This window comes from Triturus cristatus, chromosome 9 (assembly GCF_964204655.1).
Source record: "Triturus cristatus chromosome 9, aTriCri1.1, whole genome shotgun sequence".
NCBI classification, from domain to species: Eukaryota; Metazoa; Chordata; class Amphibia; order Caudata; family Salamandridae; genus Triturus; species Triturus cristatus.
The window spans coordinates 1,157,459,403-1,157,603,581 of NC_140592.1; the positions used below are offsets into that span (position 1 = coordinate 1,157,459,403).

Here is a 144,179-nt window from a genome sequence, read left to right on the forward strand (position 1 = left end):
TGCAGCAATATGTTGAATCAAATGCTAGGATGAAAAGTGGAAGGAGAGAAAAGGGGGAAGAGAAAGAAGGATGTACAGGTAGAAAGGATTAAGAAAGAGGAGGAAGTAGAAACAGGAAGGCTAAGAAAGAAAACACGAAGTAGAACAGCGATCTCAAAGAATGAGGAAGAACACTATGAAAGGAGGATGCATAGAGTGTCAGGAGTGCAAGCTGTCCGTGTAGGCTGCGAACATAAAAAAAAAGAAAAATACATGCAAATTTGTGACACCTTAGCACACGTCTAACAGCAACACAAAGGAGCTTGTGTGTTTCGGGTCACCTACTTGAACAATTTCATCTTGGGCAAATCAACCTGTTCCTATGCATATACACTAATCTGACAATGTGTGCATCTTTCAAGATGATTGAAGGAAGAAAAAACTTCAAAGGGTATATATATTCCCAGTACCCCCCGCGTGGTTTTTATTAACTCAATCAGGGCAGTTTGACCGCACCTGAACGTAATCTGTATTTCTCTATCGCTGAATTTACTCCGTAAACTAAATTTTACAAGACATTCGCCACCCCCACCCCGTGCTGCATCTCCTCCCCCGGCCCCTTAACACAGCTACTGACAACCACCGTTTTTACAGTTCATAAATGATAAAGTAAGAGAGGGCGAGATTTGGACGCACTGTAATACGACTCCCCTCGCGCTCTTGTTTGCCACTGTGGGCAGCGCTAAAGGCCACTCAAAAGCAAAACAAATCCGCATACTCTGGAGCGTTCCCATGGTGGGTCACATTTGAGAGCCAGATGGCCGTCCTCGAAATCGAGGGCTTCCTTTGTGCCCGCTTCTTCGAAACATTCCGCTCAAAGCTCTTTGTACCCCGAGAAGCCACAGTCCCCGCCTCACAGGCTTACCACGCAAAAGTCCTTCATCCAGCGGCCCCAGCACATCGCTGAGCCCTAGTTCGGGTCTTCCGCATCCCCCTCCGTGCAGGCGTAGTCAGGCTGGTTCAGCGAGAGCGGTACAGAGGGCGGTGACGGAAAGAGCACCTGGCAGCGCCGAGGCCAGGCTCCGCTCAGCCTGCTTGGGAGCCTGTGTAGGGCGGCGTACAGTGGAGCCCGAGCCCTGCATAACGATCCGGAGAAAGGAACCCAACAACAGACCCAACCCCGGCTTCTGAGCTGTTCGGCATGTCGTCACAGCGTGACAGCAATTCCATGCGCCCTGGCTTCATCGCGTTTACTTCTTCCGGTTATGTTTGCTACTGTATTTCTAGAAGTTGCCTTGACAATTTGTTTTTCGTTTTAGTCTACGTTCGTGGTGACACGTTACATTTTTGCCTGTATCACAACATTATCATTCTCACATTCCCAAAATAAATTAGGTTGCTGTCTAAATGGGAGAAAATGGGAACACTCGGTTTGCTTTAAAACCCTTAAATCGCTTAGGTAGTTTAGACACCCTGCCAACAGATAGCATCTTGTCCCGTTGAGAACTATTTTGAATGATAATGTTGCCATACAAATTAGTTTCCTCACTTACAGATTCTAGATTTTCATGACAATCGTTTTCTCCTAGAGAAGGCATATTAGAATCTTCAGATACATCAAGACTCGCAGACGTAAGACAGTGAAGCAGCCGAACACGGGAACCAAGAGCAGGGGGAGAGGACGCCATGAACACCGCCGCCTTTCTCCGAGGCGAAGCAGAAATGCCTCGGAGAAAGGCAGCGGCGGTTTCGGATTCGGGGGCGTGTTTTTCTTTTCTCTCCTCTTGCCATTGGTTGGAGGAGATAATTAGAAAAGTAGCAAAAAACACGCCCCCGAATCCGAAAAGGACGGGGCCTGTTCGGAGAGACAAAGCCTCTTCTCCAATGGCTGGCCAGCATTTAAGAGGCCAGCCAATGCAGAAGAGGAGAGAAGAGGGGCGGGTTCAAGCCCCTCTTCTCCAAAACATTAAATCTCGGAGCGAGACTGCGCAAGCGCAGCCCTCGAGCCGAGACCTAAAAAGCAGGTGCTGAGGCGGGTCCCTGTAGGGCTCTCCATTTTTGCCCTCACCCTCAATGTGCAAATAAATCAAGAGGAGTTAATGGCTAGGGAGGTCGACCTCGAATCTGGGGAACCGGTTCGAGTCACGGCAGTGACGCTGAATATCCTGTGATTCTGAGCAAATCACTTAATCTCCCCGTGCCTAACAAAAATGAATGTGTCCTCATGTAATGCAACTGGTGCTATGTAAAGCGCTCTGATACCCGACACCAGGCCAAGTTCGCGCTATATAAAACTCCGTAAAAATAAAAATAAACTCTGCATCAGGACCACCCTTCACTGCCTTTGATGTATCTTCAAAGAGACTTGTTATCATTCTTTCACAGTCTCATTCTTTCACATTGGAAGCATTTTCAATACTATATACAACAAAGCCATAGTTGTATATTCAGTTGCGGCTGGCTCAGGAAACCGCGGGGGTGGAGGGGAAGTCGACAGGCGACGGAATAGGGAAAATAAAATAAATAAATAGATCCTATTCCGTCGTCTGTCGACTTTCCCCCTACACCCGCCCACCACAGTTACATGCGCCAGCTGCGCCAGTGTATATTTGTATTACGTAATTAACACCAATTGACAAAGCCAATAGTCCTGGCTTGTTGTAGGTGTAATGTTACTTGCTGTACTATATATTTGGATGCAAAGACAGAAGAAGCAAAATATCAGCCGGGCAGCACAGAATGCTAAACACAGATGCTTAGCTTGCTGTTTTTTGCATTTTTTTTTTCTGCTCCTCATCCCACCAAGAAGGAGATACTACATAGGCTGGAACCAGGCGTGTGGTGCCATACTACAGCACCTGTAAAAAACAAGAGAGCAGATCCGCTCATGGTAGGCCTTGCTGGAGCCAAGAAGGCTGATTCACACAGTATTGTGTTAGGTTACTGTTACACAAAGATCTGTTCTTCCGGCTGAAATTTGTGTCCACTGTAAGAAATCTATGGCAGTGTCTGCTGCTCTTACTAGTAATGTCTCAGTGACTGAGCCGTTCAGCCACTTGGAAATATTTGCATACCTTTGCAAATTGTCTCACTGCTCAGGCTTGCAGTAACCAAAAGTTTGCCAGGATCGTATTACATTATCGTTCATAAGAATCTGTGGGAGGAAGCATCGATCAGAAGCAAAGTTAATTAATATCTAATGTTGTTTCTGGTGGATACTATATCTTCCTGTAGTTTACTCACCACCTGCACTCATCCCATATTAAACAAGCATTGGCATAGCCAATAGGTCTCGCTTTTGGGACCTTATAAGTATTTAGTTATGCAGCACAATATCCTTGGTGCACAACATTAACTATTGCATGGCTAAACACTTATAAGGTCCCAAAGGCGAGACCTATTGGCTATGCCAATTCTTGTTTTCCATAGGTTACTTTCCTTTCCCCATTCACTCTAATATTTTCCCTCCTGGTACCTGCTTTCCCTTCTCTCACAGCCCTCTGCTTTTTCTTTCCCACATTCTCAATTCGCTTTCATTTGTCTGTGCTCTCTGTTTTCCATTCTGCTAAGCCCTGTACTTTTCTTTCATTTTTCTGCACCCTCTGCTTTCTTTTCTCCTATGTTCTCCTTAGTTTCTTCCCACACGCCGTCTTCCTTACTGCCATTCTTTGCCTTCCCTTTTGCCACATAAGCTGTCTTCTTTTTTCACATACCGTCCTTGCTTTATGTGATAGTTTGCTTACTTTCTCCGAGTCTACCTTAAAAACAATTCCTGTGCACTGTGCCCCAAGTTTCCCATGCACTCTGCTTTTCTTCTCCCATGATCTCTGCCTTCATTTCTCCCATGCACTCTCTCATCCTTTCTCCCTTGCTGTCCGTCTTCTTTTTTCCCATGCAATCTGCCTTCGTTTTTCCCCTCGATCTCAGCCTTCCTTTTCCCCATTCACTCTGCTTCCCTTTCCCCCATGCCCTCCACCTTCCTTTTCCCATGTCTGCCCCACGATCTCAGCCTTCCTTTCTCCCATGCTTTCTAGCTTCTTTTTCCCTTTCTCCCATACTGTCAGCCTTCGCTTTTTTCCATTCTATCTGCCTTACTCTCTCCCTTGAACTCTGCCTCCCTTCTTCCTTGCTCTCTGCTTTCCTTTTTCTCATGTCGACTTTTCTTTCTCTCATGCTCTCTGTCTTCCTTTTACCCTTGCTCTCTGCCTCCCTTTCTCCCATGAAGTTTTTTCTCTTGCCTTCTGTCATAAGTTCTCCAGAATCTGCTCTCCTTTCTTCATTAGTCTATTTTTCTTTCATACAAACATTTTATTTTGTATACACTGTATCCCCCTTTAACACATGCACTCTGTCATACATTATCCCATACAACCTACCTTCCTTACTTCCATACAGTTGGTAGTCTTCTCCCATTCAACCAGACTTTCTTTCTCCTATATGCATAGCCTTCCAGTCTTTTACAGCCTACCTGAATTTGCCTCATACATGATGCCTCATTTCTTAGGCTGTCCTATCTCCCATACAATATACCTCCCTAACTCCCATACAGTATGCCTTCCTTTCTTCCATGCAATATTCTTAACTTTCTCTATCCTAATGGCTTGCTTTGCCTCTTATTCTTGCCTTCCTTTCTCTACTACGGCCTCTCTTCATTTCTCTTCTAGTCATACTTCCTTTTCGTAGTCTGCTTTCCTCGTTCCATACTCCGTCTTCTTTTTCATAGAATTTGCTTTCCTTTTAGGTCGAGCCTCGGCAGCGCATGCGCTGCGCTGCAAGCCATGCTGTATTGGAGTATGTTCTTAAAGCCCCAGCTACTCTCCGCCCGTATTTGCCATTGGCTTGTGTCATTGTCCTTTCGTAAATGCTGACTTCTGAGTCCTTGTTAGGCTTGTTAGTCTCTCCTTAGTACTGCCTTGTCTTCATCAGTAACCTCCCATGAGAATTGGCCATTTTACTTCAGGTGTTACACGGTAGGTCTTCTTAAGTCTGTAAGCACTAATGAGTTTCTCTTACTGCAGGAGGGTCTCTCGTGCACAGTTGTGACCACCAGCTTGTTTATTTAATTCGTAGCAAACTGGGACCTCTTCAGGGGCCATGGTAGACAAACGGGGAGCTCTTCAATGGCCATGGGAGACAGAAGGGTGCAACTCAGTGATGCCTTCAAGCATTTGGAATTCAATAGGTCTTGCATTTGCGAGAGGTTAAGCTATAGGCATTGTAAATGACAATGCCTTTTATTTATGTTTTAAAAACCAAAACATAAATAAACGGCATTGTCATTTACAATGCCAATAGCTCAAACTTGGGTAAATGCGAGACCTATTGCATTGCAGATGCTTGTTCTAGAATGCAGCATCTGCACTTCCCGTTCTCATCCCCTCATGTTCATTCTGCCTTTTCATTGCTATTTTGTTTTTCATAAAAAACCTTATAGCAATTAAACAGCCGAACTGCAGAAGAGAGAGAACACAAAAAAGCAAGGAATCATTATTAACTTCATCAAAATAAAAGCGGGATTGCACAATGAGATGTTGTAATTATTAATTTATAAAGGGAGATATTTAAGATAAATTTGAAGTCTGCAAATGAGAGGACGATATGGATAGAGAGTCAGCAACAACTGCCTCTCCTGCTGACATTGAAGTATGGTTGTCACCGGGTCGTTTTTAGGTCTCGGCTAGCGAAGGCTGCGCTTGCGCAGTCTCGCTCGCGAGATTTAATGACTTCAGTACGGGGCTTGAACCCGCCCCTCTTCTCCATTGGCTGGCTTCCTAAACGGAAGCCATCCATTGGAGGAGAGGGGTGTCTGTCCGTTTAAGCCCAGTCTTTTTCGGATTCGGGGGCGTGTTTTTTACTTTCTTTCTCTCCTCTAGAATGTAAACATTCCAGCCAATGGCAAGAGGAGAGAAAGAAAAACACGCCCCCAAATCCGAAAACATTTCTTCGAGGCATTTCTGCTTAACCTCGGAGAAAGGCGGTGGTTTTCATGGCGTCCTCTTCCCCCTGCTCTCGGCTCCCTCGGTGCTCCCGTGTCCGGCTGCTGCTCTGGTCGCGATGTACTTCTTTGGTAGGTACCTCTTCTCTTCTCTCAGTGGTGAACCTTCCTCCCCCCTCCGCCTCTTCCCACTTTGGAAAAAAACACAGCTCTCCGGATCCCGAGACTCAACTCGGCCGAAGAAGCGAGCGAGCGAGAGATTTCCTCTTCCAGGCAGCAAGGAGCGATTTGGCAGGCACCCAGCGCAGTTGGGGCCGGTCCACTAAGTTGACGGGGAATTTTCGGTACGTGTAAACATAGCACTTTTCAAGAAACCAGGGCCCACTAATCGCCAGGGGAACTGGACACAAACAGTACAGACCTCGAAAAATCAAAGACGCGCTAGCCCCCGGACCACCCAACACTTTAGCGGTGAGTTACTTCATAATCTGTTATTCAGGGGCGGGGGTGCTGCAGGCGCCATGAAGCCCAGCAGGTCCAACAGTTAGCGCTGAAGTGCTTGAAAGTAGAGTTGCGTCAGCAAGAAAGAGCAACGTGCCCACCTGCATAGCCCACTGCCTGCGTTCTCAGCTATTCCACGGGAACACGTACCAGTCATATAGTGTCTGCAGCCGCAAGCGTAGAGCGTGATGTCTACCTGGCGTATTGTATATGACAACTAGGCGATGTTGACAAGCGGATGCAATATTTAAGCGTCAAACCATTTAAAATCACGTCTTTCGCATTAGAGTGCACTGTGTGATTCAGAACTGCTCTGTAAAATAATCACGGAAGACATTGTGTGTGTTGTCTGCCTGGGGTTAGTTAGATTTGTGGTCTGGGAATATTTGAATCAGTTAGAAATGGCACTTCCTAACCCCGAATGTTCATTATTGGCTATATAAACAAGCATTGACAACGTGAGCAGTTCAGACTGTTGTTAAGTCGGAACTCGGAAGATTTTATCAAACGTCACAAACGCACACAGAACAGGTACAGCAAAGCCAGCAGCGGTGCAAGCTTCCCACCCACGGAAAAGGTTCGGCAGAAGGAAGTGGAGGAAGCTTGCTTTACGCGCAGATAGGCACAGCCGAGGTACACGTAGTGCAAACATCAGATACAACCACAACAGACGAGTTGTGGCACGGACAGCAGCACTACAAACTTACCTCATCCACAAAGCAAGCTTCCCTCAGGCGCACTGAACAGGTGCAGCTGTACGCGATGCAAGCTTCTCTCACGTACACATAAAAGTGGACAAGACAGGAAGTTCACAGAGAGAGCAGTTGCAGAGCCAGCCAGGGGTCTGGCTTGACTCTAACAGTCAAAACACGAGCCGAGTCATAAAATGTTATGCATGTAACATATACTGCAAAAGTCTTGTAAAAACGCGATAAAGACTTTCAGATATGAATTTTTATTCTAGGAGCGAACCAAGAGATGTCAGTGTATCATGTGCACTGTATACATGTCCGCCGATGTTATACGTCGAACAACATTATCTATTAAACCACGCGCGTGTGTTTTTTTGTATATAGCTTGCATCCAAGTTTCAAGTTTAAGTTTATTGTTTAGTTATTTAAAACCTTAACAATTGTGGCAAAGAAAAGCGATCGCAACTACATTTATCAGATAGAACAGATTACTTTGAATTTACATGATCCTGATCGGTCTGAACTAAATAGTTAGTTGCTAATCCTTAGCAACACCTAATACTTCACAATCAATTGTAAAACCTATTAAACCTTATTTAAACCTGAAAACAATCTGAAGCTTTCTTCTGCGAAGGAGACAAAAGAATTTGCAATACGAGACATTTCCATCGCCTGAATATTGCATGGTGCATGGGAGTAAGTTTGGAGATACATTGTGCTAAAGTGCCTATGTGCGTTAAATAACTCATCCTGCTGCTTCAATGTTCTTGGTTGAGTACTTTCTTGCCCTTACAAAACGTTTTAAAATACACAGTCAGTCATAAAGCCTTATTTAAGGGAGAAGGTGTAGCCTAACAGCTAGAGCGGTGGACCACGAAGCTGAGGAACTCGGTTCGAGGCTCAGCAGGGAGGATCAACACCTTAATCTCCCCGTGCCACACAAAAAAATGAATGAGTGCTTGTGTAATGTAAGTGGTGCTTATTTAAAGCGCTCTGATACCTTCGGATCTAGTCGCGCTATATAAAACTTAAAACAGTTAAACCCTTTTGAGACACTTGGGCTAACCAGGTACGAACGAATGAACAGTAATAGACCCTGGGTCCACCTAGTTCTTACATTTGGGCCGGGCAAAAGATGTAATTGAGGTCTGTCTAGGAGAGCTGTGGCTTTTCTTGATAAAGCTGGTACTTCAATGCACTCACATATTTGGCACATCTCCCCAGAACCCTAGGTGACCTGCTATTATTAAAGCAAATAAAGGAAGCCTGTGTGGAAATCCGTGCTCCCACGGGCAAAAAAACGGTTTTAGTAGAAGTCTCTGTTGCAGATCTAGAACGAAGCAACAACACAACTAATGAGCCATGATTCTTGGCTTTTGTGGCATAACCTGCAGGCGCTGACGGTACCCAGCCCAGAGCAGACGATTGTCACGCCATCATAAACCCCTTTTAATAACTCTGTGTGTGTGTGTGTAGGTGGCTCTATTTGTGTGTGGGTTGCTCTATGTGAGTGGCTCTCTGTGGGTGGCTCTGTGTGTGTGGGTGGCTCTATTTGTGTGTGTGTGGCTCTGTGTGTGGGTGCAAATGCAATAGGTCTCGCATTTGAGAGTGATTAAGCTATTGACATTTGTAAATAACAATGCCGTTTCTTTAAATGTTTTTTTTTTTAAAACATAAACAAAAATAATGTCATGAGCAATGCCAATAGCTCTAACTTTAACAATGCCGAGACCATTGCATTGTAAATGCTTGTTGTAGGACGCGCTCAGCTTGTATTTTTAAGTCCAGGAAGTAAAAATATTGGGAACAGCAGTGAAATTATGTATTTTTTCCTTCCGAAACCTAAACCAAATACAGCAAACACATCATGTAATAAGTTAAAAATAATTCAAGAGCGTTCTGAATTGTTTCAGAGCCATTGTTAGAGCAAACAGAACAATTGCCACGTTAAAAAGGAATACGAACACTTTTACACTAATTATTTTTCACCAACTTGCTGCTGGCTGTCCCAAAATAGCAAAACTTAAATAAATGACTGTGGTTAATGAATATAATTTCATGCTTATCCTGATGTTCCCTTCACTCTACCTCTTTTCTCAATCTACCTCTTCCTTATGCCTTACTGCCCTATCACTATTTACCTGCATTAGGATGTCACATCACACCACCCACTAGGTATTTATGTGATCTAATGGAATGTTGGGGCATATTTGACTTGGTCACTGACTACAGCTGTTCGTTTTTAGGTCTCGGCTGCGAAAGGCTGCGCTTGCGCAGTCTCGCTCCGAGATTTAATGAGTTTGAGTGACTTTGAGAAGAGGGGCTTGCACCCACCCCTCTTCTCTCCTGTTCTCCATTGGCTGGCCTCTTAAATGCTGGCCAGCCACTGGAGAAGAGGTCCAGTCACTCCGTTGAAGCCCCGTCCTTTTCGGATCGGGGGGCGTGTTTTTTGCGAGAAGTCTCAGGGAGGAGACAACAGCAAAACACGCCCCCAAATCCGAAAAAGACACTCCCTTTCTCCGAGGCATTTTCTGCTGTGCCTCGGAGAAAGGCGGTGGTGTCTTTCGGTGCCCTCGGCTTGTTAATCCAGTCACAAACTTTACGTGGGGGTGCGCGCGCGCTGCTTTGAGGTCCCCCTTCCCGCAGAATCGCTGCTCGTGGTTTGGCTGCCTTGCTTCCCGTTTGAGACCAACTTTGATCCCGACCGGGGCGGAACTCTGCGTGTCTCTGGGAGCAAGCACATTGGAGCAAGTTGGTGTCCGAGGGGAGCTCCGGCGATCTTGGGAAAGCGAGCATGAGCCGCACGGATTACTATGTTTATCCTATCTCGGATTACCTCTGAGCTACACAGCCTGCGGACGACGATCCGCAGTGTTGGAAAGTGTATTTTTAGCGTGAATGAGACGTGATTGCGAAGAGCTGGTGCGGAGGTGCAGGGACACTTTGTCCCGGTGCTGCACTATTATTAAACGTGTGGAGGGAGTGTAGCTCGAACACACAAGTCCTCGTGAAAGGGCGCACGTCGCTTTCGTAATAGGAAACCTTTGGAACAGGTCTCCGGTGGCGCTGTTAATGTCTTTAGTTTCATGGCTGTATTTCGTGGTACCGCAGACTTACCTTCATTGTCTGTGCCGCTGCCATCATGATACACTGCGTCTGGTCAGGAAGTCTCGGCCGCTTGGAGGGCTGCGCGGTTATCATGGTAGAAGGAGGCGGCGTTTTCTCTGCAGATACCCCTACAGAATGTCGGTGTCCAGTAATACCAGCACTATAGTTTTTCGCTAGAGCGTCTGCGATAGTGTTAAATGTAATCACCTAATTAAACATTTAATGGACTTCTTTTGATAAGATACGCCTCTCTTTTACACCCATTCCAACATGGCCGCCGCTTTCATCGGACGCCCTGCAGAAGGCGCGGCGATACGGCTTTTTATCCTTCGCAAGCGACAGCAAGCAACTTTAAAGTAAATTTTGATGGTGTTTCTGACTGTGCGAGTGGGGTTGGTTGCAGGGAGGGAGGTTGTAAAGGGTTTGTGTTTTGTATTGTGATTTACCTGTGTTAGGTTTATCAGAAAAAGTTATCCTGGTTTTTGATTTTTATACTTCAACTTTCAGTTGTTTTTTTTTAATCTGCTCCAAGTTCTGTGTTTTTTACTTGTGAGCGTTTAGGAGCAAACCACGAACAGAGGGCGGGAGGCATCGGAAGGGATGAACGGGGGGGGGAGGGTCATAAAGACGTGTGCGCGTGTAGGGCTAGGAGTGACCCACAAACTGGACCTTTATTCCAAACCTCGCTGCCGCGAGCCAGGCCGGCCTCTGCCCTCGAAGCCTTCATTCAATGCTGATCATGAATGAGCCCCGTCACTTGTGTTTGGTTTGAGGGGGGAGTGGAGGGGGCGGGCGTGGACTCCTCGGACACAGGTCCACCTCTGCGCCTCGGTTTCTGTGAGCGCTTTTCCCAGAGCGATGGTCGGGCGTGTTCAATGCTTGTTGAACCTGGCATTCTATAAGTTACTTAAATGTCTCCTCGCCTAAAATGTCAATTATGCTGTGTATTTATTTCGTATTGTTTTTTTCAATGAAAATTGCCTTTTTGAACGTTTTTTCAATCGGCATCGATTTCTATTTACACCCGCTGCTGAGTTCTGAATGTTTTATTTCGAAGTTATAGGGGCAAATCAACAGTGAAAACGGGGAAAACAAACGCTAGAGAGCGGTCGAGGGCGATCTCTAAACCCGCATTAAAATGCAGACAATTGCTATTACATTTTTCATATTGGGTTACTTCAAGCCAGCCAGAACTGCAACACCCAGAATGCACTAGGTTGTTTCATGAAATGAGTTGGAATGTTTCAGGCATGGCATAAATCCGTTCTAGTTAAACGCAGCACATTTATGGCGCGTGTTCGGGACATTGGTGTATTCAGAATGGATTTTAGCTCGGTTTCTTGAAGACCCGCGCCACTGGTGAAACGTCACATCCGTTGTAGTGAGCAGGCCCAGACTGACGCATCCCCCGCTGTTCTGGTGTGTGTGTGTGTACTTGCTGGGGTGCAACAGTCACGGTGGGAATTTTAAAAATTCATGCTTTGAAAAAGCTTGTTTTAAACTTGTACGGCTTGTGCTGAACGGGTGTGGTTAGAAGGGGGTCCCGTGTCCAAAATGGGTAGATTTTGTGTACAAATGGTAGGAGCCCGTTCATACAAGCACAGCATATAAACACAAGTTTCTTAATCTGACATGTTGCTGAGTCGACTGTTCGTTTTTTTTTTTTAGCCCATCTCTGGTAATGTGAGTGGAAAGTCAGCCTTCGTGGCAGTGCTTAATTTGAAAAAAAAAAAAAAAAAAGTAAATTCAGTATGCTGAGTCATTTCTTCCCTGATTTTGCACTCAGGTTTTCTGATTCTACATCCGAATCCCAACCCAGGCAAAGTTGTTTCTGCAATTTTGCTACTTGCAGTGTACACCATCATACATTCAGGATTAGGATTTTCGGAAGTCATGCATGAAAAATGTGGAAACATGAAATATCCTGTGGTTCAAATATGTGAGAGACACCCTAGGCAAGATTGGGTGTAGTGATCTATGGGAAGCATGCAAGAACCACCCAGCCAACAGCAAATCCACGATCAAACCCAACTATCAGTTTAAATTGGGTCAGATTCCAATATAGGCACTATGAGGGACCAATTTCTCAAAGTTAAAGTATCCAACAGCCTTGAATTTTTCTTTGATGCTATCAAGCCCCTAAAAAAACTGCCTTTAATGGGACGTTTTTGCCCCACTTGTGGAGCAGAGAGGGAAACTATAGAGCATGTATTCTTTCTCTGCCCCACCTATACATTATCCAGGAAAAAGTGGCTTATCCCTATTTGCCAGGTCATGGGCACCACAGCTCATATTATTGCATTCCAAATATTTAAGAACGATGTAAGTTACTTAACTGTCTATGCAGTATCCCGTTTTCAATTGGCAATGTGGAGAATCAGACTGTGGTGTACACAAGATAGAACGTCCCTAGCCCGTAGTGTACAGGCTTCTTTTAACATAAAACTACATGGGTTTATTCATACATTTTTAAATTAAATTGTCCCAGTCGTGTTTATATTTTCTCCAGTCCTGTGAATTTGCTCAAAGATAAAAGCCAAATAATCATTAAGAAGGGAACTAATGGATGAACTATTACATATTTTTAACATGAGGACGCCTGACTAACAAGGGCTATAATTAGTGACTGCTTGAATTGTGACAAAGGTATGTCAATCCCATGGTTGGCTTACGTGAAAAGCTCTTTTGATGAGGATGGTCTGTCATATACTTTTTCTGATACCACCACACATGTATCCATTAATAAAAGAAAAGTTTCATCAATGTTATTAGCACAATCGCTTGATAAGAGGGTTTTGGAGGAGTATAGGAAAGCATTGATTGGAAAATATCTGTCCATGAATACGGAGGTTACATCAGGTAGCTACATATCGAAACCAAGGAGGACCTGGGAGCGCTCTCTATTATTTAGATCCAGGGCAGACAGTAAAAGACCTACTTTGCTTTCCAATACGGTATCACACCAATTTAGATGTGATTGCATGCCTGTGTTGTAATAGTGTTACTCAGTCTATGATTCACTTACTCTTATTCTGTAAATTTTACGTGTTATACACGTAAAGCTTCTTGGCTCCATTAATAGGGAGAGAATGTGGCCTAACGGCTAGGGCGGTCACCTCGCAGCTGGGGAATCGGGTTTGAGTCTCAGCAGGGACGCTCCACATTCTGTGATTCTGGGCAAATCACTTAATCGCCCGTGCCTACCCAAAACAAGCATTTACAATGCAACGGTCTCGGCATTGTTAAAGTTAGAGCTATTGCCATTGCTCATGACAATGCCGTTTCTTTAAATGTTTTAAAAACAAAAAACATAAACAAAAATAATGTCATGAGCAATGCCAATAGCTCTAACTTTACCAATGCCGAGACCATTGCATTGTAAATGCTTGTTCTTCCACCTGCGTGTGTGCCCTTTTCTAGTTATTTACTTAATAGAACTTTCTTTCAACACGACTCCGTGTCATAACAATGGCCGATATTTTTTTTAAGAGAGGTGGCCCCTTTAGCGGAAAGTCAGAAACAATTCTAAAAAGATGTTGTTTTTTTAAACAAAGGCTAAATAAAAAATACAGTTCACATCCGAGTCCATTCGGCAGCCGGGTGCAGAGTTGATAAATGACGTCTGTCCCCTCAAATCTCACTGTTGAGCCGAAAGACTACAACCCCCAGCGGCCCTTGCTTCCTCTCCGCCCCCTGCTCTGGACTCAGCCAGGCTCAGACTCTGAAAGCGAAAGTGCCGCGGGGCCGAGTCACCTTCTGAGCTGGGATCAGAGTGCTACGTCTGCGAGGAGCCTCTCCTCCCACCCAGGCTGTCCGAAGATGAACGGGCGGGCGGACCTGCGTATCCCGGAGGAGGAGATTCACCTCAAGAGAGGCCCCGCAGGTACCCGGTGTCTAGGGGGACAGAGGTGTCCGTGGCTCACGCATTCCTCTCTTTACTCCCGGGGGAGGTGTGGCAGGAAAGTCCCCGGCTTGGGCCTAGAGGCTCGGCATGCTCTTGACGAGGCAGTTAGGGGATGGACCAACGCTGTGCTCCACTCCATAACGTATAAACAGAGACACCCAACTGGACTGTGTAAAGCGGACATACGTAGCACTTTTGCTACGGTTCTTAGCATCATTATGTTTCTGTCCTACACCCGAAGGCACAGATTGGAACCATTAACGTGAGGCGCAAATCACAGTCGTGTGACAGACGGCTTAAGGGTCTGAAACACCACACGCGTCTTGAGAGGGCCTGTCAAAAACTTTGTGTATTGTGTTGGTGAGAGTACAGAGAAACCGAGGCAACTTCACTGCCTTGTACCTGCCAAAAGGAATCACTGTCACTGACTGAGATCCTGCTCCTAACTTTAACCTACTGTACGATTACAACGCAGGCCAAAGGGCAGAGCTAGGGTCTTTTTTTGCATCACGGTTTCTCCCAGGTGCCCAAAACGTCCCTCTGAAGACTATTCCGGATTATAATCGCTCCATAAATGAATGCGCTTAGATTAGCAATAGATCAGGGAGTAATAACAGAACAGTCAATCAGTGCTTTAAATGGGGAAAAATAAGTGCAGGTACTCATTAAAATAGTATGGCAAGCGGGCGGGGTAAGGGCAAAATATGATCATACATAATTACTTCTGTACCAGTTGCAGCACATATCAAAACACGTGAGAAATGTGTTTCTGTAAAAAAAAATAAAGATTAACTCATTACACAAAATGAAAGTCATGATGGCACTTTCACCCGAATGGTCGCTGTGCACTTGATTGACAGTGCAGGGTCTGCCTAGACCTTGTCCTGTTAATCACAGCGTGGCAAAAACCCTCTCACCCCCCCTGCAGTTTGGGGACATTCACCTGGGTGCTGCTGGAATCTTTGCCAGCAAATCTGCAAAGGCTGCTTCAGCCGAGTTAATTACTGCCCTGCACTGGAGGAGAAAACTTAGCTGAGCCTGCCTTGCCACCGATCAGGGTACCGGTACTCTCCCTGGCTACAGGGAAGTGCTGGTACTGACGTTAAAAAAAAAAAAAAACGGAAGTGCCGGTACTCAGTACCAGCGAGTACCGGCCCATTTCAAGCACTGCAGTCAATGATTCAGCACATCTTGTAGAAATGAGGCTGACTCGTAGGTATGGTTCTTAAGATTTGTTCTATACAGCCCCACACAGAGTGCGGTGCACCAGTCAGGGTTGGGACGTCAGTAATGACAGTTGGGAGTTGGGCAGCATAACAGTTGGGAAGGTGGAATGTTGGGGAACCAGTGGGCGGGGGAGGAGAACAAAGTGTGCTCTCACGCAGGAGAGCTCGTGGGCATCAGCGGTCACGCGCTGGATACAGCTCGTGCTGGATACAGCTCGTGCATATTACAATAGTGCATTACAACACATCTTCCTCTCTTGAGTGTTTAACAGCAAAAATGCATTACAACACATTCCGTTCTTGAATGTTTAACTATAAACAACTAATCACAAACAAAATCGTCATAACGTTTGTTTGTTGATGGTTCTGTCAAACGTTCCCTTGACCCTGTGCGGGTCAGACACACCTTCTGTGTCGGAGTGGGGATCGTTACAGGTTCTACCAAGCCTACCACTGAAACTTTGACTGTCAGATGAGACTTCAGAGTCAGAATGTGAATCACCATCGCAACTCCGATTAAGCACCAGAGCGCGAGGACTGACATCAACGAACTGGTCTGATGTGTGACAATCAGTGGAGTCAGTGATTGGTGAGTGATCTTGTACATTCTCATTTCTGGGCATAGAACTGTGGTCCTTTCCAGTTTCGTCGTAATCGACCCACAAGTCTTTGCTGGTTCTATAATTCTGAAATTGACTCGGTTCTTTAGCCTCTAGATGATATCTGGCCAACCTGTTCATGTGCCAGACCTTGCCATCACTGAGTCTGGCAGCGTTGTTGTAAAGTTTGCTGATGTGGAGAGGAGCGGTGAATCTGCTTTCTCCTTTCCTGACTTTCCTTCCAAGGCGAACTTTGACTAGATCGCCGATTCTAAAGGAATGTTCTTTTACTCCATGTTTTGAGTCGTACCAATCTTTATAAAATTTTTGCGCCTTCACAATTTTATTTCTGATGGTGTCTGGTGACTATTCCCACTGTTTGGACACTGGCATCCAACCCAGGGGTTGTCTGCTTCTCATGAGGACAAAAGGTGCTGTACAGGTGCTGGCACAAGGGGAAAACCTGAATGCCTAGATAAGTTTGAACAATTCCTCCTCCCAATTGAGTTTGGCATTCCTTGACAATTGTATGTGCCCTTTCAAGACACGATTAAAGCGTTTGATGAGGCCATTACCTTCAGGATGATAGAGCGAGGTGGTGTGGTGGGTGATGCCATTCCTCTCTAGGAATTACTTGAATGCCTCGGAGGAGAATTGGGGACCATTGTCAGTGAGTTAGTGTCTGGGTAACCCCTCACTCAAGAATAGCCTGCCCAGAAATGAAATGACTGTAGAGCTGTCTATACCAGAAACTATTTCTATCTCAGGCCACTTGGAGAAGTGATCCATGGCTACCAGAATGTACTTGATAACTCCATCGTATCCTTCAATGGGTCCGGCAATGTCTAACCCAATTCTCTCCCAGGCCATTGTGAGGGGCTTGAGGGGAGAGAGTGGAACTCTGGATGTCTTAAGGGTCTTGTCAGAATCATTGCAGTCCACACAATTTCTTATTAGGATTTCGATCTGCTTGTCAATACTAGGCCACCAATAACTGGTTCTGACTCTCTGCCTGGTTTTTGAGATACCAAGGTGACCTATGTGGCATAAGTTAAGGATTTTGTTTCTGAGCGTAATGGGGGCTATGGCTTTGCCAATCCTGTACAACACTCCATTTTCCAAACTAAGTTAATTTCTTATTTCCCAGCAGACTTTACCATTATCGTGAAGGTGTCGTTTCTCAGGCCAGGAGCTGTTGATGTATTTGCATAATTCCTGCAGTGTGGAATCTCTTGACATGTGTCGTTCCCACTCTTCCGCCGAGATCCCATCAAGGTCTTAGTTGAACAGTAGTGCTACTGTTTCAGCTTCTTCTTGGCTATCTAGGATTTCATTGTGCAGTAGGGGTAATCTGTTTAGGAAATCAGTCACCTTGTTCTTGACTCCTGGCCAGTATTCAGCTGTGTAGTTGTAGTCCAAAAATTTGCAGGCCGTAGGCAGAGAGGATCTTGATTAACGGTTTGTGATCTGTGCGCTGGTGTATGTTGTATGTTGTATCCCCAAATGTACGCTCTGAAGTAATTGAGCGCCCACGAACAGGCCAGCGTCTCGCGTTCAATGACAGAGTACTTTTCCTCAGCCGAGGTGAGTGATCTGGACATGAAGGCCACAACCCATTCATTGTCCTTGGCGTCTTTCTGTGCCAGCACAGCACCCAGTCCTTTGTTGCTGGCATCAGTCGTTTAGTAGATTTCAGCTTTGGGGTCAAACCCTTTGAGAAAGGGTGCATTGCTAATTTCGTTTTTGATGGTGTTAAAAGTGTTCTGACACTCCGGGGACAACTCTAATTTGGTTCTGTTTTTGAGTAATTGCCTTAAATTGTACGTTTTCTCTGAAAAGTTTCTGATGAACTTCGAGTAGTACTCAGTTAAGCAGAGGAAGGCTCTCACATCCTGTTTGTTGGATGGGAAGGGAGCATTGAGGATGACATCAACTAAGCCCTGTTTAGGTTTGATACCTTCATGACTAATTGTGTGACCCAGGTAAACCACTTTATTTTGGGAAAGTTTACATTTGTCTAACTCCACAGTTAGCCCATGTTTTTTTAAATTATCCAATACCTGCCTGAGGCGTGTCATGTTCCAATTGGTTGCTGCCCATGACCAAGATATCTTCTTGGAAAAACGTCACACCGTCAACGCCCTCAAAGATGGATGTCATGACTCTTTGGAAAAACGCTGCGGCCGATGCCAGACCAAACGATACTCTGGTGAAACGGTAACAGCCGAATGGCGCGATGAATGTGGTGTACCTTTTGCTATCCACGTGTAGCGGTATCTGATGATACGCGGATTTTAAATCCATGATGGAAAATACAAGCATATCATTAGTGGCATTGCACATTTCACAGATACAAGGCAAGGGGTACTGATCAACAATTATATTCTTGTTGAGGTCTCTGAGGTCTATGCAAAGTCTGATTTTTCCGTTGGGACGTTTGACGACAACCAGGGGAGAAACCCACTCTGCGGATTCACCTTTTTCGATTATTCCATCATTGACCAGTCTGTTAAGTTCCACCTGGATGTCGTTTGTGACTGAAACGGGTAGATGTCTTACTTTGTGAATGCATGGGATGGCCGAGGCTTTTAATTCAATTTTATGATGGAAACTATTTAGAAGGCCCACTTTGCCAGAGAACACTTCCGGGTAATCTCTGTGGATGGTGTATTTGCACGAATCATCTATGGACAACACAGGGTCAGCACTAGTGGGGTTGAGAATAATGCCCAGGTCAGCTTGGTCACACCATCCTAACACAGAAGGGCCTTTTTTAGCTACAAAGAGTTTACAGAGCGCCTTCCTGTTTTTAAATTCAAATTCTAGTTCACGGGTTCCTAAGAACTCCATATTATCACCCTTGTAACTCCTTGCGATTACATTGGACTTTTCAAGTGATGCTCCAATTTTGCCCACAAATTGCTGTTTCCATACATTCTTATTAATTATCGTGAATGGGGAGCCTGAGTCAGCCATTATGTTCATGGGTACTCCGCCCAATCTTATTTCACACATAAGTTTTTTGATCCTGGAAGGAGTAAGTTCAAGTATGTCGTATTCGATGGAAAATACACAGTTGATGCTGTCAGATTCAGAGTAGTCTGAATTCTCCGACCCGGAGTCGCTCTCCTCTTGGATGTGTTTCACAGGTTTGCTATGTTGAGAGAACTTTCTGTTGCATACTTTTGCAATATGACCTGTTAATCCACAGGACGTGCACGTTTGATGTCTTGCAGGGCATTTTATGAAGTCTGCTAAATGGCAGGGAGACCCACAACGATAGCATGTGCGTTCCGTGTTATCATTGTTTTTCTTAACGTGAGTCTTCTTGTTGTGTTTCATCTTTTAGGGTCCACTTTTCTTGTGAGAATCGCGAGGAGTTTCACGAGTATTTTCCTTGGACCTCAATTTGCTTGCATTAGATTAATTGATTGCTTTTACTACATTGGGCTCGTCAAGGACGGCCTTGGCATATCTGCCAGTAAGTTCTGCTTTTTTAACTAGGGCAACCACTTCTTTCAAAGGAGATTCACCATTTACCCAAAGTTTGTTTCGAATATTGGGATTACTAGCGTGCATAATTATCTGGTCACGTACGAACTCCACTTGTAATTGTCCAAATCTGCATGTTAGAGCTAAATTATTCAAGGCGGAGACATATTAGTCGATGCTCTCATCTTTGCCCTGTTTCCTTCTTGAAAATTTGTAGCGGTCTACAGCGACGCATACAATTGGTGAAAAATGAGCATCTAAGTCATCTAAAGCATGCTGATATACATCATCACCCTCCCTAACTTTTTTTTCAATGCTATTGTATGTTTTTACACCTCCTGGACCCACACAATATAGTAGCACTTTTTTCTTCTTCGCAGGAGTGAAATCCTCATCCTCCATTGTTTCAATGTAATTGCAAAAATACTCTTTCCATTCTTTCCATGGCATGCATGGTGCGCCTTTGAGGGGAAGAAAGGCTTGTGGCTGTGCGAGGTTCAAGGAGCTTAATGCACCCATGATGGATAATAAGGTGTTGCAAATATGGAGTTGGAGGAAGGAAAATACAGCACTTTGAAACAATAGATGAGGTTAGTCTGTGTGTCACTGGAGAAACGAAATTGGTGCTGGATGATGAAGGTGCCACACCGATGGATTATGGCGAAGGAAGTGTGCGTGCTCTTGCAAAGATGACATGCAGGTATGTCCCCCAAACACAGAAGTATGCGTGAACAGAGTCAGGAAACACTGAATGTTACTGGGTGAGTGACACACAGGAATCCACTAAATATGTGCACCGAATTATTTATGTGGTGTTCACATCACAGCTTGCTGTGAACTCGTAATGCAGCCGTCTCCTGATGTGTGGCTCGATCCAAAATGGTGCCTGACGCTGCGTTTCAGTGACGTAACGTGCACATGAGGAGTGCGCAGATGCTTGGCTCTGTGCGGGAGGCGGGAATACCTTCTGACAGGAAAGTCAGCAGCGTAAGAGATGAAAGCAAGGCCACAGCAGAGATGACAGGATGCGTGACGAGCCGAACAGCTGGCAAGGAGAAGCAGAGCAGGGTTTCGGCTTGGGAATAACCTCAGACCGAGGTGCAGAGAGTATGTCCGCGCACAGCAAGTACGCAGGCAAGCAGAAGCACAAGAGGTCACTCACAGAGCTGGTCTCAGGTTGACCAGACTCTGAGGAAGGCAGCACAGCACGGCAATTAATTACATCAGCAGGTCAGTGTTCATTTCAGGGGAAGATATGACGGCTCAGAAGGTCACGCAGGAACGTAGTGTACACCACAGTGAGGGGCTGTAGAGGTAGTCCTCTCGTCGCCACTTGTAGAAATGAGGCTGACTCGTAGGTAGGGTTCTTAAGATTTATTCTATACAGCCCCACACAGAGTGCGGTGCACCAGTCAGGGTTGTGACGTCAATAATGACAGTTGGGAGTTGGGCAGCATAACAGTTGGGAAGGTCGAATGTTGGGGAACCAATGGGAGGGGGAGGAGAACAAAGGGTGCTCTCGCGCAGGAGAGCTCGTGGGCATCAGCTGTCACACGCTGGATACAGCTCGTGCATATTACAATAGTGCATTACAACAATCTCAAAGATGGGTTAATTTGATTTTATAGTCTTTCTGTTGATGCTACAAAACTGATCTCTTTTCTCCTGTAATTTTCTAAAGTAATAATTTAGCCCTATAGTTTTAAGGGAATCTTCATGGCCACAGGGCATTTTCGGGAATAACCCCCTACTGAGACAGTCAGTAGACCTGGCAACCTAATGGGCAGTCTTAGTATCTCTTTTTAGGTCTCGCCTAGCTATTGCGTAGCAATCGCTATGTGAGACTCTAGTAAGGGGCTCCCAAAAGTGCTCCCAAAAGTGGATTGCATGGCGAGCACGCGCACAATCACGTGTATCGTGCCGCCATGCAATCCATTTGGGGAAGCGCTTCACCCCACTGGCGCGTGCACCGGCGACGGGCATGCGGTTACGCGCACAATGACGAGCAGAGGCGCCATATGGCTTTCCTCTCTCGTCATGATGCGCGCACATCGCACACCACTCGCCAGCCAGCCTGCTTTCACTTTTGCGCCTCAATGCTCCTCCCCCTCCCCTACCAGAGAGCGCGTCTCGCGGCCGCGCGTCTTTTTGTTGCTTGTTTGTTTTCCTTTCTTTTTCGGTCTCCCTTTTCTGCTTTTCCCTCTCCGTGTTAAAGTCTGCAGTTCCCAAACGTGAGTGCCAGTGTCCACCACCTGCTAATACCGGCACAAATTAAGCACCGAGGAGACCTACCAATAATACACACAATAGCAATAAGCACAATTTGAAAACTCCTTGCCTCGGGTGCCAAGAGCTTCATCTCTCGACAAGCCACAACCAAGGGTGCTGAGTTATTGGTAAAATACATTAGGTCACCTACAGCAGACCTAGATGTATAGTGTGATGTCCAATCTACCTCCAGCAGATCACTGTCCACCATGTCGTACACCCACTGTGGCATCTGTGGACCTACAAATGTGATCTATGAGGATTTGTTGCCAACAAAAAAAAAAAAAATCTGATAAAAGATATAGCATTGGCATAGCCAATAGGTCTCGCTTTTGGGACCTTATAAGTATTTAGTTATGCAACTGTTGCATGGCTAAACACTTATAAGGTCCCAAAAGCGAGACCTATTGGCTATGCCAATGATTGTTTTGTTTTTGTAAAGAAACAACGATTTCTTTACTGAACTTATTTTGAAAATTTTAATGCGAATTACGGCTTCAACGTGGATGGAAAGAGTGACTTACAAAATTTCTCCGACTCGCTTTTGTTTCAAAATGTATATTTTTGAACTGTAGCATATTGCAGTGTTAGAAGCCTGAAAATAGAGACATTTGAATTAGGAAGGACATATTGCAACTGAATTTAATTAAATCCTATGCATGCTGAGCTCTTTTAAAAGTAAGAACTTATCCCGTTTCACATGGAGAATAGAGGTAGCAATGGGGGTAAATCTGACCCTACCATAACAAACCGTTTGATACTTATTTCCGTGAGAGGGACTGGGTCATGGGAAGCCTTCTGAGGATGTCAGTGAGCGCCACACATCTATGTGTTGTTGGTTTGATAGGGAGGAGACTGCAGGGCTGTGGGATTTTATAAAATATTTGCCCAAGGGTCGGAATGCTGCAAAAATATACTTGTTCCATTAAAAAAAAAAGGTTTCCCTTTTTTGGTGCCATGCAGTGACGTAACAAATGAGGACAGCGTTCTTATTAGATCAGATGTGTTAATACATATTATAATCAAGGTTTGGATTCAACTCAAGACCATGATTTTGCCTGCTACCTGTTCTTGATGCAAATCCATTCTGAAGAAACTTGTTTTGATGTTTCTTTTACTTCAAACCATTTGTGATGAATTTTTATTCATGAGTGGCTTTCCCCAGTATTATGGCATAACCAACCTGGTGAAAGCCCTTCTAGAATGAAGAATATTTTCATCACGTTAGTTTTGTGAATTTTTCAGTTTTAGGGGCCGCTTCCCCCTAAAGTTCTAGAACGCTGTTTCGTATTCTTTTACGGGGGGTTCCTCCCAATAATACCCCTCCAATTCTTTTATCATCTCCCTGCCTTTAAACACCCTCTTGGTTCTACACTTCCCTCTTTCCCACCTCAAGTTTTTTTTCACTAGAGCCTCCTAATGACCCCCACCACTTCCACACGCCCCACACCCTCAATTCTCAACCTGTCTTTCCTTCTTATCTTGTGTTCCAGTTCCCTCCTTTGTCATCTTGTTCTGTTTACCGGCTAAGGATATAAGTACTGGGACTTTTTTTTAAGTGAAACTTTATTTTTAAACTTCCTATTATGCTAGGAATTGTAATAATATTTTCATGGCCCAGTATTCAATCCCTGGTCTATTGTACCTTTTACACAAAACATTCTGTTTTTGTGGAAGCGGTGTTTTGTCATTTCTCCATTGTGACATTTCTTCAGCCTGATTTTGTCAGGCTCTCTTTCCTCATAGAAATATTTCAAAATGGTTGAGTTCTAATTTTATCACCTTTCTGCAAATACACAGGGACTGAAAGTAGTCGGAAAGTTGTAGTTTGAGGATTGTAATGCCTTGTAAGTCTCTGCACATCCTTAAACTTAACATGTTTATGGCTATTCACCATTTTGTCTCTAGTCTCTCCCTACACTTGAAAATGTTGAAATTTTTCTCTTGGCAAGGGCAGAAGTAAAACATTATCCAGTGTGTGAAAGTAGGGAAAGTGAATTCGTAATCGATCAACAGATTTTATAAATGTATTTGCTTCTGTAAAAATTAAATTCTCAAAGGTTTGCTGGGAGTACTGTTTCCAAGGCTACATCTTTAAACGTATGGAAATTCCTGAAAGTCCAATACAAGGACATATAACTGCAGTTGCACTTTTGTTACATTCTTAAAGAATCAGGCCCCACATTTATTTGCATGCTGCCCTACAGTTTCTCATAATGACTTTACTCTGATTCTCAATGATTACGATTGTTTTAAATTGGCATGCAAAGAATACTTCATACTAAGTGATACCTCAGAAATAGTATTTAAAGGTACACACTAGTATAGTAAAACATTATTCAAGTAGAACATTTATTGTCCTTTTTTCTTCCCTTTTTTAAAAGCAAGCAATCAACAGTCTTGCTTGCGTAGTCAGGGCACATTCTTGTCTTGCAGTATAAGTAGCTTCAAATTGCTAACATTTTAAACCGTGTACGCGTTTTTATGCTTCACCAGCAGGAATGAACAACTCAATAACTCAATACATTTTCTTAGAGTGCTCACTCTTAATAGTAAAGTATCACAATAAATGACTCTTATACACAAGTATCAGATACGTGTGTATGTATTTACTGGTTGTCACTGTCTTGATGTAGTTGGGTAAGAATTTTTATAGAAAGTGCGTTTTTGTTTTGATAATAACTTTGTCGTTTTACAAATCTTTATCTAAATTTGCAAACAAAAAACAACTGTATTGAATAAGTTCAAAATTTTCAGATTACATAAAAGGTGCTTTGTGCTATTTTGCTGCAAATCTGTTATGCTATTTTTGAGAAATGTGTGTTTAAAGAGGAGTATCTGGACTGTTGGTGTTCAGATATGTTCTGATTGGCCACCTTAAAGGGGACTAGTCATTCCTGATTGGCTGGCCCCAACCTGAAAAATATTTTGTGGCAGCCATTACAAAATTCGAACATGGCGAACCAAGAGACCGGCAACAGAAAAGATCCGTCTATTAAATGGCATGGCATCAAATGTTTCATTTTTTCCCCACTCTACAATTACCTCGGTTATTTATTTATTTATTGTTTGGGAGTTTTGTAAAGCGCAAACTAGAACTGAAGGTATCGGAGTGCTTTACATGAGCACTAGTTAGGTTACAGACGGACACTTTAATTTTTGTTAGGCACTGGGAGATTAAGTGATTTGCTCAGAATCACAGAATGTTGAGCATCCCTGCCGAGACTCGACCCTGGTTCCCCAGCTCCGAGGTCGACCGCCCTAGCCGTTCGGACCTGTTAATAGTTCTGTAATGTTGCAACTACCATTTCACCTCCCCACCCCACCCCAGGTAGTGGGTAAGAACAGCGGCTTTCGTGAAATCCTATAACTTTTACCACTCCATATACAATTGCCTATAGTTTTCTGAAACAGTTTGATAATTGTAGGCACCAGTGGATTCGGGGGTGTTTAAAATAGATAAAATATCTATAGGCAGTTCTGTCTTATTTTCAGTCACTAACCCACCTAACATTGACAAGGTGCCCTTGTGCCTTCGCTGAAGGTCATTTTTCAGGTCATGTAGATGGAGAAGAAAAAGTTCAGTGTCACATCAGGGAAATATATTGAGCTGTTTGTACCCTAAGCTAAATAATGACTGTGATAGCCAATGAAAAGGGTGTTACTCGTTTAGGGTTACTGTCTATACCGAGACATTCAAAGCTAATAGTTCAGACTTATGGAAATTGATTTTGGTGCCTGATTTTGTGTCAAATCTTGTCAGCTCCTCCATAAGTGCTGGTATTAATTTCACAGGCTGCTTCACAGTACCCATCACATCGTCCGCAAACTTGGTGAGATTACATTTTTCTCTGCCTATGGCTGCACCTTTACAGCACACATGATTGGCCATAATGGGCTCCATACAAACGTTTAAGGTGAGAGGTGCCAGCACTGTCTTGCTCCCAATTCCGATCTCAATAATCAAATTAGAGGCCAATCTATTCACCTTAATGAGGGCTGTAGGGTTTTGGTAGCTGATCAACAGCCACGCCATAAATCTTGGGCCAAATTTGACCTGCTTCAGTACTCGCTGCAAAATGTTCAGTTAATCCTATTATAAGCCACCTTCGCATCTTGCACGAGGACAAAGGCACTTTAACAAGCGTGCTGAACATTCTCCACTACTTGGAATATCTTTGTTATCTGCGTATTGTGTTCCCACAACAGACTTCTTTGACAGGACTAAGCTTGTTAGGAGAAGCTCCAGTCCGGTTGCCAGAATCTTGATAAAGAGCTCTCCATCAATATTCAAGATAGCCTGTAGGAGACAAATTGACACATCTTTTTCAGTCTTGGGGTGATTACTGCATTCAACATGGGTCCAATTAGTCCTCCCCTCCTCTGCCCCCCTAAAATGAATTGTACTACTTTGAGTATTGGGGCTAAGGATCTGTAAAACGTTTTGAAAAAAGAGGGCCCTGAATCAATCTGGTTCCAGAAATTTCACTTCCTTACGCAAGTGGATGCCACTCATCACTGCCACAATTACGCGGTCTCCCAATTTCTCTGCATGTATTCCTGAACTTTGGACATGTGGGCAGAAAGAGAGATATCAGTGTCCTTACTTCATTACACTTGTAGAGTCTTCTCCATAAAAACTTCTGATAACATTCCCATAATGTTTCGGCTATGCTTTCATCTTCCAATGCCAAACCCTCCCGTTTGGAAACTAGGGTCCAGATGTACAAAGCATTTTTCCAGCTGCAAGCTGCCCGTTTAGCAGGAAATGCTTTTTCAAATGTATAAAATGTGATTTGCTAACTTGTTATTGAATCATATTTTGCATTTGCGATTTTATGTTTGTAAGGGGTGTGTTTAGGGTGTCCATTCCAAATACAGCATCAGTATGGAAATATTACTGTTTTGAGACGTAATTCAAGTCACAAAACAGTAATACTTTACCACCAGTTTAAAACTGGTGGTAACCCGTTCGTAAAGGTTAAGGGGTCCCAGAGGGACCCGCTTCCCCTTGAGAAAGTAAATCAAAATATTTTTAAGAGCAGGAAGTGGTCCCACAAACCACTGCCTACCCTCAGAAAAAAAGAAACATTCCAATGCTTAATTTTTTTTTTCTTTTAAGACATGGTGGTCTGTTGATCTCAGCAGGCCACCATCCCTGTGATGGCTGTGATTCCTAATGGGTTGCAAACTGCGACCTACCCCATTAATAGTCATGAGGTAGGTTGATTTGCTATCCAAAAGGGATCCCTAAATGAAACTAAATGAGTTTCATAGATCAGGAATGCCGATTTCCCTTTGTTTGTACATTTGGCCCTTAATTCTCTCTCTATCCTTGCTTAGGTTTTTTAGCTTAGAGCTGCTGTCCTTTATTGCCTGAGGTATATCCTTACTTGACTCTTGTGTAGTGTGTATGCAGCTTTTAGAGTCCAGGTGCTTTCTGCTAAATCTTAGATGACTCCTTGTGGTTGTGTTCCATATTTTTCTTTTCCTCAATTTTTTGTGTATCTTGGTAACTGGGGCTAGGCCACCACAGTTCTGGACATGTCCTAATCATTATCCTCCTGAGCACTTTTCATGATCTTCTGGTGCGGTGGTCTGAAAAAAGACTATCATTTAACCTTCATCCAGACCTCCGCCATTTCGCACCAGTTATGGATCGCAATAGCTGAAGAAGTGGATGGGATTTGTGAACTGCTGTGAAAAAATAATAATATTAATCTGCATTCTCCGCCTTCTAAATTCATTCGAGACAGTGGCTGACCATCTGTATTAATGGCTAGCTCAATCAAGGACGCTACATCAAAATAATCCCTTAAAAGCTAACCTTCAGCGAAGGTTAAGGTTTGGGATATAGTTATTTGAAAAAGGATTCCTGGTTGCATAAAAGGAACCATATACATGTTCTGTCCTACAATGACCGAAGTACTCGACCATCCCCCCCTGCTTTATCAGCTTTCACATTCTTAACTGTTCCTTTAAACTGTCCGTAAAGGAATAGCTTCTCCTGCCTTTTTTGAGTACCAGGAGGAGTGCTGTAGTAGAAACCATTTAGAATGCAGTCTCTGCAAGTCTTGTTGTGCCAAGTGGCTTCTGGGGCAAAACAGATGTCTCCATCAGATTTGGACACTAACAATTTTCAACAATTTGGCTGTTTAAAGGCTGGTATAGCACTTCAACTCATGTATAAGAGTAATTCTCGCCAGTAGCTGATTACTCCTCAAGTCAACGATGGTGTGTGTGTGTCTTATTACCAAAGTCTCTTGCAAACACATTAACCTAACATTTAACATATAGCAAAATAACCCAACCACAATCTTCTTTCCCCAGTGAAAAGCAATAGCCAACAGTGTGCAGAGTGGCCCATTAATCTCTTGTACTTAACTCACAGCCCCTTGAAATTGTCAAGCACCACTGTAGATTTGGGTGGCCAGTTATCAATTTTCTGATGTCTGCTCAGCATGCACTCTTCAGCATTGGGAGCAGAGTGTCTTTGTTACCTTCTGCTCTGCTGATTCTTTTTTCCTTGCTGTAGCATCTCTTAAGGTCTGTCAAAGAAGAATGGATCTATCTCCCTGAGCGGTGCCCTCTGTTCCAACTCAAAACCATGGTTTGCAAAGATCGACTGTTCAGCCCAGTGTCTCCTCCCTCTACCCCTTCAAGGGCGAGAATTTATTTTGATTCCTCCAGTCTTCTGGCTATTTTCATTTGACAATTCAATGTAAATGGGAGTCACAAGGGGTGACCCCACTGATATCAGAAATTGTGTGTTTTTTTTAATGGTTGGTAATCGGTTTGAGCTCTTTTTTCTTTGAGTAGATGCTACCCAATCAATTTGCAGCTGGACCCATGGTCCCTCAATGCAGACGTGTCTTTTTTTCCATGCATGTACTGTCTATGCTCTCAAAATGTATGTCGGGCTGAGGGAGAGGAGGAGAGAGATGGAGAGAGGGAGAGACGCGGAGAGAGAGGGAGAGGGGGATGGAGAGAAGGAGAGACGTGGAGAGAGAGGGAGAGACGTGGAGAGAGGGAGAGATGTGGAGGGAGAGGGAGAGGGGGATGGAGAGAGGGAGAGACACAGAGAGAGAGGGAGAGACACGGAGAGAGAGGGAGATGCGCAGAGAGAGAGAGGGAGAGGGGGATGGAGAGAGGGAGAGACACAGAGAGAGAGGGAGAGACACGGAGAGAGAGGGAGATGCGCAGAGAGAGAGAGGGAGAGGGGGATGGAGAGAGGGAGAGACACGGAGAGAGAGGGAGATGCGCAGAAAGAGGGAGAGAGAGACGCGGGGAGAGAGAGAGACGCAGAGAGAGAGAGAGAGAGAGAGAGAGAGAGAGAGAGAGAGAGAGAGAGAGAGAGAGAGACAGAGAGACAGACGCGGGGAGAGAGAGAAGCGGGGAGAGAGAGAGAGAAGCGGAGTGGTTGGCATGTTTCTGATGTGCCCATGGCCACCCCAGGTTGAGGACTGCATGCGGTGTTTGCAAAGGCGACTGACTGGCCTATTGCAGGGCACTAGAGTGAAGCAGCTGAGATAGACTGTTCTCTCAGCACCTTTTCTAGCCACATGAGCAGCTGGCTGAGATGATTCTACCATCTTCCACTTTCAATCCCTGTTTTTATTTCACTTGCTTCTACCAGGTTACCATAGCTCTACTTGACTTGGCCAGTCAGCTCTTCCCTTTTCTAGCCTGCTTCTGCGCTTGGCACATCCCCCCCCCTTCTTCCCCATTGAGGTCACCAATGATTCCCTCAGATCTGAAAGACAGGGAGATGTGAAGAAGATGCTTTGGACACCTTTCTATTGAGACTCTTGCCTCTGCAATCTCAACTTACCAGGCTGTTGCTACAATCTCAAGATAGCACTGACCTCGGGATGGTCATGCCATGTATCTCCACCAGTGCCACTTCTAATGAGTTTGGTGTGTCGCTGTCTGATGTTTACCACCTTACCTCCAAATTCTGCAGCTGGCTTCAGAGTGACCAGGGTGCTCAAGGGATGCTATTGCGGCGAAGAAAGCTTGGTCCTGAATGGGCTCAAGAGTTTCACCTCTGTTTGATTCCTCGGGTAAGACACGCCCCTCTGACAGCATTTTTGTTCCCTTCACCAGTGTTGATATCATCATGATAAATCTTTTTCTTTGTGGTTAAGTCATGCGTGTCTTTTATAATTGACAGAAATGAGTGAATAATGTTCTGCAGCTTTATTTGTAACATACCAATCGTTCTGTCACATAAATTAAATCCTTACACTTTTTACCACTTCTTTTGGGCTATAGGTATAACAAGAGAAACAGGAGATGTTTGATTTTGTGTCAAACTGATAGCAAAGACCTCATGACTAAACCATAAAATGCACTGCGATGGGAACATCAGGAACTGTCCACATTTTAGCTTTTTCGTGCAACGTGTAAGTTTATTTAACTTAAACCTGACAACTAAGCTAAGGACAGGCAACAACACTTCGATGGGTTCCATATTTTCTGCAATAAACCTGCTCTGGCCGTTCTGGAAAATTCCTGTCTTTTCAGGTGCTCATCTTCCAACTTACTCCAATTGCCGCTCCGTCTCCTAAACTCAACAGCTTTTCATTGATGACATCACCAGAGCTTGGCACTGGCTGGCTAAAGATTGTTCTGACAGCAGTCTGTCACACAACATGTAGATAAAAAAAATAAACATTTTGGTTGAACCCTAAGAACCCTGTTTGCAAACAGAATATATATAACTAAAAACTCTCTGGTCCGTAGTAAAAGTACAATAAATGCAAAGAACCAAGTGGCATATAAAATATATTCAAAGGAGTTTAAGAAAAACAGATTAAAGGTACATTGCGCCGCATTGAATATTGGTGCAAAATAAACATTCTCAGTGCTCTCTTTAGAGCTTATACTGTCAAGTGATAAATCGTGCTCAACAAGTGAATCAACAAGAACAGCACAGCCCTTTACAGCAAATTTTCAACAACCATAAAGGGTCTGTGTTTTTAAAACGGACTGTGTTTCGATCCCGATAAAAATGTCGGAATCATCAACAGGACTCTGGGGTACAATGAGCTAGAGAGGGAGATTATTAAAAGTAATGTTGTTGCTAAAGGAGTCGGTTCCTGGTCACAAGCCTTCGGAACGAGATGGTTGGTAATAGGTTGAGCTGGAAATATGCTGGATACTATATGGGGCTCCACTCAGCCCACAGTGGGGGAAGACACATGTAGTCTGGGTCTCAAAGTTGATCCCAAAAACGGCAGCATGGGGTGGGAACTCAGTGTCCTGAGAGGACTCCATGCTGCCAGTCAGTGCTACCAATGAATCTCCATTTATGGGCTGATTCAAGCTCTGTGAAGGAATCTGGTATTAAACTTTGATCCCTGGATCTTATGTTGGAACTCATGAATCCCGTAATTTGGCTGCTTGACCAGAGAAAGATGTTCCACCCATTTTTTTGCCTTTTGGGCTAGGATTTTGAGGTAGGGCGCCAGTCTGGAACAGAGGTTCCTTTGTTGTTTGTATTAGGCGATTTTTTCCTGTTGAAAAGTGGTCCTTTTGCCTTGTATTGCTTTGTGGGTGATACAGAGGGGCTTGAAGGTTGATCTTCTGGCAACCGGGAACCGATGTAGGGCTCTCAAGTCAAGGGAGATTGGTGCTTGTTGTTCTACATGTAGGAGTAGTCTAGTAGCAATGTTGTCAATTGTTTTTAGTCTTTTCATAGTTGATATAGGTGATCCATGGTATAGTGAGTCAGTGCAAACCTACTAACTTGCAAGTTTTAAGGGTTTTCACCAACTCTTCTTTAATCTTTTCCCATACTGAGAAAGGATGGAAATTTACTCCCGACAATGGCAGACATAAAATGTCTTCCAGGGTTGGGAAAAAAGGGGTTGGAGGGAAAGTGAACTTACAAACACTCAGATTTTCACGAACAAATCTACACCTGCATATCTGCTCATGCTAAAAAGCAGTTCACAAATATTTTCTAGGAGTACTATTTCTTGGCCTACTTCTGTAAAGTCTTGTGACTTCACGAAAGCCGTATATCTTCACTTAATGCAAGGACATGGGTGCACTTTTCAGACTTTATTTAGGTCTGGTGTTAACCATGACCTTTTGTGTTTCTTAAAATTCTTTCTCATTCCGTCTTTTGGCTAGCTTCATTGTGAGTGACAGGTTCTGTTCTTTCACAAGTAGCATATCGACAGTCGTTCTGTTCAGTGCCAGGAACTACTGCGTCAATGTGTGCTTTTTGAGTCCAAAAACTATTTTTGCTCTTGCCAATGTTTGTTATAATGGTGAGGGCCCGGCAGCTCCCACACTAATAAGGTTTTACAGAAGCCATGCCAAAGTAAGTCACGCATTGACCAAACCAAAAGGCTGACCAACAATTTCTGACCCACTGGCTTCACCAATGCTTGTTTATTTGTTGGTTAGCCGTAATCTTATTAAAACTGGTTGCACTGATTTTACATTATGAATATTTTTGATAATTACTAGCATAAATCAACACATTTTAATAAATGATGCTGCAGAGAAATGGTACCTAAAACTTTACAGTAGTTTACCGAAAAGTTTTTGCATTTCTTTATGAACATTTTATTTTGAAAGCAAAGAATCATCAATGTTGCTTTCAAGCTTCTGAAAATATTTGCATCAAATCAGAGAGCATTCTGAAAGCATTATACATAGCCTCATATTGCTAAACGTTGAAAACGTGTGTGCACCTTTTTATACTGGAACCAGTCAGTGAGAGCTTACAACATTAACTTAGAGCATGCACCCTAATAATAACGGCTTTGAATTAATGAACCATAAATACAAATGTGAAGAGCATTAGCACATGAACACAAATATTACTGTAACTGCAGACAGGGCCCTTCCCTGATCCATAATGTGGTACTGTAAACTGACAGCCTAAGGGTTTGTGCTGCTGGGGGTTGGGCCTACTTGTCCCAAGGACAAAATGCACATGAAAACTTGCTACGCTTGACCCCAAGCAGTATGTCCTGGGCGTCGGGCTATAGGAATTCCACATCCCTTCCTTTTGGCTTCTGTGGACCTCCACATAATCATTATTGGTACTATACACAAAACATACAGAAACATACACAACTGATTATTTTCTTTAATTCACCAACACATTTAAAATAAAGAAAATTTATTAGGAACGTTGGAGATTTTCTAACTTCAATTACAGCCATTCATCATCCATACTTATTCTGTTTGATGCGCTTGCACCGCTCCTAAAAGTCAATCCGAGGATACTAACTCCGTTTGTAGCCTCCGGTTTAAGATTCCTTCACATTTACATTTTCAAGATCAATTGTATATTTTGCTTGTTCATTTATTTACACCTTATCTGTTAATATTATTTAATTTTATAAGCAGTCACAGATCACCTGTGTAGGTTTTGTGGAACCCCAGAGGTCCCTGGACCACATGTTAAGAACCACTGGTATAGTTTATTAGCGTAATCCAGTTTAAATAGTACAAGAGAGATAGTGGCTTGGATCTTGTTTGAAAATCCTAGGTGGGGTAAGATGCGTTGCAGAGTTTTCATAGTAATAAAGCTTGATCCTGCTACCTTATCCACTTAATTATTCATGAATAGCTTGGAGTCCATGGATACTTTAGATGGTGGTCCCAGATTGCTCAGGCCAGGTGCAAAGTGGGTCATAATTCTTCCGAACGCCACAAGTAAGTGTATCAGTTTTGGATTTATTCAGTGAGTTGGCTCCCTATCAGCCACAGATTAACAGCTTGGAGGCAACTGAAGTTTTTGTAGTTTTTAATGTCTTTGGGGCTTTCCAGTTTAAGAAGTAGTTGCGTGTCATCTGCATGGTTAATAGCAGATTAACTAAAAATCCTTGATCATTGCCAGTAATGACTTCATATAGCTTTTGAAAAGCATGGGAGAGATAATAGTCTTAAGGGACTCCTGCTTTTATGGTGTAGGGTTTGGATGTGAAAGGAGGAGTATGAATGACATTTGTCCTATTTTCTAGGTAGGATGTGATCGGATCGAGAGATACTCTCTAGGCTTTGTAGAGCTTTTGGATTAGAGTGTCATGGTCAGCTGTGTCTAAGGCAGCTGAAAGGTCCATGAGAAGTAGTACAACAACCCCATTGTGGTCTACTGTGCTTTTAAGGTCACCCCGGATAGCAACTAGAGCAGATTCTCTCCCTCTTCCTAGATGAAATGCAGAGTTAATTAATTGGCCTTATATTTTCGTTCCTACCATTTCAGATAACATCTGACATAATTCTTTTTTGTAGAAAATATGTGAAGGTATTTTCCTTTAAGAATGCAATTGATCCATTTTTTAAGGTTCCATTTTAAAATGTAAGTATCTACTATCTGTGTAAGCTTTAAGCTTCATGGCTCAGATCGCTTGGCAGCAGGAGCACCATTTCCCATGAGGCAGCCTTTAATTGAAAGCTTACAAATGTGCTTTTATTGCTTCACTTGGAATCCGGGCCAAGGCAAAGTGATACACAGGCACATCAAAATACGTATGTTTCCTGTTACACTTTCATCTTCGACTTTTGATTGCTTGTTTGAGGTATGTGTTTTTCAGTTTAGGGCACATTTGTGCAGAAACTCGATGGTTCTTAATGAGAGAAGCCGAGGGGCTTTACAGCTTCCGTTGGGGTCTGTGGGAATACTACACTTATAAGGTATATTTACAGTAATGTTGTAAAGGTTTGACGCTTGTGTTAATTTGTATCCAAGCCAGCAGGGAAATCTCAACTTCACTTTATGGCCATTACAATTGGCTTGTCTACCTACTGCCCGTGTTCAAAAAGCTCTGCTCTACCGTCTGCGTACTACAAGACAATTATACTTGCCAGGATGTGTTAACACGAATTTGTGGCTTTTCGAGGCAAGTGGGTTGATGGAAACATTTGGAAATATCGTTTTTACTTGATTAATTCAGTGAATTTTAGTTTTATTAACATATCAAAAAGGATGCTTGACTATTAGGTTAATAAAATATATTTTGATCTTTTGTTATGTCATCGTAAAACGGAATGTTAACAGGCAGATCTTTTATTTGCCAGTATATATATATATATATATATTTTCGGAATAACTGCCTTAATGAGAGGGTGCTATCCAAGTTCCATTTGAGACTAAGGGCCTGATTACGGGTTTGGCGGATGGGATACTCTGTCACAAATGTGAATGATAAGCCGTCCGCTGTATCACAAGTTTCATAGGATGTAATGTAACTGTAATACGGTGGACGGGATAACCGTCACGTTTGTGGCGGAGTATCCCAGTCTGCCGAACTCTTAATCACGCCCTAAGCCCCTTTACTGCTAGACTCTGGTGAAGGTGTTTCACTATGGGTAACATGGCTCACTTTTGGTAGCTGGGCATTAGCGCCAAGACAGCCACTGGAGAACGTTTGTGAAGTGTTTTTGTAACAGCACAGCCAAGTAACAATAAGAAGTTAAAGGATAAATATAGGTTTATGTGAAAACGAGGCAAACCTGAAATATAGTAGCTTGTTTAAGTGGCTGTAAAGATGTAACCGGAAAGTAAGTCATAAGACCCAGGATGCAAAAACATTTTAGTTTATTTAGTTAAAGGGGAAAGGAAGAATACCTACAAACACAGGAAGGTCTCTGGTTAGAAGTTTTAAGGGCCTATGAATCCAAATCAGTCTAATTTGTGAGTGCCTGTGTTTAACCTTGATCTGGCATTTAGGTCAGTGTAAGAGTGGCACTCGAATTTGGAAGGATTTGTAGGTCTAGCCAGTTCCAGTAAGTAAAGCCTGGAGGTAGGATCCATCGAGCCAACATAAAATCTGTATGCAGTGTTTGCAGGTCTCTGTAAACATGGTGATGCACACTTGAGGTAAGGTTCAACTATAGAACCAAGTGCTGTGTGTAGGCAGGAGCAAGCAAGCTGGAGGCTCTCAGCCCCAGTTCGAAGGGGACATTTTAACTGATTCTGACTGTTTGAAAAAGCAAAATGTAGCATAACTCGAACTTATTGAGTTGCAGATCCTGAAGTCCAATTCTCCTGTTTAATATTATCTGTTCAGCAGCTCAATTTGGTTTTGGGGCCTTCTGAGCACCCTGGTTTCCAGGCGCCAGTTCCAACATGTAACAGGCATCGAATCTAATGCTGGTCCCTAGCCTTTTTTCTTTTTTTTAAAACATATTTTATTGCGTCAAATGGCACGTACAGTGCAGAGCTCTGTAACCCAGAGGCTGTCTGCTACAGATTGATACAAAAATTGTGCATTGACATTTAGTATAGAAATTTTTCAAAAAGAAATAAGACAGAACCAATAAAACTCCCTCCCCCTTGCACTGTTACACACTACATTTCAAACATCGCCTCAAATCCCACCACATCAATGACAATTCCCGCTTGAAGATTGGTCCCCTGCACCACAGTCCTGCCCGCCTCTCCCAGCCCAGTAGCATCTGCAGCAGAAGTGGGCTCCAGATAAAGGCCTCTATAATCCGCCCAACGCTTCCAGATCTTATAATGCTTTTGCGGGCACCCCCGTGCTTTAGAGATAGGATTCCCCAGACCCATATTAAAATCGAGACCATTCTTCCATGCTAACAAGAAAGGCAGGGCCTCCGCCTTCCACTTTCGTGCAATATCACGTTTGGCTGATGTAAATTCCAGTAGCATTAGGTGATGCTTATAAATATATCCCCCCCACACCCTCCATAACATTTAACCGCACTAATTTAGGCGAAAAGGGGAGCTCCCACCCCAAAACCTCCACCAGGCAGGTGATAACCCCCCTCCAGAACTTCAAAATCACTATACACTGCCAGACCATATGCAATAGAGTGCCCTCCTCCGGACCACATCTTAGGCAAATCGGGGACGCCACCAGGCCCGACTTCCACAACCTGATTCTAGTACAATATACTCGATGTAAATAGTTAAACTGGATTAGCCGAAGTCACATTGCGATCGCCGCCTTCCGAGGGGAGGCCAGCGCCTCCGTCCAATCATCACTCTCCAACGGGCCAAGGTCCTCCTACCACGCCCCCTAAGTCTATCTAGTGTGGTGGGGCAGTTTGTCACAAGAGATTGATACATTTTGGAGATTTTATGGTCGTATAGGTCTCCCATAAACAGTTTAGATTCAATGGGACTAAAATGCGGGAGGGACTCCAAGCCTGTTACACTGGGGAGTATGGCATATTGGAACTGAAGATATTTATAAAATTGGGTCTTTGGCATCTGATATTTGTGCTGGAGATCTTGAAAAGACTTCAGAACCGTGCCCTGCATCACATCTCCTAGGGTAGAGATCCCTATATTGTCCCAAACCCGGAAGCCCGCTAGAGCAGCTAACTGTGGCAATCTCCCATTGGACCAAAGTGGAGTCTCCTTAGTCAGTCTACACCACCACCCCATCTTCCGCAGAGCCTGTCTCCATACCTGGAATACCACCTTGGTGGCCAATGGAAGGGTGTTGCGCACCAACGCCGAGTAAAGAATAGTACGTAGAGTATTGGCCCCCATACATCTCCTCTCCACCGCATACGCTGGGTCAGACCTGTCTCTATACCACCAATCATTTAAAATCAATAACTCTGAGGCCATGTAATATGATCGGACATCCGAGGTGGCCAGCCCTTCACAGTATGTCGATTGGAAACATGTCCACAATGCCACTCTGGGTACCTTTCCTGCCAACAAAAATTGCCCTAAAGCAGAGTTGACTTGGTGAAACCACGAAGGGGGGATGGGGAAGGGAGAATTGTGCAGCTGGTAGAGCAGCCGCAATAGCGATACCATCTTGAAGATGGCAGACCGACCTGGGATGGAAAGGGGCATATGAGACCAGATTTTCAGCTCTTCACGCACCCGTGCCCACACCGGCATCATGTTGTGTTTCCAGGACACACTTGGTAGGTCCGCCAGGAAGTCTCCCAGGTACTTCATTCCCACCGTAGTAACCTGCACCGCCGAGCCCCATGTGCCCAATTCCACCTGTGACCTCAGAGTCCACAAAGTGGACTTACAAGGATTCATAAACAAACCCGACGATTCCCCCCCAAAATTTGCATGATACTAAGCAGCCTTGGCCCTGTTTTATTCACATCGGTCAAGAAAAATAGGACATCATCGGCGTACAATGCAATGCGGTCCAACAGTCCCTGGGCCCACTCAAAACCGGCCACCTGTGCATCCATCCGCACCCATGCCGCCAAGGGCTCCATCGCTAGAGCAAAGAGAAATGGTGACAAAGGGCAACCCTGCCCGGTACCCCGTCCAATAGAAAAGGTGAAGGAGGCAAACCCCGCAATGCGAACCAAGGCTGGGACGTCCGTATATAGCAATTTTAAATGGGACAGGAAGTGTGGACCCATGTTCAGGCGGTCCAGCAGAGCAACCGGTATGTCCAGCTAAGGGAATCGAATGTCCAATCCCCTATCTGCCAACAGGAGCGTGGCCGGCACGTCCAGCCCCCGAATACTGGCAATGTGTTCTCGTTGAATATTATGCAGCGTCGCTCTCTGAGGCATAAAGCCAGCCTGATCTGGGTGGAATAAAGAAGTAATATGGGATTGGAGGCGGTTGGCCAGGGCCTTAGCCAAGATCTATGTTTAGCAATGAGATAGGGCGATAGGAAGTGTGTTGGTCTAGGGGTTGGGGTCGGCTTGTGAAATACTACCACCTCGGCATGCCTCCAGTCCCGTGGGAGGCAACCACGTTCCCGTGCCGCTTCCACCACCCGAAGAAGGTGGGGTCCCAATGTCGTAGAATATTTCTTAAAGAAATCACATGGGTACCCATTAGGGCCCGCAGCTTTCCCAGAGTTCCGGTCACCCAGAGCTGAGCCCAGCTCCCCTTCTGTAAGCAGGTGGTCAAGCTTCGCCCGGGCCCCATCGGAAAGGGTCCGGGGCGGAAGGTCCCCAGAGAAGCGGTGTATCATATCTTCTGGCAAGGATTCCTTCGGGGTGTAGAGCTCCGCATAATACTGAGCAAAATTCTGCAATCACAGAGGGATCCCCCCAGAATCCTCCCGTTGGGGTCCAGATATACCAGGAAGCACCAGGGGGCACAAGGCACCCTGACACAAGCGATGAAGCAGTTTACTAGATTTGTCCCCCCACTGGTAGATCCTACTGCGGAACGCCAACCATGCCAGTCGAGCCTCGTCCATCAATAAATCTGTATGCGTTTGTCTCGCTGCCAGCAGCTGTCGACGCGCCAGGGCACCCCCCTCCTCCCTACTGTCGCTCTCAAGGTTGGTCCCTAGCCTTTTGGTGAGGAACTATCTTCTCCATGTCTGTAATCAAGTCCCGTTCTGGAAGCAAAGACTCAACTGTGAAGTGGAAACAACCCATCTAATGATCCTGTGATGGGTAGCAGAAATATTTACTGCATTTTAGGAATCCAAGTTGGTTCTGAAATGCCACTGGCAGTCCTTTACAAACCCCCATCTACCCTCGTTTACAGCATTGTGATTTAATTTGCCTTCTGGGAGGTCACCGAGTGACTTTAACATCCTTTTTACAACCATTTGGTAGTCCCAATCCTGTGTGGATTAGGACAACCTAGTTGTAAAGGAACCTCCGATAACCTACAACACTACTCACCACTTCTAAGGAGTGGGCAAAGACAATAGTGACTTGTACCTTGCATTCAAGAAACATGCATTGCACCAACTACTGCTTTCAAGTCTGGTTTCAGAAATGCACTGTATTTGCTCACCAAACGTTTCATCCTGGACAGATCACCGTACATATTTGTGACTCGTCCTTTTGGGCTCTTGGGAATACAGCTTTTCTGGAGAAGATTTTCCTCTTTGGCATTTGAATCTGTGGCCTATGATTTGTGAATAGTAGTATACCTCTGCTAAGTGATTAGACATTTGGAGGAAACGTTCCTTGTCGAACACATTCACCTTCATTTTTTGGTGTTTTTGGGTAGCCTTTTACAAACTAGATGCTTGTTTGTCATTTGTGTTAGCATTTCTCATTATAAATAGGATTTTCTTCCAGTGAAGGGCGATAAAGTTCACTACTCTTAAACATTATAAGAAATGCAGTTTACCTTTGTTTCATTAGAATTAGCAATATTTGACGTATTTAAAGTCCAGTGCAATTATTCCATGTTTTCGAAGATTTTGTTTTGAAATTTCTGGAGTTTGCTTTGGCTGGATTCCATGTTAGACAAATCATTGCTCTCTTCTCGAAGTGAAGTTTTTACTGTCTTCAAGTTACCTACCCACCTACATAGATACACAGGTCGAGTGGAGTTATGTTTTTCGGTGGCAGTTATGCTGCTTTATACTCTCATCAGATGAGGTGCTATTATATGTGGTTTAATATTTGGACTATTTTTACACGGTGCATGCCTTTTCTCCATCAAAGGAAAATAATGATAGGTGAAAAGGTTTTATACTACAGTTTTTTCTCGACCTGATTTCTACTTCTACTCGACTCTCTCATTGGCTCTGTGCAGAGTTGTGAAAAATGGGAAAACAAATTTAAAATTTGGAGCAGTATTGTATTAGAGCAGATTGGAAATTGGAAAATGAGGCATCCTGGCTCATTTCATTGCTCCCAACTAACCTACATTCGGAGTATCTGGTCATTGGTTTCTAGAGAATTACAGACATTTCTGCTTGAAGCTGTCTGCTACAGTGAATATCTGTGGAAAATGAAGTATTGACTCAATAGCTCAGAAGTTCCTGGTCCTGTCTTTGTGTGCCAGATTCTGGTTGACACAGTATGCTTTGCTATGCAGGAGACTTGTTTCAAACTTCACGTGATAGATGCTCCTCTTGATTTTGCCTACCTAAACAAAGTGCTAAACTCCGTTGGTGTGTAAGTAGATGGCCATAGTGGCACTCACTTTATCATGGGTGAAAACTGTGCTCATGACCAGGATGTGACACAACTAACTGATATCAGCCGATTTATAGATGTGGGGGTACCCCGGTTTTAGTTGTACCTTAGTGGAGAGACTGCTTCCTGCCTCTTGATGTATAGTCCTTCATGGAAGCTCCCCCAACTCTGGAATGAGTGTAAGCAGTGTTCATTAACTGGCTTCAGCCATGGTAAAGACAAATGTTTTTGTTTATTTTGGATTCACCAATTGTCAACAGATGAAGAAGAGCTCTTTGTGTCCACCTTTCCTGGGTCATGACATTTTTAACAGTCAGCATGATGTGTGTTGTCTCAACAGTTGATTGTGGCCAGTGGCATGGCCATTGCTATACACATTAGAGGTTTGGCTGTCCATCCTGTGCCCTGTTCTTTCCAAGAAGCAAGAGTTCAGTAATGGCTTCCGATTGGTTGTAGGGCTGCCAAGCTCAAATATACAAACCATGTAACTATTATGGATTGCCTGTTATTCTCTAGGAAACAAGAGTGAAGGTGCACCTTCCATGGCGGCTGCGATGGAACTGCCCAACAGATACAATACGAATGCTCTTTGAAATCATTAATTCCTACCAAATGTTTTGTGCAGGGTTTAAATTTGAGTAGCCAGTTGCATGTGAGAACCAGAGGATACTTAGCCCTCCTCTGCAGGTCATTGACCCACAACAGAACAAGAGACTATATACTCACCTGGAGATCGAATCGTCTTGAGACTGAGAGAGACTGAAAAACACAGATGCTGCCTTTTTTGGCTGTGTTTCCTTCAATCTTGCAAGATCTCTTATTCTGCAAATATTCCTTCCTATTTTCTGTATATGCAGCGTCCTGTCGTTGATAGTACCCTTCGTGTGGTATGCAAATAGCTTTTCTATATGTTGAAAATGCACTACCTGTGGCCGTGGCCATTTGCCCAGTATGTTCATGCCCCGTATGTGGGTTACCAGCAGAGAATGACCCGTCACAGGGTGTGGCAGTTGCTTTGCTATTTTATGTAGAAAACAGATTGCAAAGCTCTTTTCACCCACTGCAATTGTGACCGGATTCACACTACTTTTACAAACCTTATATAGACTTGTTTATTGAACTGACCATTCATCATCATCAAAATAAGTTTATTTCGGAGTAAAACCCCCATAAAAAAGTACAGTTCATTACAGCTTAAATTTAATATTCAAATATTATTGAAAACAGCTAAAAACAAGTATAGAAATAAAACAATATATTTACAGAATAAACAGTCGCTTCCTTAATGTCCAAGCTGAGAATAAAAATGTGCTTGTTCCAAAAATAACCAATGTCTGCTAGTTTCAAATCAAAGGATTCTTAAAGCTGCTTGATAACTTCTAGTACCAGAGTTTAGGCATAGTGGCTGAATCCACTCGTATCTGAGACTACAGTAAACAAGACAAAAGAGCCCCACATGTTCGATAGTTTCAAGTCTGGGTTCAATAAAATCAGGTGTGAACGACTTTTGGAATAGGGGGCCATTTTCATGAGAAGGCTTGTATGAATAAGGTGCTGAGCCTGAACGTAATTTAAAGACTCTTTGCTAAAGGGTGTTTAATCTTGTCAAGGTAAGGCTCAAACATTTGAATAAGCCTGTGAGCAAAGAATTTATCGGTGAGGTTCCCGCTCTGTGCTGACTGGTGCCACTGGTCTAGAATACTGCTCTAGAACTCCGCCCAGGCCTACTGCTAAGCCATGTCCACTCTGAAATGGAAAACCAGCATCTCCAGACTAGTTTCGGCTTTGTTGAACCTTATTATTGAGGTACTTCTAAAGTCCTATGGTACAGTGAGTACATGACCAACGTCTGACGCATCTTTTTTTCATACAATGCTTTAGTGAGAAAAACCAACATCGGCAAGAAGTCATAGATATGACTTTAATGTACTAATGCGTATAATCACATGCAAAAACTGTCCTTATCTCTGTACAGTCTGCCTCTTTTTTTTGTGCCCTATTATTACCTCCAAAGTCTGCCATGCCATGCATCAGGTTAGAGCAGGCTGGGTTGCCTGCGTTATCACAGTAATGCCAGGTGTATTGACGTTATCAGTGCTTGGTTTGTTTTTGCAGAATTCTTAATGGCAAAAGGTAGTGCTCTTATTCATTACAACTCATCGTCTGTGTTATGAGCATCTAGTACACCTAGCCCCAGAAATTAAGTTGTCTCACACCACTTTAGGAAGAATTTTGGATTTGACATAGGCACCCGTGAACACAGCTCTATTACTAATTTGTGACCATGACCAGCCCATTCAGGAGCCCTAAGCCCGCCGCTCATGTAGCAGTGATGAGTGGTTGGCATAGTTAAAGGTGGTGGCAGTGTTGTGCAATTGTAGTAGCAATCTGGATAGGTATTTGGTGCCTGTAGTGACTGCCCATCGTATGATAGTATATGTGTTTAAGAGGTGCTTATTTATTTTTTTGTTAGAATAAAACACCATTTTTGAAGGCAAAGTATTTGTGGTTTGGGGACTAAACTAAATATCTTAAGGCCTAACCTCAGTTAAAAAAAAAAAAGAAAGGCTGCCCAGTTTTAGACTTCTAAACCTGCTGACATTAGCCACACCTAGTCACTAGAAGGACATGCTCGTAGAGAGATCTGTTCAACTCATCTTGTGTGTGTCTGATTTGGCTTGGTTAGAGCACGCCTTATTTTTAGCTATCATGACTCACCCAATGTGTCTTTTCCAGGTCTGGGGTTTAACATCGTCGGCGGAACTAACCAGCAGTACATTACCAACGACGACGGCATCTTTGTCAGCAGAATAAAAGAAGGTGGAGCAGCTGCTTTGGATGGGCGGCTCCAGGAGGGAGACAAAATTCTTATGGTGAGAAGGATTCGTGATGGTGGATTCCACCGCCACGCATTACAGAGCCACTTTTCATCAGTGTGATCAAGTGTCACTGATGCAGTTACAGGAGCATCCAAGACACACTTAACAATGCACTGAAAGATTCCTTGTCCTCATTAGAAGCATTGTGATCGCATGTAACTTCATATGGCACAAAGGAATAGACTCTGGAAAGGTTACACTGTGTGTTAGTCTTCTTTTGGAAGTCTGCTCCACAATGATTACATCTTGAGTCTTTGTTTTTGACAAACCTTTGTTAATTATTCTTTAACAAGATTTTAAAGAGAAAAGCCAAAAAGGGAAAATATGTTGACAGAGTGGATTCACCAGAGAAGAAGACACATGTATTTACATCAAAAGTGATAGTTTTTTCGCTAACAGCTGTCTAAATCGCCGGCCCCTACTTAAACATTCTGTAGAACGTCGGCTACAGTTTTCTTGTAATGCTGGATTCCTCCTTGTGAATATTTTTTTTTAGTTTAGGATGTTGCACCTTGTTGCTGTTGTCATTTCTGTAATCTCTGTAACGTGGTGTAAAATCTAATTTCCATTACATTTATAAATGAATGAAGTTACCCTCCACTGTAGCATTTGATGGGATGGCAATGGCACTCTTCTATCTGAAATTTGTTATATAAATGGAAGGAAGCACAGCTTGTCATGGCACTCCTACTGGAACCCTGGTGCATAATGAGGGACAAGGAAATATTTATATTTATTAAATATTTTGTGGATTTCTGCTTACTTCACCGTATAACTCTTTGGAGGAGGGGTGTATAATATATTGCATCATGTGGTTTACCAAGACTCTTGTGTGGTCATTGCACAAAATTTGGAACTTGCATGTTTCTTGGAGATGTAAGCGGCTAGAGAAATCTTGAAAATGGAACTCGGAAAGTCGTGAATCGATCTTACATCTTACATATTTGACTGTCATAGGCTTGGTGTCAGCAAGTGTGGTACCATGAAATCATCTTGGATATTGAAATTGATTTGTACAGTATCGGTGCTGGAGTCTACAATGGTAAAGTCTGCTGTTAGGCACTTGACCCGCACATCGGCAGTAGAAGTAAGCAGCATCGGAGACCATGGTTTAGGGTTTGGTGTCTAGGTTGATGTGGTCATGTCATAGGCTGAGCAGAAGTGTGCGTTTTGACCTGTCTTGTGCTTAATGAAGGTCTGTGTACCAGAGGGTCATTCCTTGGATGTCAAGAGTACTGCTACCAGATCTTTTAAGCCTACACAGGCTGGGGTTACCTTTGTGAACTAAGGAAAGGGTCTTGAATTCTGATCTTTCTATGATTGGCAGCTAGTGGTACATCCTGGGAGCTGTCCTGGTGCCGTCAGTATGAATCTGTACATTTTCTTCAAAGGAGCCAGTTGCCAGGTTGGTGCAATAGTCCCCTTTAGACATCCCTACTACGAAAATCAGTGCAAATATTTTGTTGGACAAATAGGAATTAAATTGTTTGTCGTAGTCCAAAGTGACTTCTTTACTTGAGTGGTGAGTGGTGAAAGAGAGCAGATAATTGTCCACCAGGCCTTTCAACAGAACCTTAATATGCAACTCAGTCTGACCCTGTGCCTCATGGGAACAGTCCAGCCCGAACTGCCAAGCAATGCCTTCCCTGGACCGGAAACAAGCTTCCTAGGACCGGTTTCTGGCATTTCAGCCGTCTTCAGCCAGGCTTGCTTGAATCCAGTGGCAAAGTGAGCAAGGGACTCGCGTCTGAGCATATGGGCTGGACTGTTCCCATGAGGCACAGGGTCAGACTGATTTGCATATGGCCATGTCTGAACTGGGGTGGCAGAGTGGGCTAAAGAACGGTGATGGATCAAACCCAGATCTGTTGACTGGGTGTGAGTGTTTGATTGGTTCTGATGCTCCGTCTATCACCTCCCCCTTTTGTACCGCTAAGTAGGAAATGTATCTGCAAGTCTGCCTATATTTTAGCATCGGGATGGTTTGCATTTATGAGGACAATGAGATGTACATACCTCCCGTAGTTTAATTTTGTCTATTTTTATCCCCGCAAGTATTTACATTTATTGCTACCTTTTTAAAATTGTACAACTTTTATTATTGAAGTGCATCTTTTGCTGTATATTGACATATACGTAACTCATTCTTTGATTCTGTGTCCTTTATGGTAATTTTTACCGAAAAAAAGATTTGATGATGATGATAAAGCTACATTAGTTTTAACTGATCCTTAAATGCTTATCTTGTAGCTGATTGGCCAGTGCTGTTTTCTGGTGTAGGTGAAGATGGGCATGGCAGCAATTAGGCTACCGAGTTTGAGGGTGAAATTTAAAATTGTTCATGTTTCGTTGTCGGTGCAGCTGAACATTCAGTGTCTGTAGATGTATGCTTGGGTGCAGGTTGATTGCATGTCAAGTCGTTTGAACATTAGTGAAAAACAGAAAGCTCTACTTTGGAGCCAGTTACTATTATGCAGATGTATGCATTTAAAGCGCTTGTATTCATGTTGTCTTAGATAATAGTAAGTGTCCAAAGTGTGCAATATACAGATATATTTAATCCAGACATGCTAGCATTGCCATTATGTCCATGTGGTAAAGGCCAAATGATGATCAGCTTTATATTGATGTAGCTTGCCAATTCTATTACTCTACACATTGAATCCTCTCCTTTATAGTCCACACAAGACGAGTGCTCCTTTTTTAACCCCTTCGCTGCTAGGCCTTTTCCCCTCCTGTGCTAAGCCTTTTTTGGGCTATTTGAGGTAGTGCGCGCTTAGGCCCCTGTAACTTTTTGACCACATTAGGTATCCACGCCAAATTTGCGTCCTTTTCTTCCAACATCTTGGGGATTCTAAAGGTACCCAGGGTTTGTGGATTCTCCTAGAGGGTTCCCAGAAATTAGTCAAAATACAGCAATTTTTTTTTTTTTTTGTGAAAAATGTGAAAAACGGGCTGCAAATGAAAGCTTCTGGGTTTTTCTCTGCAAATGGTATCAAAAAAGGGTTTGTGGGGCTGAAATCACCATTTCTCCAGCTTTTAGGGAATGACAGAATTTTGTTAGAAAACCAACATTTTTTACACAGTTTTGGCATTTTTCTGGGACATACCCTATTTTTGCTATTTTTTGTGCTTTCAACCTCCTTCCAGTTAACGGTAGAAATGGGTACAAAAACAATAATGGATCCTGGAAAGCTATACATTTTTGAAAAGTAGACAAAATTCTGAATTCAGCAAGGGGTCATTTGTGTAGATCCATCAAGGTTTCTTTATAGAAATTTACAGGCAAATATAGGAAAAATTAAAAATTTGTTGAAAAAAGCAGCCTTTTGAGTCAACGTTTTCACCTGTAACTTCTTCGAATTATGACATCTCTTTGAAAGCAATGTACCGTTACATCCGGTAGACCTTCCTGGTTGTGGGGACATATAGGACTTGTAGGTTCACCAAGAGCCCAACGAACCCAGAGTAGAAAAATGAGCAGCATTTTGTAATGTTTTTTTTTTTTGGTCCGGGTATATAGCAATTATTGTGGGAAAATGTATACATGGAAAAATCGGTATGAAAGTCACCTATGTATTTCTGAAATGGGAACAAATTACAGAGTTTAGAAACAGTGCATATTTGCACATTTTCGAAATTGGGAATACTCATATTTGCATGACAATTATTGGTCATTTTTCAAAATGACTTTTTTTTTACACAATGTCTTTCATTTGGAAGGGAGAAATGCATCAAAAATCAATAGGTAATAACAGTTGCTTTACAAATTTGAACTACCCTAAGTCTCCCGATAAAAATGGTACCTCACTTGTGTGGGTAGGCATAGTGCCCACGACAGGAAGTGGCTCAAAACCTAAGGTGAACACACCACATTTTCACACTGAAAATTTACACTTTTTTTGCGAAGAGTCTAGCTGTAGTTTTTGAACCCTAGCCCTGCCGGCACCTAGGGAAACCTAGCAAACCTATACATTTTTGAAAACTAGACACCCAGGGGAATCCAGGATGGGGTGGCTTGACTGCCTCCCACCATGGTCTGTTACCCAGAATCCCTTGCAAACGTAAAAAATTGACAAAAAAAACACATTTTCCCCACATTTCTGTGATGGAAAGTTCTGGAATCTGCGTGGATCCACAAATTTCCACCCACCCCGCGTTCCCCAAAGTCCTACGAGAAAAATGGTACCTCACTTGTGCGGGTCGGCCTAGTGCCCGCGACAGGAAACGGCGCAAAACGCAACGTGGTTTTGCAGTGAAAAATGACCATTTTTTTGGCAAAGTGACTAGCTGTAGATTTTGAACCCTAGCCCTGCAAGCACCTAGGGAAAACTAGCAAACCTATACATTTTTGAAAACTAGACACCCAGGGGAATCCAGGATGGGGTGACTTGACTGCCTCCCACCATGGTCTGTTACCCAGAATCCCTTGCAAACGTAAAAAATTGACAAAAAAAACACATTTTCCCCACATTTCTGTGATGGAAAGTTCTGGAATCTGCGTGGATCCACAAATTTCCACCCACCCCGCGTTCCCCAAAGTCCTACGAGAAAAATGGTACCTCACTTGTGCGGGTCGGCATAGTGCCCGCGACAGGAAACGGTGCAAAACGCAACGTGGTTTTGCAGTGCAAAATGACCCTTTTTTTGGCAAAGTGACTAGCTGTAGATTTTGAACCCTAGCCCTGCCGGCACCTAGGGAAACCTAGCAAACCTATACATTTTTGAAAACTAGACACCCAGGGGAATCCAGGATGGGGTGGCTTGACTGCCTCCCACCATGGTCTGTTACCCAGAATCCCTTGCAAACGTAAAAAATTGACAAAAGAAACACATTTTCCCCACATTTCTGTGATGGAAAGTTCTGGAATCTGCGTGGATCCACAAATTTTCACCCGCCCCGCGTTCCCCAAAGTCCTACGAGAAAAATGGTACCTCACTTGTGCGGGTCGGCATAGTGCCCGCGACAGGAAACGGCGCAAAACGCAACGTGGTTTTGCAGTGAAAAATGACCCTTTTTTTGGCAAAGTGACTAGCTGTAGATTTTGAACCCTAGCCCTGCAAGCACCTAGGGAAAACTAGCAAACCTATACATTTTTGAAAACTAGAAACCCAGGGGAATCCAGGATGGGGTGGCTTGACAGCCTCCCACCATGGTCTGTTACCCAGAATCCCTTGCAAACGTAAAAAATTGACAAAAAAAACACATTTTCCCCACATTTCTGTGATGGAAAGTTCTGGAATCTGCGTGGATCCACAAATTTCCACCCACCCCGCGTTCCCCAAAGTCCTACGAGAAAAATGGTACCTCACTTGTGCGGGTCGGCCTAGTGCCCGCGACAGGAAACGGCGCAAAACGCAACGTGGTTTTGAAGTGAAAAATGACCCTTTTTTTGGCAAAGTGACTAGCTGTAGATTTTGAACCCTAGCCCTGCCGGCACCTAGGGAAACCTAGCAAACCTATACATTTTTGAAAACTAGACACCCAGGGGAATCCAGGATGGGGTGACTTGACTGCCTCCCACCATGGTCTGTTACCCAGAATCCCTTGCAAACGTAAAAAATCGACAAAAAAAACACATTTCCCCCACATTTCTGTGATGGAAAGTTCTGGAATCTGCGTGGATCCACAAATTTCCACCCACCCCGCGTTCCCCAAAGTCCTACGAGAAAAATGGTACCTCACTTGTGCGGGTCGGCCTAGTGCCCGCGACAGGAAACGGCGCAAAACGCAACGTGGTTTTGCAGTGAAAAATGACCCTTTTTTTGGCAAAGTGACTAGCTGTAGATTTTGAACCCTAGCCCTGCCGGCACCTAGGGAAACCTAGCAAACCTATACATTTTTGAAAACTAGACACCCAGGGGAATCCAGGATGGGGTGACTTGACTGCCTCCCACCATGGTCTGTTACCCAGAATCCCTTGCAAACGTAAAAAATTGACAAAAAAAACACATTTTCCCCACATTTCTGTGATGGAAAGTTCTGGAATCTGCGTGGATCCACAAATTTCCACCCACCCCGCGTTCCCCAAAGTCCTACGAGAAAAATGGTACCTCACTTGTGCGGGTCGGCCTAGTGCCCGCGACAGGAAACGGCGCAAAACGCAACGTGGTTTTGCAGCGAAAAATGACCCTTTTTTTGGCAAAGTGACTAGCTGTAGATTTTGAACCCTAGCCCTGCCGGCACCTAGGGAAACCTAGCAAACCCACGCATTTCTGAAAACTAGACACCCGGCGGCTTCCAGGGAGGTATGGCTTGCGTGGATCCCCCAACGTTTCCTTACCCAGAATCCCCTGCAAACCTCAATGTTTGCTCAAAAAATCACTTTTTTCACACATTTTGGGGTGGGAAAGTAGTGGCATCACCGGGCTCACACAAATTTACCACCACCCAGCGTTCCCCCAGGTCTCCCGGTAAAAATAGTGCCTCACTTGTGTGGGAGGCCCAAGTACCCGCGGCAGGCAAGGACAACAAACGTAGTGAGGCGACATCAAAATGGCCTATCGCCAAACCACCTGGTTTTGCAAGGGGGGTCACTTTGGTTTTTGGCCCGGTGCGCGGCGGCCATCTAGGGAAACCTACCAAACCCAGGCATTTTTGAAAACTAGACACCCGGCGGCTTCCAGGGAGGTATGGCTTGCGTGGATCCCCCAACGTTTCCTTACCCAGAATCCCCTGCAAACCTCATTTTCTGCTCAAAAAATCACTTTTTTCACACATTTTGGGGTGGGAAAGTAGTGGCATCACCGGGCTCACACAAATTTACCACCACCCAGCGTTCCCCCAGGTCTCCCGGTAAAAATGGTGCCTCACTTGTGTGGGAGGCCCAAGTACCCGCGGCAGGCAAGGGCCCAAAACGTAGTGAGGCGACATCACAATGGCCTATCGCCAAACCACCTGGTTTTGCAAGGGGGGTCACGTTGGTTTTTGGCCCGGTGCGCGGCGGCCATCTAGGGAAACCTAGCAAACCCACGCATTTCTGAAAACTAGACACCCGGCAGCTTCCAAGGAGGTATGGCTTGCGTGGATCCCCCAACGTTTCCTTACCCAGAATCCCCTGCAAACCTCATTTTTTGCTCAAAAAATCACTTTTTTCACACACTTTGGGGTGGGAAAGTAGTGGCATCACCGGGCTCACACAAATTTACCACCACCCAGCATTCCCCCGGTAAAAATGGTGCCTCACTTGTGTGGGAGGCCCAAGTACCCGCGGCAGGCAAGGGCCCAAAACGTAGTGAGGCGACATCAAAATGGCCTATCGCCAAACCACCTGGTTTTGCAAGGGGGGTCACTTTGGTTTTTGGCCCGGTGCGCGGCGGCCATCTAGGGAAACCTAGCAAACCCAGGCATTTTTGAAAACTAGACAGCCGGCGGCTTCCAGGGAGGTATGGCTTGCGTGGATCCCCCAACGTTTCCTTACCCAGAATCCCCTGCAAACCTCATTTTTTGCTCAAAAAATCACTTTTTTCACACATTTTGGGGTGGGAAAGTAGTGGCATCACCGGGCTCACACAAATTTACCACCACCCAGCGTTCCCCCAGGTCTCCCGGTAAAAATGGTGCCTCACTTGTGTGGGAGGCCCAAGTACCCGCGGCAGGCAAGGGCCCAAAACGTAGTGAGGCAACATCACAATGGCCTATCGCCAAACCACCTGGTTTTGCAAGGGGGGTCACTTTGGTTTTTGGCCCGGTGCGCGGCGGCCATCTAGGGAAACCTAGCAAACCCACGCATTTCTGAAAACTAGACACCCGGCAGCTTCCAAGGAGGTATGGCTTGCGTGGATCCCCCAACCTTTCCTTACCCAGAATCCCCTGCAAACCTCAATATTTGCTCAAAAAATCACTTTTTTCACACATTTTGGGGTGGGAAAGTAGTGGCATCACCGGGCTCACACAAATTTACCACCACCCAGCGTTCCCCCAGGTCTCCCGGTAAAAATGGTGCCTCACTTGTGTGGGAGGCCCAAGTACCCGCGGCAGGCAAGGACAACAAACGTAGTGAGGCGACATCAAAATGGCCTATCGCCAAACCACCTGGTTTTGCAAGGGGGGTCACTTTGGTTTTTGGCCCGGTGCGCGGCGGCCATCTAGGGAAACCTACCAAACCCAGGCATTTTTGAAAACTAGACACCCGGCGGCTTCCAGGGAGGTATGGCTTGCGTGGATCCCCCAACGTTTCCTTACCCAGAATCCCCTGCAAACCTCATTTTTTGCTCAAAAAAATCACTTTTTTCACACATTTTGGGGTGGGAAAGTAGTGGCATCACCGGGCTCACACAAATTTACCACCACCCAGCGTTCCCCCAGGTCTCCCGGTAAAAATGGTGCCTCACTTGTGTGGGAGGCCCAAGTACCCGCGGCAGGCAAGGACAACAAACGTAGTGAGGCGACATCAACATTGCCTATCCCAAATGTCGCCTCACTACGTTTGTTGTCCTTGCCTGCCGCGGGTACTTGGGCCTCCCACACAAGTGAGGCACCATTTTTACCGGGAGACCTGGGGGAACGCTGGGTGGTGGTAAATTTGTGTGAGCCCGGTGATGCCACTACTTTCCCACCCCAAAATGTGTGAAAAAAGTGATTTTTTGAGCAAAAAATGAGGTTTGCAGGGGATTCTGGGTAAGGAAACGTTGGGGGATCCACGCAAGCCATACCTCCCTGGAAGCCGCCGGGTGTTTAGTTTTCAAAAATGCCTGGGTTTGGTAGGTTTCCCTAGATGGCCGCCGCGCACCGGGCCAAAAACCAAAGTGACCCCCCTTGCAAAACCAGGTGGTTTGGCGATAGGCCATTTTGATGTCGCCTCACTACGTTTGTTGTCCTTGCCTGCCGCGGGTACTTGGGCCTCCCACACAAGTGAGGCACCATTTTTACCGGGAGACCTGGGGGAACGCTGGGTGGTGGTAAATTTGTGTGAGCCCGGTGATGCCACTACTTTCCCACCCCAAAATGTGTGAAAAAAGTGAGTTTTTTGAGCAAACATTGAGGTTTGCAGGGGATTCTGGGTAAGGAAACGTTGGGGGATCCACGCAAGCCATACCTCCCTGGAAGCTGCCGGGTGTCTAGTTTTCAGAAATGCGTGGGTTTGCTAGGTTTCCCTAGATGGCCGCCGCGCACCGGGCCAAAAACCAAAGTGACCCCCCTTGCAAAACCAGGTGGTTTGGCGATAGGCCATTTTGATGTCGCCTCACTACGTTTTGGGCCCTTGCCTGCCGCGGGTACTTGGGCCTCCCACACAAGTGAGGCACCATTTTTACCGGGAGACCTGGGGGAACGCTGGGTGGTGGTAAATTTGTGTGAGCCCGGTGATGCCACTACTTTCCCACCCCGAAATGTGTGAAAAAAGTGATTTTTTGAGCAAAATATGAGGTTTGCAGGGGATTCTGGGTAAGGAAACGTTGGGGGATCCACGCAAGCCATACCTCCCTGGAAGCCGCCGGGTGTCTAGTTTTCAAAAATGCCTGGGTTTGGTAGGTTTCCCTAGATGGCCGCCGCGCACCGGGCCAAAAACCAAAGTTACCCCCCTTGCAAAACCAGGTGGTTTGGCGATAGGCCATTTTGATGTCGCCTCACTACGTTTGTTGTCCTTGCCTGCCGCGGGTACTTGGGCCTCCCACACAAGTGAGGCACCATTTTTACCGGGAGACCTGGGGGAACGCTGGGTGGTGGTAAATTTGTGTGAGCCCGGTGATGCCACTACTTTCCCACCCCAAAATGTGTGAAAAAAGTGATTTTTGAGCAAACATTGAGGTTTGCAGGGGATTCTGGGTAAGGAAACGTTGGGGGATCCACGCAAGCCATACCTCCCTGGAAGCTGCCGGGTGTCTAGTTTTCAGAAATGCGTGGGTTTGCTAGGTTTCCCTAGATGGCCGCCGCGCACCGGGCCAAAAACCAAAGTGACCCCCCTTGCAAAACCAGGTGGTTTGGCGATAGGCCATTTTGATGTCGCCTCACTACGTTTGTTGTCCTTGCCTGCCGCGGGTACTTGGGCCTCCCACACAAGTGAGGCACCATTTTTACTGGAGGAACGCTGGGTGGTGGTAAATTTGTGTGAGCCCGGTGATGCCACTACTTTCCCACCCCAAAATGTGTGAAAAAAGTGATTTTTTGAGCAAACATTGAGGTTTGCAGGGGATTCTGGGTAAGGAAACGTTGGGGGATCCACGCAAGCCATACCTCCCTGGAAGCTGCCGGGTGTCTAGTTTTCAGAAATGCCTGGGTTTGCTAGGTTTCCCTAGATGGCCGCCGCGCACCGGGCCAAAAACCAAAGTGACCCCCCTTGCAAAACCAGGTGGTTTGGCGATAGGCCATTTTGATGTCGCCTCACTACGTTTTGGGCCCTTGCCTGCCGCGGTTACTTGGGCCTCCCACACAAGTGAGGCACCATTTTTACCGGGAGACCTGGGGGAACGCTGGGTGGTGGTAAATTTGTGTGAGCCCGGTGATGCCACTACTTTCCCACCCCAAAATGTGTGAAAAAAGTGATTTTTTTGGGCAAAAATTTAGGTTTGCAGGGGATTCTGGGTAAGGAAACGTTGGGGGATCCACGCAAGCCATACCTCCCTAGAAGCCGCCGGGTGTCTAGTTTTCAGATATGCGTGGGTTTGAAAGGTTTCCCTAGATGGCCGCCGAGCCCTGGGCAAAAAACCAAAGTAACCCCCCTTGCAAAACCAGATTAACTATTGTTACTACAGCGTGAGAATTTAGGAATAATACTGCAAAGAAAATGTGGCAGACAGTTTGAGGTTTACAGGACAATGGGGATAAAAAAATATTTTTCAAATCACTAGAGAGACATCACCATGAACTCCCAAGGGTTTTCGACAATATCTACAGTTGGTGGGTTATTCTTACATGGAAAGTGTACCTTGGCAGAGAAACTAAAGACAAAGATTCCTGCACAACCATCTATTCCTCAAACACACACACATACTGGTTGGATTTGGCACGAGGGCGAGTCATGGTTCAGTGTATTAAATTTTATTAACAAGAGATTTCACAAAAATGAAATGCACTGTCAATAATTAAATTCACAAAAAACCAAACCAATGACTCGCAGCTCGTGAGCTGTAAAGCCACGTCAAGGCACCAACCACTTTACAGGCCATTCACACACCTTTCATACGTGATACAAACAAGACCATTCGCACCACCAGGTACAAAAGCAACACAGTACAAAAATCACCAAAAAGGGACAAGGTACACCCTGCTTCAGAAAGACAAATATTACTGCACAGCCATCTAACCCGCAAGCACACACACATACTGGTTGGATTTGGCACGAGGGTGAGTGATGGTTCAGTAGATAAAATTGTATTAGCAAGTGATTTCACAAAACATGAAATGCACTGGTAATAATTGAAAGGGCAAGAAACTGAACCATTGACTCACAGCTCGTGAGCTGTAAAGCCACGACAAGGCACCAACCTCTTTACAGGCCATTCATACACCTTTCATACGTGTGAGACATACAAAACCATTCACACCGCCAGCCGCGGGCCCATCACATAACAAAACTCACACCAGCACACAGCGCCATTCAAGGGCCCATCACTTTCACACGCCCACAATCCAGACACAGCAACTACACAGGCTGAAGGATTGCGTGGAGTGGCACTCAGCTAGCAGTGTGTGTAGTGACCAGCAGAAAGTCACTACTCACACACAGCCAGCCAAGCACCAGTCGACACACACCGCTAGCCAAGCGCCAGTCCAGGCACACCGCCATCCAATCGCCAGTCCAGGCACACCGGCAGCCAATCGCCAATCCACCTACACCGCCAGCCAAGCTCCAGTCCACGGACACCACCAGCCATGCACCAGTCCACGCACACCGCCAGCCAAGTACCAGTCCACGCACACCGCCAGCCAAGCACCATTCCACGCACACCGCCAGCCAAGCTCCAGTCCACGCACACCACCAGACAAGCTCCAGTCCACGGACACCACCAGCCAAGCTCCAGTCCACGGACACCACCAGCCAAACACCAGTCCGCACACACCACCAGTCCACACACACCGCCAGCCAAGTACCAGTCCACGCACACCGCCAGCCAAGCACCATTCCACGCACACCGCCAGCCAAGCACCATTCCACGCACACCGCCAGCAAAGCACCATTCCACGCACACCACCAGCCACGCACCAGTCCACGCACACCGCCAGTCCATGCACACCGCCAGTCCACGCACACTGTCAGCCAAGCACCATTCCACGCACACCACCAACCAAGTGCCAGTCCACACACACCAACAGCCAAGTGCAAGCCTACACACACCGCCATCACATTTTGGATTTTTTTAGAAAAAAACAAAAAAAAAACAAATTGCAAATAGATACAAATCTTCTAACAGAAAATCAGCAACTAAATACATTGCACTAACACCAACCTTGAAACAGAATCATATTTTCCAAAGAATACAGACCAGCCAGTTCACTTTACCACTCATGAATGTTCCCAAAAGTTTTTTCGCGTGTGGTACGCTCTGAAACAAGCAGGGAGACACAGTGCAGAATGAGAGGGACAATCGGGGCAGTACATACGACTCTCCTTCCGCAAACCTCTTCGCCAACAGACTCTACATCTCCTACTGGGAAAATCTTTTGCGGGTGTGGGAGGAATGTGATCTGGAAAGTGGCGTTCTTTCAATCTAGCAACATCCTCCACCAGTCCAACTCTAGGAACACTTGCCTGTTCCACTACAACAAGGCTGCCTATTACAGACTCCTGAAACTTAGCAACAGTCATCTTTGACTCAGGGCAAGAATCCTGGAACACAACAAAAGCATTAAACATTGCCAAGTGGAAAAGATGGATAGCCAACTTCTTGTACCAAATGTAAGCCTTACGAAGAGCAGCGTAAGGTTCCAACCTCTGATCTACTCTGTCAACACCACCCATGTGCCTATTCTAGTCTAAAACGCACACAGGTTTGCGCACTTCAGCGACCTGACCCCAAACAGTCACAGGTGCAGTGCTTTCATCATGGATGGAAGTCAGCATGTAGACATCTCTCCTGTCTGTAAACTTCACAGCAAGAAGCTCCTGGCAACGCAACGCACTGCACTGTCCCCGCACAAGCTTTTGACAAACAAGTTCTTTTGGAAAACCTTTACGGTTACAGCGGATTGTGCCACAAGCAAAAGTGTCCACTTTGGCCAATTCCCTGAACAACCGCACACCAGTGTAGAAGTTATCTACATATAAATGGTGGCCTTTGTTAAAAAATCCTCTACCAAGTTCCCAAACAATTTTCTCAGTCACTCCAAAAGTGGACGGACAACCAGGGAGGTTAAACCTAGATTCCTTACCGGTGTACACCCTGAAATTAGAGACATATCCAGTCCTACTGTCACACAGCATATACAGCTTTATTCCATAGCGTGCCCTCTTACTAGGAATGTATTGCCTAAAAACCAAGCGGCCCTTGAACAACACCAAAGACTCATCCACTGCAATTTCTCTACCAGGGGCATAAATCTCAGAAAATCGATCAACAAAGTGATCAAGGACAGGCCTAATCTTAAAAAGACGGTCACAATCAGGGTGATCTCGTGGCAACGCTAAACCATTATCAACAAAGTGCATCATCCGAAGCAGAAGCAAATACCTGTCACGACTCATGACTGCCGGAAAAATAGACGTTGCCATCAAGGGACTGCTAGACCAATATGAAGCCAATGATGGCTTCCTTAGCAAGCCCATCAAAAAAGTTAAACCCAAGAACTTCTTCATCTCTTCAACATTTGTGGGAGTCCACCGGGTAGCTCTAGAGTGTGGCTGAAGACTGGCACTGTTGTCCCTCAAAAACTGTTCGGCATACAAATTAGTCTGCTCAACAATCTCTGCCAAAAACACATCGTCCATAAACAACTGAAAAAAATTTACAGGCAAAAAGTTCTCAGTATTCACTCTAGACCCTGGAACACCAGTAAACTCTGGAAATTCCGGCTGCACCATGCCAGGGGCAACCCAGAGGTCATCACTTTCAACGGGAAGACTTGCAGCCCCAGCCTGCAGCCCAGATGTCTCTTGCCGCACTACACCAACGGGAAGGCTTGCAGCCCCAGCCTGCAGCCCAGATGCCTCTTGCCGCACTACACCAACGGGAAGCCTTGCAGCCCCAGCCTGCAGCCCAGATGTCTCTTGCCGCACTACACCAACGGGAAGCCTTGCAGCCGCAGGCTGCAGCCCAGATGCCTCTTGCTGCACTATCGGCACATCAGTCTCCTCCTCTAACACAGGCACTTCATCCGCACTAAGAGTATCTTCATCATCCGATGACCCCATACGGAGAGAAAACTCACTGCCAGAATCGTCCCCTGCCTCCTCTCCCTCAGAAGCAGAGTCAGTCTCTGACCCAATATCAGAGGAAGACTCAAACAGCAAACCAACAACCTGCTGAGCAGTCATCCTGCGGCTAGCCATTATACTTACTAAGATAGAAGACTGCACAAACAAGTCAACAACAACCAACAATGTGCAAACCAAGTAAGTAAAGAAATGTGTACCTTTTATCACAAAGATCAATGTACTCAAAAACTATACAATCCAATTACAAGAGACAGCTGCACTCACCAGAAACAAACTCTGCAGTGACACAGCAAAGACCAACGATATCAAACTAGAAAGAAGAAAAAAAAACAAATTACTCACAAGACAACAAAATACACATCGAGCACCAATGCAAAAAGTTTTTGACACTCAAAAACCCAACATACTGCTATTATTACACCATTTGCAAAAAAAAAACAGGCAGAGAAATCAAACACATTTGCATTGTACAAAAAAACAGTCTCTTACCAAACTACACAAACAGCAGAACCACCAGTACCAAAACGTCAACGTGAAAAGAAGAAAAGCCTTCACCTAGAACAAAAAAGTAAACAAAAAAAAACATTACAATTGGAAATCACAAAAAATATAACAATAAACATTAGAACATGCCATGTCACTACCCAAATGGTCAATCGGGTTGTGTGCCAGGTGGGGCAGAAAACAGCAGGAAAAAAAAGGCTACTCAGTCCCGGGGCGGGTGAGCCAAATACATATAACAAATTGCACCCTGGAAGCGAGGGGTCACTTCTATTTCTAATTGAACTAATTCCCTGGTGTCTAGTGGGCTGTTCTGCCCCCAATGGGAGCAGAAACGGCAAAAAAATAAAACCGATCTGCCCCCAGAGGGGGCAGAAAAGTCTTCAAAAAATTTAGGGGCCCAAGGAAGCGACCCTTGCCCAAGGGGTCGCTTCCTACAATAATATTTATATCCCTGGTGTCTAGTGGGCTTTTCTGCCCCCCCCCCCTAGGAGCAGAAACGGACAGAAAGACAACCAATCTGCCCCCAGGGGGGGCAGAAAAGTCTTCTAAATAATTAGGCCGCAAAGGAAGCGACCCTTGCCCAAGGGGTCGCTTCCTACATAAAGAAAAAGACATCCCTGGTGTCTAGTGGGCTTTTCTGGGGGCAGAAACGGGCAGAAAGACGACCGATCTGCCCCCAGGGGGGGCAGAAAAGTCTTCGAATTATTGGGCCCCCCAAGGAAGCGACCCTTGCCTAAGGGGTCGCTTCCTACATAGCATAAACGACATCCCTGGTGTCTAGTGGGCTTTTCTGCCCCCCCTGGGGGCAGAAACGCGCAGAAAGCGGACCGATCTGCCCCCAGGGGGGGCAGAAAAGACTTCGAAAAATTTTGACCCCAGGAAGCGACCCTTGCCTAAGGGGTCGCTTCCCAAATTCAAATAAACAAATCCCTGGTGTCTAGTGGGCTTTTCTGCCCCCCCTGGGGGCAGAAACGCGCAGAAAGCGGACCGATCTGCCCCCAGGGGGGGCAGAAAAGACTTCGAAAAATTTTGCCCCCCAGGAAGCGACCCTTGCCTAAGGGGTCGCTTCCCAAATTCAAATAAACAAACCCTGGTGTCTGTGGGGCATCCCTACTCCACGATCGCGATGCTGTGCGCGATCGTGGAGCAGGAATGCCCTGTATTGAGACATCGGGGGAGAGGAAATACTCTTTCCTCTCCCCCGATGCCTCAATACAAAAGAAATCACCCCCGCGGCCCCCACCGGACAAGGGAACCTACCTCTTGCTGCCTTGGACGCGCTGGAAGAAATGGATTCCAGCGCGTCCAACGCTTCCTGATGACGCCGGCGCGCGCTGTGCGCGCTGACGTCATCAGAAAGCGTGGGGGGGCTCGGGGGTGGCAGCGGAAGCTCTTCCGCTGCCACCCCCATAAAGGGGGGCAAGATCGAGGCGCAAGGGGGGGGAGCGCCAGCGCTTCCCCCAGGGGCTGTCCTCATGACGGAACGGTTCCGTCATGAGCACAGCCCAACCGATGCTCATGACGGAACCGTTCCGTCATGAGCATCGAAGGGGTTAATTTGTTTTTATTAATTTATTTTATTAATAGCACTGTTCTTTAGTGCAGTGCTCAGAGGTGGCTGTCTGCCTGTCTGAGGGGGTTCCAGCAAAGCACCCTTGATGGAGCTCTACTGCGGTAGAAAGAATATGAAGGCCCATCATTTGGAGGTCCTCAGTAATGGAGGAGGCAGGGTACCTAGTGCTGGTGAACAGATGTCCTTGTCTGGTCTGTGCCTCCTTACCCTGAGGGACTCTTCTCCCTTCAGCATATGCATAAGAGCTGACATAGCAGCTGTGCTGAGGTGAGAGCAGACTCAGCTTACTCAGAAGCTGGTGGGTGAAGTATTGTACCCTTTGGCATTGCGGTGCTAGGAAGGGCTTTATCCATTTGGTGGGGTGGGTTAGTGGAGAGAGCTGGGGCAGGCAGGAGGACAACACCGTATTTCAGTCATAGTCTGGTTCAACACAAAATGAAAATGGACTGGTGCTGAAGGAGGAGGGTGGGTGGAGTTCAACCACACTATCTCTGAATTTCTCTGTCCTCTTGAGTGAGAACCTATTTTCAGTTTTGAATTCTTAGTTGTATGCTCAAAAGTTTGTCGTAAAAAGAAATAAAACAGAGGGGCTTAAATAGGAAGGGTGATTCTTTCACAGTCAAATTAGTGTTTACTGATGGTGAAGCTCGAGAACTAGCTGAGCCTGGCAAGGCTGCTCTTTCTCAGGGACAATCCTGGATGATGACAGTATTAAAAGTCTTGTAGAGAGCAACATAGTGCATTGAGATTGGGATGGCCTTTAGGGATGGATTTGCTGAGGAATTTAAGGGCTGCCTGACCAACAAGCATTTCCAATGCAATAGATCTCGCAATAGCGAGGGTTTCAGCTATTGGCATTGTAAATGACAATGCTTATTCTTTACGTGTTGGTTTTCTAAAACAGATACATTAAAGGCACTGTTATTTACAATGCCAATAGCTTAAACTGTCGCAAATGCAAGACCTGATAAGCAACCTTTAATCCAGCTGAGGTGTGCTGAGCGGTATGTGCCATGCTGGTTTAATGCATTTTTTAAACAGCGTTGCGGGAGTGCCAGGCATTTTGTGCCGCGTGGAGCACAGTTTGCTCCGCGTGAACCATTTACTCCAGGGATCTAAAAAACACGATGTCACCACAAATCAGCTGGACACGTTCACTTGGGATGAGGGAGGGGCTGGGCACAAGTGTTGTGGGAGGGGTGTTGTGAGAAACACAGGGATGCGTGTTTTATATTAGCATATTGTGGAGGGCTTTTTTTTTTATTTTACAGATTTTTTTTATTGATTTCAGTTCAAAACAGTACAGGTCATAATAACGATTTGTAATGGATATAAAATCCAGTACACATCTTGCTACGGTATGCTTGGGGTACAGAGTCTCAGGCCTGTCAGCACCCATCCCTGCCCTTCCCCGCCAGTTCAGTTGGAGAGACACAGATCCCTCCTCTATATAGAGTCCATTTACCCCACTTCTTGTCCCATTTTTTGGGACAGCCTCTGTTTTTTAAAACCTCCTTTTCACCAATCATAGATTTGTCCATATCGTTCACCTATCTCTTTGATGTCTGTGGGTCACCGTCCTCCCATCGCATAACGATATTACGTTTAACCAGTGTGAATCCCAATGTGACCCATTGTCGTTCTATTGTGGAGAGATCCGTGGCATCCCATATATTGAGGAGTCCCAGTTTAGGTGCTAATTTGATGTCTTTCCCAATTGTGCTTCATAAATGTCATGTAGCTTTTCCCCAAAGTGATGTTATGTTGGGGCAACTCCAAAGTACGTGGTAACATGTTGCCTCTTCCATGCATTGTCTGAGACAACGTGGGTTTTTCCTACGCCCTATTTTAACAAGAGTGGCCCTGGTTAAGTACTTTCTGTGTCCAATTTTGAGCTGGATGAGACGGAATTTAAGTGGGATATCTGCCTCACGGGGGGACATTAACGCGGTTTGCCGCTCATCCTCCTCAAATGGCCCAAGCTCCTCCTGCCATTTTTCACGGAGACGTTGAAGTGTATTAGGTTGATTATTACAACGTTTTTGGTAAGTCATTGAGATGGCTTTTTTACTCATGAGTTTGGATAGTAGCCTGTCTATGAGCGGGGATGCCTCCGGCACCTCACCCTGCATAGGGATGGTTGTGGCAAGGGCATGGCTGATTTGTATATAACAAAACAATTCCTGTGGGTTCTGGTCGTATTCTTTTTGTAACTCGAAAAAGGGAGAATTTTCTCCCTTTTCCATATGTCACCTACTGTGGAAATGCCAATGGCATCCTATTTGTAAAATCCCGGCTGTGTGGCCAGTGTGCCCAGACGTTGGGCTGACCACAGTGGCGTAACTTGGTTATTGTTCCTTGCCAACCAAGCGATTTGTTTGCCTGATGCCATAAGTCGGTGTTAAGGGCAGTGGGGCCAGTGTATCGCCCATTTTTGGGTTTTGAGTATAGGGCCCTGTTGTATTCTTCCTTCACCATTTGAAATCTTTCCATCTGATCTGTGGGTTCAGTCTGGGAATGCAACACCCAGTGATTAATAACAACCAGTTGGGACGCCCAGTAGTAGAGTCTTCGTTTGGGAAGAGCTATCCCACCATCATACCAACACCTGTTTAATTTATGTGTGGCAATGTGTGGCATTTTGGCATCCCAAACAGTGTTCTAATTTCGCTGTCCATGCTTTTGATTATGGGCTGTTCTGTAGGATATATAGAAAACGCGGCAAAGCAAGCATTTTGAACAGCGCTGCGCGTCCCAATAGTGACCAAGGCAGTTTCCTCTAGTGCCGCACATGGTTCTGCAATCTATGCAGGGGAGTCCCAAGATTTTTAGAATAGAAGAGATCTCAGTCTGGGGTTAAATATACCCCAAGATATCGAAAACCCTCAATTACGGCTGCGCAGTCTAGTGGCAACCTAGGTTTCGGTCCACGGAGTGTGTAAATTACTGACTTGGACCAGTGAGGTGAGATATAGCAGTATGTCATCAGCATGTAGGGATATTCTATCCTCTTGTCCCTCAACCCATTTTAGTCCTCTTAGTAATCTGTCACCTTTGACCCAGGTTGTGAGCGGCTCAAGCATCAGGGAAAAGATGAGTGGTGACGGGGAGCATCCATGTCTTGTAACCCTCTTCCGCAGGAACGTCCAGGATGTGCGGTTGTTTACTCTAACTTATTCTTTAAGGTCTGTATAGAGGAGCTTAACCCACCCAAGAAATTTCAGCCCAAAGCCAATTTGGTGCAGTACCTCGAAGAGGTACGGCCATTTGATTGTGTCAAATACCATTTTGGCATCTAATGAGAGTATTACTGCATCTTCCACTATTGTGTCTCACCTGCCCATGATGTAATGTAAACGACGAATATTTAAGGCTGTGTTGTAACCGGGAATAAAGACCAATTGATCCGTGTGTACTATATTGATGATGATGGGGGCAAGTCAGGAGGCTTATATTTTGGCCTCGACAATTATTAATGAGGTTGGTCGATAGGAGTTACAGTTTTCAGCTGGTTTCTCCTTTTTGTGTATAACTATTATGGAGACTAACCTTTGGTCTTCAGGTAGGGCCCCTTTTCCAATACTTTCAAGGGACATGTCTCTTAAGTATGGTGCGATCTGAGATGCTGCGATTTTAAGGAATTCAGTTAGGAGACCGTTGGGTCCCATTGCCTTCCAAGATTGTATACTGCAGATTGCTGAACGGATTTCCTCCTCAGTGGGGTCTCCTTCAATAAGTCTCGATCTTCGGGGGTCAAGTTCAGTAAGGGAATGTCCAAGAGTAGCTGATGTGGTGTCAACGGCTGGAGTATACAACCTTTTGAAGTGATCAGCAAATGCCTCTGCAATCTCTTGTGGGTCTTTAGTAATGTCAGTACCATTTATTTGTAGCAGGGGAAACCAGCGCGCTGCTTGCTCCTGTTTTTCGAGCCAAGCTAGAAGTTTGCTGGCTGTCTCCTAGGTCTTCTAGTTTGTGTTGGACTGCCGTGTAGTGTAGCTTTGGGTATCTCTGTCACTAATGCTTTGTACCCAAGTTTTTTTTAATAGTTATCTTGTGTTTGTTGGCATCTTTGGGTGTTTGTGCATATTCCTCTTCACTTTTTTGGAGCTCGTGTTCAAGCTGTTCGATCTTTCCCCTACGCTCTCTGTTGTGTCCCACCATAATTGGTAGTGCTTGTTCTTTTATCACTGTTTTGAAGGCCTCCCATAGCGTTTGTACTGATTCTACCGTGCCTGTGTTTTCTTTGAAATAGTGGTCTGCATGCTGTATCAGGTTTTCCTTTATACTCAGGATTTTAAGGAGCCATGGGTTCAGTGCTATGGTAGGTCTGTGTCGATGGTTGTCAAAGGTGAAGGTGGCCAAGACAGGTGAGTTATCTGATACGCCACGTGTTAAGCTATAATTGCCTATCTCTGCTGTGTGTGTCAGAATGTAGTCTATACAAGAGCGGCTGTTGTGTGCATTGGAGAAGAAAGTGAATTGAGATGAATGTGAGTTAAAGTGGCGCCAAATGACCGGCTGGTTCATTGCGCTGAGAAATTCTGACAGCAGCGTGGTGCCTCGAGTTGGTGTGCGCAATGTCTGGCGATCAATACCGTCATCTAAGGTCATGTTAAGGTCCCCGCCTAGGACTAGAGATCTGAGTGGCAGATCTAAAATGATTTTACTAAGGTTTGCAAGGGCTAATTTATGGAGCGCGGGGGAGGATATGCTGATAGGACATTGATTGGCTTCCCTTCCCAGACCGCTTCTAGGACAGCAAATCTGCCCTGTGGTGCGGGCCATATGCGTTGTGGAGTTAGTGCAAGGGTTCCTACGGATTAATATGCCAGTTCCTCTGGAGTTAGACGTAAAGCCAGCATGTACTGCTAGTGTGTACCCCCATCTATTCTGTGCTTTGCAGTTGTTGCCCACAAGGTGAGTTTCCTGCAATAAAACTATATCTGAGGGTTGTCGCTTGTGGTACTGTGATACTATCCCCCTTTTTAGCCCATTCACATTCCACGGGAGGATTTTGAGTGAGGTTTCAATGAGCGTTGTTACCATTGTGCTGGCGGGGGTTTTCGGCAGAAGTCGTTATCTGCCATGACTGGTGTCTTTTCGCCTGGGTAGGGCCCTCAAGATATTCTATGCGGTGACTGTGGGTGTGTCGTTGAACTTGCCCGCGTTTGTGATGCGAGTGTGTGAATTCTGCGAGTGTCTGTGCTAGCTTCTTTGGGGAGGTCTGAGATGTGTGTGATGTGACTTGTTTAAACTTAAACCAAATCCCCTCAAACCCCAACAATCCCCCCCCCCCTCCCTGCTGCCCTGCTGCCGGACTTTAAACTGCCCGATACCCCAACAATGCAGAGTGCATGTTGCCCCACTCACAAAAGAGAGAAGAGAGGTACATGGCTATGCGAGCCCTCCCCCATCCCTCACAAGTCCTGCTCAAAACGATAATAGCCACATAATATGGACATCAGCTACAAGGTACAGTTCCCTTTGTTTATCTATTGTGTACGTATTTAGCCATCCTGGATCGAAGCGCAGGAAGAGGCGGCGCCAGGGGAGACCCCCTCCGCTGCTGAGCAAGGTGAGCTAGTTCAAGGCAAGCGAGAGTGTCAGATCAGACCTGTGATCATGTGAATTGTTCAAACGGAGCGTTTGAGGATTCATGGTTTCTCCGACTTTCTGCTTCCTATTCTGCAGTTCCATGGTGTGTGTCATTCCAAGCATTTTTGTATTGTTCGGTTCGATTCCGCTGCTGTCTTAAGCACCCCCCTGTATTGGATTTTCCAACTTGTCGCCATCTATCCAGCCAATCCGAAGCCTCTTCCGGTGTGGAAAAAAAAAACATGTTTTGCTGTCAGCTTCGACATGTAGCTTAGCTGGAAATAGCATTGCATATTTTATTTCTTTGTCTCCGAGTGCTTTTTTCACCTCTAGGAAGCTTTGTCGTTTTTGTACTCGGATTGTAAAGTCCGGGAAGAAGGTGATTGTGCTGTTTTCGAATGTTATAGGTGGAGCAATACGAGCCTTTTGCAGAATGGCATCTCTGTCACAGAAGTTAAAGACTCTTGCAACTATTGGTCTTGGTAGGGCCCCTGCTCTTGGCCTATACCCTGGGACTCGATGAGCCTGTTAATGAGAAGTCGCTTGAGAGGCCTTTAGGTTGCAGGTGTTTAGTGACTAGTTCTTCAACAAAGAGATCTGTTACTGGCCCCTCTGCGTGCTCCGGTACTCCAAGAATACACACATTGTTTTGGCATGTCATACCTTCATAGTCGTCTGGTTATGCCTCCATTATGTCTTGTTTGCTTAAAAGCTGTTACACTTGCTGCTTGAGGCGGGATGTATCAGTGGATAATGTTTTGGTGACTTCTTCAACTTCCTTGACTCTTGTGTCCATGTTTCAGAGGTCTGCTCTAACATGGGAAATTTCTATGTTTACTGTATCAAGTCTTGACTCAAGAGAGGTGCGGACATTATCGATCGCTGTCATGATATCCTAGAAAGTAAGTTTGGATAGCCTGGAGGGAGTCAGTGTCCGTCCTTCCGTGCTCATGGTAGCAGTGTCCTGTTGTTCTCCGCCTTTGGTCCAAGCATATTTGTCAAGTTTGGTTTGTAGTGCTGCCTTGCCTCCCTTGCCCCAGCCATCTTGCTATGTACAGCTTGGGCTCTGTAGTTCTATTGGTTGTGGATATTGCGAGGTAGTCCCCGCCGCCTACCTTGGGGTACTGTGCCCTTGCGGTCTGTCGGGTTTCCCTAGTTTTGATACGTGAGACTATACCACAGTCTGGTTAGCTGTGCTTCTGGCAAGTCCTTGCCGAAGTGGAGGTATGACTGTGTGCAATGGTTTCGCCTCCCTACCTACTTTCCCCTTTGGTGGCCGCAACGTTCAATATCTTGCTGTTGGATCACTGCGGGGAGGGGTGGCAGGGAGCTAATCCAAACGGTGTGGGGGAGCTGAGCCGCTATTCGGAGTCTTTGTTGGATATCGCTGCAGCAGCAAAGTCTCGTTGGGCTATGCGACACAGGCCTCCTGTCCCTGCCGCTTGCGGTTCATCGTGGTGTGCCTGTACTTAATGCCTGACCCCCTGTGTTATTGAATTTGGATAACTTCTTCCTGAGGTGCCCGTCTAATGCCTGCAGCGGTATGTTCTGCGATCCAGCCAACACTCGTAAGTGCAGGTAAGTTCCTCTACATCTGCCCGATGGTCACCTTCTGGGGCTTTATGATAGTGCTCTGGGAGGGCGCTACTTCTTGGTGTGGCCTGATGTTTCTGTGTCTTTTCACACCTTTTGGAGACTATCTTTGGAGCCCCTGCGTGTCACTGTATACTTATGTTGTTGCTGGTTTGCTTCTGGGCCAAGGCCCGCGCTTACCTTCTTTTAGCTACTGTGGGTCCAGAGCTCCGGGAGCCAGTTGTCTGTGCAGGGCGAGCGGCCCGCGATGATGAATTGCGGAGCTGTTCACGGTCCTCGCTCTGCACATATGGATATTGCACTGTAGTCCGGCCACGCTGGCCTTCCTGTTGTTACTGCGGCTCAGGTGCTACTATGAGTTCCGGGAGCCAGCTCTCGGTGCAGGGCGAGCGGCACGTGACGAGGAATTGCAGAGCGGTTCAGGATCCTTGCTCCGCACGTCTGGCTATTGGGCTGTAGTCCGGCCTCACTCACCTTCTTGTTGTTTCTGCAGTTCAGGGGCCCTGGGCACCGGCACCCACCACTGGGTGAGCGATGAACGGTGCCGATAAGTGGGGCGACTACTGATCTCAGCCTCACACCATTGGCATTCTCTTTGTCTTCCTGCCCCACTCGCCATCTTACTATGTCCGTGGCGCCGAAGCATCTAGCACCAACAGGCCCCGTGGGGTGGAGCGGCCAAGTTCTGCGATGTGCGGGGATTACTCTGTCTTCTGGCCGCACCTTAGTTTGTGGTGACCTACGAAGTAGATGGGCGATTCAACCCACACTCCACGCTTTGTCCCGCTGCTGCCGGGTCTCGCTGCCACTCCCTTCACAGTTGTTTTCCCTAAGATGCAGTGGACCTTCACTGCTCCATCCTGTGCCAGTCTCCACTCGTTGTCTCCGGTAGCTCAGTGTAAATGATGCGGTTCCCCCGGGCTGGATTTGGGGACCAAGCACCGTCTCAATTGCCTTTGCATTTTACTATCACTGTGAGTCCCCGATGTTGGGCGGCCCGCACTCCCCAGCCCGCTGATCCCGGGCATTGATGGAGCTGCGGTGGATTTGCTGCGGATTGCTACTAGTCAAGCGAGACTGGAGCCACCACCATTTTGGTTATTCTTCTCGCTTCGGTGATGCAGGGTTACAATGCTGTTCTGTAGCGAAATTGGGCGGATTGAATGTCTGACCTTGGAGCCCGTGAACCTGAGGGCTTAATCCGTCGAGTGCATGGGTTTCGAGCCAGGATTTATATCTGATTATGGCCGGATTTCCGGTGAGGGTTACGGAGCTGTCCCTTCGGCTGTTGGCCATGCCCCATGTGAAGTGTTTTTAATTCAATAAGAAAAAAAACTCTTGGTAATGGCAAATTACTTTATCTCCTGCCCCCGCTCCCCTTTTTTTAAATTAAACAACAACAAAAAAAACGCATGCGCCCCTGTCTGGGGATCGCAGGAAACAAAAGAATACGTATGACGCCTTTAATCCAACAGAGGGGTGCCGAGCGATATGTTCCGTGGTGGTTAAATACATTTAAAAAAAGAAAAGCTTTTACTGCCTACAACAGCATGTGCGGTGCTGGTTAAACACATTTTTAAAAAAGGGTTTCCTACCTGCAACAACAGATACTTGCTACAGGCAGGCAGGAGAAAAGCATTTTGCACCACCTGGTATGTGCAGTGCTGGTTAAATAAATAAATAAAAATGTCTTAAAAGCCGTTGCAGAAAAGCATGTCATGTCTGTGGTAGGACAACATAAGTAAAGAAAATAGTGCTCACAGACTAGATAAACCTACTGTGTAACGACACAAGTAAAAAGTCTTGTCCTCATGGGAGGTTACAGATGCAGTCAAGGCGTTACTAAGGAGGGACTAACAAGCCTATTAACGAATCAGAAGCAACCATTTAGAGAAGACAGCAATAGGAGCCAATTGAAAAGATGGGTGGAGAGTGAGCAGAGCTTCAAGGCCATACCCGTGTACAGCATGTCTCACAGAGCCCAGGCTCGACCTAAAAATGAGCAGGATATGAGCCATCTTGATAAAAGCTGTCACCACTGCACAAAGGCAAAGCAGAGGCCAAAACAGAGTGACTTTAGGGACCAAATTGAGAAATGTGCCATTGTTTCCATTACAGACATAGTAAACTAGGTGGAAACCCTTTAAAATGCATCGAATACTTCGCGATACTGGGGTTGGTCACTCCCATCAATAAAGTAGACTTACATGGCTTGATGCAGAGTTTGCTACAACAAGATGACAAAATTGCTGGAAAAATGTGTACTAATACAATTATGTAACCACATCGATAACCACAACCTCCTAGACATACACCAATCCGGCTTCCGTCAAGGTCACAGCACGAAATCTGCACTCACTCACATAATGGATGACATACTAAAAATGCTAGACCACAATGAATCCTGCCTATTGATACTGCTTGACTTATCCTCCGCTTTCGATACTGTTAAGCATGACAATCTATTGTCCCTACTGGAACGAAGGATGGGCCTTACGGGCTCAGTGTTACAATGGATCACCTCCTTCCTAAATAACAAAACAAAACGAATTAAGATGAAGCATTCACACTCTCAATGCTCCATGGCCACCAAAGGGGTTCCACAGGAATTGTAGAGTGCCACCCGTCCTCTGCGACAGTGTGTATGCACGGCACCCCTCGCGACCAGGCTCGGTCCGAGGGTAAAAAATAAACGGGTCAAGATTGCTCGTGACCTAATGGCTGAAGCATAATCACTGTGGTTGTGTCCCCTTATTGCTCCGCCCGAAGTGTAGGCCGCTCCCCGTCCCAGCACGCTACTCTGGCGACGAGGGTGTGTTGCGGACCCACACAGCATCCCGATCTCGCCCCTGCCTACAGCGGACCGCGCGAGTGCCTGCGGCTGTACCTGTGAGGCCCTGCCTGCCTGTTGAGCTCCTTTCACGTGGGCGGTGCTACTTGCGGAGCGCTGTCCTCCTGGATCTGGCTGTCGGAGCTGCCTGCGGTGAGTGCTGGCTGCCCTGAATGCGCCGTACCTGCGTCAAACAAGCGTCCGGTAGTGTGGAGGGGGAGCGCGCCATGAGGCCTGCTGTCGGCCCGGCAACACTGCGTGCGCAAGCGCACTGAAGAGCGGCCTATTCCCCGGCATTACCCCGGCAAGAGAGGAAAACGTATCCTCACAGCATAAAGGGTGCTGGCAGCTATATCCTGAGGGGAAGACTGGCAGAAAGGGCCCGGGGGTGAGAGGACACAATCCCTGCAGCAGAAGTGAAGTGTCGCAGCGCGTTCACAGGTGGACACTGCGAGTGAGCACAAGGAGAAGAGCTCGCATAGGTTATCCCAAGGAGGAGAAGAGATCCATACAGCAAGGCTCTCGTGCCAGGCAGGCATAGTGCAGCGCCATGGGTGATGACCCGGCTGCCCAGGTTCCGGCCCCAGCGTCTCCACACTTGCATGCCTCGGTGACGTCCCTGCCGCCATTCAGCCAGCTGGCTGACCCTGCCACTGCTGCGCTACGTAGGAAGCGGTGGGTAGGGAGATCGAATCACTACTTCACCGGGACTCATGAACACGACGGCAAGGTGAAGCTCTCGCTCCTCATGCACTTTGGAGGTGAGGAACTGAACGAGCTATTTGAATCCCTACCCAGTACCGGCGCAGACGATTACTGCTCTGAATAAATACTTCGATCCCCAGTTGAATCCAGACTATGAGCGGTTCAAACTGCGGCAGACCCGACAGACGGAAGCGGAGTCAATAGATATGTTTTACGCCAGACTTCGGAAGCTAGCGGCCACATGCACAGGCATAGATCACAACAATGAAATCAGAGCCCAAATGATCTCTGGATGTAAGTCGGTTGCACTGAGACGCCTCATCCTCCGGCAACCGGGCATCTCACTAGACGAGATGCTGATCCTTACTCGTTCACACGAGCTCTCCGACAAGCGCGCGGAGGAGATGGAGGCAGTGCGGATATGGAACACGTCGCAGACGACCGCGCCAAAACCGGTGCGTGTTGAGGAGGAGATGGTGGAAGCCATTCAAAGACGGCCCGGGGGAGTTCAGCGACGGGGCACAGGTACCAGGCCCCGCGGCAAATATGGCTACTGCGGATTTGATCATAGCGAACATGACAACTGGCCCGCGAGAGGACAGGCGTGTGCAAATTGCGGGAAAGACAATCACTACGCTAGCGTGTGCCGGGGGCGAGGAGGACGGTCACGTGGTGGTGCTCTGAGGGGTCGCCAGACGAGTCTGAGGCACCTCACGGTTGACGGCTAGGAAGCCACAGACGTCCCAGACAGAGCGGCTGATACGGCCTACTATGAGGACGACGACTATGTGTTCATCATTTCGTTCACGGGGCGACCAGGAAAGAAGAGACGTCTGCCCCCAATATGCCACGTCCGCATCAACGGATTTCCCATACAGGCTCTAATTGACACTGGAGCGTCGGTGAATGTAATGGACTCCTATCAGTTTGACCAACTACAGCCCAAACCACCACTGACCCCCAGCAAAGCCAGGGTCTTCACATACGGCGGCACCAAACCTCTCCCATTGAAGGGGATGATTGAAGTCCAACTCTCGAGCGACAATCACACATTGGCAGCGATATTCCACGTTACGTAAGGAGGCACGGGCACACTAATAAGTTACCACACGGCAGAGGACCTAGAGCTAGTGTTCTTCACCAAGCAAATCCATGAACACCATGCCGAGGATATAATGAGAGAATTTCCTCACCTCTTCACGGGCCTGGATAAGCTCAAGAACTACCAGGTGAAATTGCATATCGTCCGCAACGTCCAACCGAGAGCACTCCGACATCGGCCACTGCACCTCCGCCCGCTGGTGGAGCAGGAACTACAGTCCCTGGAAGCCATGGGAGTAATCGAGAAGGTATCAGGGCCCACCCCGTGGGTGTCACCCCTTGTGGTGGTACCTAAATCAAAGCAACCTGGTGCCATCCGCCTATGTGTGGACATGCGGCTCCCTAACCAAGCCATCCGCAGAGAGCGGCACGTGACACCGACTATGGATGACATCGTGGCGGACCTGAATGGGGGCCAGTGGTTTTCTAAGCTCGATCTAAACTCCAGCTACCATCAGCTGGAGCTAGCTCCGGAGAGCAGGTATATAACCACCTTTTCGACACACGTAGACCTGAGGAGGTACACAAGACTTAGCTTTGGGTGTCCTCTGCGGCCAAGGTTTTCTAAAACGTGATCCAAGAAACCCTGTCCGGCCTTGTTGGAGTGATCAACCTCAGTGACGACATTTTAATATACTCGCAGAGCCTCAAAGAACACCATGCTCGGCTGAGAGCCACGCTGCAACGACTAACGGACTGTGGTCTTACGCTGCACCGAAAGAAATGCGCTTTCTCCCAGAGCTCCATAGACTTCTTCGGGTATGAGTTTTCCAGGGAGGGGCTGAGAGTGGACCCCCGAAAACCGGAAGCGATTCGGAATGCTCCAGTACCGCAGAATCCAACAGCAATCAGGAGTTTCCTTGGCATGGTTACGTACTGCGGGCGGTTCCTCCCAAACCTCGCCACGATCTCGGAGCCACTACGGCAGGAGCGCCATGGGCCTGGACACCTCGCGAGGAGACCGCATTTCAAGGAGTCAAGAAAGCGCTCCTGGACCAGACGACAATGACATACTTTCACCCGGGAAGAAACACGGAGCTTGTAGTGAATGCCAGTCTGGTGGGGCTGGGCGCCGTGCTTCTACAAGAGGCGCAGCAAGGAATCTACGTGCCAGTGGCGTACGCCAGTCGGGCGCTGTCACCGACCGAGACACGGTACGCGCAGATCGAGCGCCGAGGCCCTAGCTATCCGCTGGGCCTGTCAGCCTTTACGCCTCTACCTGTTTGGCCACTCTTTCTGAAGCCCCTACTGCCGTTGTTCAGTGGAACCAACAGATTGGCACCGCCCAGGATTGAGCGATGGGCCGTACAGCTGCAAGCCTACTCCTTTCAACTGGTATTCCGGCCGGGCGCAAACAACCCGGCGGACTTCCTGTCGAGGCACCCGTCACAAGCTGAAGATGGTCAAGCACTAGAGGACAGCGTGAAGACAGAGGCGTTGGTACAAATGATCGAGGATGATGCCTGCCCGCTGGCGGTCACCAAAGAGGATCGGTGCAGCGCGACCGAGTTGGATCTCACGCTACAGCAAGTCAAGGAAGCTCTCACTGTTGGCAGGTGGCACAGGTTCCTGGATGGCGTGTCGGATCTCATGGAGGAGGAGCAGAACGCTCGGAGGCAGTTATGGTGAGTGCGCCATGAACTCGGCGTCGGAGAGTCTGGACTGGTGCTCAAGGGTAGTCCCTCAAGGCCTTATTGTCTCTAGCTCACTAAGGTCATCAAGGAGTTGCAAAGACAAAGGCCAGGCTCAGGTCCAAACTATGGTTTCCGGGGATGGACAGAATGGTTGATGAAGAAGTACGGACCTGCCTCCACTGTGCCATCACCGAGGCCGATCCTGTTCCGGCGCCAGTCATCACTGAAGAGCCATGCAACATGCCCTGGACTACAGTGAGTGTCGACTTCGGCAGCTTTCCAGACGGATGGCACACGCTGGTCGTTATAGACTCCTGCACCAAGTTGTCGTGTTAGTGATATCCACGGCGTCCACGCACGTCCAGCCCGCTTTTGAAAAGATCTTCGCAACGTTTGGGCAGCAGGATGAAGTGAAATCAGACAATGGGCCACCCTTCCAAGGGCAGGAATTTCAAGATCTTCCTGCAGAAGCGAGCGATCAAACACCGACGAATTACACCTCAGTGGCCCCAGGCCAACGGAAAGGTTGAGCTATTTATGAGAACTCTGAATAGGGCACTGCGCATAGGAACGGATCAACATCAAGACCCGGAAACCTCTCTCCATCAATTCCTGTTCGCATACCGTCAGACACCCCACTCAGCGACAGGGTGCGCCCCGGCAGCACTCCTTCTGAAGCGACTGCCTCGTGATCTCATCCCCGAAGGCACCAACTGGGCACCGCCAGGTTTGGACTCGGAACGAGCTCAGCAGAAGCGCCAGCAGACCAACGACAAGGCCACCATCAGCCGAAGAGTCAAGGTGCCAGCCATCCGGGTTGGGTCTCGGGTGAGAAACGTGTCGTTCAAAGTGGTGACGAGTAAACCGCGATCGACAAGCGTAGCATCCGGAGAAGATGACACTTCGAGCCTCCTGGACACCCCTGACGCCAACCCACGAGAGGGCGCTTCGCCGCAGCCACGGCCGGACCCCGAGGACCATGCTGTCCCCAGCCAAGAGAAGGCGGTTGAAGGCTCCGACCCGGAGGGACGCCCGAGCTGTGCCACTCCACCACCAGGAGTGGCGTCATCCAGGAGTCAGCACTACCGACTGAGGCCGAATCCCCCACCCAGCCAGAAGCTACGGGACTATGCCTGTCAAGCAGCTGAGCCAGTGACAACATCATCTGGGCGCCTGCCCAGAGACTGAAGGGACATTTACCGCAGCCCTGGCTGCCATTTTCATTTCTCTTTCTCTTTATATCTCTCTCACTTCACCTGAAGATCTGCCTTCACCCTGTTTCTTTCCTTAATGCCTCCCATGCAGCTAAAGGTTTGAAGGGATGTAGAGTGCCACCCAGCCTCTACGACAGTGTGTGTACGCACGGCACCCCTCGTGAGGAAGCATAATCACTGTGGTTGTGTCCCCTTATTGCTCCGTCCGAAGTGTAGGCCGCTCTCCGTCCCAGCACGCTACTGGGATCAGCACTTTCACCCATTCTTTTTAATCTACTCATGGAGCCCCTGGCAAACGCATTGAACTCAGCGAACATTCTATATCACCTGTATGCGGACGACACCCAACTGTATATGAAAATCTCCTCACCAGATTACTTCATTTCCCTCAACGCTATTCTACAGAATACTCCAAGTTGGCTCACTGGCAACCACCTCGTGCTCAACACCAAAAAAAATGAATTCCTTCTCATCTCCCCTCCCAATCACACACCCAAGATAGACTTATGGTTGAAACATCTATCTTCCTTTGGCTGTGCTCCCCACATCATTTAATCCTTGGGTGTCACCATAGACAAACACCCAGGGGTGGGTAATTCGTATCACCCGATGCCCGAGACATTAAGATTTATTGCAAGGGCAAGAAGTTTTAATTACAGTTTTGTCCAAAGGGCAAGTAGACAGTAAATTATAGACTGAGACCAAAATATCCTCTGACCTCTTCAAATTGGCAGTCCGTGTCTCCTCCACAGTGTAATCACCTAACACAGGCACGCATGATGCAATTTATAGCAGGAAGCAGAGAAGCCTATTTTCGATTATGTAGCCCACCTGGGCAGTCAAGAAAAACCAGGTGAAATGAGTGAGTGATTCTTTACCACTTATAGTACATCGGACACAGCTTTTGGATCTAATACTCAGGTAATTACAGTAAGGAGAGCGTGCACATGTATTTTAAGAATTCGAGCTCTGCCTCATGATGACAGTGCATGCGGGGTGCACCATGTAACTTTACACAAAAGATCTGAGACATATTTCAATTAATTGCAGTGTGTTCACAAAGTAAGGCACAGCATGAACTTTGTGTAGCACGGGATTTTCCAAACCAGCTCATTCAAGAGAGAATAGTCTGTATCTAGTTTTTCCTTAGAGCACGAGGCGAACATGGAGCTTTTTGTAGCTCGAGAACACTCTCAGGAGTGGCAGGTAGGAGACTGGCTTCTCTGCTCCTAGCTTTTACCCGACTTTATTTTTCAACTTTTTTCACCCTTCTGATCCTGCCCTTTCTTGGCTCCACCCTTGGGCCTCTTGTGCTTAACCCAGGTCGCTCTCCTCCACTCTCTTCCCCTCCTCCCATCACCCCTCCCCTCCCCTCGCATCCGAGGCTTGCAGTAAAGTGCTTTGATTTCGTTAGTCATGCAGTTCTTGGGCCCCTCTCTTCCACATTGCTTGCCGACTGTGCTTGATGTCTCAGCCTCTACTGTCTCAACCAAATCTACATTAAAGCGCCATACTTTCCCTGTGGGGCTCTCGTGCAGCCCACAGGCCCACCCTTGTTGCCTTCATTTTCACAAGCCTCTAATTTGTAAACCAGTGTCTGCACTAAGCTCTTTTCTTTCCCCTATGGCTCTGCATTTATTTCTTCACCAGCACCCAGGAATAGGAGGCCAGAAAAAGAAAACAGAATGGGCAAGGCAGAGTTTGCCAGGAGGCAGGTTTGCAGTGATATATTTAGCACAAATTAAAAGCCTAAGCCTTACTGTCTGTGATACGATGTCACCGAAATCTAGCAACTGAAACTGAGAGGCTTTATACGCTATTCTGTGCAGCGCCAAGTAGACTTTAAAGCAGCACCTTGGCGCTAGACTGAGGGTGATTTCTTCAAGTCAGTTCAGTAGAAATGCCATCCATTAACATCAGCTACATGATGCGACCTCAGGCTGTCACACTGACTATAGCCAGGGCCACTGTAATTATGTGATTGAGCGTCCGTAGTGTTTGCCACATAATCCATCATCTGTTGCATAATCCCCGGATTATTTAAAAAAAAAAAAAAAAAAATTCTAGCTCAAACCATTACAAAGTTACAAAAAATGCGACTGTGCGTTTTGCCGCGCAGTGAATGCCTCTTTGCAAAGCTGGACTGTTCACCTTTCTGTTGCTTATTGCTGTATTTGGGTGATAAACTGATACTAATGAGTTGCAAGCAATGCCCACAGGGTGGTACCAAGTTTGAAAATGATGAAATAATGAACTAAAACTATTACAAAATGTGCCGTATTATGTCACATAATTTGCCTTTTCTTGTTGCATAATTTACTCAACCCTGCCACATAATTTCGTCCTGACTTGCCGCATAATACCAGTGGCCCTGACTATAGCTCTGGTCTGACTGACAACAGGCGTGCCAGCAGGTGTCCCAAAATCCCACGTTTTACCTAATTTACAACAATAACAGGCAAGTCTCTGAAAGCTCTTTATGTCCCTACTACCCCTTGCAAACACTATTAAAGTTTGGGTTAAAAACTGTGCTCCTGTGCTGTTTAGCAACTTACTGGTGTTTTAGGTAGCTCTTATTAAATGAGTTAACGTTTATGTGAACACTTCTAATCTTGCAAGATTAGGAAATTGAGGACCAGAAAAATAAAACACTTTCCCAGGATCACACAGTGTGGCTAAGTGGTGGTGAGTCTAGGTTAGAGGTTCAGCACTCTCATTTGGAAGCTGAAAAAGCCACGTTCCTACAAGAAGCTGGCGCACTGCACGCTAAGATAAGGCAAGTATGTGGAATGGTTACCTCAGATGTACCGGGAGGGGTAAATAAACAAAGGAGGATGGTGTGTTTATGCAGCCCATAGAAATGGGCTTCTTAAAAGTTTACAGAGTAAAGGGAACATAGTAATGTAAATGTGTCCAAATAAATCCTGCTTAGAGTAGATAGGTTGGCCAGGCCCTCTGTTGCTTCACAACAGCAAGACTTGTGGCTTTTAGGCTGTAAAGGCCTCTCTGGGCCTTGAAGTCTATCCTTTGTGCTGTGCTGGCCACCTCTACCCTATGCCCTGGATTCTATATTACAGCTACATCTTGCAAGGGAGTGATGCTTCAAATGGCACCAGAGAGATAAGGTCTGTACCCCGAGGCAGTGAGTAAGGATTGTTTTTTATGCTGTTGGAAAGTAATCACGTGCAAAGCAGGCAAATAGACTGCAAATAGACTACATATAGAATGTCCTGTTAAAAGCTGCGAAACTCAGAAAGAGCTAACGTTACAAACCTCTCCGGAGATGCAGCAGAACAAAGTGACATTGTTCTTATGCTGTGTGCTTTGGTTTATAGCCGAAATCACAAAATGGCGCAACTACAGAACCTCCCCTACTAAACACACCAACCACATCAACTTGTGTCTATGACGCTTCCTTTTCCTGTTTACTATCTCAGCACTCTGTCATTTTTTGAATTCCCTGTTCAACTCATCATTTTCTTGCTGTCTCAACCTTCTGCCATTGATCTTGTGCCCAGTCTGAAATCATGTTCTCTCTTTCCCCCTCTGTCGCCTTCTTTCTCTTCCTTTTGGATTTAAATCCTCAAACATCTGTAGACAACGTTTACTCTTATTTCTTTTGCTCTCAGTTGGAGGCTCACCTCTGTCCCCTCTCAAACTCCTGATGTAAAACCACCATTCCCTCACTGCCCTCCATTCTCTTGCTTCTCTCTACCATCCATCTAGTTCCCTATCTTATACATCTCCTTTTTCTAACTGTTTAGCAATCAGCTTATCTCTAGCTCTATTCTATCCCCTCTCATCAAGCCATCAGTGGTTTCTTGTTGAACACCTCTCCCATCTCTTGTGAACTTATATGCCAACACCGGCTCCCCCTGTAATTCCTCTGCTGCAATTGGATTCCTGTGTTACTGTCCCTCAGGACAACGCTGCCTTCCTCTTTAACTCTTCCCCCCCCCCCCCTTAAGACATCATTGTCTCTAAGTGTAACCTCTTTGTCACCGCTGTCTCACCGTATAACACAGTTACCATCTCTACGTCCTATGTAATGCTACTACGAAGGTCTCCAAGTGTTGTCACCTCTGTCATACAAGTGATGGCAGGGGTGTTCCATGTTCGTCTGTCGGGACATGCTTGGATCCTGTTATGCACTGGAAGACACCAAGTGTTGCTTCTTTTTAACCTTGCTGTGTTTGGTGAACAGGCGTAACACTTGCGTCAGTGGTCTCATGGACTTGTACTCCGGCTACTGTCCTTAGGGAGACGCCTATAAGGGTTTGTGAATCGCTGGACACATCATTTGGATGTTATTGGTTTTTGAAGGTTGAATACTGGTACAACCACCACACATTATCCTTGGGGCTGAAGTGACTGTCGTTTACTGTCATTTCTCATTCTTTTCAGCCTATCAGCTTTTCAATCCCTCTTCCCTCTCTTGTAAATGTCCTAAAATCTCTACTCTACAGGTCGCTCCCCCGTTGTATTCCAAACCCTCAGGTATGTTACCCTTTCTTTAAAGTTGTCCCTTATTTCTTACCCTATTCCATAAACACTTTTTCTTCTAAATCTCTGTACCTGTGGACTTGTGAGATGTCTTTCTTGAAGAAAAATTAGGCCAGAGTACATCTACAGACCACAAAGTAAAAACTATTCACAAACTATTGCGGATCATCACCTCCCCGATGTCTGCACCCATACCCTCTCAAAAAGCCCCCACAGTTTGATAGATCAGTCTCTAGTCTACAGCTGAAATGGGGAGTGTTTTGAAAGCAAAACCGTTTTTACTTTTGGCTTTTTTTTTTAATAGACCCCTGGTTCTTTTTGCTAGGAGATTTGTACTGTAAGATACGTTCCTCTAGTTTTTCCTGGGTTTTCTCTTACACTGCAGTGTACTTTATTTAAAAAGCAAGTCAACTGGCATGTTATTTTAGATCATGTGCAGTTCTGTATATGAATTGTCCTTGTATCAGTTACATATAGAAGGCAGGGGCAGGGTAATTCGCCCTTGTCCTCGAGTGTTAGTTTATGGTCTCCTTCTGGAGTGTCTGCCACTGTTTTATGAGCCTGTATAACGAATTTAATCTTGGGCTTGGTTGAACATATTACTGATCAGCGAACCAGTACTGCAGTGGACTTTCAAACCGCTGCAAACTCTTTCTTTGGAATGCTTAGATAGATGTCTCTGGTGCAGTAAAGATTCAGGCTTAGTGATTTTTCCACATGCTCCAAAGGGCACTTCATTCCCTAATAATGCTTCTAGGATGGCTTGTGTATTGTTGATAAAACTCCTACAGCATAGGCCCAAGTGTGACCCCCACCCCAATCTTTCCGTTATGTATCACAATGTCACAGGTTGGGTCGTCCAAATGAAAACCTTACACACTTTCAAAGATGATGCTTTGATCTAAGTGGGGCTGAAATCTGAAGACCTGTCCCTTTGGATAAAAGGAATGGTCTCCTACCCTTCCCATGACCGCTAGAAAAGTCATGCTTTCCTGAGCAGGGTACCTTAATCTAGACATAATCACAGATCCCATTCGTATCCGCCCCTGAAGCCTGAATCTCAAATGCATTGTGGGTAGCAGCTTGAATCTATCTGATATGTGACTGCATTTAATCACAGATCCCATTCATATCCGCCCCTGAAGCCTGAATCTCAAATGCATTGTGGGTAGCAGCTTGAATCTATCCGATATGTGACTGCATTTTATATTCTTTGTAAATACCTTATGCAAAATTGTTGTCCTGTAAATATGTAATACTGACTTGCACATTACCACAGTGTACATTATACTGGTAATTTGATTTGATTATGCCACCTTTGTTGACACTATTCTCCCAAATGGAAGCTTCAATCTAGTGACTGTCTAAAATGCATGGTCTAATACCTAATTTACGCTTTTGCCTGTCCATCTCATTGATTTAGTGAAGAAGTAAGGCAAGTAGATTTTTTTGCAGGACAAATAGATTTCTCTAAAATGTTGTCCCTTAGACAAGTAGATTTGTTTAACAATTCCACACACCTGAACATGCAGGCGCAAATTACTAATGCCACCAAGGGAGCTAATTACCAGTTGAGTATACTAAGGAAACTTAAACACTTCCTCCCTCAGACGACTTAAAAATGGCAGTACAAGCCCTTGTGCTTCCAAGACTAGACTATGGATGCACCACTCTATGCGGTCTCCCCAAATACAAGCTGGCCCCGTTGAGGGCATCGCTTAACGATGCGGCCAGACTGGTCTCAGGAACCAAAAGAAATAACCACATCTCTCTGACCCTGAAAGCTCTGAACTGGCTGCCCTACGAGGCAAGAATTCACCTAAAGATCGCTTGCATGACCCATAAAGCACTGTATAGCAATACCCCCAGTTACTGAGCGATCGGGAGGATGCAGACAATTGCGAAATGCGAGTTCACTACTACTGAAGCCACAATCCTTCCACAAAAAGAGAACGGGTTGCAGAGCATTCTCCGGGATAGCACCGAAGATTTGGAACTCACTACCTCCAATCATACGAGGAATCTCTTCCTTTACCTCCTTCAAAAAAGAAGTAAAAATGTTTCTAATGAACACATTCACATCCTAAGACTTTAACTCTGTGTTGACATCTAGTCACCTATGTGATCCACATATTACTGGCTACCCCTTTTGTATTGAAAGCGATTATCGAATGTATGTTTACTACTTCAATCACTTAATGTTTGATAACTGTGTATTATGAAGCGTACTGATTCCCTCGTGGATCATTCTTAGTTGACTACTAGTCACCTATGCTATCCATGTACTATTATCTACCTTCTTTGTACTGAATTGCAAATACCGAATGTATGTATACTACCTCAACCATCTATTGTTAAATAATTGTATATTGTAAAGCGCTCAGATACCCTTGTGGGTCAGATTTGCGCTATATATAACTTTATAAATTAAATTAAGATGTAATGGATTTGCACTCCAAATGCTGTGTTGTGACTCACCACAAAGGGCAGAGAGATGAGTAATTCTAGATTGGCATGCTGATGGTAGAAGCAGCACATGCTAGGCATAGATCACTACTAGCCAAAGCAACAGCCATAAATTCTGGCAGTGGTCTTAAACCCGAGTTAGTTTGGATGCCTGAACTTGAAATAATAAGATATCCACTCCCTGAATATAGCTGGCTGTACATGATACTGATAGGTTCATCAGTACCACACTTTTTTCTCTTTAGTAGGACAAGTATTGTACTGGCAGCTGCAGGAACTATGCGGCTTCCTTATTCAAACTTTGGTACTCTTTGTAAATGTTGACCTTTAATAAATTGCTTCAGCATTACAATTTGGCAGATCATGCGCCAAAGCCTTCTTGAAATGTGATGAAAAGCATGTCTGCTGCTGTTGGATGTTGGTGTCGCACTAAAATAGAAAACAAGTCTGATTGATGCTATTCAGTTGTATAATAATCAGGCTTTTGTTTTACTTTGGGTTTTTGTACTAAATCAGAATTCAGTCTTTCAACATACATATGCAATGGTGTGTTATTCCTCGTTGTACTGTTTATTTTATCTTTATAACTATACATTTTATCTACAGCTATAACTGTATTTATGTCACCCTATAAGTTAAGTAGTGTGGTTTAGGGGGGGAGCCTACCAAGATACCTGATGAGATGCATTAACCAGGAGCGCTGGTTTGCACCACACTAATCCTAAAGAATCCTGACATAAACACCACTGATATTTGGCAGCACTCACTTCAACCGCCAGTCTTACTTACTTGAGGCAGTATCCTGTAGGTCAGAATGCTGTGCTTTACCACCCTGGCCTTTTTTGGATCGACCCGCCGAGTGGACTGTGGGGTGGTGAAGGTTTATGGTTCTTTCATGGTACTCCTGCAGAGATTCTGTTCATGATGGGAAAAGACAGAGTGACCAAATCCACCCAAAACACTACATCTAGGACACTGGCGCAGTGGCAGACCCATCAGACTAATGCGGCATCTGTACAGCCGTCCGAGCAGCAGTATCAACCCACTCTGGCTTATCACTCATGCCATACAAAATACCAAGGACTCTCTATAGTCCACAATAGAGGGAGTTACAATGGAGGTTAGCCTCCTCCATGCAGATCTCAGGCTAATAGCTGACTTTTACCGTATTGGAGTCAGATATTGCAGAACTAAGTTGATGTCCCAACCCTGAAGAAAACGGTGACCTGGCTTCAGACCCTTGAAAGTAGAGTGCAGAGAGTGGTGCTTGTCCTACCCCCCTCCCCCGCTCTTTTCCCGATTTATTCGATTGAAACAGTACATAGGGCGCTGACTATTACATTGCAGCCTGCTACACTGCAGTGGGCGATCCTAGAAAAATTCCTAAATTATAGTGATAAAGAAAAAATTCTCAAGGTGGTTGGTCAGCAAGACACCTCCCGCTTTGTGAACCATGTCAAAGCAGTATTCACAGACAAAACCAGGAAAGTACAGGAACAGTGAAACACCTTCATAGCTATGAAACAAAAAATAGAGTACTTGGTTTGAAATATATGCTTCGATATCCTGGGTGCCTTAAAGTGTTGCACAATGGAATAAGTTTTATGGTTTTTTAAATCCCCGGCTTGAGTTGGCTAGAGTTGGCTTCGGGACGATCACAGGAGACCATTGGCAACTCGAGGAGAGGCTAGTGGCAGTGGGGAGCCTGTTCGTGTGCCAGACTGGACCCGGTGATAACATATGCAGTGAATTGCCATGCAGGAACAGTTGGCTCCTCCGTGGCCGACAGAATCAACGAGCGAGACCATGCTGACTAATAGGTTAGTTTTCCAACAACAGAGTAGAGTAGCGAGTCACTCAGAATACAGCACCTCCCCCTTGTCCCAGTTGTTTAACAATGTAATCCAGCTACGTGCACCAAACCAAGGCTCCTGCTGCTCCCAAGGTGTGACCAAAAGGTAAAATTGAACCAAATTTCACACATGGTAGTGTACCGATAAGTCACAGTCCATTCAAACAAAACTCCAATTCCAAATGCCACGTATTCCAAATCATCTTTATTTTCTTTCGTTCCCCAGAACAAAAGAACACTTTGAACTGCAAAGTGTTATTTGATGATTTCACCAGAGAACTATGATGTGGGCATATCTCACTATGTTTGCTGGGGCAGTTTGTAGGGTGTGGGTTGTATGTAGCATGTTATGGACATTTGATTATATGGATGGGATAGTGGATGGTACTAGGTATGGTGGAAGTACAGACACTTGTATTTTGATGTGTGTCAATTGTATTTTCTTTTGCTCTCTTCTAAAAAGCAATGAAAACATTTCAGTGCTTTAAAGCAAATCTAACTGCAACCCTTTGGGTGTGCTTAGTGAGAGGCCATCTACTGTTCTGGTGATGTGTAAAGAATAAATTACTTTCCTTATTCTAGTATTAGAGTAAAAAGTGTTGCATCTCTCTTGTAGGTGAATGAAAGAGAACTGAAGAAACTTCTGCACAATGAAGCAGTGGATCTTTTCAGGGAAGCAGGGGAAGATGTTGTATTAAGAGTCCAGCACAGAGTGAGTATTGCACCTTCTTGGCATCCTACGCTGAGGCACGTTTGGCATCTCAGTAGAGTTTCTAGCTCATATGCATACCAACATGTTTCCTCAGAAATCCTATCATAATTTCCTTTGCTCATCTGTCTACATCAAAGAATTTGGACCTAGGATTGCCTTTCTATATTATTGCACAAACCTTTATCCTCTCTGTCTCAGATTTTAATTTCAGATCACATATTGCCCTCTGACAAGGCTGGTGGATGGCTTTGATTTTTATAGTCGTTTGTACATTGTTTTATCTTTAATCCTTTTAAAGGGTAGTTTCCTTCCTAAATCCACACATGTACCACCAATCATGCTTGGGCCTACCATGATCTCAGCAAACACATGTATCTGTTTTGTCACCACTTTTTTTCCCCGGAGTTTTATATAGCGCGAATTTGACCCGAAGGTATCAGAGTGCTTTACATGAGCACCAGTTGCTTTACACAAGGACACATTCATTTTTGTTAGGCACGGGGAATTTGAGTGACTTGCCCAGAATCACAGGATGTTGAGCATCATTGCAGAGACTCTAATCCGTAATCCCAGATTTGAGGTCGACCGTCCTAGCTGTTAGACCACATCCTCTCCCCATTGCACCATTGTTCAATGTGGCACAAATCGGTGTCAAACCTGTACATGACGATGAACCGCGTAGCCCTTTTTGGAGCAGAAGAGTATTTGCTAGCTCTGTGTTACAGAAGTCTTTGAGAGACACCATCACCGCGATCCCGAAACAGGAAACCCCTTCACTAGCTATCGGGGGCAAAAGCCAGGGCATGGAGCAGTGCAGCCCCCTCCCCCCCCCCGCCCCCCACCCCTCCCTTCCCCCAGTCACAGCAGTCTTTCTGCTTACCAGGGAATGTCTGTGGGCAGAGGTAAAGTACTGACTCTTTTTGCCCTGCTGTGTATCCTGCTTGGGAAGGTCTTCAAGGGCTTGTGTGTGCTTGCTTCCTTTTGGAAGACTCCGGGAAATCAAAGACTTCAGAAGATCCTTGCTGAGTCAAAAAGGAACCTGCCTGGAAGGAGAGCTGGGCGAGCTGTATGAGGAGCGCTGACCCTGATGTGTGTGGGGTGGGTCAGCCTGCAGTTGCTTCTCCTGCCTGGAGTAGGGGAAGGACTGGGCTGTTCTTTAACTTTTTGAGAAAATAAGCACGTTTTGAGCACTAAATTTGTGGCACAAGCGTGTGGAGAGTGCTTCCCCTTTCAAGAAGGAGCACTCTAAAAGAGCTCGACTTAACTTCACAAAAAGAATACAACAGCGTGTGCCACTTCGGCCGGTGGTGATTGCCTTTCTGCAAGGAGGACAAGGCGAGCAGCACCGAGAGGACCCCATGCCGATTGGACACACCACACGCTCCTGTGTCGCTCCTGCCGCCACCTCTGGGGAAATCGCTCACCAGCGCGGCCCCCCTCCCAGCAACACATGGTTGCCGAGTGACACCCATGACGTCAGGGGACTGCCCGCAAGGGAGAGGTGTGGCACAATTCGTCCTGCCCCTAGAGGCGATCGGGCGGTTTCGGGGCCTCTCTGAGGCTGAGCGAGCCGGCAGTGCCAAACAAATCGTCTTCCTGGTGATGCGGGGCTCTGCCTGGCTCAGGAGAGACCACTGCAGTGCCATTAAAGAGGACTCCACAAAGGTACAGGAGTGCTGGGTGGTGGCCCGTGAGGTCCGCTGTGGGTATTCGGACACAGGGGATGGACCCACTGCTCTGGTGTACCTTGGGTAGGGGAGCTGCCCGGACTCAACCGGGAGAAGGTTACCGTCTAGGAGTTAACAGCTGTCTCACATGCTAGTGGGTATCTGACGTAGGAGCCAGAGAGTTCGTCCACTGAAGGAGGGAGTCCATTCTTTCCCCCCCTCCATGACTGCACATGCCTGGTGGGGCGCCAAATGGCCGCATTGATCACTGCCTTCCCGGTCCTGAGGGGCCAGACTTTAAATTTACGAGTGCTTTCTCAGCACAAGGAATTACTGTAATCCTCAAAGACTTGCAGGTGTTTCGGTGCCCTATGTATTCATTGGGAATTACCATATAAATTGTAGTAGGAGTGCAGGGATGCTGTACCCTTTTTGTTCATGGTGATTTGGTGATGTAAATATGACCTAACTGCTTCATATCCCTGCCTGAGGATATAATTTATTTTGTTTTATGCCTTGTTATAACGGGATAACCGGTATCATTTCAGGAACTCCATATTATGTACAGTAATGGTATTTTTATGACGTGTGCAACCTATAAGTATTTACCTTATTGCACTAACTGGGATGTTATGACAATTGCCTAGTTGGCAAAGTGATATATGTGATTGTGGTCTATGTGTTTATATACAATATAGGAGATATTTGTTCAAGGCATATGAGCTGCGGAATTCATACTGTTGCATAGATCGCCATCTGGTGTTGGGCTCGGATACTTGCACCTTGTTGTTGTCTTGGAAGAAGTCTTTTGTAGTCACAAGATAGGTAACTCTTCCCTTGGACGATAGTGCGCATGGTCACCGACTCCATCCTCAGATTGTTTTTTTCCGCCATCGGTTTCGGATGTAACTTTGGCGCTCTGGTTCAGCACCATATATTCCAAACCCTTTTGTTGGACTTGGCCCTTTTCCCTGAATTTTTTCGTTTTTTTTAATGCATGTTAGATGCAAATAACCAGTGTTAAGGTGCAGGTGCTCCCTTCCCCTAAGATGGCTGCCACAGGCTGCGGAGTTTCCTTTCTAGTAGCACGCTAGCTGCCAGGAGCTGGCTGGAACCCCACAACAATGTTGCGACACCAGCTCACCTTTTTTGTCCTATACCTAGAGTGGGGAAGCTCCTGGAATGTGCTGGAACCTTCTAGAAGGGAGGTGGGGTTTTACTTTTGCCGCCTTAGAGGGTGGTCACCTGACCTAGGGCTACTTAAGAGAGGGAGGGAACTTTTTCTAGGCAGTTGGAGTAACACAGACCTGGGGAACCCACGCAGGAGTTTTAGGCGGTAGGGCCTAGTCAGGGACTTATGCCTCTGAAAGTGACAGGGCTTAGGTGCTGCCTTTTAAGTGAGTGAGGGATCCTGTACTAGCCCACTGATCTAGCCCAGCGGTAGGGGAACCCAGGGGCCATCTGCCAAGCTTGACTAGGAGGGAAACTAGTCACCAACTCAACCCCCCCCCAAGGAACAGAACCCCAAGGGCGCCAGAGCCATCTGCGCCATTAAGATTGCTGAAGCTTACTGCTGAAACGTATTGCTGAAAGCTTACTGCTGAAACCTATTGCTGAAGCTTACTGCCGAAACCTATTGCTGAAGCTTACTGCTGAAAGTCACTGCTGAAACTGAATGCTGAAACTTAAAGCTGAGAATTACTGCTGGACTGCTGGGGGATCGACCAGGTACTAGCGCTGAGACCCCTGCGCTCCCCGACCTTGCCTGGGATCCCCCGAGTCAGTCCTGTACCGGGCGCTGGGCGCTGAGCCCACTGTGGTAAATATTTCATTACCGGTACTATTTTTTATGCGGTAAAATCTAGTAAGAATAACTCAGTAAATATAAGAGGCAGAATCCGTGGTATTAGAGGTTCTAAAAGGCTTTATTCTTTGACAAAGGAAATACAATTCGAATTGCAGGCTTCAAATTCCATCACCACGAGAGTTCAGGAAGGAAGGGCGTACATTATTGACAGATAATTAGTTTTATAGGAAAATGCATTACAGTGAAACAGATGCAAGAGGCGTAACAGCTGATAAGACAGATAAACTGTGCATACGTAACTAATAGAGGCGGACATATAGGCGTAATTTAAATAAACGTCATTATACATGATGTCACAAGTGGGTGGATCCATAAAAGAATCCTGCGATGTCAGCAGAAATATTTGGCAGAGATGCGCGCGCAGCCGCATGACGTGTGATTGACGTGCAACTAGAGGGTGAAGGGGACTTGACATTTAGCTCTACATGTGGAGACAGAAGTCTGGGGTTCATGTCAACCTAATCCCAAATCATATCTAATATCCTATGTTTAAAGAACTGTGTTATCCAAAAGGAAAGGTCTCTAGGATAGAATCTATTCTATACTGACTGTTAGTACGTGTACAAGCGTCTAAATGTCTACATGAAATGCGAGGGGGTAGGAATATTCCATGGTAACGGGGCTATGAATTACTTGCATGTGGACAGTGAGGCCTGGCCCTTTGCACGGTAGCTGGAGGAATGTTTACCTAAACTACTAGACAGGAATGCATCGGATGAGGAGCGGAGTAGATAATCTTGAAGGTGAAATACAGTTTTTGGCAGGCAACAGGCTGGATCAGGCACCGTTAGCCGCGCAGGGAGTAGGACAAAGTTCATGGATACAGATGCAGGCTCAGACTGGAGCTTTCAGAGGCAGAAGGCAGGAAAAGACTTGATGACAGAATTCTGGGCCTACTCGCCTGAATCTGTAAAATGTGGAAAGTGAACTATATAAGTCGGTGGCCTTTCATACTTAGGAATGGAATATCTGACCCATTCATGGCGGATCTGAAAGAGGACATGTTGACGGTGGACGCACATGTATTTGAGTCTTCAAAACTGGAACTGGAGGGAACATACATGTACTTATAGCATGCACATGGAGCCGTTGGGGTCTACGATAGGGGACATAACTGATCACAAAATTCATATTTCCTCATTCCCTCCTTGTCCCCTACGGACCCTCAGGAGATATCGATCTTCATTAATCCATCGATCTGTTCATATAGCATCATTTGTTCTTCTTTCTTCTTCCGGGATCTTGAACGAAAACTTGGATGTGGGATACACGATGTGGCACACAGACCACAAATCGCTGGCCCACATTGTAGACATAAGCAGCAACTGAATAGAATGAGAAAGCCAATACCTAGGAAGGATAGGATTCTCCATCCCCAGGCTGACAACACGCTCCAAAACCAACCGGACCAAGTCCAGGTGCCTGGACTCTGGTGTATCTGGCTTATAATCTTATGAAGGCGGGTTATGGCTTTATATACCGACGGCGAATTTTCTGGTATGAAAATGCAGCAACTTGATCCGATGACCCTACAAGCTCCGCCCCTATCGGCCAGGATGACGTCAAGGACAAGACGATTTTGAAGCACAACAATCCGCATAGCAGACTGCTCTTCTGTTAAATTGCCTAAGGCGGAAATAGTCTCGTTCACTACTGCTTCAAGGGTTCTGGTTAATCTACGTATCAGCTTACTATTAGTGACTGTACCTATATAGGGAAAGAACCCTTTATTGAAATCTGTGTATTTTTCCCATGCTGTTTCAGTGTAATCGACAATTGGGAGATCTCTCTGTTGTCTATTGTGTACTAAATGGGTATTTCTGTGATAATCAGGAGGAGCTAGGAAAACAGGTGGTAGAAGGAATGCTATGTAACAGGTACCATCCCAATCTAAAGGTAGACATATATATGCGGTCTGGCCACATATGAAGTAGGAATGATGGGAAGCTCTAAATGTAGACTTGCCTTGATCACTGAATTGTATTACAGTGGTGCATTTACTATGGCCCATGTGTATGGAACCATTCTTTCTTACACATAATTCCCCTTTTACTGGGAATACTGACATGGCGGGCAAGATTGGTGTAGCTTCGGATTCAACGTTCAGGATCATGAGGTTAAGTGTAAAATTACCTAATCCATATACTTCATTTTCTAGATCAGTTCCTGTTCTCTTGGGAAGTCCCTCCTTGTTAGGGTGGCAGACTTTAAGCAAAACTAGGTTCAGGTTTCCCCACACCCAGTTGTCTTGGTAAACTGCGGAATTTGAATCTAGGGAATTAATCAAACTAAACCATGCTCCACAGGAGCCATTGTGTGTGAACGGATAGGGAAAGAGGGGCAAAACTCCCTTATAGTTCTGATAGGGAGGGAGTCGACCACATATCCAACAATTTGTGGCATTGCTGGTCTGATGGGAATGATGTAACATACTAATGAATGTGTTGTTGCGCAGCGCAAATCTATAGGACAACTCATGCGGAGGTAATTCGCTAAAAGAATGTTCTGCAGTTACATTGTAAGCACGCTTAAGAATAGGGTAATACATGTGCAATAGTATGCTGGAAAAGATGATCAGAAGACTTGGAAAAAACAAAATTAATAATGTTACTGTGCAGTGACTACGAAGTGATTTACAATACGCATGCTTTTTAAGCTGCATCTGTTGATTTTTTTTTCTATTCCGGTCTAGAGGATACATGTCAGAGACAAATTCAACCGATTCACCTTGGAGAGGACTTAAACAATCAAATTGTCTGACTTGCTAGACCTTAATTTTAGTTTGTAAAGTTCTGGTTTTGACTGCTCAACCAAGGGGAGCTTTGAGTCTGTCTGTGAGGGAATACAAGGTTGAGTATTCACACTGGATGGTAGTCCATAAAATTTCTTGATATGACTCGAGTGCAACCACCCTTTACGTCCCTCGATCTTCACGGCTGTCCTTGTAGTTAGTAGAACTAGCTTCGGTGACTTCCACCTAGGCTCCAGTTGGGTCTTCCGGTCGAGATTCCGGACCAGAACCAGGTCACCAGGAACCACGTCATGGGGCTTCCCCTCAGTATTATCGGGAAAAGCTGCGGCTACCTGTGAACGACAAGATTGTAGTGCAGACATCAAGGAAGCCAGGTAATCTGTCAGCATATTACAGTCAACATCAGTGATTTTGCGAGGTATAGGCGTCCCCCACATATTTGGTGGTCTACCGAAGATCACCTCGTACGGGGATAGCCCTGTTCGAGAATGTGTTACCATTCTCATGTAAAAGAGCGCAACTGGTAAGGCTACTATCCAATCGACACCTTTTTCTCTACATATTTTGGACAATCTAATTTTCAGAGTTTGATTATGGCGTTCCACGAGACCTGCTGCCTCGGGATGTCGGACACAGTGAAATTTCCATTGGTAGCCTAACAAAAGGGAAACGTGTTTCATTAGTTCGGATGAGAACGGCTGGCCGTTATCTGAGTAGACAACACGTGGTAAACCGTACCGTGGGAAGAATTCTCGAACTAACTGTTTGGCAGTAGTCAGGGCAGTGTAATCTGAAACCGGGTAGGCTTCCGTCCGACGGGAAAGAGCACAGACAACTACGAGAACATATTTGAATCCTCGACATCGTTCCATCTGGATATAATCCATCTGGAGGACTTCAAAAGCATGATCGGGAGGTTGAAATCCACCTTGCTCTACGGGGATGCTTTTACCTGGATTAAACTGACAACATATCATACAGGTACGAACTTTTTGTTTAGCTGCTGCTCGCAAGTGTTTGTTGAACCAAATGTGTTGAATGCTGTCTAGCATAGCTTTTTCTCCTAGGTGCGCTGGACTATGTATTGTGTTCATGATGACTTGAACCATGGAGTCGGGAAGAAACCATATAGATTTTTCCTTCGTCATCCATCCTTGATCCGTTTGGATCCCTCCTAATTCAGTCCATTTCTTTATTTCTTCTGGTGTAGCATGTGTCTGTATGTCAATTACATCAAGGGCGGGATCCTTAACTGCCATGCAATGCGTTGGTGTCGGAACTATTGTCTTTGTCGTGTCAGTTGTGTGAGTCTGTTTCTGAGTAGTCTGTTTAGCTGTTCTGTCAGCTAGGTCATTACCCTGAGAAATGATGTCGGTAACTTGTGTGTGGGCCTTGCATTTCATAATCGATATTGCAGTAGGTAGATGAATTGCGTCTAATAGGGCTTGAATGAGGGGTCCGTGTTGGATGTGGGCACCGTGAGAAGTTAAATAACCTCTCTCTCGCCACAGTACGCCGAAGTCATGGACGACTCCGAATGCATAACGTGAATCTGTGTATATGTTGACTTTCTTATTATTGGCTTGAATACAGGCTTGTGTCAGAGCGATGAGCTCTGCTGCTTGAGCTGACAAAGTGTTAATACAATTTGTTTCAATGACTTCAGTGTCTGTTGTGACTGCGTAAGCGGCCACTAACTTTCCTGTACTTGTTCTCATACATGACCCATCTACATACAATGTCAAGTCTGGATCCGACAAAGGGATATCTGTCAATTCTTGTCTGGGTTTCGTCGTGATAGTAATGACTTCGACACAATCATGTGCCAATGGATCTGTTCCGCCCACTGGTAACAGTGTGGCAGGATTTAACGTATTACAACGTCTGATTTCTATGTGTGGCTGAAATAATGTCAATTCGTAACCGGTAAGTCTCGCTATAGTCAAGTGTTGTGTTTGTGTGCGGTTCAAGAGAACCTCTACTGCGTGTGGTACTTGTACTGTCAATTGGTGTCCTAACACTATGGCATCTCTTTGTCTGATTGCTAAAGCTGTTGCTGCCACCGATTTCAGGCACGCAGGAAGAGCCTGAGCTACTGGATCTAATGTACTAGAGAAATAAGCACATGGTTTGTGTGATCCTGCTTGTTCCTGAGTGAGTACTGACAAGGCAGTACCTTCGCGTTCTGTAACGAAGAGTGTAAACTGTTTACTGTAACATGGTGTTGCTAAAACAGGTGCTCGGCATAAAGCTTTCTTTAAGCTTTCAAAGGCGTGTGTATGTTCTTGAGTCCAAGGGAGGACAGTCGATGTGGCTGCCTCCTGTGTTGTCAACTGGATGAGTGGTTTTGCTAGAAATGCATATTGAGGGATCCACTGCCTACAGTATGAAGTGAGGCCTATAAAAGCCCGCACCTCCTTTTGTGTCTTGGGTGCTGGCATGTTAGCAATTAACTGGATGCGGTCGGGTGTAAGCTGCCTTCCCTCCTTGGACAGTTAGTGCCCAAGGTAAACAACTCGCTGGACACAGAATTGCAGCTTAGAAGGGGACACCTTGTGCCCCTTGTCGGCCAGAAATTCCAAAACCGTCAGTGACGCTTTTTCACATTCATGTTCACTTCGGGCGGTGATCAGCAGATCATCGACATATTGAAGCAAGGCAGTGTTAACGGGCATGTGGATACTGTCAAGTTCTCGTTTCAGTGCTTGGCTATAGATGCTGGGGCTTTCTGTAAATCCTTGAGGTGCGCGTGTGAATTTAAAACTTCGTCCATTTAAACTGAATCCGAACAGATCTTGACTTTCCGGATCTATTGGGACGCTAAAGAAAGCATTCTTGAGATCAATTACAGTGAAGAACGTTGCTTCTGAGTCAATAGCTGTTAGTAATGAAGAGATATCTGGGACCACAGGGTATTGTGGTACAATACATTTATTTAATTCGCGCAGATCAATAACCAATCGATATACTGGTGGTGCTTTTGGATCCGTTCTTTTAAGAATCGGAATTATCGGGGAATTACATATATTGGAGTCGGTTTCGACAACCACTCCTAGTGCAATGAGCTCGTCAATGATTTGCAGCAAAGCCACAACAGCATCTGGTGGTAACTTATATTGTCGCATTCGTGGTAGTACTACTCCTGTTTTTAGTGTAACTCGATATGGTGTAATGTTCATGCAACCAACATCAGTGGGGCCTTGTGCCCATAAATGTGTAGGTAAATTCTGTAATCGGTGATCCATATCTCTTGACACGTAGTGACCTTTGAAGTCACGTAGAAATAGTCGTACTCCTTCCGGAGAACAACATATTATAGCTCCTAGAGCTTTCAATGTTTTTATACCCAACAAGTTTTCTGGACATGATTTAGTAAGCAATAAATCTGTAGTGTGTGTCAATGGACCGACCGTAAGTGGAAGAGGTTGTGTTACGTCATTAATTATGGGTTTTCCTGAGAATCCGAGGGAAATATTCTGTGAGCCTGAGAGGGGTGCCCCTGGAACTTCACTGCGTCTTATAGTTGTTCTGCTTGCCCCTGTATCAAGTAAAAACTTTCTGTCTTCCCCTAATAGTTCACTATGTACATAAGGTCCCTCCTGGTCTACAGGAACCTCAATAAGGGGTAAGCCAACTTCCCTCTCTAGGCTATTTCATGTATATCGCTGATAATCGGGATAATCTGCTTGTGCATACTGATACATCTGTTGTGTTGTCGCTTGTGTTGCAGCAATAGGCTGCGTTTGTGGTGGTGCTACGGTCTGTTGAGGAGCTGCCTGTTGCGGAGCTAGTTGTTGCGGAGCTAACCTAGGTTGTGCATGCTGAGGGATTTGTTGTTGATTCTGATCCTGTCTAGGTGGACGTGGTCTCTCCTGGGTTCTACCTGTAGCAATATTATGTTTCAGGACGGGACAATCGTGTATATAATGACCTTGTTGTTTACAATAGTTGCATGTCCCTTTCGTAGGACCTGCGGAATCACCCTTTTGATGACCATCAGCTGGGACTGACTGAGCAACAAGCATTTTCATTTTTGTATCTTTCATACGTCTTTGTTCGTGTTCTTGTTCTTCTCTAATTCTATTGTGGTGATATTGTAACATCTGTAACATCTGTGATGGGGTATTACCTTGCCAGGTACTTTCGAATTTTAATACTCTATTCTTGACTTGTCACAAACAGATGTGGATATGACTCACTACTGGCTTTTATGCCACTATTTATACCAAAACATTTTTCAAAACGGGAATAGAAATCACTAGTATCTTCATCTGGCTTTTGTTTACAGGCTGATATTGCACCCCAGTCTTCCTTTTTCGTAGTTAATAAACGTGGCAGTACCTGTACTAGTAGTCCTGCTAGTGCTGTAGTCTTTTCCCCAAGTCCTGCTCCTGCAGCTCGGGCCCTTTCTTCGTTTTCTAATGCTGTCCAATCTATCTTTTGGTCTCCCACCTCCCATTCCTTTTCTTTGAGTTTCTCGTAAACACCGGCGGGTAATAGGACTTTTAATATTTTCATAATGTCAGGGTAGGTATACTCTCCCATGAGTAACATGTCTTTTATCTCGCGATGGAAACCTGCTGGGTCCTTGTCATGGCTGGGTACTACTTTCTTCATTTCTAATAATTCCAGTTTAGTTATAGGCGTGTACACAAACACGCGTGTAAAGTTATTACCGTCACCTCTGATTGGGTGTACTTCGCGTAACGGGTTCTGTCTATCTATGTGATACATTTTTCTTCCCATAATGGGAACTGGAACGTGTTCTGGGCATACGAAAGCTATATACTGGTTTCGAAATTCTAGAATTTCCTTAATTAAATCAGTACCTGACCCTCTCCATTTATTCGTGAGTAGTTCTGTCAATATGTCAGGTAAGGGTCCTGGATCGGAATGTTGGCTTTTATATAATATAAGGAGGTGTTGAATCATGTATATACTAGCTAAAGGATTCGTTGGACGTAGGATAGAGATTGTAGATGTGGGAAAAACTGTAGACACAGACGAACCTGTGGGAACTTGTGTAGGAGGTTGTAGTTGCGGGGATACAGACGGATGCTCTTGGTGTTGAACACCATCGGCAAGCGGTATGTGTGGTATGGCATTAGCATACTCGGGAGCTGCGTCATCTAAATAGGAGGAAAGGAAAACGTCCTTTGCTGTTTTGGGATGTGTTTTGGGATGTGCTTTTATCGGGAGCAATGGAGGAGTTAAGTCTTTTGGTATTTCCGGGGTAGCCTTAGGTAACCCTTCGGCCAGAAGAGGATACATACCATTCATAAGAGTGTTTCTTTGTCTATCTACTTGTTCTGATTTTACTCGGGTACCTTCCTCAATTAATAGATTTTCTCGGGGTTTATTTAAATTCTCTGTACCTTTCTCTTCCTGTCTGAGCGCTTTTTCTGTACGTCTATATGATTCTTTACGCCATAATTCAATGGCATCTTTCTGTGACTGTCTGGCTTTCTTTTTCCATAATTCTTCTTCTACTCTCATGATGCAATCTGCATCCCAGGTCCCCGCTGCGGGCCATCTCTGATTTTCTGGCAAATCCTTGGTGTAGTCCACCCATAAATCAAGAAATAATACGGCATCTAGGCCATGCTTATGATACATAAAATACCCTGGAGTGTCCCTAGGTGGGATGGGAACAGCTTCTTCGAGTACACCTTTTCTAGTTTTGATCTGTCTTAGTTTCGAAAAGAGCGGCATTTTTAGACCTTATTACTAGAACACACTTTATACAAGGAACACAATAATGAACAGTCATTCACACTACAATATATAGAACGTATTAAAACATTTAACACTTAACAGTTTAACGAACGATAATAACTAATAGAAAACTAGTTACTGACATAATACTGACACTAGATAATACTTGTTTATATGCAAGACATACTATATATACTGCTAAACAGTACAGATACACTGCTGAAACAGTGCAGACCGGATTTGTGTACCCAAACCCGTCTTGACCGGCACAGACTATGTGCACGTTAAATGCCTCCCCTGTAATGGTACTCACCGGGTAGCTCGGAACGGAAGGCCTCGGAACGGAACTGAAACTGGACCGGACTGGACTCGACTCGACTGGACTTGGAACTTCGGAACCTGGTGGGCCTCTGTATACCTCGGATCTTGCTCTCTCAGCTAGGCTCTGGTCGGGATACTTCGCACTTCTCACCGCCTCGTCTGGGTGTTGATCGCAGCCTCAGTCACCCCCGCTTGGCTGGAGGGAGATACAGGAAATCCTGCAGGTACGCGTTTTGTCCGTTCAGCTGTGGCAGGAGACCGGGCCTGTAACGCACCTCCGGCGCGTGAGATGAGGAAGTGTCCCTGTTCGGGCGCCAATTTCTGTGGTAAATATTTCATTACCGGTACTATTTTTTATGCGGTAAAATCTAGTAAGAATAACTCAGTAAATATAAGAGGCAGAATCCGTGGTATTAGAGGTTCTAAAAGGCTTTATTCCTTGACAAAGGAAATACAATTCGAATTGCAGGCTTCAAATTCCATCACCACGAGAGTTCAGGAAGGAAGGGCGTACATTATTGACAGATAATTAGTTTTATAGGAAAATGCATTACAGTGAAACAGATGCAAGAGGCGTAACAGCTGATAAGACAGATAAACTGTGCATACGTAACTAATAGAGGCGGACATATGGGCGTAATTTAATAAACGTCATTATACATGATGTCACAAGTGGGTGGATCCATCAAAGAATCCTGCGATGTCAGCAGAAATATTTGGCAGAGATGCGCGCGCAGCCGCATGACGTGTGATTGACGTGCAACTAGAGGGTGAAGGGGACTTGACATTTAGCTCTACATGTGGAGACAGAAGTCTGGGGTTCATGTCAACCTAATCCCAAATCATATCTAATATCCTATGTTTAAAGAACTGTGTTATCCAAAAGGAAAGGTCTCTAGGATAGAATCTATTCTATACTGACTGTTAGTACGTGTACAAGCGTCTAAATGTCTACATGAAATGCGAGGGGGTAGGAATATTCCATGGTAACGGGGCTATGAATTACTTGCATGTGGACAGTGAGGCCTGGCCCTTTGCACGGTAGCTGGAGGAATGTTTACCTAAACTACTAGACAGGAATGCATCGGATGAGGAGCGGAGTAGATAATCTTGAAGGTGAAATACAGTTTTTGGCAGGCAACAGGCTGGATCAGGCACCGTTAGCCGCGCAGGGAGTAGGACAAAGTTCATGGATACAGATGCAGGCTCAGACTGGAGCTTTCAGAGGCAGAAGGCAGGAAAAGACTTGATGACAGAATTCTGGGCCTACTCGCCTGAATCTGTAAAATGTGGAAAGTGAACTATATAAGTCGGTGGCCTTTCATACTTAGGAATGGAATATCTGACCCATTCATGGCGGATCTGAAAGAGGACATGTTGACGGTGGACGCACATGTATTTGCGTCTTCAAAACTGGAACTGGAGGGAACATACATGTACTTATAGCATGCACATGGAGCCGTTGGGGTCTACGATAGGGGACATAACTGATCACAAAATTCATATTTCCTCACCACTGTCATCCCCCCTTAATTTCTACCCCCCCCCCCTGTTGCGGGGGCCGGAGGTGCACTCACCGCTGCGGCCCAGGGCCAAGAAGCCTGCCTCCGTTGTCACCGGGGCCCGCGGAAAAGCCCGGGGCCCCGCCGCTGCCGTCGCAGCCTGCCGCCTGCAGCCGGAGTCCGGGAAAGGCCTTGGGAGGCCGTGAAGCCGCCCTCCACCCTCACGTGACGGGGGGCGGACTGTGCGACGCCGCCCCCGCCGCTCAGCAACTCGTCCCCCTGGGCCGCGCCCCCTGGGCCGCACTGCCATTGGCGGCTGCGGGCGCGGGCCCCTGAATCAAGGAAGGAATTCCCCGGAGCAGCGTCGTTCACGCGGAGCTACCCGGCCACGTCTGGCCCGACCGGGAGCCCCGCGCCCTCGGCCATCGACCCGGACATCGCCGGGAGCGCTGGAGGGCCTGCCACACCGAGGGACTAAGAAACCAGGTAACCCCCCTCGGGATGCGGGCGGACGGCCGTGCAGAGGCCTTGGACGTGCCCTACCCCCCCCCCCGGGGGAGGCCCGCGTGAGAGTCGAGTGGGCCCACTAACTTACCAATTGGCCGATGAGGCGTGAAACACTGGCCCAGAACCCTTGCCCCATCACCTCTCGCCCTCTGAAGGGCTCCCGGAAAGTACTTTGGGCCCTCTGGAGTAGCTAGTCGCTAGGCTGAAGCGCCAGTCCTGAAGCGCTCGTGATGTACGGAAACACCCCTCTGCTGGAGGGCCTATTTGAGGCGCTATGCTCCCTGAAAGCCCCGTTGAATGTGCCAATGTCGCTAGGCCATGTTTTAACGCGCTAGAAATTGGCTAGGTGCAGCGCTATGGTCCTGGGTCTGATTTAAAGCATTATTCAATTGCTATGTGCAGCGTTATGTTCCTAGGCCTGAGTTGAGGCGCTATTCAATTGCTATGTGCGGCGCTATGTTCCTATGCCTGATTTTAAACGCTGTTTAGTTGCTACGCGCAGCGCTATGTTTAACCACTGTGTTTGACACTCCCCAGGATCACCAGGTGTCGCGTCTTGTTCCCATACCAGGGTTAATGCATTCAGGTATTGCCAGTTGAAACATAATGAACTGCTTTTGAGCCTGACGTTTAATGTAATAAGGTACTGCCCAATGAGTCATAATGAACTGCTTTTGAATCTAATGTGATTTAGATAAACCTGATTAATTTTCATTTAACCTACTGTGTGGTGTCAGTTATTGCGTGCGCTTCCTGCTTCAGGGGATGTGTGTGTTGTATGGTCGCTTTACACTTAAGCCTTCGGGTGCCTACCTGCTTGAGTCACGTTACCCCCTTAGGGCCTGGTGACCCCCGGTCCTACATTGGTGGCGAGCGGTGGGATAAGGACCTGTGACCATACAGCAAACTCCAGTGAAGCGGAGGGCGCCGCAATTAGACGCCTATTGTGTTTAAGCTCTGCAACTGTTTATTACTGCATGGATTGAATTCCACTGTCCAGACTGAGGGTGTAGAATCCTAGTTAGCCTGACACGGTCACCCGTATCCTAGTATTTTTCCTCCTTAATATCTAGGTCCCCACCTGTCACGATGGAGATCCAGTTAGCCGACCTTGAGGGGTATACTGTAAGGCAGCTGAGAGAATTCGGGCAGGGGATGGAGGTGCCTGGGGTGCGGAGGGCCAAAGGACCGGAACTCCGTACCGCCTTAAGGGCATGGGTAGAGGCCCACCCAGAGGGGAGTGGGGATGAGGGACAGGGGGCGCAGGATGCACCTCAGGAGGAGAGCGCGCAGGAGGAGCTAGACCTGCTCAATGTGGATATGTCTGAAAATGTGCCACCAGGGAGACGTTCTGGGGCCAGCAGTAGGACAGGGTCTAGGAGGAGCGCGTCTCCAGAGGAGTATGAGGACAGGAGGGAGGAGAGACAGTTGAAATGGGAGCTAGCCAAATTAGAGCAAGAAAGAGAAAACAAGAGATGGGCAATGGAAGAAAAGAAGCTGGCGCACGAGCTTCAGCTGAAAGAGTTGGAGCTGCGCGCTCTCCAGTTGAATGCGTCCAATAAGGACAATGGTGGCAGCGTACCAAAAGATCCCCAAGAGTCAAAATTCTATTTACCCAAGGTTGATATCGCCAGGGTGTCTGAGGAGGCATTGGGGGGTGACCCTGAAGGGGGTGGTGCAGGGATCTTCCAACCCAGCGAGGTGGGAGAGGTGGCAAATAGCCCAGCTAGGTCCCCGGGAAGAGAGAGGGTTGTAGGGCCGCACGTCCTATCCATAGGAAGGAGTGAGACGGGGAGGTGTCCCGAGGTGCCCCAACCGCAGTCTCAGGGCCTGGAGAGTTCCATAAGGGAGCCCCAGGTTGGGAGCCTAGGCTGTCCTGATGTGCCGCCCGGGGAGGGGGAGCCCCTAGTGTCAGGAGGACCCAGGGCGACTGTAATCCGAGCTCCTGAGGTTCTGGGGTCGGCCCAGCCGCAGGGTTTAGACCCTGGGCTGGGATGCCAGGTTCAGGGGTTGCCTGACCTGGCGGGTGGGGCATCTGTAAACAGTGTCCCCCCAGGATTGTCTTCCAGGGGTACTTTTCCAGGTGGGAGGGTGCGGAACTCTGGGAGGGGGTGCAGGGTAAGGGAGGACTCGCCCCTGGCACCGATGCAGCCTAAGGGTTTAGACCCTAGGCTGGGGAACCAGTTGAGGGGTCAAGGCCCTGGACTGGGGAGAGAGTGGTGGTCTGAGGGTGCCTCGCATGGGAGTAGGGTGAGGAACCCCAGAAGGAGAGGTAGGGGGAGGAGAGCCTCGCCCCTAATGGCTGGTCAGCCTGAGGGTGCGGACCCCAGGTGGAAGGACCAGTGGCAGTTTGGGACTGCAAGGAGGAGGAGGGGAGTGGTCAACGGGCACTACAGGCCTGGGGCTACTGCCCCCCACTCTGCGAGACCACAAGGGCCAGAGACATCTGGATGGCCTAGGGGCTGGTCCTGGCCACAACCAGCTAGGGAGCCCCAGTGGGGTGGCTTTGTTGGTCCAGCGAGGTTTGAGAGGAACCATCGGGATCCAGAGTGGAGGAGAACCTGCGGGTGCTCCTGCAGTTGCGGGCCTGCGTCCACCTTTTCTCGCCCCAAGCAGGGAAGCCCATCAAGAAATTGATCGGTCTACCCTGGCTTTTGGCTGTAAGAGGGTTGTGTTGGACATGGCCCTTTTCCCTGAATTTTTTCGTTTTTTTTAATGCATGTTAGATGCAAATAACCAGTGTTAAGGTGCAGGTGCTCCCTTCCCCTAAGATGGCTGCCACAGGCCCCTGCTACTGCGGAGTGTCCTTTCTAGTAGCACCCTAGCTGCCAGGAGCTGGCTGGAACCCCACAACAATGTTGCAACTCCAGCCCGCCTTTTTTGTCCTATACCTAGAGTGGGGAAGCTCCTGGAATGTGCTGGAACCTTCTAGAAGGGAGGTGGGGTTTTACTTTTGCCGCCTTAGAGGGTGGTCACCTGACCTAGGGCTACTAAAGCGAGGGAGGGACTTTTTTCTAGGCAGTTGGAGTAACGCAGACCTGGGGAACCCACGCAGGAGTTTTAGGCAGTAGGGCCTAGTCAGGGACTTATGCCTCTGAAAGTGACAGGGCTTAGGTGCTGCCTTTTAAGTGAGTGAGGGATCCGGTACTAGCCCACTGATCTAGCTCAGCGTTAGGGGAACCCAGGGGCCATCTGCCAAGCTTGACTAGGAGGGAAACTAGTCACCAACTCAACCCCCCCCCCCCCCCCCCCCCCCAAGGAACAGAACCCCAAGGGCGCCAGAGCCATCTGCGCCATTAAGATTGCTGAAGCTTACTGCTGAAACCTATTGCTGAAAGCTTACTGCTGAAACCTATTGCTGAAGCTTACTGCCGAAACCTATTGCTGAAGCTTACTGCTGAAAGTCACTGCTGAAACTGACTGCTGAAACTTAGAGCTGAGAATTACTGCTGGACTGCTGGGGGATCGACCAGGTACTAGCGCTGAGACCCCTGCGCTCCCCGACCTTGCCTGGGATCCCCCGAGTCAGTCCTATACCGGGCGCTGGGCCCACTGTCATCCCCCCTTAATTTCTACCCCCCCCCCTGTTGCAGGGGCCGGAGGTGCACTAACCGCTGCGGCCCAGGGCCAAGAAGCCTGCCTCCGTCGTCACCGGGGCCCGCGGAGAAGCCCGGGGCCCCGCCGCTGCCGTCGCCGCCTGCAGCCGGAGTCTGGGAAAGGCCTTGGGAGGCCGTGAAGCCGCCCTCCACCCTCGCGTGACGGGGCGGACTGCGGGATGCCGCCCCCGCCGCTCAGCAACTCGTCCCCCTGGGCCACGCGCCCGCAGGCCGCACTGCCATTGGCGGCTGCGGGCCCCTGAATCAAGGAAGGAATTCCCCGGAGCAGCGTCGTTCACGCGGAGCTCCCCGGCCATGTCTGGCCCGACCGGGAGCCCCGCGCCCTCGGCCATCGACCCGGACATCGCCGGGAGCGCCGGAGGGCCTGCCACACCGAGGGACTAAGAAACCAGGTAACCCCCCTGGGGAGGCGGGCGGACAGCCGTGCAGAGGCCTTGGACGTGCCCTTCACCCCGTGAGAGTCGAGTGGGCCCACTAACTTACCAATTGGCCGATGAGGCGTGAAACACTGGCCCAGATCCCTTGCCCCAGCACCTCTCGCCCTCTGAAGGGCTCCCGGAAAGTACTTTGGGCCCTCTGGAGTAGCTAGTCGCTAGGCTGAAGCGCCAGTCCTGAAGCGCTCGTGATGTACGGAAACACCCCTCTGCTGGAGGGCCTATGTGAGGCGCTACGCTCCCTGAAAGCCCCGTTGAATGTGCCAATGTCGCTAGGCCATGTTTTAACGCGCTAGAAATTGGCTAGGTGCAGTGCTATGGTCCTAGGTCTGATTTAAAGCATTATTCAGTTGCTATGTGCAGCGTTATGTTCCTAGGCCTGAGTTGAGGCGCTATTCAATTGCTATGTGTGGCGCTATGTTCCTATGCCTGATTTTAAACGCTGTTTAGTTGCTACGCGCAGCGCTATGTTTAACCACTGTGTTTGACGCTCCCCAGGATCACCAGGTGTCGCGTCTTGTTGCCATACCAGGGTTAATGTATTCAGGTATTGCCAGTTGAAACATAATGAACTGCTTTTGAGGCTGACGTTTAATGTAATCAGGTACTGCCCAATGAGTCATAATGAACTGCTTTTGAATCTAATGTGATTTAGATAAACCTGATTAATTTTCATTTAACCTACTGTGTGGTGTCAGTTATTGCGTGCGCTTCCTGCTTCAGGGGATGTGTGTGTTGTATGGTCGCTTTACACTTAAGCCTTCGGGTGCCTACCTGCTCGTGTCACGTTACCCCCTTAGGGCTTGGTGACCCCCGGTCCTACACTTTTCGACACGCAAACCAACATAACTCGACGGTATTGTTCTCGATCGCGTGGTCTTCGTCGCGCTCCTCAAATATTCGATTCCGGTCGTCAACACGGGCCGCTGGGCCTATTGACTCTGTTCGGGCCTACGGCTCATGGAAAGGACTCCATTTAAAAAATGCCCCCAGTGTGGAGCTAAATTTCCACACTGTGACCACCACAAGGTCTGTAACCTGTGTCTCTCGCCAGAGCACGACGAGAATAATTGCCAGGCCTGCGCCTCCTTTCGATCCAAAAAGACCATCCATGATCGCCGGGCCCGACGACACATCATGGCGCAGCGAACAGCTCCGGCACCGGTGAACATCTTCGATGAAGGACCCGATGTCCCGGAGGAGGATTCTGAGGATCTCGAAATTGTGTCCGAAGCAGACAACTCTGACTCAGATGACCACATCATTCCAGATCAACGAGTGAGTACAACTGCCCCTACCCCAATCCCACCTCAAAAAAGAAGGCCCTGGTCAAGACTTCGCCTGCTGGCCCCAGTCGTGACCCAAACAAGTTTCAGAAGCCCCGCCCCAGGGCCTGGCTCCGAAGATAAAGGACAAGCCTTCCGGTGGCTCGGGACCAAGCAAGCCACATATCAGTGTCCCGCAGACGCCATCGGCACGGAAGGCGGGAGCGCAGCCTACTCCCAAAAAGACGTCGGCACCGACTCCCTCGGCGCCAAAAGAAAAGGCATCAGGTCCGAAACCGATACATTCGGAACCAAAAAAGATTTCTGACTCCACTTTAAAGCCGAAGGACCCAAAACTATCTCCCAAGGCTCCGAAGCAGAAATCCAAACCTCACTCTGACCCGAAAAAATCTTTAAAGAATGTGGCCAAAATTAGTCATTTTAGCCAAAGTTTGCGGTTTGCAGGGCACTCGGAGTAAGAAAAGGTATTGGGACCCATGTATGTCAGAACACACTGGATCTCTTGGTTGTCAAGTTTCCAGAAAATTCTGGTTTTGAGAGTTTTCACTCAATGATTGCAGAGCTGGTGTCCAAATTCGGCAGCTATCCATATCACAAATAAGGGTAGTTCGTGCAGAAAATGTAATGTCCCCATGCTGTATTAAAAGTACTTTTTTTGTTGTGGGTGCTAGGGACACCACAAATGTGAGGTACTGTTTTTTTTTTTTATTGGGACAGCTGTGGAAACGCAGAATAGTTGAACATTTGTTATTACCAATTTGACTTCTTTCCATTTATGGCTTTTAAATGTAAGTCAGTGTGAAAGGATGCATTTTACACAATGCCCTTTAAATCTCATAATTCTGAGATGTACAAAGAACACTGTTTCTAAAACCAAGTATCACAGACACATTTATAACAATACATAGCTTTCATTCATACCCATATTTCATTCATTAGATTTTACCACATGTATTTCTGCATGTTTGGTAATAGTAATTGCCTTTATTTAGTGTTACTACCACTGACGAGGCGTCAACGTGCTTTTTCGGCGAATAGCATGCTACTCCGGAACCTAAAAGGATTATTGGTGAATTGGTATAATGAAATATTAAGTTAATTTGAGCGCTGGATATGTTAGTCTGTTATTTGGATTGAGAAGGATAGTGGAGGGGTAGAAGAGGGAAGGGTTTGGAAAGGGTTTGCATTTATATGTTGCTTGCTACCCCTGATGAGGTGTTGAAGTGCTTCTTGTCTGGTAACAATGAAAATGTATTGTAACCAGCAGCTCATCTGCCAGCTCCCACAAGTTTTTGGACTGCCAACATATCCCCGCAACTATAAGAGTCTGACAGACTTAATGGTATGATGCTTTTGTAAATTGCTAATCAAGGAAAATAAATGACAGATGAACATTGTTACCACTTGCAATTTGTTCATACTTAATTGCATTATTTATTTATTTATTTTAATGATTAGTTTCTTTGGGAAAGCCAGGAGCAAATTGCCCTTTGCTGAATTTTGAATTTTGTCAGTTTTTCAGTAATGTATTTTTTCCAGGTGCACCCATGGATTTCACACCTGTTTCCACCTCAAACTGCAAGTAGGTTGAAAACAGAAAAAATAGGAAAAAGGGACTACCAGTTACAAAAAGCTAAAACTTTGGTTCAACAATAAAGGCTTTACAACTCTGCTTGCTCGTGAAAGCTGAGAAGATGGGTATCTTAGCACTAGAAACCTTTTGTTTTTGACGTTTTAGGGAAAAAATACGCTTTCTTGCACAGCAATTTTTCTCATTTTTTAACCCCTCCCCTTAATAAAAACCACACTTTTCTTTTGGTTATATTCTTGGTTTGCTCCCAAAAAATCCTTAAAGCTGGGATAGCTTTAGAATCCCAAGAGTTGTGGGGAAAAAAGGATGCAAATTTAGCATTGATACCTGTTGTGGGGAAAAAAAGAAATGATATAGGTTTAAGCACAAAGTGTCCCAACTACCAGAAATTGGCTCGAAACTGGGACAGGAAAAGCCTCCGCAGCTGAGGGTTTAAGAATATTTATACTTAGTTGAAGATACTTAATATCTTAATCAATCAAGAGATCTTGTTTTCGGTCAAAGTCGGTTGAACTTTTTATTTGAGCGGATGAGTATGTATCTACTTGGAGATGCATTTATCTCACCAATACCAGAGTACCGGATCCTTGCAGAGCCAAGGCTCGCTGTGTCCAGTCCGGACACCAACACTGAGGAAGACTGACCTGCACGTCGAGGGACTTCAGGGACAGCTGTCCTATTTACTGCTCTTCTGCGAAAAACAGACGTGAATTTGTGACTGCCACCACCCGATGCCTCAAAGCACCTATGCACCCACAGGCCTGAGTCCAAGGGAGGTGACTGGGCCAACGGGGTCCCCAGACCCACAAGATCCAAGCCTACGCTTGTGTTTGCCCAGACTGGACTTTCAGTCTCCGCCTGCTGCCCCTATCTGCAGGCCCGTTCTAACCGTGAGAGACTCTTGCACCATAATCTGACCTCAAAAGACTCCACTGTACCCGAGCCCCTCAGCCCGAGGAGAAGTGGACCAAGGGTGTCCCTGTGTGCCAGAGGATCTCAAGGGTCGAGTTCCCCTGTGGATGCCCTTGGATTGGTCCTCCAGTCCCAGCTTACAGCCTCTTGGGTGTCCCATTGAAGTGAATGGGACACCCGACGCCGTGACCCACCTCTGCTCCCAGACACCCCAAAGCTTCCCGAAGTGACCTGTTGGTGTGTCCTTGGACCTTGCCCCATACTCACCTTAAGTTCAGAAGAACAGTCCTGTTAGTCACTGACAAGTACCCTAATGCAACACATGTCTCTCCTCAATTGGATAACATTACCGATCCAGAAAATGCAGTGTCCATTTTTGAAAACTATAAAAATTCATAACACTAAAAGTACTTAACTGATTCTCATGATCTTGGTATCTAAATTTATATAAAAGTATGTTATTTTTTTATAAATTGGTGTGTAATTTCTTTGTGTGGTCTTATTGCCTTTGTGTGTGTAATACATGCGTAGCACTACCCTCTGATATTCCCAACTGCTCACCCACACTACCACAAAAGAGAACATTTGGGGTGTCATTTGTGCCTTTGTAATTCCTTTGGGGTTTGCCTGGACTCTTTGAACGATATAGCTCTTTCTGGAATATCATGTAAAGAGCCAGCTTCCTATAGGCGATATAAAAGAAAGTGCTTCAACTATTTTTGTCATACAAACGTTTTTACATGATTGCAAATGAGAGAACTGGCAGTAACAGATGTAGAAAATTATTTTTTTGCTTTATGAGTAGAGAACCAATGGCTGGAAGACCATCCAACATCCCAAACTGGCGAGGACTAAGTTCAAGCTGCCTCAAATGATTTTGTTGAGCAAAAGAGACAGTTTTTTAGCCACACATGAGCCGTTCTTATCAGTACTGTTTGTTTTCCAGCTTGGGTTAAGCGTGCACGTTACCTACCTGCATATCTCTCTTGCATCCCGCCCTATGTTTTTAAGGACATTGAAGTCCTCCCCATGTTGCACAACCAGGACAGTGACTGGGGCACGTCCATCTTTTTTTAACTGCATGTTTAATTAGTTGTGCACTTCGCATGGATTTCTGCAACTTTTCACTGACTACTACCAAAGTAAAACAAATAGTTTGAGATTTTTTTTTATTCATTCAAGTGCAGCTTGTACTCTTTTTTTCTTCAGGTTAAAAAAATTGGTCAACCAAAGTTTTTTTTCTTTTTATAATCACAAGCAAAAAAACTTACACATTTTAACTGCCAGACTTGAAACAAGCAAGGACCTGTTAAAGTGCATTCATAGTTTGCCTCCCCAAATGGATTACAAAGGCAACAAAACATATGAGCGAATTTAAATATGGAGGTGTTTTCCAATTTTACTTCTGTCCATCGTCTAGCAGTGTCCGACATCCTTGCCTACCTCCTCACCCACCCTGTCATAGCGAGGAGCTTTGAAATCATAGTCTGTATGGGGAATAAAAAACATTCTCGAAATCCATTATCTGTATTAACCATCAGTTTAACATCTTTCTTTCCTCCTTTTCAACAAGAGAGCCTCTGCTGCCACCTGCTGCAGAAATATGTTGTGTACGCTTCCATATATCCCATTAAACCTTTCTTGGATGCCATAGCCAGGCCACAATTTTCAGAGGTATCAATCAATAGACGTGGCTGCAAAAGGTGAAAAAAGGGTACAGCTATTTTCTTTTTGCGATAACATTACTTTTTCTTTTGCACTGCACGTTTTAAAAAACATTTGTTGTTTTTATGTGTTTAAGGACTGTGGAGTCCAAATAAACTTGGTCTTGAATTGGAAAAAAAAAACATTTAAAAAAGGATGTTAGCGCTATCTAGGTGGAAATTGCATTCACTCATTTAGAAATGATTGCTCCTGTGAAGATTTGGAGTAGAGGGCCCACTGAAGAATCATAGCACCCTTTTATTATGGGAGATAAATCAACCACGGGTCAGCAGCCCAGACGGACGAATTATGCAATGCTGTGCTTTTTCTTGGCAAAAACTGTGCTATTGCATTAAAAACCAGTGCATCTTATCTGCACTTGGTATAGTACATTTTAACGATATTAAAGTAGTCTGAGGCAGTAAACTGACTGCACCAGTACAGTTTGTATTTGAAGATACAGTTCACCAGAGAAACCAGTTGTACAAATGCTGAATTTTCATGCGATAATGAGCTTTTTATAGGAATACAAGGTGAATTCAACAGAATTAGACTTCGGAAATCTTGAATACCATGCGATTTGATTTAATAGCATTGTTTACATCAATGGGCAAACATAAATTACATTGAGGTAAAATCTAAAGTTGCTTAGCAGCGTTTACGTCTTTAAGATCAGAGGACACTATGGCTGTACGATTTATAACTGATGAGAGATTAGTCAGAAAAGTAGTTAGACTCACATGGAGATCAGGTGTCAATATTGATGCTTTTTGCTAGTTTGTAATCCAGGCATAGGAGTCAGAGTTGAAAGGTGCATATCTAACTGTTAGAAGGCATTCCATTGTAACTGGGCGAAACAAAGTGTCCACAAAGTGACGTGGCTGCGTCATTGCACATTTTATTTTTTGTAGTTAATTTTGCCTGTGCTGCACAGCATCTTGCTGATGCCATACAGTATCGCCTTAGGCAAAGCTAGTAGGTCCTGAAGGTGAGACTTATTGACTTTGGCAGTGCTTGTTATGCATCTTGTCTATGCACAAAAGTAAGGAAAACATGGCAAAATTGAAAAGGCCTGTTGACTTTGCTAATGCTTGTTTCCCTCTTGCATAGTGTACATATTGTGACAATTTTTATCGATGCACTAAAATCCTTGCCAACCTAATTTGAAAAACATTTTAAAAAAATGTATGTACAGTGGTTGCTGTCATTATATTGTCGGGTTGCAAATGCTGCACATCAGGTGTTATTTTACCCAACTGGGGGATTGTTTTATTCTGAAATGTTGAAGTCACACGGATAAGTAAGTAGCAGGCACATAAACACAAGGAGTTATTTAACACTGTAGGATTTCAATAATATGTGCCCAGATGAGTCAGCAGTGTTCTGAGGGTCCGAAAAAACTCTTTATTTAAATGAAGAGGTATGTCCATGAGCATGTACAGCAATTTAGGAAGAACAACTATCTTTATAAGTGCCATTCAGTGAGCCAGTGACAGAGGCACCTTTATCTAGGTGTGAGAAGTTGGCCTGGTATATGATGTTCACTAGTTAAAGTGACCACCCTGTACCATGCCAAGCAGCCCTTATGGTGTGGTTGTAAGTCAACCTTTTCGGACTAGCTGCCCTAGTGGTAGCGTAGGCTAAGCAGTCTTTGAGGCTAAACTCGTTAAAGCGTGTTAAGCAGGCTGTTTTACCAAATGTAACCCCCTTTTATACCAATGAAAGGACACCACACAGATATATATTCAAAATATATATGTATTTATTTCTCAAAGTATCCCCTAGACTCTTTATGAGCACAGGAGCACAAATCGTTAAACAAGACAATGTTATAATATACAGAAGTTGCACTTTATATGGATGGGCCCTGGTGGCCTCTCAAACCATATACTAAAATAGTGGTATAAGTACCACGAACAGGAAAGGGAAAAGGCCTGGGGCCTCTAGAATCGCTGGGCCTACAAGGAGCTAACTTTAGTTAGTGACCAGGAGGTCCACGGGTCGCGTGTGCAGTGAGTAAAGTTACACGCGGGCTCCCATAGGTTTTCAATGGGTGCGTAAAAGTTTAAAAGTTACTGCAGAAAGGATCTTCTGGTTGGATTACGATCTCAAGATTTAGAACCCAGACACTAGAGATGTTTCTCTACACTTGGGCACCGGAGTGCCAGCGTTACCTCACCCACAGGAAGCGGGTGCATAGGTCTCGAAGTGCGTCGGGTTTCTTCTATCGATTCAATGGAGCCTGATGACAAAGATGCTGCAGGCGGTCGATCCGGAAGAGCTGCGTTGGATCCAAGGGTGGATCGGAGTTGTAGAGGACCTGAAAGCAGAGGGGACAGTGTTCGCAGTCACTAGCCAGTGACCAGCGTGGCACCAGGTAGGTACCAGGCGATGTCGGGTGCAAACAGGTGATGAGGGGTAGCTTGTCTCCGCAGCCACGTGGTCCCTGAAGGTCGACGACGTCCAGGAGTCGAGTCACGAGCTGTCCTACGCAGGCTCTCGCTGTCGGCGGTGTCGGCGACTCGAAAGAAGCGAACAAGCCTTGGCAAAGGCAGGAGTCGTGGAAAGAGAGGAAAGCTGATTGTTCTGACCAGCAAGGTCAGAGGGGCTGCTCCTTTGGAGAGCAGCTAGGGCCAGTCTGGAGCAACCAGACCAGCGTCGTTGATTTCAAGTTTCGTCGCCAAAATGGCCACTAGCCAACGGGCCAGGGACCGAGCAGGCGCGTCGAGATGCAAAATGCAGCGGGGCCCCACGCAGATCGTGGAGATGCTGGAGGGCTCACCTTTGGTGCAGATGCTGCTCGGTGGTTGGGCTTCTCAGGACCCAAAGCACAACTTGGAGGGAGCCTCTGTCGTTGCGCTTGCAGCTTGTCGTCGGTCTTCCAAGATGGCTGGCTCCACGTGTCTCGGTGCCTCCACGGGTTCCTTCTTTGCAGGGACTGTGGATCGGGCTACGAGAGGTCTGGAGGTCCAGGTCTTGTCGGGATCTGGGCTCGGGCTCCGGCAGGAGGCGGCGGCAAAGCAGACGTTCAATAGCTGGTTGGTGCTTGCGTTAGCAAGATGGTCACTCCCTGACCATAGGGGAGATTTCCTTCAGTCCTCTGTGCTGCAGAGCGTCGAAGTTCCCGTCTTCTTCTTGTGGTTAAGTTGATTCCAGGATGTCTGAAGTCTTAGGACACAGCTCCTACCTTTAAGCGGATTCTAGGGGCCGGACTACCTGCTAGGTCCCTCCCTATGGGTGGGACCAGGAAGGGGGGTGGTTACACCCCCAATCCATTGTCCAGCTCGCCCCAGGTCCGGGGCTGGTGTGCCCCAGGACCGGTTTGAACTGGCATATGCACCGAGGCTCCTTGTGAGCCTCAGGCATGTCTGATTCTATTGAAGCCCTACCTGACCAATACACAAAATCCTGTCTGGGGTGGTGCTCGCACCTCCCCTGGCAGGAAACCCTTTGTCCACGTCTCCCAAGCTGGAAGGACTCCCAGCAGCAGGAGGGCAGACTTGTGTCTGTGGTGGCAGCATCCATTTTGTGGAGCTGAGGCTATGTCTGATTTTACCCGGGCTTTAGGTACTGTACATGTTGTGTCCCTCTAGAAGGGTGGAATGCTAACCCCGTCGCCAGAATTGGCGAGGGGTTAGTATTCCAATTCGTATGACACCTTACTCGACATGTTTTGATAAAGCCAAACCAAAGATAGCATTTAACCGCGAGGTTCATAATGCACTTAAGAGTATATCGTATGGCGATATCTGGAAACAGTAAAAGGAAGTGGTTCCGATCACTGCAGACAGGCTCAGCTCATGCCAGAGCACCATCTCACATGAAACCAAGCACTCTGCCTTCAGGATTGTTACGGCCTGCCTTAGGAGTGACTTATAGGTTACTATGTGTCCCATTTAAGGTTAGGTATAGGTATACTACACCTAAGTAAGGGGTGATTACACCAACTTACCCCAGCTGAGTGATCAGCCAGTTGTGTCAAATTGTTAGGCCAGGCCAGGGGTGGCATAATACATGCTTCAGCCCCGTGTAGGCCTTAGATACACCAATGCCCTGGGTACCTAGTGTACACTGGTACAGGGGCTCACAGGGTGATCCAACCAATTGGGTATGTACCTAGGGTACATGGAGTCCATTTTAAAGAGAGAACAGCTAGGCTGAGATCCTGAATGGCAGGATCTCAGGCCAACTAAGTCGAAAAACCAGCTAGACACTAGGCAAAAAATTGGGGGTAACCATAGTCAGATATCCACCTTCCTACACTAGGTCTTAATCTGGGGCATCACTCTTCCACCATTGGGCTGTAGTTTAATCCGTGTCTTTTTAGGACTACCCCATGGTACTTAATCAAGGCTTCTATCCTACCAGATTGTTTTGTCAAGAGCAGGTTTAACTGGAATCCATGAGGGTAAATAGTTCGGTATTATCACAATTGAAGGAAATACCAAAGATTCTGACAAACTGAACCACCTCCCATATCATAGAGGAGCGGTTGTCAGACAGTTTCTGGAGAAATAGGGTGTTGCGTTTATACATTGAGAGAGGCAGGCACTCTGAATGAAATTAGAGGTCTTTATGTGAATAGTATTTCTGTTGCTGGCAGGCCAGGTGGTCCATGGCCAGTATGAATACTAAAGACATTAAGGGAAACCCCTGTCTGGTCTCTCTGGTCACCAGAAAGATGTCTGATGTTAAACCGTTTGTGCAGTTGGTACTGGTTTGGAAGTAAAGTAACACTATAAGTTGTAATGGTCCAATCAAGCTGCCCGCACATCCTTCAGAGATCCACTTCAGCAGCAGCTGGGCGGAAGAGCACCCAGCAATACCAGGGAGTTAAGTTGTGTCCTAGTAGAGCAGATTTAGGAGCACTGAAGCAGCTTTTGTTCCAGTAGGCCGCTGGGGATCTTTAACTATTAGACCATCTTGGAAGCCGGCTCTCTGGCACCACCCCTCCCCGCCCCCTCTTCCCCCCCCCCCTCATATTTTCTTTTTGTTGTTAAATATAACTGTAGGGAGAGCTATGTTAGGATTGCTGAGTGATAGTTATGTGGATGATCATGTGTGCTTATAATTGTACTTTGACAAATTATTAGTTCATCAATAATCCAGTTGAAACCAGTTCTGACGACCCCACTCTGTCGAACCGGTTTCTAGTTTCAACTTCATTGGCATCCACAAGGCTGACCAACCCAATCAGATGAAAACACTTCCTTGTAAAAATGTGGGCCAGATTTGCCCCTGCCAGATTTCTGTCTGGACAGTGTGTTTTGTTTTATTTGGTCAGGCTTATTTATTCAGACGCTCTTTGGTTTTTTTTTCTTCACATTTTTTTTCTTTTTGTTGGATTTCTTGTCATCCCTATCATATGGTTTTCTATACACTGTTTTCTTCTGCCTGTTGGCCTTCCCATAGTCTTGTTTTGTGCCCCAAGCTCTCCTCATCTGTATTTTTGAACCCCACCTCCCTGCCTCATGTCTTTGTCGAATGGCACATCTTTCATATTTGTGCACCTCATACCCCCTTTGAGTCGTTGGCTGGGGCTTCCCATTTTGGAAATTCTTAGATTTGAGGTAGGCTTTACCAGGATGGGTGGAGGAGACAACATAATCCGAGACAAAGCCAGGAACACTGAAGAGGAAAAGCTAATGAAAGTGGCACTTAAACCCTCTATCCTTAGTGCTGTGATTGTTCATCAGGTGAACTTATTAAAATCGGGCTTTTATCTGTCAACAAGTAGTGTTTAACACCAGTTTTTCTTTTCTTGCAGTCGCAGGTTCAGAATGGACCATCAAATCATAAATCAGATGGAGAACATGAGGGCCCATCTCTAGCCGTGTTTTTGGTGCCGACATTTATTGCGTTGACAACCATCACCATCTGGGCAGTCATGAAATACCGGCAGCGGATGTGAAGCGATTTCTGAACATGTACTAATGTATTGATTTAAAGAGAACATGATCTGTAAAGAGAGAATGTCAACTTGCAGACTTGTCCAAACATCAATATCTGTTGTAGAGTTATTGCTGATACCTTTTTTTTTCAATGGATGAGAACAGCAGGTCTTGGCTTTAGAAATAGTACACAAGATGGGAAACGTCATTATTCTGGCCGAAGCTCAAGCATCTTGCACCAGGTTGCTTGTCTTTTCCATACCACATATGATAGGCGTTTGCTTGCTCAGAATACATACAATGCCACCATTGGCCTTCAAGTACTTTCTTCAGAAGGGATTTCATTGCAGTCGGTAAAGTCAAGAACCTTGGTATTTATACGTGTGTAGTTTGAGAGCGGTACCTGGTTTTATAAATGATTTAAAGGGAACAAAAACAAAAATGTATCCACTAGAGTCTAGAGATTAAAAGGCAGTTTCCCTAGTAGAGTTTTAGAAGTATGGATGATTCTTCTGAGGAGCCAGCATGCTGGGAAATGCGAGAGTGAGTAATTTATGTGGAGGGAACAACGGCTGTGAGTGGGTGTTGGAAAAGGTTCATGTTTTGTTCATGTACTGGAAATGGTTGAAATGTCAACGTCTTCTGGGGACTTAACATTTGACACCTGAGATGAACAATTGAAGATTAGGGTTTTTGCCAAAAACGGCTGACTTTCCTTCTGCACTAGGGTGATTTGGAAATTCAGAACTAGTGCCCATTAAATAGTGTGGAGCTACTGCCTTTAATGGCGAGGAGCAGGGTATGGAAAAGAGCAATCTGTGGGAGTCTAGTAATAAAGTGAACTGTACAGGTTGCTAATGTACGCCTCATCTGTGCTGATATCACTCTGCATTCTCAGATGAAATCTGGTTCCCCATTCGTTTAGTTGTTCCTTAACATGAGCGATAGTATATATACTATACGATACTTGAGGAGGTTGAGCACATTGTGGTAGAAGAGGTGTCCAGACTGGTTGGTGTTGATTTCTTACTGAGATCATGAGTCTTTATTTAATAGGCGGCTACTTAAGGGAGAGCAATACTCTGCTAGGCCTACTTGATTGTGTAATGGGGGCGGGGGTAATCACAGGAGGTGCCTTTTCAGAACTGCCTTACTCCGTGTGCCCAGCTACTGCCCTGTGTCAAATCGCATATTCTGCTTCCTAAACTGCGAAAAATGCATGCACATTTCCCAAACTGTAGTTTTGCCATGTGCCATATTTAATTAAATCTTGCAGTGTACTAAACCAAAGCATATTCGTTGTTAAGTAGCAGTACATCCTTTAATGGTGGTTTGATGAAAAAAGGACACTCGTTAAAGAGTTTCTGATGTTTGCTCTTTTTGTTGCATGTCTTTTCCCTTGCATTGCTCTTTATTCCAGTTTGTCTGCAGATACACATGTATCTACCATGCGTGTTGTTACACTTAGTAGTTTGACCTGTAAATTTATCACTCCTGGCAGCATTCATAGATACGTAGGGAGGAAGCATTATAACTGTTAGAATGGAAATGGACCACAAAGGAAGATGGGTATTGCTTATTTAAGGAAACTACCAACCATACTCTTGTGTGTCCAGTAAACCATCTGTTGCTAAATACACTATCCGTACTGCAAGGTGACATGGCCACCTTTGACATCCTTTATGACTTGTGTCTTCCTCGCCACCTGAAAATATTAAAGATAATTTTTTTTAAGCGGACAGAGTTATTCTTGGGTTATTGATTGTCTCCTCAGTTGGATGTTCAGGGAGTCTAGTTTTCTAATCTGACACGAACTCCTGATGCATCATAGTTGGGTCAGCGCGTCCATGATAAAGACTTGTTCAGAGTAATAGTTTTTGTAAATGTGAAGGTCTGTCACTGTAAAGGTTGTTAGTGTGATGAGGATATACTTTGTAAGTACAGACCAGATAAGTCTGAGCTCAGGGGAGCTATTTAGTCACTGCGTTTCCTTTGATCACAGTGCAATAGTTCTATCTGTGATCTCGAAGTTTTATTGGAGGGTCAATCATTTGGCATGAAGTAGTTCATGCGTTTCTTTCATCAGCTTTGTTTTCATTCTCTGTCCACTAGGTGTATACATATTTGAGGCATATTCTGTCTCTCCTAGAAGAGATTAGAAAACATGCAGTTACAGGATTATTTCATGCTGGGTCGCACCTCCCAAGTTTCCTTGAAAAATACTTTGATACCATGTGCATGTTTTACTTCGTTTCGTCGTATGGTAACCAGGTGGTTTTAATTTTTCAAAGCTTTGTTGTATTCATTTCTCTATACTATGATAATGCCCTCCCTCCAGCACCACCTCCCAATTGTTTTCCGTGACTCTGTTCCATTGAGGAAGCGAAACAATGCAAGACTTCTTCAGCTGTCAAATTCACCTTTAATTTGTGATTTGTCTTGAAATTGTCCTAATAATTGGCCCTGGTATCGTTTTGCCTAGAACCAGTTTGGCACACTCTTAAATTGAATCATTATACGTGAATATCAGCTTAGTTTTTTCCACTACAAAAGTGTGTTAATTCTGTGATCGAGGCACGTAAATTGACTGGGATCTTGGAGAGAGTAGTGAGAGATCAGTTACTCCTAAAAGCTTTGACCTTAGCATGGATTACTTCGTTAGATGTCAATTTGGTGGTACAAATATGATATGCTCCATTCTGTAGAAGCTCAATTTTTTTTATTTTGCCATTTTTCGCCAGTAGTCAGAAACGTGCATATGGTCAAATTCAATTATTAGTGCTTGTCACTTCTCAAAACACACCAGCCATAGCTGAAAATTCTTTGGCTCAACACTTATTGCACCTTGGTAACGTAATCCGTGCAGAAGTGCTTTGCAAGATGCAAAATTGTTCTTCCATTGGAAAAGCTAACCTGTCTTGTGTGCAACCCATGGTGGGCAGGATAGTACATTTTACCTTTTTTCTTTTTTTTTCAAAGTGTTTTTGAGAGATTAGATTTTAACTACATCAGCATGGTGCACCTACTTGTTGCAATAATTGAATCATACTTGATGACCATGTTCTGATTTCAGGTTTTTGCAAATGCCATTCTAGACTGAATATACTTGAATGCTGGGTACTAAAATGTTGGAAGCAATGATGAACAGAATGAGGATACACGTTTCATGTATGCTTTACGGGTAAAAGCTAAAAGCGAACCAAGAATATTGTTCAGAAGGTGTGTAAAACAAGTGTGTAGAGGATGGAAATAAGATGCAAAGATGAGAAGGCAATCAAAACTAAACTTGATGTTAAGGGTCGTATAGGCTACCAAAAATGGGAAAAAGATTTAGCTGGTAAGAGTAATTACAACACGTTTGAGATGTGGGAAGTGTGATTGGATAGTAAGGCTGAAAAGTATAACAAGGGCATGTATCCACTTTTTATTTTGTTTAAAGAGATGTAAATAAGAGTGACAGTTTAGGGCTTAGAGGCTAAAAAATGAGATACAATGTTGGGCGAGAATAGAACAATATTGAGGCAAATTCAACCTTTTAGTTTCTGTAGTTTGTATATGCTCTGTTGAACGAGCTTTTAAAAATCCTTTTGATGGGAACGTGCAGTGTAGCTGTACGTGAAAGTATTTCTTAAGAGTCCATTCATAACTTCCATATTCTTATTAGTCAATTCGAAATGTTTATCCTCAGTAACAATTATTTTATTTATGAGTAAAGGAATAGAAATACAGAGCAGTCACAGAGAATACAAAATTCAGTACCCACATCAAACCATGGTGCCAGCATATACTTGATCAGAAAGGAGAAATACAAAGAAAATAAAAAAAATGGGTGGGAAGGGGATGAAGGAAGTGGAGCTGGGGAGTTATAATTTGATGAAAAACGGTAAACCGAAGAGGGGTTCTGACAAACATCTGTCAGTCTCGTACCCCAAAGAGGCAGAATTCAGGGATAAGGCCTACACAAAACATAATCGCTGGACATGGCTTGATCATTGGTCTGAGAATGCAGAGTTGTGTTAAACTTGTGTAAGATACATATGCTATAGCTGGATGAGTTCCCTCACAACTAATTTCAACTAACCTCAGCTCCTCTACCTGCTACTCATGGTGTTCCTTATACTGCTGTAGTTTCAGAGCTTAGCACTATCAACCAAATATGTAAGTTAACTAATGTGTACTGCTTTGATGCTCCTAAATGGTAATTACTGGTATGATAGAGACACTTATAACATTGGGGCCTGGTGCTCCTTGGGTACTCCAGTTAAATAATCACTACATTCCCAGCTTCACATCTGTGGCAATGCTTCAGCCTCCAATGTAATTACTCTGTTAGTTACGTTCAATCAGTTTATGAATGGAGATGATAAATCATTCTGATACATCATCTAATGTATGAATGTTGACTCCTGTTCCTTAAAAGTAGATTACATGTTTCTGGATGCTCTTCAGAGTGACTCTTTTGAAGAGTTACCTATTTAAAAATAAGTTGACCATCTATCGTGGGAATGCTTATTTGAAATGTTCTGTTTTCTTAGTCATTGTGTTTAATTATTTTAAGGACAAAAAGCGTAATTGACATTAATAGCCACCCAATAAATGTTTCCATGTTGGGAATATTTTTTGATAGTGAGGCCCTTTAAATATTTTCTTCATGTATTTTAAAAAATACACTATCTGCATTGAAACTGAATTCCTCAATGAAGATTACACTTCATGAAGTTTACATTGCTCTATGGTAGGTGACGTTTCTTCAGATGTGTTAAGGAAAAGATTCTCCATTGATGAAATTTAAACGTAAATGTGGACGCTTGCACTTTCTGTTAAATACTGAATGTAGATGGAGGCCAGTGTTCGCATTGAAAATGTAAGAAAATAAATGACTATGTTATTGCCAATTGTCTGACATTTTAGAAAACAAACTTTTTGAAGTTATGATTTCATAATTGAAAAAAGGTAAGGCAGTAAATATATTATTTTACAGTTATTGCACCATATTTTGTCTGCTAAAATATTTACTGCACAGCTAGTATTCTCTCTCCCAAACCGGTTTGCTTACTTTTTCATATTTAAGTACTATATTAGTAATTAATTTTAGTGTTAATTACACTAGCTATTATTTTCTTTTCCTGGAGCAAAATTTGCCTGCCCGTTCTGGAGGATTTTTGCCCCCTTTCGGGGTAGTAGGCTAGGTGGAGCAGGTTTCAAGCTATGCAGAAGATTGCTTAATTCATATTGTTAGTAGAGTTGCTACTGCTGCTTTTAATTCTTTGGCAATCACATTGAGTCACTCACTCAAATACTCTAACTGCTTTCAACAGAATATTTGGATCATTAATTCCTCTGTGACCTGAGAGACAAAAGAAAGTACTGTTGACTAAAAGGAAAACAGTGGAAGTCTACATCCTTCTCTGATGAGGAATGGTGTAGAAAGGCACAGAGACTTGAAAAAACCCAATAATAAACTTTATTACATAAGTATAATTGATAGGCCCAGTCACAGCATTACTGACATATTGAAGACTGTTAAAAAACTGACACATTGAGCATGTCTCCGGGCAGCGATGGTAAATAACCAAAGTTGGACTTCTGTTTTCACAAGACAGTAAATGACCACACAAAGCTTTCACTGGATGATGGGGTGCCAAGCAATGATCTTAAATCACCATCTGCCCAGCCTCATTCAAGAAATAATTAAATTTGTGTTAGTATGGCTCTGGAAAGATTATTGGCTTCTCCACTTGACCCTTGTGTAGCTCCTGTCCTGAAAATGCCTGCATCAGGCATACAACCAAAGCCATAAAAATGAACTTTTTAAGGTACAGACTAGGGATTCTTCTATGTACTGAGCACCTACCACCATGGCTGAAGACAAATGGACAAAATACTAGCAGGCTGTGTAACATCAACAAAGACGACATCCTACAAGTAATCTGCCTATGTGAAGAGTTGCACTAAGCACGGCAACAGTTCCTTAAAGAATCATTTAAGCAGAAAGACATCCGCACCAGAAGGCAAGCGGTGCTGGCCTGCTTAAACCCATCAAATATCAAACTAAATTGCAGATTTGTAAAATTTCTGATGGTGGCTGAACGGAGAATGCCAAAAATATCAAAAAATGCTCTACAAAACCCGCCGACCCAAGCTGACCAGTAGACCGGCAAAAGGACTTAGCGGAACCTTATCAATGATGACTGCCAGCAGCAGAGGGACACATTTTGCACCAAGCAGAGCCCATGTGGAAGACACGACAAATGGTTATGCTGGGCGAGAGCAAGGCATATCTGAGATGCACACTTTCCAGCATCCAGCGAATTAATGTTTATCTCTAATTAGTGCAATTGAACTATCATTTTAAACTGTAATGAATTTTTCACTCTTTGGTTTTTATTGGTTTAAAACATGGATGTTTTATGAATTTTGGAATAGATTTATTGCAATGGTTTTAATTAACTATGCAAAAATAAACTTAAACTGAAAGCATCAGGCATACCACCAGTAATCACAATGATCCTCTACTAATCTTTGAGGTAGTTTGTGCTCCACCTCTCTACACGCATGCAGTAATGACACAAGGAACCTCACCTAGATGTCTCGGGAAAGTTTTGTCAATTTGATCCTGCCCTAACGTTCTAGAATATGTTATACATGCTCTGCTGTAGTAATATATTCAGTGAACAGTTAAGTAGGACATCATGTTATCGGTGTGTCACTTGTCTTTGTTGAAGAAAGTTATTCTGCATTTTATTGTGGTGATCTGCCTCCTATGATACAGTTGATTGCCATCTTCTCTTACAGAGATTTTGTTTGAAAGACATGTCTTTGATATCTGCAATACAGTTTATGGAAAATGAATCTCTGTGTGAAACTGGGCAGTCCCTTTGGCAGTATTTACCACTGTAATGTGTCCGAGGTGTGAGACAGAAAATTAGACTTCAGTGGAGCTAAAACCGATCATTCTCCTGGAGCATTTACAGTATTGTTTCTATCAGGCAAGTGTCCATTGGTTTTTGGGCCAACTCCACTCAGAAATCTAGCAGTGTATTTTGGATCCGGATATATGAATGTAATGACAAATATTGCAGATAGTTGTATAACTGGCAGCTGTAACTGGCCGATAAATTCCACTGCTTTGTTGGGTACATCAGGTAGGACATTCTTGCCTAGAGCAGCTGTAATGCTAAGCCCTATCCATGTATTGTGTCAACTATCATCGGGTAGAACATTGTGTTGCTTGGGACAATTGAACCCACAGAAAGCTAGATGGTTTATCTGAGAAATACATAAGTTAGGCATACGATCTCGGGGTTCGAGATCAGGCACCACTTTTGTCTATAGATTTTGCCAGTACAAATCAGAAGGGTGCATATTTGGCTGTTCACAGTGTGCAACTGTGGAGCAACTTTCCTGCACCAACGTCAAGAGAAGGGCATTGCAATTTTGCTTAGAATATCAATATCTGACTCCGTATGTAGCACACAGACCAAATCTGTTGTAAAAGACCTTGTTGCATTGTTTTCATACAGCATTTTAAGTAGTCACTAGAGCTGAACTCTCCGTACCTCGTAAGTGTTTCATATTTGAGTTTTTATAGTACAAGAGGAAACTGAGCCATTTATGAGTGTCATAGAGTTGAAGTACCTTGTGTATGTTGAATTAAGATTTTGACTGGCTTAAAAGCAACATGGCTTTTTTAATATGGCAAGATAGGTTAGCAACACATTGGTACTTACATTGAGACAACCGAGTGAAAGAGAGCTACAGTCCTGGCTCTGTGCATAATATGGGGGGTAGGGAATAATTTGAAGTCCTTTGTTTCAGAACAGCGGGGAACTGGTGGTGTGAGATGTGGTGTTTTTGTTGGTGGATCAGGGGCTCCTTAAAAAAATCAAATGCCTTTTCTGGGTTTTTTTTGGAAGCGTGGGAGTGATAGGTTGAGCAGTGTTCCAGATCTTTGACGCATGACCTTATTTTTTGGTCTTTTACTTTTTGTACTTCTTGAAGTTTGGCAAAATTGTGACTTGTGTTGCTTTGACCTCGTACTAGTGTTGGATTTCTGACAGGCGTGACAGGTACTATGGTTGTTACTGCCATGTAGGTAATGCAGCAGGTCACAATGATGTTTGTGTCTTTAATTTAAGTCTGAGGAATTTCAGTAAGTGTACATTTATTTCTCATATATTGTCTGAATCCTACTACCATTGTTAACATGCTAAAAATAATATATAACTTCATCAGTATGTGCTATTCTGTATTTTGTTTGAAATGCTAAGAACCTTTTTGCCTCTTCTTGAATCAAAACATGAGTGGTAATTGTTTGCAAGTGTTTCATGTGTCTTATTTTCTAGAAACTAGCAAACACACTGTTGTGCTATCCTATGAAAAAGTGATCTTCATTGAAACACCTGTTTGAGTTTCTAAAACACCATTACAGGGAGTTTTTAGTTTTGAAGGTGAGCTGTTCTATGAAAACAGTTGGCCACATTATTGATACTTTTCTAGTTTGAACTCTGTAACTTAGTATGACATTGGTTGCATTGTTTTCCATTGAAACTGTCACACAAGATTATAATCTTTCTGAAGGACCCTCAGTTATTCAGTGTAAAATATTTCAATCAAATCTAGTAAACATGGGATCTTCACAATGAGTTCACTGCCATACAGACTACAATTGCAATGGTTCTACACATGCATTCAATGTTTGTCTCCCATTTTTCTTTGACCAGAATGAAGCATCTCTTTATCAACACCATGCAATAACCTCTGTTTTCTGATTCGTTAATCCAGTTTAACCCAAATGCTGTAGAAAGATTTTTTTTAATGTATTTTGGCTACGTTGTATCCAAAGAATTTTCTGATGCCATGTCAAATTTCCGTGCAATATATCAAACATGTTATCCTTAAAATGGTCCACATAGAGCTAAAACACAGAAGGAAAAATATTTCTGATCAAGTTTCTATCAATAACCAGTACGAAGTATACAAAACCACACTAAAGTGTTTCCAGAATGTTATCTTCTGTCAGATGTAATCTATTAAATTGTGCACCACGGTCACATCTATCTGATATTAGCATTTCGTTCAAGCAGCTTGTCTGTTTTTCTGTAGTTCTCAACAATATGGAGCTTAGGGGGTCAAAAGGCAGGTCGCCCCCCACTCATAAACTGTACACAAAACAAGACCTGCCCGGGAAAAAAACGTTTTATTTTTATTAGCACAGTGAACACGTTATAGTCAATGACCCTAGCTCTTTCAAAGCTGTTGTATTTTATACTACATGCGCCAAACGGGTCTGATGTCACTGGCTGTTTGAAAGAAGACTTCTATGTGTCTAAGTATTTGTGAAAGTGTTTCCCTAATAATCTGTCTCCCAAATAATATATACAAGGAAGAGAGCTAGACAGAACCAAATAGTTGTGGTACCTGTTCAAAAACCACAGAGATGGAAAAAAGGTGAGGGGGGACAGGCAGTGCCTCACGGAAGTAACCCCAACGAGGATACGCAGACAGGTACTCGCCTGCTACCTCACGTTCTCATCATAGACCCAAGAAAGGAGAGGTTTCTTGATTTATTCCATCTTTTCCTTTTTGGGCGGCAGTTGCCTATGATGAGAACGTGAGGTAGCAGGCGAGTACCTATCTGCGTATCCTCGTTACTTCCGTTACTTTTTCCATCTCTGTGGTTTTTGAACAGGTACCACAATTATTTGGTTCTGTCTAGATTACTCCCATTTAGAAAGGGCCTCAAAACCTGGCTCTTCTCGTGAATTCCCGGCCCTCTGCTTTCTTAGATAGGTAGCGCATAGCGCCAGGATACCCCAGGGTAACAGTGCGCTTTAGAAATCACGATAACATTAACATATGTTTTTCTGTAGTGTCTGTGATGGTATTGGAGACCTTCTGAGATGTCTGTAGTGATAAGCTGATCAAGTGAATGGCTTTAGCAATATCGGATTGGAAGAACATTGAAGAAACCGCTACCAGAAGTCGTAGCTAACTATATTACCTTGCGTCTTGCAGAATAGGATTCACACTAAGCCTCTGGTTTTAATGTTCGAGTTTTAATAAATCAACAGTTTTATTGATAGAACATTTGATCGGGTCCCTAAGTTACATAATATGTTTAAATCTAAAACAGACAATGTTAAACCTGTTAAAATTCCTTTTTTTTTTACTCTTAGAACTCTTATTATCGAGGTATCCAGCGTTCTGTAAATATGTATTGCTAAAACATTGTTTCGATAAATTAAGAAGGTAATGTGTAACAAATATGTTGGACGTGCCATAAATCTATCCTATGCAATAAATAGATAATTGTCCAAAGATGCCTTGTGTGTTTGCATATAATGGTTTGTCTGAATTGCTAATTTTGTTTATACTGCAGTTGAAATAGTAAAGGCTATTGTACGTATGTGTCTGTGCCCTAGCATAGAGCCGGACGCCGTTTGGATTTTTTTTCTTAGGCTAAAGCAAAATCCATACAAAGCCTGACTCCTTGCTGGGGCACTATATTATGTATTGCAAACATATATAGTGTGTCGTCTGTTCAAAAACCCACAGTACTAGGAGCCCGCACTTGAGGTTGTGCTTGACCCTCGGTTTCGGCATCTTCTGCGATTTTACCTCCTTGGTGACCCTTGGCAGGGTTCCGTGGGGTTTTTTAGATCACGGCTGACCCTCGATCACCTTTTTTTTCAGAGTCAGGGCTGCTTTAGGTTGCGCCTTGTTTTCGTGGCCCTTCGGTTCCGACGGATGTGTATGGCGTCTTACTTTATCCCTTTGTTGCTCGCCTTCTTGTGGGCGTGTGGTTTTTCGGAGTCGCGCTTCAGAAGTTTGACATCTGACCCCTCGTGCGTCGATTCTGCCAGCACTCCCCGGTTTTAGTCATCACTGGAAAAACCAAGGTCCTTAAGGAAAGTTTTCTTCGAGGTCTGAGACATTGTGGCATACTGGGCCTCTCTCTGTTTTTGGCGAGTCCTGAGTGTCTTCGGCTGGAATGCCATGCAGGCCTCACAGTTCTTGTCCTTATGGTCCTTGGGCAGGCAGCGGTTGCACATGTTGTGTTGGTCGTGTTGCAGGAACTTGTGGTGGCACTCAAGGCAGAACTTGAAGGGGGTATTTTCCATGGCCCCTAACTCGCCATTTGTCGATCTTAGTGGTCGTCTGTTGTGTCGATTCCAGAGCAGTGTTCTTATCTCCGGTGTCGATGATCGGTGAAGTTCACTGGAACTTTTTGACTATTTCTTCTTTTTTTCGGGGTATCCTGAAAAAACGTCAGAGCTTCCCGTCCTGCTTCCAGACCCAACGGCGGAAAAAATAATCTGAAGATGGTTACACGCACAACAACCTCCAGGACGCCGTCTGACGTCACACAAGGGACGTCCCTGGCACCAAATCATGGTTGACAACGCCCAAAACAAGAAGAAGAAAAAAAGGACTAATCCGGACCTAACCACTAGATGGCGGAATAATGCACAGCTTGTGAATCCAGAAAACTCATCAAGCTGCAAAACTACTCCTACTGGTAAGTAACTATTTCGTTTTATCGGACTACACAAATATTTCCGACAAATCGACTGTGAATTTTGTAGGAGTAATCTACACAAGCTACTTTGCTGACAACCGTAACTATTGCAAGATGTTTTCTGCTGCCATTCTGTTTCGCCACTCTAATGCTGGCAAGCTTCTAACATTAAACGGCAATAGCACATTATACAAGGGCTGTTTACACCTTTGCTAACCTTGTTTGCAGATGATCCTTTACAAAAGAACTGCCACACTACAATGTGGAAGAGCACCCACACGTTCCTGCATTGCTACGGATTCGAATCCTCACACTGCGGTAATGCAGCTGTAGGACAGGTGGGTTAAAGCATCTATTCATATAAGGTGAGCCTCTGTTGCTCCGGTATTAATGGATATGGCTACTTGTAGTTCTATTCACATTTTATATTATCATACAAAGCATACAGGTTCCAGTATGCTTACAGTACTTATACAATCATAGATGTATAGTGTTATATATGCATGTGGCTTTAATGTATCTGTGTGTGTGTGTGTGTGTGTGTATATATAAATCCCCTATTTTAGAAACTTCTCTCTCTCTAATACATATATATATATATAGAGAGAAAACTTACAGATATAAATGGTTATAATTTTTATATCTATGGTTATTGATGTATGTATATGCATATATATATTCACTGAAAAAACCATAGGTTTCAGGGACGTTGTAGTTAGGAATTGGCATTTAAAAAAACCTTAGAAATTCACTGAAAAAACCATAGGTTTCAGAGACGTTATAGTTAGTTGGACATTTGACTTGTATAAAACCAGAGAAATTCGTCCGTTATAGTTAGTTGAGCTAACTATAACTCGCGCGCCCGCAATGCACTGATGATGACTTCGCATATTACATCACTCATGACATGGTCAGTGACATCACTCATGACATCACTCATGACATCACTGATGACATCATCCAGTGAATGTGTGTTTCTGTAAAGTTTAAATATTTTTCATATATATCTATATATCTATGCCAAGGTCTATTGAAGAATGAGTGGATGTAGAAGTGCCTGAATGGAATATTTAGTAGATGCATGACTGACTGTATAAGTCACTGATTGAACGTATGTTACTGAATGCCTGGGTTAGTGAGTAAACTGTGTGAATATCTATATTAGTCTCTCAGTTGGTGTGTAAGCAGGTGCATGGGTTGGTGTGTAGCTACATCAGTGTCTATATGATTTATTGATTGTTTGTATGAGTGTATGGATGTCTGAGTGTCTATGTGGGTGGGTGGGGGGTGTCTGACTGTGCATACATGTCTGAATAGCTGATTCACTGGTTGTATACATTCAAAAGTGCATCTCGGAAGGGCTGTATGGGTAGCTGACTGTGTGTACAGGTGTGTTTAGTGAATTGATGTCTCAGTTGTATATATGTGACTAACTATATATGTTTTTAGACAGTATATGTGAGGGTTGGGGTGTATAATTGACTATACGTGAGAGAGAGTGATTGCAAGTGTCTACATACATGAATGTGTATTTGTATTAGTGATTGTATAAGAGAAAGTATGTGTTAGTATCTATATAAATAAGGAAGGTGGTGTGTGTATAAATAAGTCAGGTGGTGTGTATATATCTGCATAGGTGAGTACATGGGTGTGATTGATTTTTGGCATGACTGAGTAGATGTGTGAGTAACTGTATGGATCAGTAGCACTGTGTGAATGTATGTATAGGTGTATGAGTGGATATTATACTGATGTAACGATGAGTGACAGCATGTATGAGTGAATGTCTAGGTTACAATATATAGATAGGAATCAGTGGATAGGTATCTGGTATTGGTGTGTCTATGGTTTCGAAAATGGTAGTCTGTATTTTTACGTGTATCAAAGGTTATATTAGAGTGTGAGGAGGTGTGTCAGACTATCACGTGGATGATGTCAGTGATGTCATGAGTGATGTCACTGATCATGTCATGAGTGATGTAATATGTGATGTCATCATCAGTGCATTGCGGGCGCAAAAGTTATAGCTAGCTCAACTAACTATAACTGGCGAATTTCTCTGGTTTTATATGAGTCAAATGTCCAACTAACTAGAACGTCTCTGAAACCTATGGTTTTTTCAGTGAATTTCTAAGGTTTTTTAAATGCTAATTCCTAACTATGACGTCCCTGAAACCTATGTTTTTTTTAGTGAATTTCAAAGGTTTTTTAAATATCGACTACTATTGTGCTATTTGTCATTAGTACTGTTTTTTCTAACTTTCCAACTACATAAAATAAACTGCTATGTAATGTAATATATTTCACAAATTACAGTGAGTTTTAAAATAATACAAAATAATTTAACATTCAGAAAACAATTTTTCTCCCTTCTTTTGCTGTCATCTGCTTCTACTTAACTTCACTATTCACAGTGATGTTAGTGTAGATTAATCATAAACAGCAGGGGGAAAAAAACAATCAACTAGATTGTTAAAAAAAAAAAAAATCCCTAATTCTCACAAATATAATACAAAATCAACACAAATAACACATCCAATACTATTTCCAATCTTCAAATCTTACCTTAACTTTTTAGTTTCTGTTCACATTTTGTAGTACGCCAAATAATGTATCAAAACTTTTGCTTTGAAATCATCCAGTATGATTTCCTTAAAGTATCTTTACACATTCCCACTAGGCCGAATGATGTATCTAAAATCTTTGTTTAAGAAATATCAAGTATGAGTTGGGTAATTCATAAGGCAATCTCAGTTTCATTTCCAAGTGTGTATCGTTGCAGTGACTCCAACCATTATTACACTTTAAATAAACTGTATAATGTCCACTTGTGGTAGTACTTCCAGCATGGAAAACAATAGCAACTGTTGCAAAAGTTCTTCTAGAAATAGATACTTAACTAGCAACAAAAAAAGTTATTTTGGTTTCCACTTTTCTTCCATTTGGTCTACAGCGTTGCAGCATTATAATCAAATATTTTCCATATCTTTGTAGGTATAATGTAGTAAGCATTGTTGATTTACAATGAGAACAGATCATCTTGTGATCCGCTTCTTTTACTAATTTGGAAAATGGTGATTTGCAGTTAGGTATTGTCAAATATAGTAATCGATCTCTGTCAACTAAAATGCTTGAAGTTAATGATCACTGTTCACATTTATGTTCCCATTTGTAACTGAGTCCAAATAAACTCTCAATCGGAATTCCTTCCTCTTCTAGTACTCCAAGCATAACCATCAGAAATTGTTGTGCATCTTGTTGTATATTAGCACTGAACGTTAAAGATCCAGTACATGTATCCAACAGTTGGCGAATACCAGAAGCAGAATGGATCTTACTTCTATCAGTTCTCAATTCTTGAAATAAAGTATAAAGTGCTGAACATAATCGTTTTTCCTGACTTTCCATAATTTCACCATACACATCTTCAAGATAAAATATAACGTTTAGAATAACATTACCATAGCAGTTGACACCAGAAGCATTTTCTAATTGGTATCTGACAACCTCATTACTTGTTTGTATTTTCTGTTTCTTTACATCTTATTTTTCTCTTGATTTTGTTTCTGCTTTCCAACCATAGTTGATTCTTCAACATGTTTGCGTTTTGAACACACAACACGTTTCTCATAAATAGGCTATTCACCTAAACTTGGAGCATAAAGCCTTCTCAAACGATTATATTCTCTTACACAATTAACATCAGCACTAACCTTGTTCTCCTCAAAATCAATTAAATACAAACCAGACAACGTTCTAACTCGAGATATTGCAACATATACCATTCCCTCTTTAAACACAGTTCTTCCTACATTTACCAAAGCATTATCTACACTTTAACCTTGAGATTTATGAAAAGTTATTGCATATGCTAAACAGAAGGGAAACTGTTTTCTATGAACATACAAGTCTTTTACAAGCAAAAAATGTACAGCACAACGCGCAATCTGTCTTACCTCTGTAATCTGATCAAATTTAACTTTCAAGAATTCAATTCCATTTCTATTTTGATATTTCACAAAATCAACAACTTTCCCCATTGCTCCATTCACTAAACTGTCTTCTACATTCAGATTACGACTCAAAATTACCCGACAGTTTAAACATACATCTATTTTTTTTTCTAAGCCAGCAGTTTTTGATACAGACTTTTCCAGAGAATCCAATTTAGTCTGTAGTTTTTCTGAAAGAAGAATTGTTATTCCTCGATGCTCTATTTTATCAATAGCTTCAATGTGAACTATTTCTAGATTTTCTAATTTCATAAGCTCTCTATTAAATGTATAACACGATTCCACTGTAGGCATTAAGCAAACTACAGAGTTTTTTTTCTTTCATTTTCTTGTACATTACTTCTGCTGGTCTGTTTTCATTTGTAAACAAGTTCTTTAGTAGATGACTTTGAAAAGCTTCTTTACCATGTTTGCTTAGAACACCAATTCTTACATCTTTTAGAATATTTGCATAATCTTCATCTCTTGCTTGCCGCATATTCTGAGTGAGTTCTTTATATTCAAAATGTAACCACAGATTCACATTTCCAATACTTCCCAGAGATTTCTTTGTGTCTTCACGTAGAAGAGTTTAAAACACTGGTTCTCCTTTTACAGGGGTTAGTTGTAGCAGATCTCCAAATACAATTAAATGTTTTCCTCCAAAGAGAATGTCGTAATTTATTATCATGCTCAACTGGTAACATCAGTAAACTATGCAAAGTAACTCCTTTAACATTGTGTGCATCTAATCCAGTTGTTACCACAGAACATAAATGTGAACCAGTAGTTTTTTTTTAAGATAACTGGTCAAAACTTCTATTAAAAACTTTTACCTGTCCCAGCTTGACCACTGATGTACATCAGAAGAGGTTTAAAAGATGAACACACACATTCTTTTTTTCATGCAACAACCCATGTTCTATCTGTTCTCTCACTTGTACATATATTTCTTTCTGTTCAACATTTAGTTGTTCTAACTTTTCCAATGTAATATTCTCCTCGTGTGCTTGTTGCATTGCAATTTTGACTTCATGCATAGCAATCGCTGCTTCATTTTCCAGTATTAGTTGTCCAAGAGGATCTTGACTACATTGACCACTACTTTGACTATCTTGAGAACTTTCATTAGCTATTTCAGCTGTAATAGTATGTTCGAGGCATATGAGCTGCAGATTGTACACTTAGCATAGGTCGCCATCTGGTGTTGGGCCCGGATGTTTGCAGTTTGTTTTTCTTCTTGGACCGTCTTTGGAAGTCACGAGTTTGGTGACTCCTCCTTCGGTCCGTACTGCGCATGGGCTTCGGCTCCATCCTCAGATTGTTTTTTTCCGCCATCGGGCTCGGATGTGATCCTTCGTACTCCGGCTTCGAACTTCTACGGTTCCAGCCTCGACGGAAAATCCTCGATTCTTCGAGTTCCTTCATCATCTTCATCTCTCGAAGCGGCACTTTTTCCATCCCGTACATCGACACCGGCCTTCGGGCCCTCCGCGACTCCGGTCCCGGCCGATGGAAAGGACTCCGTTTAAAAAGTGCCCAAAATGTGGGTCTAAATTTCCCCACACCGACCTCCATCAGGTGTGTAACCTTTGCCTCTCTCCGGAACACGAGGCTCGAGACTGCCCCGCCTGCAAGTCTTTTCGATCGAAGAAAACGATCCGGGATCGAAAGGCTCGACGCACCATGGCGCACTCATCCTCGACAGTTCCACCGGACATCTTCGGAGACGACGCCGAAGCTTCGGGGCAGACACACACCGAACTGGGAGAAGACATCGTCAGCGCTTCCGAGGCCGACGACTCCGACCTGGAGGACGTAACACCAGGACAGCGGGCCGTGAGTACAATGCCCCCTCCCAGCCCCGCACCGAAAACCAAAGAGACTCCGGTTACTCCCTCGCCTGCCGGCCTGGGCAAAACCAAAACCAAAGCCTCGATCACCCCACCTTCGGGCCCGGTGTCGAAGCACTCAAAGTCTCACGGCAGCTCGGGATCGAGCCAGCCGACGCCCGGTGCCGATAAACACCACTCGGCACCGAAGCCTGCAAAATCCAGCTCGACTCCGAAACCACCGGTGCCGAAGCCTGGACACTCGGCGCCGACCAAACACAAACAGAAATCGGTCGGCACCGACGCTCCGGCGCCGAAACAGCATTCGACGCCGAAACACACGGAGACCTCCAAAAAGCAGGGCGTACACAGAACATCGAAACCTCCGGTTCCGAAATCGCCGGTGCCGACAGACGACTCGGCGCCATTGGCTCTGTTTACACCAGACCCTTTACAAAAGACTTTGTCCAGAGATCCAAAGACTGGCCTTTTGACTGTGATTACTAAGAAGCGTCGCCTTGAGGCTCCGGCTCCTCCTCCTCCACCCAAAAAGAGGGACTCAGCTACTTCTCCCCTTAGAGTACCCTCCCCACTGCCACCCCCCCTCCCACCACCACCCCCTCCACCTTTACCTCACTACGATCCGGCCCCATCCCCAGACCCGGATGACGGGGACCCGGACAATGACCCAGGGGACGCCCCAATGGATCCCACTCCACCAGGGACCCCAGATCCATGGGAGGATTATAATAACCCTGATGTACCCAATGTACCTCAAGACGACCTATACCCATCAAGGCCGTCTCCTCCAGAGGACTCTTTAGGGTTTCACCATTTAGTGCAGAGAGCAGCACACTACCATGGGGTGGACATGCACACGGAACCAGTGGAAGAAGACTTCCTACTGGATACATTTGATTTACAAGATCGTTCCACTGCTATTTTACCCATGCTTAAGGGTGTCACCAAGCACGCTACAGAGGTATTCAAAGACCCTGTCAGAGCCAGAGTACTAAACCCTAGAATACAGAAGAAGTACAAGGCGGCACCCACAGACCCTGCATACATCAAGGGCCCTGCTCCTCTAGATTCCCTAGTTGTCTCCACAGCTAGAAAGAGGGCTAACTCCCAATCTTCAGGAGATGCCCCACCACCAGACAAGGAATCTAAACTTCTGGACGCGTCTGGTAAACGCACCGCCTACCAGGCTGCAAACATGTGGCGCATTGCAAATACACAAGCACTGCTTGCGCGATATGATAGAGCACACTATGATGAATTAGAGGCTCTTATGCAGCACCTTCCAGAGAAATACAAACGCCAAGCTCATGACCTGATACAGGAGGGCAAACTAATCACAAACACCTCCATTAAGTGTGCCCTCGATGCAGCAGACACTGCTTCTAGAGCCATAAACACCAGTGTCCTGCTTCGACGCCATGCCTGGCTCAGGATATCAGGGTTCAAGCCTGAGGTCCAGACATCAATACTTAATCACACCTTTCACCAGCAAACACTCTTTGGCCAAAGGTAGACGAAGCGCTCGAAAAAATGAAGAAAGATACAGACACAGCGAAGTCTATGGGAGCGCTCCAGACCCAAGCCTCTAAGCGTTCCTTTCGACGCTCGTCCTTTCGTGGCACAGGTAGAGGCTCCTCCACCGATAATGCCTCTACCTCCTACAAATCCCCTCCTCAAAATACCTTTTCAAAGGGCAACCAAAGAGGTGGTTACAGAGGCAACAACAATAAGGGCAGGGGCAAAACCAACAATACCCGTTCTGCCACCCCACCCGCACAATGACTCCCCTTCGCTCCCCCCAGACCATTCCACTCCGGTCGGGGGCAGACTACAAGATTTTATCCACGTATGGGAGTCCATAACATCGGACAAATGGGTGACCCAAATCATTCGGTCAGGGTACTGCCTCGAGCTAACATCTACCCCACCCAATATCCCACCAAGGCACCGTCCAATGTCCCAAGAGCATTCCACACTGCTCAAACAAGAGGTACTCTCGCTCCTCCAGAAACACGCCATAGAGCAGGTACCCGACAATCAACGAAATCTAGGGGTCTACTCCCTATATTTCTTAATCCCAAAGAAAGACGAGACCCTCAGACCCATTCTGGATCTCCGGCCTCTAAATGCCTACATACATTCAGACCACTTTCACATGGTCACCTTACAACAAGTCCTCCCACTCCTCTGCCAGGGAGACTTTCTCACAACACTGGATCTGAAAGACGCGTACTTTCACATTCCAATACACCCCTCTCACAGAAAATACCTCAGGTTCGTGGTGGACGGGCAACATTACCAATTCAAGGTTCTCCCCTTCGGGGTCACCACTGCACCACGGGTGTTTACCAAATGCCTAGCAGTAGTAGCAGCACACCTCAGACGTCAACATGTTCACGTCTTCCCTTACTTAGACGACTGGCTCATAAAAGCCGCGTCCTACCACCAATGCGTGCAACATACAAACAGCACCATCCAACTGCTTCATCAGCTAGGCTTCACGGTGAACTACCAAAAGTCCCACCTCATACCATCTCACACAAAGCAATATCTCGGGGCCACCATAGACACCTCAAAAGGTATTGCCTATCCAAACTCAGCCAGAATCACAAGCATTCTAGCCTTACGCAAAATATTCCTTCCTCAACACTCTCTACCAGCAAGAGTGTTTATGAAGCTCATAGGGATGATGGCGTCTTGCATCTTCATAGTGCCCCATGCAAGACTCCACATGCGTCCACTTCAGGAGTGCCTAGCACAACAGTGGAACCAGGCCCAGGGTCAGCTGACGGATCTGGTGTTGGTGGACGGCCGCACACATCACTCTCTGCAGTGGTGGAACACCACAAACCTTTCCAAGGGACGGCCGTTCCTGGACCCGGTTCCCCAAGTGACTCTAACAGCGGACGCATCGCTCTCCGGCTGGGGAGCGCACCTCTTACACCTCACAATGCAAGGTCTATGGACGCCACAGCAAAAAACGCTCCACATCAACCATCTGGAGCTTTTGGCGATCTTTCTAGCCCTAAAATCTTTCCAAAAGCAGATTTCAGGCAAAGCAGTCCTCATTCGCACAGACAACATGACTGCGATGTATTATATACAGAAACAGGGGGGGACACACTCTCCCCAGCTCTCCCGCTTAGCCCAGAGCATATGGAGATGGGCAATTCCCCAAAACATTTTTCTCCTGGCACAACATGTTCCAGGCGTACAAAACACCATAGCAGATCTGCTCAGCAGACAGACTCAACAACTACACGAATGGGAACTGCATCCACAAGTTCTTCACCCATTCTTCCGACAGTGGGGGCATCCTCAAATAGACCTCTTCGCCACCCACGAAAACAAAAAATGCCCAAGCTTCGCCGCCAGATACCCACACCCATTGTCCAAGGGCAATGCGATATGGATGAACTGGTCAGGCAGATTTGCATACGCCTTTCCACCTCTCCCACTAATTCCATTAGTGGTCAGGAAACTACAACAGCACTCCCTCACACTCATTCTGGTAGCTCCGACGTGGGCCAGACAGCCGTGGTACACCACGCTACTACAACTATCAGTGGTACCACATCAAAAACTGCACCTTTCCCCATGCCTCCTAACCCAGAACCATGGAGAAATCAGGCACCCGGACCCAGCTCAGCTCAACCTGGCGATCTGGCTCCTGAAATCTTAGAATTCGGGTACCTTAACCTTCCCCCTGATTGCATGAACATCATCATGGAAGCCAGACGTCCTACCACTAGAGCATGCTATGCCGCAAAGTGGAAAAGATTTGTAATGTACTGCCGTAACAATACAATCAACCCTCTAGATGCATCCATACAACACATCATATGCTATCTGCTCCATCTTCACAGGTGTAACCTGGCGTATTCATCCATACGCCTACACCTAGCAGCGATCGCTGCCTATCTACAAAACAGACAGCATTTGTCACTCTTCAGAGTGCCCGCTATTAAAGCCTTCATGGAAGGCCTCAAACGAGTAATTCCTCCCAGGGCACCACCCTCCCCTGTATGGAATCTAAATTTGGTCCTTACACGACTAATGGGTCCGCCCTTCGAACCAATGCACAAATGTGAGCTACAATTTCTCACCTGGAAAACAGCTTTCCTTGTAGCTATCACTTCCCTTAGAAGGGTTGGTGAAATACAAGCGTTCACCATACAGGAACCTTACATACAAATGCATCACAGCAAGGTCATACTTCGAACTAATCCGAAGTTCCTGCCCAAAGTCATTACCCCCTTCCACCTCAATCAATCAGTGGAATTACCTGTCTTCTTTTCGCAACCCCAATCTGTTGCGGAAAGGGCCTTACACACACTAGATGTGAAAAGAGCGTTGCTATATTACATACAAAGAACGCAACCCTTCAGGAAGACCAAACAGTTGTTCGTTTCCTTTTCTCCACCACATAAAGGCAACCCCATCTCAAAATCAGGGATAGCTAGGTGGATTGTAAAATGCATACAAATTTGCTATCAGAAGGCAAAGAGAACATTATCTGTTCCCCCTAAAGCCCACTCTACAAGAAAGTTAGGGGCTTCTATGGCTTTTCTAGGGAATATACCCTTAGATGACATATGCAAGGCAGCCACATGGTCTACACCGCACACATTCACAAAACACTACTGTGTAGATGTGCATTCCCAGCAGCAAGCTAGGGTGGGCCAGGCTGTACTAAAAACACTCTTTCAAACAGCTGCAACGGATACCGGTGGTCGCCGCTAAGGTTGGGTACTGCTATATAATCTATGCTAAGTGTACAATCTGCAGCTCATATGCCTCGAACGGAATATGCTACTTACCAGTATGCATCTGTTCTTGGCATGTAGAGCTGCAGAGTTGTACACGCCCACCCGCCTCCCCGGCTACCTGTATCCGTTCCAGTCCATCTTATTTAGATACAACACACATGGGTTTCTCACTGTTATTACTACGCTCCATCATTTCCCTGTTGGCGAAAAACAATCTGAGGATGGAGCCGAAGCCCATGCGCAGTACGGACCGAAGGAGGAGTCACCAAACTCGTGACTTCCAAAGACGGTCCAAGAAGAAAAACAAACTGCAAACATCCGGGCCCAACACCAGATGGCGACCTATGCTAAGTGTACAACTCTGCAGCTCTACATGCCAAGAACAGATGCATACTGGTAAGTAGCATATTCCTTTCCTGTTCAACTTCATCATTCAACATTTTTAAATATGTAGGGAAAATTGTACATGCAATGCTATCTTTACATGCATTAAAAGAATCTTTGTAGCAGTCAAAGTCTCCAAGTAATTCACTTTCGGTACTCCATGCTTTAAAGAGTTGGAGAAGTGCTAAATAGTAAAATTCTCGCTTATCTGGAGTTTCACAACTGAGTTTCTTGTGGTTTATAAGATTACCCTTTGCATGTTTTACTAAGCAACCATGACATCCAACTACTGCATATTTTCCTTCTTGTAAATTCTGTTTAACATTTCTTTTGAAGCTGTAATGTTGAAGTACTTCATACAGACATAGCTGTTCCAGATGTCAACTCCTTTTCGGATAGTATGTGTCCAACCTATCAGTTTTAAGAATGTCTGTACTGTCTGGTTCATTTGCTGCTAAGTATTCGATTTCTTCTAATAATTTCAACACTATTCCGTGAGCAGGCAAGACCTAAACTTACCCAAATGATTCCTCGTGACTTTGAATATAAACTTGAAGAGCACAAGCGGTCTGAACATTCATAGGATCCAATTTCTCGGTGGGAAAGCATTTTCAAAGTAAAGCTGTACAATTTTTTGCTAAGGCTTTTCTCTTATGCAATTTCTTCCCACATTTGTTTCATCTCTGTTTTTTCTGATTTTGTTATGTACGATGTAACATAACGTGCAACAGCAATTGAGTTATCTGCAACATACTGGATGTCCATGTTCGCATTCCACATTTTTAAAATGACTGGATTGTAGTCATTGATATACTTTGACACTTCTGTTCTTTTTAAGTTGTAGGTATTCTTTGAAGATTTACGAGTTATTGTGTGCCTTACAGAAGAAAAAAAAGAATTTACTCTTCCTCTACAAATGACTGGACGTGGAAAACCAAACCGACATTTGTTGTAAAGTTTTCCTTTAGACTTGTATTTTCTTCTGCAGTACTTTCCACAACGGTGACTTTGGAAACGTAAAACTTGTTGTCTCAAGCGTCTATCTCCTTCTTCTCTCGGAATCTCACATGTCACATACTGTTTGATGAAAGACAATACTGTTTTAGCAGAATCCGTTCCAAATTTAGGTGCATCCTTGACCCATAGTAGCATATGTATATGAGCTGCACCTCTTGCTTGGTACTCCTTTCTCCAACAGAAATCGGTAACTTCTCCAAGAGGTGGATTCTTTTTATTGCAGATAAAAGACATCATAGCTTGAATCCTATGATTAAAATATCTGCACACATTTACAGCATCCAATGAACACAGTTCACCAGGAGTCTTTATTTCAACATTTTTTATATTGGAATTCACTTCTCTTAGAAACTCAAGCAAATCTTCCCATGCATTCTCTGCACAGCTAAGTGTGACATACCATGTTGGTGTACCTAAGTTCCGTAACATACACTTGAGTTCTCCATGACGACGATACCAATGCTCATTTGTTCCACGTTGACATGCCATCAAATTGATTAACTGTGCTTCTAAATTTTCATCTGTTTCTTGAACTTTCTTCACAAATTCTTTCGCAGAAAGAAGTGATTGATGAACTCCAGTTTTAAGTATGTGGTTCACTGCATACGACAGAGAAGATAGATCACTTTCAAACAAAAGGGGAAATATGTATGGAATACACTGTCGAAATCTAGGATCTTCAGAATATAAACTTTTTGACCGATATTCTGAAGCTGGAATCTGTACAGGTCGGTCATCATATCGTCCACCTTCTCCAGTAGGAAACAGCTGTGGAAAACAACGAGCTTCCAAGCTCTTCTCCCATACACTCATTGGAGTTCCCTGTGTTTTTTTCATTTGAAATAACTCAATGCTGCTTCCTATTACGTATTTTGAATGCAAAGGACATATTGTGTAATGTTCATAAATCTCTGCAGTCCTTGACTTGTCCACTTTCTCTATTTGACCACTTGAAATTTCACATTCATCTTCTAAACTTATCACCTGTTCATCCACATTTACAGTTTTGTAATAAATATTGTTCTCTATAAGATATAAGGTAGCCTTTTCAACTTTTTTAACATCCACAAATTCTTGCCATATTTTGCGACTCTTTGTTGGTACACCATTTACTAGAATGACTTCTGCATCATTTTTCTCTTTCTCTCCAGCAATAGTTTCAATATTTTTCTTAAAATCCAAAGGTAAGTACACCACTCTTCCTTTCAGCCCTCTTTGCAAGTCTGTTGGTGGCAGTTTACCTGTTTTAGGGTCCGAATGATTTGCATATGGCCATGTCTGAACTGGGGTGGCGGAGTGAGCTAAAGAAAGATGATGGATTAAACCCAGATCAGTTGACTGGGGGTGAGTGCTTGCAAAGTTCAACACACCGTCCAACATCCCCTTTGGATTTGCTTTGTTCGCCCATGGTTGGCATGGTTGGCAGGGTATGCCCAGACGTGGGTCCCTTGCTCACTTTGCCACTGAATTCAAGCTAGCCTGGCTGATGACTGCTCATTAGCCAGAAACCGGTCCCAGGATGCTTATTTCCGGTCCAGGGAAGACATGGCTTGGCAGTTCGGGCTGGACTGTTCCCATGAGGCACAGGGTCAGACTGATTTGCATATGGCCATGTCTGAACTGGGGTGGCGGAGTGAGCTAAAGAATGATGATGGATTAAACCCAGATCAGTTGACTGGGGGTGAGTGCTTGCAATGTTCAACACTCCGCCCATCATCTCCTTTGGTTTTGCTACCTGTTTTAGGCTCCATCCGAATTATAGTTTGAAAAGGATGAACTGATTGAATTAGAACGACTCATATGTATTCAATTCTGCCAGTTCCTCTGGAATAGCTACTAATTCTAAGTTATTATGTACTGCTCTAGCAGGCATTTTGTTCTCTTCTAATTTGTTGTAACAATATTTACATCTACGTTGATCTCTACCTAACTCAAATCGACCTTCCACCAACAAGTAAGTTGCAAATTCTTCCCACTTACTATTGTTCTCCTTTTCACTTTTCAAATACAAATCAACATTCCTAGTTTGACTTTTATAATGAGTACGTCGACAACAAACACAAACATAGTTTGGTATTTCAGAGCACACTACATTAAACTTTCCATTTTCTTCTTCAAACTGATCAGTGCTAATCACTTTCCCATCTCCTTCAGCATCTGTAATTGTCAAACTTTCACTTTCTATGGACTGCTCTTCTGAACCAAAATATCGCATTTCAATATCATCACACTTTATTTGAACATCTGATAAAGAACCATGTAAAAGACCTGTATTCAGTTCACTTAAACATAATACAGGACTTTTTACATAGTACAGTTTCCTTACAAACCTCCGTATTTCTGAATAGTGTACCGCCAACATCCTCAAGTGATGAAAAACACTTTTACAAACTTTTCTTGAAAGACAAGCCAGAGAATGCCCATGCTTTTCAGTATATTTTCTTACATTACATGGATCTAGTCCTTGCAACAATTAATCTTCTGTTTAATACTTTTCTGCGTATATTCTCGTAGCAAATGTTGCATTATATCAATAGATTCCTGTCGAATACTACAAATACTGCTACAACCCCACTTATACACAGCAGCTTGTGTACGCTTCCCTTGCACTTCTTCAGCTATTAACTCTTCTACACTTTTACCAACCAATTCCTCTTTTGGAAGGGGACAACCATCCTGAACTTCGTAGCAACGACCTCCAGTATCAACTGCAAATGGTAAACTATTTTCCTGGAAGTAACTTTCCTCATTACAAAAAAAGGCTCACTAGTAGAAGTATGTTTCCAATGTCCACTAAAGATTTTGCAAAAGTTGGTTCTGTTCACAAGTCTTTTTCCTCTACTTTTCTCTTTCAACATTTTGATTACTTTATCCAACACTTTGATCCTCTTCAAAATCACAATGAATAACTTCTTTTTTAAAGTGAAAGCAGTATCCACTATACTTTCAATACGCTGTTTCTGTTTGAATTGCAGCACTTTCTTTTTATATTTGCAACATGTTTTCATTAAATTCTGAATCACTAGTTTGAAAAAGTCTCTGACGAATTTCTTGAAATTGTTTTTGTTTCTGGGTAACAGATACTGTTTCTTTATCATGTTTTCTTTTCCTGGTATTTTAAATTGAAGTCTCTTTCTCCTTACTTGAAAAATTCTTCTTTTTCCTTTGTGTGATGTTATTTTCATTAAATGTTCGTAATATTTTTTTCAGAAATTGTCTAGTGGTTTTACCAGAAGAAATTGTTTGCGTAGTACTCTCATTCTTTTCTAATTGAAAATCTTTCCTTTTCTTCAAATATATATTTTTTTTCTCTTGTCTTTTTTTTCAGTTCTTCTAGGCATTTTCAAATTTTAATCCAAACGAAAAAAAAATCTGAAAAAAAGAAAGAAATAGATTCAATTATTTTTTACATCAGTTCAATATATTAAAATAATAACATACAATAACATAAGTTCTACTGACGGCTTCCCAAGGCAGAGCTGCAACGTGATGGAGCAGGGCAGAGGAGCAGTAGGATGACGGGTAGTGCCATAGAACATACAGCAAGTATTTAATTATTTACATACACATTTACAATTTACATGTAACTGCACTACCTCGTACTTTTCACCTCTCCACCGCACCCCACCACCCCACAGCACTCCCTCTGCAACCCACCGCAGACCACTGTATAGATAGTATTTTTAAAAATTGTAATCTATGTACTTAGGATGATATTATCAACCAAACGGCACACAGAAAAATTACCATTATTAGCCAAACAATTTTATCTACGACTTCGCAAACATAACACTGCACCCAAAGCTTCAAGTGGGGGGGGTCTGAGCACCAGCAGTTTATTTTTGGGGGCCTCGAAACGGATCTCTATGGGGCTCTACTTTCGGGCCTCGCAAAGGTAGTCCGTTGTTTTTTTTATTTTCATAGGACTGTAGTGAGACAGTGAGAGCATGCACATTGCTCACTACTGAGAAGTGGAGACTTCATGCCAGGTGAGTCGCGTTGTAGGAGAAAAGAAATCCTTTAAAGAGAGCCATTTTCTCTCACGATTTCCCTTCTCTTTTTGCTGCGCAGGAGCAACATCATCGTGTAGTGATTTGCAGAGAGACCACCAGGCGCGCAACGCCCATTGCCCCGGACTCCCTGAGACAGCTTCCCAATTGCACACACAGAGCCGCACCCGAGTACTTCACAGGTCTTCAAAAGACCATTTGCTTGTAAATGATGCTCTGTTTTTTTTCCCACCGCTTTGTAGAGCCCCTACATCCCCACTCTGCATATTGCTGAAAGAATTAGCCTCCCCCGAAATTTCGCTTTGGTTGCGCCTTTGGAGACGACCACACGCAGCCAACTCCAGCACAACCCTGCTCTCACCTTTCTTGTTGTAGTGCTACGAAAACACACGCTTTGCCTGGCTCACTTAGGGGCATATTATCAAGAACGGCGTTACAATTCCTGCCGCTTTAGCGGCAGGAAACTTCCGCTAAAGCGGCGATAATGAGCTTGATAATATGCCCTTGTGAATTCCCATAGAAGCCCAGCTTCACACCAGAACCTGGGCTGCTATAGGAATTCACAAGGGCATATTATCAAGCCCATTATCGCCGCTTTAGCGGCAGTTTCCTGCCGCTAAAGCGGCAATAATTTTAACGCCGTTCTTGATAATATGCCCCGTTATGTTTCAAAATTAATGTCTTGCACTGAAAAGCTGCTTTTACATTTCTTTCGCTGGATCAACCTTTGTTTAAAACACCACCAGAGAAGGGTGGTAAACTATGGTCTACAAAGAGCAACTTGTTCTTTATTAGAAACATCTGCCTGTCAATGATTATCGCCAGCCTTTTCGGCCCCTTAAGAGGCTGGGTGGATGAGTATAATACGCGGTATTTAGGATCAGGAGAAAAGGGTGCACGGAAATAAGGACGGATAGTTGAATAAGGTGCGAGTGGATGGATGGCCAGATGGATGAATGGATAGCTAGAAAGATAGATGGATGTATGAATGGATGGAAGGATGAATGGATGCATGGACCAGTACTTAGAATAGACGGGTGGGCTGATGGATGCGCAGGATTGGTTCTGGGACAGATGTATGTACGGATATATGGGCGTATGACTGGATGGATGGCACAGTGCTTACCATAGGCGAGTGGGCTGATAGATGCTTAGGATAATTTCAGGGACAAATGTATGTATGTATGTAGGTAGGTAGGAATGTATGAATGAATTGAAAGATGGTTGGATGGCGCAGTGCTTAGGATGGCTGGATGCAGTTCTGTAAGTGGGCCGGCTCTGAGCACCAGCAGTTATTTTCAGAAGGCCTCGAAACGGGTCTCTATCGGGCTCTATTTTTGGCCCTCGCAAAGGTATTTTTCTTTTTTTTTTTTTTCATTAAACTGCAGTGAGAGCATGCTCGTCGACCTGCGCTTGCTCATTTTGCTCACTGCTGAGAAGTGGAGACATCATGCTAGGTGAGCCACGTTGTAGGAGGAAGGGAAATCCTTTAAAGAGCGAGTTTTCCAAACGTAGGATAATTGGAGGGGATTTTCTTAAGCAAACAATGCTAGTTATCTTGATTTAGACAACGCCCCTACTTGGATAGCCCACACCCCTTTAACAGGTTTGCCCCTCCCCTTTTAGAGCACCCCCAGTGTTTTTCCCACTTAAATCCCTGACTGCCCCATAGTAACAAAGAAATGGTCCAAGCTTCCATTTAAATGTACAATGGCACCAACTTTCATAATTTACCATCAACCACAGTGCAAGAGTGTCTATCAGCACGAAGATTTGTTATCCACAGAAATGTTGTGTGATTTGCGTAGCTGTCTGCTGGAACACTCATCACCAAAAGGTATTAAAACATGCACATTTTCAAGTAAAACATATACTATACCATAAAGCGCCCCAGCAAACTTGGCAGCGCCACTATAGCAATGCAGAGGCTTAATTTCAACAGATGTCTCCCGAAACACTCATCAGCAAAACGTATTAAAACATGCAAATTTGCGGGTAAAACATATACCATGCCATAGGGCGCTTTATAAATGGTTCCAGTGATACTACATAACCTTTAGTTGCTAGACATCTGCACGATACTAAAGTCTGTGTTTTAATCACCAACATACCCACCTCCCTCACCCCCGCCCTTGCTTAACCGTACGAAATCAAACAGAAACCCCCACCATTCCTAGTAGCGCCACTATACCCATACACGGGCTTAATTTTAACAGGTGTCTTCCGGAACACTTATCAGCAAAAATTATTCAAACATTCAAATTGGCGGGTAAAACATAAACCATCCCATAGCACGGTTTATAAATAGGCCCAGTGGCACTACACCGCCTTTACTAGCTAGACATTTGTATGTTAATAAAGTCGTTTAAACGCTCTGTAGAGTGTATAGCAGAGGATGGGGAGAGTAAACAAAGTTCTAATTCCCAAACTTTTGATATACCGTCCCTTTACTGTATGTATATTAAGGACATTAAATGGAATGAAAAAATTGACGAGTGTCTCAAAAGGGATAGTAAACCTGGAACACTTAAACATCTACGTATATTCAGCACAGGGACACAGCCTGACAATTAGTATCACTTATAATCACATGTAGTTTACTAATGTCAAGATTGTCATACAGAAAATATACCGAACATCTTCATTTCTATTTTTTTCTCTCACACATATAAAACATCTCTTCTAAAGAAACACTCCCCAACCACTTCTATTTCATAAGAACAGACAGTCATTAATACGTTTACTACCATATATTTTAGTATATCTACCTTTTTTATTATTCACTAGTCACAAACTACTAAAACTATTAACTATACCCAAATGCAAACCAGAAACTATGTTCATATTATATGTCACCCT

At 45.0% G+C, this 144,179-nt stretch overlaps 1 protein-coding gene across 1 annotated transcript; it reads left to right on the top strand.

The window, feature by feature from the left end:
• The first annotated feature begins 13,830 nt into the window (after positions 1–13,830).
• Positions 13,831–118,669, top strand: SYNJ2BP (synaptojanin 2 binding protein). Its single transcript, XM_085627125.1, has 4 exons — positions 13,831–14,098; positions 43,272–43,408; positions 83,913–84,008; positions 113,651–118,669. Exons 1-4 carry the CDS (start codon positions 13,831–13,833, stop codon positions 113,792–113,794), a joined length of 645 nt encoding a protein of 214 aa, XP_085483251.1. The 3' UTR covers positions 113,795–118,669.
• Positions 118,670–144,179: the final 25,510 nt, after the last annotated feature.

Coding starts and splice junctions, on each gene's coding strand:
- SYNJ2BP (XM_085627125.1), top strand. CDS start 13,831: ATGACGTCTGTCCCCTCAAATCTCACTGTTGAGCCGAAAGACTACAAC. Junction 43,409..83,912: donor AGGGAGACAAAATTCTTATG/GTGAGAAGGATT, acceptor TCTCTCTTGTAG/GTGAATGAAAGAGAACTGAA. Junction 84,009..113,650: donor TATTAAGAGTCCAGCACAGA/GTGAGTATTGCA, acceptor CTTTTCTTGCAG/TCGCAGGTTCAGAATGGACC.